At 48.7% G+C, this 119,244-nt stretch overlaps 4 protein-coding genes across 4 annotated transcripts; 1 reads left to right on the top strand and 3 right to left on the bottom strand.

Annotated features, from left to right (window-relative positions):
• Window positions 1-9,346: 9,346 nt before the first annotated feature.
• LOC119978150 (mucin-6-like) lies at window positions 9,347-19,977 on the bottom strand. The gene is made up of 3 exons (XM_038819590.1): window positions 16,738-19,977; window positions 12,793-12,908; window positions 9,347-9,409 (listed from the first exon to the last, which is right to left on the bottom strand). Exons 1-3 carry the CDS (start codon window positions 19,823-19,825, stop codon window positions 9,347-9,349), a joined length of 3,267 nt encoding a protein of 1,088 aa, XP_038675518.1. The 5' UTR covers window positions 19,826-19,977.
• Window positions 19,978-45,098: 25,121 nt separating this feature from the next.
• Window positions 45,099-52,804, bottom strand: LOC119978688 (acyl carrier protein, mitochondrial-like). The gene is made up of 5 exons (XM_038820482.1): window positions 52,579-52,804; window positions 49,490-49,612; window positions 47,815-47,902; window positions 46,198-46,311; window positions 45,099-45,265 (listed from the first exon to the last, which is right to left on the bottom strand). Exons 1-4 carry the CDS (start codon window positions 52,741-52,743, stop codon window positions 46,220-46,222), a joined length of 468 nt encoding a protein of 155 aa, XP_038676410.1. The 5' UTR covers window positions 52,744-52,804; the 3' UTR covers window positions 45,099-45,265; window positions 46,198-46,219.
• A 13,949-nt stretch (window positions 52,805-66,753) lies between these two features.
• palb2 (partner and localizer of BRCA2) lies at window positions 66,754-95,460 on the bottom strand. Its single transcript, XM_038820440.1, has 14 exons — window positions 95,285-95,460; window positions 94,893-94,952; window positions 93,637-93,736; window positions 91,439-93,211; window positions 87,606-87,962; window positions 86,075-86,610; window positions 85,106-85,198; window positions 84,438-84,599; window positions 82,694-82,779; window positions 77,088-77,246; window positions 73,691-73,807; window positions 70,356-70,443; window positions 68,639-68,796; window positions 66,754-67,182 (listed from the first exon to the last, which is right to left on the bottom strand). Exons 1-14 carry the CDS (start codon window positions 95,330-95,332, stop codon window positions 66,951-66,953), a joined length of 3,969 nt encoding a protein of 1,322 aa, XP_038676368.1. The 5' UTR covers window positions 95,333-95,460; the 3' UTR covers window positions 66,754-66,950.
• Window positions 95,461-95,850: 390 nt separating this feature from the next.
• Window positions 95,851-118,964, top strand: dctn5 (dynactin 5). Its single transcript, XM_038820054.1, has 7 exons — window positions 95,851-96,022; window positions 98,165-98,233; window positions 99,678-99,796; window positions 101,145-101,256; window positions 105,810-105,912; window positions 108,045-108,176; window positions 118,179-118,964. The coding sequence occupies exons 1-6, from the start codon at window positions 95,975-95,977 to the stop codon at window positions 108,140-108,142; spliced, it is 549 nt and encodes a 182-aa protein (XP_038675982.1). The 5' UTR covers window positions 95,851-95,974; the 3' UTR covers window positions 108,143-108,176; window positions 118,179-118,964.
• Window positions 118,965-119,244: the final 280 nt, after the last annotated feature.

Below are 119,244 nucleotides of genomic sequence, written 5' to 3'. Positions count from 1 at the left end.
CACTCACACAGCGTATAACACCCCCGCACTCACACAGCGTACAACAGCCCCGCACTCACACAGCGTACAACAGCCCCGCACTCACACAGCGTGTAACAGCCCCGCACTCACACAGCGTACAACAGCCCCGCACTCACACAGCGTGTAACAGCCCCGCACTCACACAGCGTACAACAGCCCCGCACTCACACAGCGTGTAACAGCCCCGCACTCACACAGCGTACAACAGCCCGCACTCACACAGCGTGTAACAGCCCCGCACTCACACAGCGTGTAACAGGCCCCCGCACTCACACAGCTGTCAACAGCCCCGACTCAAACAGCGTACAGCCCGCACTCACACAGCGTGTAACAGCCCCGCACTCACACAGCGTGTAACAGCCCCGCACTCACACAGGCGTGTAACAGCCCCGCACTCACACAGCGTACAAACAGCCCCGCACTCACACAGCGTGTAAACAGCCCCGCACTCACACAGCGTGTAACAGCCCCGCACTCACACAGTGTGTAACAGCCCCGCACTCACACAGGTACAACAGCCGCACTCACACAGCGTCAACAGCCCCGCACTCACACAGCGTACACAGCCCCGCACTCACACAGCGTGTAACAGCCCGCACTCACACAGACGTACAACAGCCCCGCACTCACACAGCGTACAACAGCCCCCGCACTCACACAGCGTATAACAGCCCGCACTCACACAGCGTGTAACAGCCCCGCACTCACACAGGCGTACAACAGCCCCGCACTCACACAGCGGTAACAGTCCCGCACTCACACAGCGTGTAACAGCCCCGCACTCACACAGCGTACAACAGCCCCGCACTCACACAGCGTACAACAGCCCCGCACTCACACAGCGTGTAACAGCCCCGCACTCACACAGCGTACAACAGCCCCGCACTCACACAGCGTGTAACAGCCCCGCACTCACACAGCGTACAACAGCGCCACACTCACACAGCGTACAACAGCCCCGCACTCACACAGCGTACAACAGCCCCGCACTCACACAGTGTGTAACAGCCCCGTACTCACACAGCGTGTAACAGCCCCGCACTCACACAGCGTACAACAGCCCCGCACTCACACAGCGTACAACAGCCCCGCACTCACACAGCGTACAACAGCCCCGCACTCACACAGCGTACAACAGCCCCGCACTCACACAGCGTGTAACAGCCCCGCACTCACACAGCGTACAACAGCCCCGCACTCACACAGCGTGTAACAGCCCCGCACTCACACAGCGTACAACAGCCCCGCACTCACACAGCGTACAACAGCCCCGCACTCACACAGCGTGTAACAGCCCCGCACTCACACAGCGTGTAACAGCCCCGCACTCACACAGCGTGTAACAGCCCCGCACTCACACAGTGTGTAACAGCCCCGCACTCACACAGCGTGTAACAGCCCCGCACTCACACAGCGTACAACAGCCCCGCACTCACACAGTGTGTAACAGCCCCGCACTCACACAGCGTGTAACAGCCCCGCACTCACACAGCGTACAACAGCCCCGCACTCACACAGCGTACAACAGCCCCGCACTCACACAGCGTGTTACAGCCCCGCACTCACACAGCGTGTAACAGCCCCGCACTCACACAGCGTACAACAGCCCCGCACTCACACAGCGTACAACAGCCCCGCACTCACACAGCGTACAACAGCCCCGCACTCACACAGCGTACAACAGCCCCGCACTCACACAGCGTACAACAGCCCCGCACTCACACAGCGTGTAACAGCCCCGCACTCACACAGCGTACAACAGCCCCGCACTCACACAGCGTGTAACAGCCCCGCACTCACACAGCGTGTAACAGCCCCGCACTCACACAGCGTACAACAGCCCCGCACTCACACAGCGTACAACAGCCCCGCACTCACACAGCGTGTAACAGCCTCGCACTCACACAGCGTGTAACAGCCCCGCACTCACACAGCGTGTAACAGCCCCGCACTCACACAGCGTGTAACAGCCCCGCACTCACACAGCGTGCAACAGCCCCGCACTCACACAGCGTACAACAGCCCCGCACTCACACAGCGTGTAACAGCCCCGCACTCACACAGCGTGTAACAGCCCCGCACTCACACAGCGTGTAACAGCCCCGCACTCACACAGCGTACAACAGCCCCGCACTCACACAGTGTGTAACAGCCCCGCACTCAAACAGCGTACAACAGCCCCGCACTCACACAGCGTACAACAGCCCCGCACTCACACAGTGTGTAACAGCCCCGCACTCACACAGCGTACAACAGCCCCGCACTCACACAGCGTACAACAGCCCCGCACTCACACAGCGTGTAACAGCCCCGCACTCACACAGCGTACAACAGCCCCGCACTCACACAGCGTGTAACAGCCCCGCACTCACACAGCGTACAACAGCCCCGCACTCACACAGCGTGTAACAGCCCCGCACTCACACAGCGTGTAACAGCCCCGCACTCACACAGCGTGTAACAGCCCCGCACTCACACAGCGTGTAACAGCCCCGCACTCACACAGCGTGTAACAGCCCCGCACTCACACAGCGTGTAACAGCCCCGCACTCACACAGCGTGTAACAGCCCCGCACTCACACAGCGTACAACAGCCCCGCACTCACACAGCGTGTAACAGCCCCGCACTCACACAGCGTGTAACAGCCCCGCACTCACACAGTGTGTAACAGCCCCGCACTCACACAGCGTACAACAGCCCCGCACTCACACAGCGTACAACAGCCCCGCACTCACACAGCGTGTAACAGCCCCGCACTCACACAGCGTGTAACGGCCCCGCACTCACACAGCGTACAACAGCCCCGCACTCACACAGCGTATAACAGCCCCGCACTCACACAGCGTGTAACAGCCCCGCACTCACACAGCGTGTAACAGCCCCGCACTCACACAGCGTGTAACAGTCCCGCACTCACACAGCGTGTAACAGCCCCGCACTCACACAGCGTGTAACAGCCCCGCACTCACACAGCGTACAACAGCCCCGCACTCACACAGCGTGTAACAGCCCCGCACTCACACAGCGTGTAACAGCCCCGCACTCACACGGCGTGTAACAGCCCCGCACTCACACAGCGTACAACAGCCCCGCACTCACACAGCGTACAACAGCCCCGCACTCACACAGCGTGTAACAGCCCCGCACTCACACAGCGTGTAACAGCCCCGCACTCACACAGCGTGTAACAGCCCCGCACTCACACAGCGTGTAACAGCCCCGCACTCACACAGCGTGTAACAGCCCCGCACTCACACAGCGTACAACAGCCCCGCACTCACACAGCGTGTAACAGCCCCGCACTCACACAGCGTGTAAAAGCCCCGCACTCACACAGCGTACAACAGCCCCGCACTCACACAGCGTGTAACAGCCCCGCACTCACACAGCGTACAACAGCCCCGCACTCACACAGCGTACAACAGCCCCGCACTCACACAGCGTGTAACAGCCCAGCACTCACACAGCGTACAACAGCCCCGCACTCACACAGCGTGTAACAGCCCCGCACTCACACAGCGTACAACAGCCCCGCACTCACACAGCGTGTAACAGCCCCGCACTCACACAGCGTACAACAGCCCCGCACTCACACAGCGTGTAACAGCCCCGCACTCACACAGCGTGTAACAGCCCCGCACTCACACAGCGTACAACAGCCCCGCACTCACACAGCGTGTAACAGCCCCGCACTCACACAGCGTACAACAGCCCCGCACTCACACAGCGTACAACAGCCCCGCATTCACACAGCGTGTAACAGCCCCGCACTCACACAGCGTGTAACAGCCCCGCACTCACACAGCGTGTAACAGCCCCGCACTCACACAGCGTACAACAGCCCCGCACTCACACAGCGTACAACAGCCCCGCACTCACACAGCGTACAACAGCCCCGCACTCACACAGCGTACAACAGCCCCGCACTCACACAGCGTGTAACAGCCCCGCACTCACACAGCGTACAACAGCCCCGCACTCACACAGCGTGTAACAGCCCCGCACTCACACAGCGTGTAACAGCCCCGCACTCACACAGCGTGTAACAGCCCCGCACTCACACAGCGTACAACAGCCCCGCACTCACATAGCGTGTAACAGCCCCGCACTCACACAGCGTGTAACAGCCCCGCACTCACACAGCGTACAACAGCCCCGCACTCACACAGCGTACAACAGCCCCGCACTGACACAGCGTACAACAGCCCCGCACTCACACAGCGTACAACAGCCCCGCACTCACACAGCGTGTAACAGCCCCGCACTCACACAGCGTGTAACAGCCCCGCACTCACACAGCGTACAACAGCCCCGCACTCACACAGCGTACAACAGCCCCGCACTCACACAGCGTGTAACAGCCCCGCACTCACACAGCGTGTAACAGCCCCGCACTCACACAGCGTGTAACAGTCCCGCACTCACACAGCGTACAACAGCCCCGCACTCACACAGCGTGTAACAGCCCCGCACTCACACAGCGTACAACAGCCCCGCACTCACACAGCGTACAACAGTCCCGCACTCACACAGCGTGTAACAGCCCCGCACTCACACAGCGTACAACAGCCCCGCACTCACACAGCGTACAACAGCCCCGCACTCACACAGCGTGTAACAGCCCAGCACTCACACAGCGTACAACAGCCCCGCACTCACACAGCGTGTAACAGCCCCGCACTCACACAGCGTACAACAGCGCCACACTCACACAGCGTACAACAGCCCCGCACTCACACAGCGTACAACAGCCCCGCACTCACGCAGTGTGTAACAGCCCCGTACTCACACAGCGTGTAACAGCCCCGCACTCACACAGCGTACAACAGCCCCGCACTCACACAGCGTACAACAGCCCCGCACTCACACAGCGTACAACAGCCCCGCACTCACACAGCGTACAACAGCCCCGCACTCACACAGCGTGTAACAGCCCCGCACTCACACAGCGTACAACAGCCCCGCACTCACACAGCGTACAACAGCCCCGCACTCACACAGCGTGTAACAGCCCCGCACTCACACAGCGTACAACAGCCCCGCACTCACACAGCGTGTAACAGCCCCGCACTCACACAGCGTACAACAGCCCCGCACTCACACAGCGTACAACAGCCCCGCACTCACACAGCGTGTAACAGCCCCGCACTCACACAGCGTGTAACAGCCCCGCACTCACACAGCGTGTAACAGCCCCGCACTCACACAGTGTGTAACAGCCCCGCACTCACACAGCGTACAACAGCCCCGCACTCACACAGTGTGTAACAGCCCCGCACTCACACAGCGTGTAACAGCCCCGCACTCACACAGCGTACAACAGCCCCGCACTCACACAGCGTACAACAGCCCCGCACTCACACAGCGTGTTACAGCCCCGCACTCACACAGCGTGTAACAGCCCCGCACTCACACAGCGTACAACAGCCCCGCACTCACACAGCGTACAACAGCCCCGCACTCACACAGCGTACAACAGCCCCGCACTCACACAGCGTACAACAGCCCCGCACTCACACAGCGTACAACAGCCCCGCACTCACACAGCGTGTAACAGCCCCGCACTCACACAGCGTACAACAGCCCCGCACTCACACAGCGTGTAACAGCCCCGCACTCACACAGCGTGTAACAGCCCTGCACTCACACAGCGTACAACAGCCCCGCACTCACACAGCGTACAACAGCCCCGCACTCACACAGCGTGTAACAGCCCCGCACTCACACAGCGTGTAACAGCCCCGCACTCACACAGCGTACAACAGCCCCGCACTCTCACAGCGTACAACAGCCCCGCACTCACCTAGCGTGTAACAGCCCCGCACTCACACAGCGTGTAACAGCCCCGCACTCACACAGCGTGTAACAGCCCCGCACTCACACAGCGTGTAACAGCCCTGCACTCACACAGCGTACAACAGCCCCGCACTCACACAGCGTACAACAGCCCCGCACTCACACAGCGTGTAACAGCCCCGCACTCACACAGTGTGTAACAGCCCCGCATTCACACAGCGTACAACAGCCCCGCACTCACACAGCGTGTAACAGCCCCGCACTCACACAGCGTGTAACAGCCCCGCACTCACACAGCGTACAACAGCCCCGCACTCACACAGCGTACAACAGCCCCGCACTCACACAGCGTACAACAGCCCCGCACTCACACAGCGTGTAACAGCCCCGCACTCACACAGCGTACAACAGCCCCGCACTCACACAGCGTACAACAGCCCCGCACTCACACAGCGTACAACAGCCCCGCACTCACACAGCGTACAACAGCCCCGCACTCACACAGCGTACAACAGCCCCGCACTCACACAGCGTACAACAGCCCCGCACTCACACAGCGTGTAACAGCCCCGCACTCACACAGCGTGTAACAGCCCCGCACTCACACAGCGTACAACAGCCCCGCACTCACACAGCGTGTAACAGCCCCGCACTCACACAGCGTGTAACAGCCCCGCACTCACACAGCGTGTAACAGCCCCGCACTCACACAGCGTGTAACAGCCCCGCACTCACACAGCGTACAACAGCCCCGCATTCACACAGCGTGTAACAGCCCCGCACTCACACAGCGTGTAACAGCCCCGCACTCACACAGCGTGTAACAGGCCCGCACTCACACAGCGTACAACAGCCCCGCACTCACACAGCGTGTAACAGCCCCGCACTCACACAGCGTGTAACAGCCCCGCACTCACACAGCGTACAACAGCCCCGCACTCACACAGCGTGTAACTGCCCCGCACTCACACAGCGTACAACAGCCCCGCACTCACACAGCGTGTAACAGCCCCGCACTCACACAGCGTACAACAGCCCCGCACTCACACAGCGTACAACAGCCCCGCACTCACACAGCGTGTAACAGCCCCGCACTCACACAGCGTACAACAGCCCCGCACTCACACAGCGTACAACAGCCCCGCACTCACACAGCGTACAACAGCCCCGCACTCACACAGCGTACAACAGCCCCGCACTCACACAGCGTGCAACAGCCCCGCACTCACACAGCGTGTAACAGCCCCGCACTCACACAGCGTGTAACAGCCCCGCACTCACACAGCGTGTAACAGCCCCGCACTCACACAGCGTACAACAGCCCCGCACTCACACAGCGTACAACAGCCCCGCACTCACACAGCGTACAACAGTCCCGCACTCACACAGCGTGTAACAGTCCCGCACTCACACAGCGTGTAACAGCCCCGCACTCACACAGCGTACAACAGCCCCGCACTCACACAGCGTGTAACAGCCCCGCACTCACACAGCGTACAACAGCCCCGCACTCACGCAGCGTACAACAGCCCCGCACTCACACAGCGTACAACAGCCCCGCACTCACACAGCGTACAACAGCCCCGCACTCACACAGCGTGTAACAGCCCCGCACTCACACAGCGTACAACAGCCCCGCACTCACACAGCGTACAACAGCCCCGCACTCACACAGCGTGTAACAGCCCCGCACTCACACAGCGTGTAACAGCCCCGCACTCACACAGCGTACAACAGCCCCGCACTCACACAGCGTACAACAGCCCCGCACTCACACAGCGTACAACAGCCCCGCACTCACACAGCGTACAACAGCCCCGCACTCACACAGCGTACAACAGCCCCGCACTCACACAGCGTGTAACAGCCCCGCACTCACACAGCGTGTAACAGCCCCGCACTCACACAGCGTGTAACAGCCCCGCACTCACACAGCGTGTAACAGCCCCGCACTCACACAGCGTGTAACAGCCCCGCACTCACACAGCGTACAACAGTCCCGCACTCACAAAGCATGTAACAGCCCCGCACTCACACAGCGTGTAACAGCCCCGCACTCACACAGCGTACAACAGCCCCGCACTCACACAGCGTACAACAGCCCCGCACTCACACAGCGTACAACAGCCCCGCACTCACACAGCGTACAACAGCCCCGCACTCACACAGCGTGTAACAGCCCCGCACTCACACAGCGTACAACAGCCCCGCACTCACACAGCGTGTAACAGCCCCGCCCTCACACAGCGTACAACAGCGCCGCACTCACACAGCGTACAACAGCGCCGCACTCACACAGCGTACAACAGCCCCGCACTCACACAGCGTGTAACAGCCCCGCACTCACACAGCGTGTAACAGCGCCGCATTCACACAGCGTGTAACAGCGCCGCATTCACACAGCATACAACAGCCCCGCACTCACACAGCGTACAACAGCCCCGCACTCACACAGTGTGTAACAGGCCCGCACTCACACAGCGTGTAACAGCCCCACACTCACACAGCGTGTAACAGCCCCGCACTCACACAGCGTACAACAGCCCCGCACTCACACAGCGTGTAACAGCCCCGCACTCACACAGCGTGTAACAGCCCCGCACTCACACAGCGTGTAACAGCCCCGCATTCACACAGCGTGTAACAGCCCCGCACTCACACAGCGTACAACAGCCCCGCACTCACACAGCGTACAACAGCCCCGCACTCACACAGCGTGTAACAGCCCCGCACTCACACAGCGTGTAACAGCCCCGCACTCACACAGCGTGTAACAGCCCCGCACTCACACAGCGTGTAACAGCCCCGCACTCACACAGCGTGTAACAGCCCCGCACTCACACAGCGTACAACAGCCCCGCACTCACACAGCGTGTAACAGCCCCGCATTCACACAGCGTGTAACAGCCCCGCATTCACACAGCGTGTAACAGGCCACACTCACACGGCGTGTAACAGGCCGCACTTACACAGCGTGTAACAGGCCGCACTCACACAGCGTGTAACAGCCCCGCATTCACACAGCGTGTAACAGTCCCGCACTCACACAGTGTGTAACAGGCCGCACTCACACAGCGTGTAACAGGCCGCACTCACACAGCGTGGAACAGGCCGTACTCACACAGCGTGGAACAGGCCGTACTCACACAGCGTCTAACAGGCCGCACTCACACAGCGTGTAAAAGGCCACACTCACAAAGCGTGGAACAGGTAACAGCTTGCACACAGCATCCACAGGTACAGGACGAATACACACACAGCATCCCCAGATAACAGCCCGCACACACACACAGCTTCCACAGATAACGTCACACTGTGTTAACTCCCCAAACATAGACAGTGTTCCCAAAGTATTAATCTCAAAGGTTTAAGACTACTAATGGTGGAGGAATTAGTAGGCAGTATTAATGATGGAGAAAATGCATTAATGTTAAAAGCTCGGGTAGGTGCCCTTTTGCGTTGAACGAAATGGGAAAAAACTCTCAATATTAGACTAGATGAGAAGTGAATTAGTCAGCTGAACTTTAATCACCTGAAGTGTTTAACCAGCAACTGCTGAAATCCAGGAACTTTCTTATAAAATGGGGAAACCTGCAGAATGATGAAAATTATGAAAATGATCTCACTTTCCTGTCAGATTATGTCAAACTACCAGTGAGAGCGGTTACCCAGCAACACTATCAATGAGAGTGGTTGCCCAGCAACACTGCCAGTGAGAGTGGTTACCCAGCAACACTATCAATGAGAGTGGTTGCCCAGCAACACTGCCAGTGAGACTGGTTACCCAGCAACACTGCCAATGAGAGCGGTTACCCAGCAACACTGCCAGTGTGAGTGGTTGCCCAGCAACACTGACAATGAAAGCGGTTACCCAGCAACACTATCAATGAGACTGGTTACCCAGCAACACTATCAATGAGACTGGTTACCCAGCAACACTATCAATGAGAGCGGTTACCCAGCAACACTGGCCAGTGAGAGTGTTACCCAGCAACACTGCCAGTGAGATTGGTTACCCAGCAACACTGCCAGTGAGAGTGGTTACCCAGCAACACTGCCAGTGAGAGTGGTTACCCAGCAACACTGCCAGTGAGAGTGGTTACCCAGCAACACTGCCAGTGAGAGTGGTTACCCAGCAACACTGCCAATGTGAGCAGTTACCCAGCAACACTGCCAGCGAGAGTGGTTACCCAGCAACACTGCCAGTGTGAGCGGTTACCCAGCAACACTGCCAGCGAGAGTGGTTACCCAGCAACACTGTCAGTGTGAGCGGTTACCCAGCAACACTACCAGTGAGAGTGGTTGCCCAACAACACTATCAATATGAGCAGTTACCCAACAACACTACCAATGAATGGTTATCTGGCAACATTATCAGTGAGAGTGGTTACCCAGCCACGCTAACAGTGTGAGGGGTTACCCAGCAACGCTACCAATGAGAATGGTTACCCAGCAACACTACCAGTGTACTATGCTTCTGTCCCAGGCCGGGAATATCGGAAATGCCGGTCTGATCTGGCTGCAGGTTTTAAACTCCCGCCAAATGGTTCCTATTGGGCGAGTCTCTGCCTGCTCAATAGGGGAATTCATACTCCATGAACTCCATGGGGAGTTCAATCGACGATCCCACATGGCCTTCATGGTTGTCATAACTCCCTCCCCCCTCAAGTCACTTCACCCTCAATTTCCTCCATGGCGAAGAGGTCTCCGCCACCTTTTTGCACTCAGCCTCGAGTCTGTGGCAGGCAGAGTCGGATTGGGAGGTGTGAAGCGGATTGGTGATATTCGCTTCTTTGGGGGCATCTAAGGGTCACCGATGTCAGTTCTTCTTCGGTATTGGCTTTCGGGGAACCCCCAATTTCTCAGCCTCCCTTGCTGAACCCAAGTCCTCACAATTGGGTGAGACGGGCATAGGGTCCTCTACAGGCAGTAGCCCTGTGCCACCTGCACTGGGATTGGAGGCGGGGCCACAACAAAGCCAGGCTCCCTACTCCTGAGCTGGTCCAGATGCATCCTCAGAACTTTGTGGCCTCCACCTTGTAGGATACATGCCCCCTTTTATATAATATGGCTCCGAGAACCCAACTTGAACCATCTCCTACATCCCGTAAATAGGCTGCTTCACCTGTCTTAAACATGCTCTCGGATCTTATGGCATTGTGATTTATTTTCTGATTTTCCTGTTGGGACTCCACCCTCCCCGTCAAATTTAGAAATAACAAACTTAACTTGGTGCAAAGCCGTCATCCCATCAATAGTTCAGTTGGGGTGACCCTTGTCTTGGCATGGGGAGTGGTTCTGAAATCTAATAACAATCGTGCCAACCTAGTTTCTACAGATGCGGCCGGCTGCTTCTTCATACCATTTCTGAGGTCTGCACTGCTCGCTCTGCCAAACCGTTGAACAATGGATGATATGGCGCCATCCTAATGTGCATGATGCCATTTGATTTCATGAAGGCCTGGATCTGGGCAGCACGGTGGCGCAGTGGGTTAGCACTGCTGCCGCACAGCGCCGAGGTTCCAGGTTCGATCCCGGCTCTGGGTCACTGTCCGTGTAGAGTTTGCACATTCTCCCAGTGTTCACGTGGGTTTCGCCCCCACAACCCAAAGATGTGCAGGGTAGGTGGATTGGCCACGCTAAATTGCCCCTTAATTGGAACAATTTAGAGAAAAAAAAATAAAAAATGAAGGCCTGGATCTCCCCGCTAGTGAAGGCTGTGTCATTGTCGGAGACTAGGGCTTCCAGGATGCCAAGTGTACAAAATCTCTTGAAATTTCTCAATCGTGGTATGAGAGGGCATAGAGGCCATGCGATGTATCCATCCATCCGCCTGGAATGTGCATCCACCAAGATCAGGAACACAGAAGCCAAGAAAGATCCGGCAAAGTCTATGTGCGCCAGCCCCATGGCCTGCCCTGGGTGAAGGGAGGTTGGAGTGGGTGGGGGGGTGGGTCTGGTTTTCCCGAAATATGTTATATTGTTTCACTAAATTTGCGATGTCTGTGTCGAGGCTAGGCCACAAAATGTAGCTCCTGGTGAGCATCTTTTCTCGCTTAGTGAGATATGGCTTTGTGTCATCAGAGAGCTGCCCTCGATCCCGCCGCTCAGGATCTTGTGTTTTAGTTTTGATAACGTTGAGTGATTTGTGTCCAAACCTTGATTTGTTTTGCCGATACCGGGAGGGTTTCTGAGAAAATTAAGGTCACCGTTGTAGTGATCTGTATATATATCTGTACATACATCTGCACATACACCAGGGACTGCAGCACAGATGTAACAGCCACAGCACCACTAGAGGGCAGCATCATAGACGGGTATAAAGGGTCAAGCCCAAGGTAGGATCCACCTCTTTGAGAAGCACAGGGCTAGGGAGCAGCAGCAGACAGAGACAGCTCAGCATAGGCAGTTTACCTTAGCTTCACTGGTCATAACTCTTGACTGTTTTACATCTATTTGAGCTCTGGAAGCAGAACGAACCCTTTGAATAAAGTGATGGTGTTAACTGAACGTCTACAGTCTTCATTCAGACTCAGAGAACAACATAACCGTGACCTCTTCTAACGTAGGTAAAGGAGCCAGGCTTGTACGTGGCGGGAGATGGCACACGGCATCAGCGTTGGCTATTCACAATCCAGTGTGATGCTCTCAGTCTAAGGAATATTCGTAGGCTGCCAATAACAAGGCACAACACTATTCATGCAGAGGCAATAAAAATACCCGATTAATGGAGGATTTCAGTAAACGAGTCATGTTATAACCACACATTCACTACATCATCTGGCACTGGCTGGGATTGAGAGGACACTCAACGTCTCTAGAAATTGTCGAGATTCTTGTCAGCTCTAAGAGGGGGAACAGGCATATCGCACAACAGCACAATTACATTCCTGTCTTAAAAGACCAACCCTACCTTGCAAGAAAGTGGCTAGGCCAATGGTTTTATGGAATGCAGCATGATTTTGCACTCTCACCTTGTGTGTGAAATCCTCGGCCAAGTTCTGGTATTCTTCAGATGTCGAGTCTCCCAATTGGAGGGTGAAGTTCATGTCCAGAATGAGTTTTGTTGGGATCTTCACTCTGAGGCCCTCTGGAAGAGAATCATAGAATAGAATCATAGAATCCCTACAGTGCAGAAGGAGGCCATTCAGCCCATTGAGTCTGCACTAACCAACCGAAAGAGCACCCTACCCAGGTCCATCCCCCATCCTATCCCTGTAACCCCACCTAGCTGCAATTTATCATGGCTAATCCACCTAACCTGCACATCTTTGGACTGTGGGAGGAAACTAGAACACCCGGAGGAAACCCACGCAGACACAGGGAAAACATAGACAGTCACCCGAGGTCAGATTCGAACCACTGTGCCACCGTGCTGCCCCCAGCAAGTTAAAATCCTCATCTTTGTGTTCAAATCCCTCGATAGCCTTGTCCTTCCCTTTCTCTGGGAAGGTGTTGGCCTAGTGGTAACGTGACTAGTGACCCAGAAACCCAGGCTAATGCAAAAACAGAAAACATTGGACAATCTCAACAGGTCTGACCACATCTGCGGAGGGAGACGAGAGCTAACCTTTCGAGTCTGGATGACTCTTTGTGAAAGCTCATGCAACAGACTTTTCTGCTTTTGCTTCAGATTCCAGCGTCCGCAGTAATTTGCTTTTAGGCCAGGCTGATGCTCTGGGAAACATGGGTTCAAATACCACCACAGCAGCTTGTGAAATTTAAATTCAATGAATAAAATCTGGAATTAAAAGCTCATCTCGGTAATGGTGATCATGACATCTATTGCTGACTGTCATAAAAACTCATCTGCTTCACTGATGCCACTTAGGGAAGGAAGTTTGCCGTCCTTACCTCGCCTGCCTGTGACTCCAAACCATCCCATTCATGAGCAACAACGGTTTGAAAGAATAATAAATAAAAATCCTTCAATCCCACAACCCTTCAAAAACTCTGTACACCTCCAACTCTGGTTGAGCACCAGTTATTATTGTTGCACATTGGCAGATATGTTCAGCTGCCAAGGTCCTAAGTTTCCAGCTTCCCTCCACTAAACCTTCACCTCTCCTCATTTACCATTACCCCTACCTCTCCTCCTCCCAATTTTCCAACCAAGCCTGTGCGATTATCTCCTTATATGGCACAGTATGAAATTTCTGACAGACTACATTCCTGAGAAGTCTTTTACTCCAATTCGGGCACTATATAAATGCAAGTTGTTATTTGGGCTGAGGATGATGGCCCTTAAAATAATCTCAGAAGATATAACTCACCATCCCTGCAACTAGGTACCGGAGGTGCTGGAGTGACCATATTACACAATGAAAGACAGAACTTGTATTTTCCCTGTCCTTTATAACTGTTGCCAGTGTCTCTATGTTCCATTGTGCAGTTCACAACCTCAGCATCTTCCAAAGTGCTTTACTACCAGCGAAGTGCTTCTGAAGTGTGGCCCAAAACCAGGGACCAAAGATGAGCAGGTTAGGAGAATTGGATATGGTGAATTGCCCTTTAGTGTCCAAAGGTTAGGTGGGGTTTTGGGGTTACGGGGGCTAGAGTGGGAGATTGGGCCTAGATAGGGGGCTCTTCGAGAGGGTTGGGGCAGACTCGAAGGGCTGAATGGCCGCCTTGTGGACGGTAGGGATTCTATAAATACCAGATAGTCATAAACAGGGAATTCAGGGCAGCACGGTGACGCAGTGGTTAGCACGGCTGCCTCCATGCGCCGAGGTCCCAGGTTCGATCCCAGCACTGGGTCACTGTCTGTGTGGAGTTTGCACATTCTTCCCGTGTCTGCGTGGGTTTCGCCCCCACAACCCAAAGAAGTGCAGAGTAGGTGGATTGGTCACGCTAAATTGCCTCTTAATTGGAAGAAATGAATTGGGTACTCTAAATTAAAAATTAAAAATAAATAAATAAATAAATAGAGAATTCAGGAGAAATGTCTTTACCCAGAGTAGAAAGTAGCAGGAATACGGAACTCAATATCACCGTGAGTGGTGTAGCAAATAGCATAGATGCATTTAAGTGGAAGTTAGATGAATACGTGAAGGAGAAAGGAACAGAAGGATGTGCTAATAAGGTGAGATAGAGGACGGTGAAAGGAAGCTTATTTGGAGGATAAACATCAGCATAGACCATGTGGGCCGAATGGTCGGTTTCTGTGCTGGAAAGTGATATCCAGGGAGAATCGTAACCAATAAAAAGGGATCTGACTATGACAGAGGCTGTTGCAAAATATTTTATTTGCTGATGGACAGACTGGCATGTTGGTCAGTGCTTCAGGCTATGGAACATTTGACTGAAGCCTGGGGGTTGTATGTTGGCTGCAGTCCATCAACAGTTGTTTTATTGATAAGACCTTTGGAAACTTTGACCATTTTTCCACATAAACATTTAGACCAAACACTGAACACATGGCTGCAAATGAAAACATCTGAACTGACAATTTGCTGTGATTTCTCTTCCACTGCCAGTGATCCCAAACCTCCACGACCCCCTCAAACTCCACCTGCCAACCTTTCCTTTAACTTTATCCAACTTTCAATTGTTCCATTGTGTGCCCCCTCTATATCCCAATGCTCCCAGTGTTCCCAATGTGTCCTTCGATATCCCAATGTTCCTGGTGTACCCTCCATATCCCATCATTCCCAAGTTTTCTCTCTATCCCAATGTTCCCAGTGTACCCTCCATATCCCCTCATTCCCAATGTGCCCATCGATATTCCAATGTTCCCAGTCTATCCGCCATATCCCATCATTTCCAATGTGTCCCCTCCATATCCCAGTGTTTCAAGCATATGTCTTTATATCTCACTATCAGAGGCTGAAATGTTAAACCAAGGACTTATTTGCACCCTCAGATGGATAGAAAGGATCCCAGGAGACTATTATGAACAGAAGCAGGGCAGTTTTCAATAGTGTCCTGGCTAATATTTATCCCTCAATCAACATCTCTGAAATGGATTATCTGGTCATTATCATTTAGTGGGATAATAAAAGCAAAATGCTGCAGATGCTGGAGATCTGAAATAAAAACAGAACATGCTGGGAAAAAGCTCAGCAGCTGTGGGGAGAAACTTTGAGCCCAATGTGGCTCTTCTTCACTTTGCAGGATTTTTCTATGTGCAGTTGGCCGCTGGGTTTCCTGTACTACAACAGTAACTGCCCTTCTAAAGAACTTAATTGGGTTAGGGTATGCTACAAAGGACTTTGGGACATCACAAAACCCTTACGGACGCGGTGTCCAACTCCACGATCACAGCAGGCAGTCCATTCCACACCCTAACCACTCTCTGAGTAAAGAACCTACCTCGGATATCCCTCCTATATCTCCCACCCTGAATCTTATAGTTATGCCCCCTTCTAACAGCTACATCCACCCGAGGAAATAGTCTCTGAATAGTCCACTCTATCTATCCCCCTCGTCATCTTATAAACCTCTATTAAGTTGCCTCTCATCCTCCTCCGCTCCAAAGAGAAAAGCCCTAGCTCCCTCAACCTTTGCTCATAAGACCAGAATGACGAGGAGCGGGATAGCCTGATCTTGGTTTCGGACAATGCTCGGCACAACATCGAGGGCCGAAGGGCCTGTTCTGTGCTGTACTGTTCTATGTTCTATGTAAATGCACGTACTTTCTTTTCACTGAATCGCCAAGTTCCACAATGGAAATATGTTAACTTTGCTGTGTCATTAATGGTGCCTTTGGACAGGTCACCTTGGTGATTCTAGAGAAAGCAACACCCACAACCGCCTGTTCCCCCTTCCATCCAACTCCAGGGAATGAATTGTTCTAGCCGTGTTTACAATTGCCCCGTGAACAGATTACTCAGCACAATAAGTACAGAATCTCTGGCCTCAGGTCAGAGGTCAGTTCTCACCATTCAAGCTTGTGATTGGTCAGTTGTTACCAAGCTCACCTTTGATCAGTGGCAGCTCATTCCCCACGATAAAAATTTGTTTGCGTTTCTCTGTTGGAGTGAACGACAGGATTGAGGTCATCACCTCCCCCAGCGTGCCTTGTGTAGGTTGATGCACTGTGGTTTGAGCAGCTCTTTCTGATGGTGTTGGGTTAACGTCCGAGTGCAGTGGCTGGGACGTTGGCATCAGGGATGTCAGCGTTCCCATTGCTGGGATGGGCGAGCTTAGAGAGGTCTCATCCCTGCTCAGCGCCCAGCTGTTGTCCCTGTTACGTGTTGGGGTAGTGGGATTCCTGGGACTTAACACTGCAGCTGTTGGAAGTGATGTGGTTCCTTCAGGAGAAACGGAGGACCCCAAGGTTGGGTCTACCCCATGGCCGGTTGACAATATCCCTAAATCAGACTGATCCCAAGTCCGAAAGCCCTCAATGGTGGCAGAGTGTGCAGCAGCAAGTGTTGACAATATTTCCCTTTGCCATTGTTCGCTTCCTCCAGGCTGAGGTGATTGGGATCGATTGGTGTTAAGATCATTTGTGTCAACATGTGAGACACTAAGTCCTGGAGAACCATCAGTAGGTTCTGATGCCAACTGGTTCAACGGCAGCGTCCACGACAAGGGTGTTCCCTCGCTGGTTGCTATATTTTCTTCCTCTTCGACAGAAGAAGAAGCTGGAAGAGGAGGAATTGTAAACTTCAGATTGACAGTGGTTGGCCAAGCTGGTTCCCCTCTACCCGAGACAGAGGAGCTGCCAAGTGTTTGTGAACTCCCAATGCCAGTCTGGTCAGTAGATGATTGAGATACTGTCTTAACGGTGGGTACAGATGGCAGAGGCTGTGCCAGGTTTGTCACTGAAACAACGGAGTAAGTCGGCACTGGGAGGTGAGGCAGTGTTGCAGGCCTAGTGGCAGACTGAGTTTGATCCAAAGATTCTGGAGTGAAGGATGGATATCCTGAGGCATCTACTGGTCTGCTCAGCACTGTCGCGTCCTGGAAAGCTTGGTTCATTACTGGGGCTGAAGTCTCTCTAAGCCTCTCGTCTGCAGACGTTTGTGATTCATCTGTCCTTCCCGAAGATGACATTGGATTGTCAGGTCTGGGCATTGTGGTTTTACTTGAGGTTGGAGCAATGGTTCCTCTGGTATTGGTCAGCGATGTAGACCCCTCCAAGACTGTTGAAGTTCTCTCTGACAACCCTGTGAGTGACAGGGTGGTTGGAAAGATCTCTTGAGGTGGGGATGCGCTGTGATCAACTTCAACAGATGGCAGGCTTGCATTTGCTGGTGGCTGTAGTGTGATGGGCTCTGGTGCAGATGTTCTTGGGCTGAATATTGGCACTATCTCTCCAGATACAAAGTTACCCTCAGTTGGGAGCCCACCTGTATTTGGCCCTCCAGAATTTGATGGTGGACTGGTTCCTCCCTCAAACCGAATGGTTTTACCAGAAGGTTCTGTGGTAACCATTGTTTTAGTCATGCTGTCAGGGACAGCCTTCAATCTGTTGACATCCTTTTCAGTCCCTGATAAATCGAAAATGACTGAGATGCCAGAACTACTTTTAGCAGCTGGAGTAACCTCTAACCTTTGGGTGCGAGTGGCTATTGCCGTGGTCATACTGTCTTTGGCACTGGTGAACATTGTCACGTTCCCACCATCCTCCACTGAGGTGTCTCTGGTGTTCTCAGTCTCAGAGCCCCTGCCTGTAGCACCACCACTATCCTCCATTGCTTCACTTGACACCATTACCCCTCCATTTCCATCAGCAGAAATGGCAACAAGAGTCATACCTGGATTGAATGAAATGGAACTGGGGATTCTGTTGGCGAACCATACCCCTTGTGTCGTGAAGGCATTTTCACGCATTACCGGGAACTGTGATCCAGCACTCTGTGTTGCAACAGCCCCACTCAGAGTGGCAACTACTGGAGGTATTTCAGGGCGACGTTCACTGCTCCTGGGTCCCGACTCATAGCTCAGTGTTGCTGTATCTGTTTCAGCGCCATTAGTAACTTCCTGTACTGGAAGGTTTGAAGAATGGGTCAGCAACTCAGGAAATTCAAATATGTTCCAGGAACTGGACAGGGATTTAATCTTTACTTGGCTGAGAGCTGGTGTAACGGTTCCATCAAAATCTGATGAAGTGGCTTTAAAATTCAAAGCCCAATGAGTGGGGTCTGGTTGATTCACTCCTGCCACTGAATTCATCTTGAAACTGTTTACAAGGTTTTCTGTGTTTGCATTTTGAACGGAGGGTGATTCTGAGGTAGGAATGTCAGTGATGTGAGAGAAAAAAAGCGTGTGTTGGTCTGACTCACTTTCCTGTTTCCTGTCTTGATCTGACTGAGGTGTGATAAGCTCACTGGGTTTGGCAGGGACACCAGGAAGGGCGTTTTGGTCCTGGCTCTCAGTCCATGTTGTATCGCTAGCTGTACTGGATCGTTCCACCCTGTTTGCACAACCACTCCCTGGGGACATCTCCACCACTCCCTCGTCGACAAGAATACTTGAGTGAGTTGAAAGGTCGTGGGCTGGGGTCAATGTGACTGGAGCCTCCATTTTGTCCCGTGACTGGGGCCTTGTCACTAACTCAATCTCACGGTGTGCCGAAAGTGTGATGCCATATGTGTCAGAGTGGTCCTGCTGGCTACTCCTCCATTGATCAAAGGAAACCACGTCTGCAGAAAGGTTTGCTGTGACCGAGGAGACTTTAGGTGCCGTTGCATGTGATGGTGGGATCCTCCCTGCTGATTGGGCCTTTGATGCTTGGTCAGTTGTTCCAAGATCTCCTGAGATCTTTAGTGGGGATTTTGGTTCTCCCAGTGGAGTACTGACCAGGCGGCTATTGGCATCACTTCTGGTATCCATGTCATCCTCACTGCTGTTTATCTCAGTGGGTTCCACAGACCATGTGCTGGTTAGCTGCCCTGAACTGGAATGGGTGTGTGATCCAGGGGACATGCCCCAGGCACCTCCTGATGACTCCAGGACAGGCTGGCCGCTCAGTTTCTTTCTGCTCACATTTCCCTGGTCTTTGTTTGGAACAGCTGAAGGTGGAGTGAAATTTTTCAAACTTATTTCATTATCCGCCATGGTTGTACTCTCAGGAAAGAAAGGAGAGAAAGGATGGCTGGGGCCGAGCGGTAGGGTTGAGTTGAGGTTCGGTTTGGAATTGAGGATGAGAGTGGAAGCAGAGTTTGTACCGGGGCTGGAGGGGGAGTTCGAGCCTGGGCTGGAGGGGGATGTCGGACCGGGGCTGGAGGGGGAGGTCGGACCGGGGCTGGAGGGGGAGGTCGGACCGGGGCGGGAGGGGGAGGTCGGGCCGGGGCCGGAGGAGGAGGTCGGACCGGGGCCGGAGGGGGAGGTCGAGCCGGGGCTGGAGGGGGTGGTCGGACCAGGGCTGGAGGGGGAGGTCGGACCGGGGCTGGAGGGGGAGGTCGGGCCGGAGCGGGAGGTCGGACTGGGGCTGGAGGAGGAGTTCGGACTGGGGGTGGTGGGGGAGAGGGAGGTTGAGCCGGGGCTGGAGGGGGAGGTCGGATCGGGGCTGGAGGGGGAGGTCGGACCGGGGCTGGAGGGGGAGGTCGGACTGGGGCTGGAGGAGAAGTTCGGACTGGGGGTGGTGGGGGAGGGGGAGGTTGAGCCGGGGCTGGAGGGGGACGTCGGACCGGGGCCAGAGAGGGAGGTCGGACTGAGGCTGGAGGGGGAGGTCGGACCGGGGCTGGAGGGGGAGGTCGGACTGGGGGTGGAGGGGGAGGGAGAGGTCGGACTGCGGGTGGTGGGGGAGGCGGTCGGACTGGGGGTGGTGGCGGAGGGGGAGCTTGGAACGGGACTGGAGGGGGAGGTCGGACCGGGGCCGGAGGGGGAGGTCGGACCGGGGCCGGAGGGGGAGGTCGGACCAGGGCTAGAGAGGGAGGTCGGACAGGGGCTGGAGGGGGAGGTCGGACCGGGGCTGGAGGGGGAGGGGGAGGTTGAACTGGGGGTGGTGGGGGAGGGGGTCGGACTGGGGGTGGTGGGGGAGGGGGTCGGACTGGGGGTGGTGGGGGAGGGGGAGCTTGGAACGGGACTGGAGGTGGAGGTCGGACCGGGGCTGGAGGGGGAGGTCAGACCGGGGCTGGAGCGGGAGGTCGGACTGGTGCTGGAGGGGGAGGGCGGACCGGGGCTGGAGGGGGAGGTTGGACTGGGGGTGGTGGGGGAGGGGGTGCTTGGAACGGGACTGGAGGGGGAGGTCGGACCGGGGCTGGAGGGGGAGGTCAGACCGGGGCTGGAGCGGGAGGTCGGACTGGTGCTGGAGGGGGAGGGCGGACCGGGGCTGGAGGGGGAGGTTGGACTGGGGGTGGTGGGGGAGGGGGTGCTTGGAACGGGACTGGAGGGGGAGGTCGGACTGGGGCTGGAGGGGGAGGTCGGACCGGGGCTGGAGCGGGAGGGGTAGGTCAGACTGGGGCTGGCGAGGGAGGGGGAGGTCGGACTGGGAGTGGTGGGGGAGGGGAGGTCGGACTGGGGCTGGTGGGGGAGGGGGAGATCGGACTGGGGGTGGTGGGGGAGGGGGAGTTCAGACCGGGGCTGGAGGGGGAGGTCGGACCGGGACTGATGGGGGAGGAGGAGGTCGGACTGGGGGTGGTGGGGGAGGGGCTGCTCGGACCGGGGCTGGAGGGGAAATTTGAGCCCGAGGGCAAGGGGGAGGTCGGACCGGGGCCAGAGGGGGAGCTCTGACCCGGGCTGGTGGGGGAGGGGGAGGTCAGACCGGAGTTGGTGGGGGAGGGGGAGCTCTGACTCGGGCTGGTGGGGGAGGGGGAGCTCTGACCAGGGGTGGTGGGGGAGGTGTGGCTCGGGCTGGGGGTGGTGGGCTCGGGGCTTGGACTGGGGGTGGTGGGGGAGGGTGGGCTTGGACTTGGGGTGGTGGGGGAGGGGGTGCTCGGACTGGGCGTGGTGGGGGAGGGACTCAGGCTGGGGGTAGTGGGGGAGGGGGGGCTCAGACTGGGGGTGGTGGGGGAGGGGGTGCTCGGACTGGGTGTGGTGGGGGAGGGACTCAGGCTGGGGGTAGTGGGGGAGGGGGGGCTCGGACTGGGGGTGGTGGGGGAGGGGGGGCTCGGACTGGGGGTTGTGGGGGAGGGGAGGCTCGGACCGGAGCCTGAGAGGGAGGCAGAGTGCGGATCAGAATCGGAGGGGTAGGTGATGGAGGCCAGATTGGGATGGAGGCGAGGGTTGGAACTTGAAAGAGCACCAATTTTAAGGATTCCTGGCCCTGATGAAGTTTTAGATTTTTCTGGGCGAGTTTGTGTTCCCAGAGACTTGGGGCCAAATGTGGTACTGGGATGTGACTGGGAATCCTTTGTTGCTGGAATTTCACCCTTCTGCAACTGAACTCGAGATCTGAGTCTTTGATCTGAAGGATGGGCTGGGGGCACAGAATGTCCAAGAGGTGAGGAAGATTGATGAGTCCAGGGAGGAACCCGTCTCTCCTGCACTGGGGACAAGCTGGGGTGTCCCAGAATGAATTGATGTCCTTTTCCAGTTGCGGTAGAGAACGTCACAGCCTCTCCTTTGCTGAGATGAACTTGCTCCCCCTCCCCCCACACTGAGGAAGGTGGTGGAGTCAGAGTTCGCAGCTCCATGGTCCTCCTGTCAATTCCTCGACATTTAGCATCTGGTACAAGCACTAGGAGTGAAGACAATACATGATTAGAATTCCATCAGCAGAGCCCGACACTCAGATACAGGGCTGGAACTTTAATAGCACACGGACTGCATCCCGCCCCCATCACTCACACCATGTTTGATGCTGGGTTGGCAACACATAAACATCACACACTGACAAACACACACTGTGGGAATCAGAAAATGCACAGTTGGAATTTGTATATCGCCTTGCACATCCCAAGGCGGTTTCAGAGGGGTGTTGTCAATTGACACCGAAAGCCACAGAACAAGTTAATAAGGCAGACGACCAATAGCTTTGTAGAAGAGGTCGGTTTGGCGTGTCTTAGGAGAAGAAAGAGGCAGCAAGGTAGAGAGTGTAAGGGATGGAATTCCACAGTGTGGGATCTGAAGGCACAACTACCAATGGCGGAGTGAATAAATGTTCGAAATGTGCAAGAGGCCAGAATTGGAGGAACAGATATCCTGGGCATGGTGTTGTAGAGCTGGAGGAAGGTACAGAAATAGAGACGGTTCTATGTATAAAACACTAGTTAAACCACAGCTAGAGTGCTGCGTACTGTTCTGTTACATTGAGAATTTCTTCTCTCAGAGAAGTGAATCTGCGGAATTCTTTATGGAGGCCGGGTTCTTGAACATTTCCATGGCTGAGATTGGTAATTAATCAGTAGGTTAATTAAGGGTTATAAAGGTAAGGCAGGAATGTGGACCCCTTAAGTGAGTGTTTGATCAGCCATTATTAAATGGCGGAGCAGGCTAAAAAGGCTGCATGGCCTACTCCTGTTTCTATTTTTTTTTTAAGAGGCACTTTAGCCTGACCAATTCACCTACCCTGCACGTCTTTGGGTTGTGAGGTTGAGACCCACACAGACACGGGAAGAATGTGCAAACTCCACACGGACAGTGACCCGAGCTGGGATCGAAATTGAGCCCTCAGCGCCATGAGGCAGCAGTGCTAACCGCTGTGCCAGCGTGACGCCCCAGTTTCTATTTCTTAATGTCTTATTGTCTTAGAGGAAGGATGTGATTACACTCAACAGGGTTCGGAGAAAATTTATACAGATATCTACAATTAACACAGATTAGACATTATGATAAATATACACACACAGATTCATTAGCCTACTTTCAATAGAAAGGCTGTAAACCGTGCTTGTTCAACCTCCAGCCCATGGGCCGAATGTGACGCCGGAGGTATTTTGATCTGACCCACAACATCATTGAGCTTGACCATTAAAGACTTCATGGTGGGCAGCACGGTGGCGCAGTGGGGCTGCCTTACAGCGCCGAGGTCCCAGGTTCGATCCCAGCTCTGGGTCACTGTCCGTGTGGAGTTTGCACATTCTCCCCATGTTTGCGTGGGTTTCGCCCCCACAACCCAAAGATGTGCAGGCTAGGTGGATTGGCGACGCTAAATTGTCCCTTAATTGGAAAACATTTATTGGGTACTCTAAATTTATTTTTAAAATACTCACGGTGAGAATTTTGAAAAAAGCTGCGAGGCTCCAATGACAGGCTGTTTTCTCCATGCAGTGGCTGCTGATAGGCTGAACAGTAATTGGATGAGTGTGATGCAGTCAGTTGCTAGGTAGGTTTGAACTGTTGGTTTCTGCCTGCAGAGCTCTCAGAATGACTACTAAGTGCAGAAGGAGTAGATGGGGGGAGAGGGAGGTTCGGAGTGGATGGGGGAAGAGGGAGGTTCGGAGTGGATGGGGGAGAGGGAGGTTCGGAGTAGATGGGGAAGAGGGAGGTTCGGAGTGGATGGGGGGGAAGAGGGAGGTTCGGAGTGGATGGGGGGGAAGAGGGAGGTTCGGAGTGGATGGGGGAAGAGGGAGGTTCGGAGTGGATGGGGGGGAAGAGGGAGGTTCGGAGTGGATGGGGGGGAAGAGGGAGGTTCGGAGTGGATGGGGGAAGAGGGAGGTTCGGAGTGGATGGGGGAGAGGGAGGTTCGGAGTGGATGGGGGAGAGGGAGGTTCAGAGTAGATGGGGAAGAGGGAGGTTCAGAGTGGATGGGGGGTTTGGACTGGACCTCAGGTGGGGGGCAGTTGGCAGGCGGCACATGTTTGATGTCAGCTGGGGAGGGAATGTCAACCATGTCAGACTAGGTTTCGGGAGTCCTCAGGCAGCCTTAACTCCATTTCCAAAATATGATGGGATGCAGCCCAAGCATATGTTGCTGCAAGTGCAAGAGGTGAGAGAGTGTGTTAGTGTTTGGAATAGAAAGAGTGAGTGTGTGAGAGTTTGGGAGAAAAGGTGTGAGTGTGCTTGTATTTGGGATGGAGAGAGCTGGATTGCCTGTTTGGGAGCAAGAGAGTGAGCTTGCGAGAGTTTAGGATTGGGAGAGTGAGTGTGTGTGTTTGGGAGTGAGAGAGTGAGTGTGTGTGTTTGGGAGTGAGAGAGTGAGTGTGTGTGTTTGGGAGTGAGAGAGTGAGTGTGTGTGTTTGGGAGTGAGAGAATGAGTGTGTGTGTTTGGGAGTGAGAGAATGAGTGTGTGTGTTTGGGAATGAGAGAGTGAGTGTGTGTGTGTTTGGGAGTGAGAGAGTGAGTGTGTGTGTTTGGGAATGAGAGAGTGAGTGTGTGTGTTTGGGAGTGAGAGAATGAGTGTGTGTGTTTGGGAATGAGAGAGTGCGTGTGTGTGTTTGGGAATGAGAGAGTGCGTGTGTGTGTTTGGGAGTGAGAGAGTGAGTGTGTGTGTTTGGGAGTGAGAGAGTGAGTGTGTGTGTTTGGGAATGAGAGAGTGAGTGTGTGTGTTTGGGAGTGAGTGTGTGAGTGTGTGTGTTTGGGAATGAGAGTGAGTGTGTGTTTGGGAGTGAGAGAGTGAGTGTGTGTGTTTGGGAGTGAGAGAGTGAGTGTGTGTGTTTGGGAATGAGAATGAATGTGTGTTTGGGAGTGAGTGAGTGTGTGTGTTTGGGAGTGAGTGAGTGTGTGTGTTTGGGAGTGAGAGAGTGAGTGTGTGAGTTTGGGAGTGAGAGAGTGAGTGTGTGTGTTTGGGAGTGAGCGTGTGAGTGTGTGTGTTTGGGAATGAGAGTGTGAGTGTGTGTGTTTGGGAATGAGAGTGAGTGTGTGTTTGGGAGTGAGTGAGTGTGTGTGTTTGGGAGTGAGAGAGTGAGTGTGTGAGTTTGGGAGTGAGAGAGTGAGTGTGAGTTTGGGAGTGAGAGAGTGAGTGTGTGTTTGGGAGTGAGAGAGTGAGTGTGTGTGTTTAGGAGTGAGAGAATGAGTGTGTGTCTTTGGGAGTGAGAGAGTGAGTGTGTGTGTTTGGGAGTGAGAGAATGAGTGTGTGTGTTTGTGAGCAAGACTGTGAGTGTGCCAGCGTTTGTGAGCAGGAGAGTAAGTACGAGTGTTTGGAAGTGAGGATGAGTATGCGAGTGTTTGTGAGCGAGACAGTGATTGTGTGATTGTTTGAGAGCAAGAGAGTGAATGTGTGAACCTTGGGAGCGAGAGAGTGATTGTGTGAGTGTTTGAGAGCGAGAGAGCGTGCGGGTGAATGTTTGGAATTGAGGGAGTGTGTGGGAGTGAGAGTGTGTCTGCCTCACTCCCAGTCTCAGGTTTTGCATTCACTCTCCACACCGCACACCGACACATTTAAACCTACACCCACTCACAGTGGCTGAGGGGAGTGTGTGAGTAACCTGAGACTGACAATGCGGCAGGCACACATAGAGACTGACCCTCTCAGACTCTGCTCATTTCTTTATGAATTACTCCTTTTTAACTGAACAATTTATTGTTAATGACATTGCTTTACTTTTGCTCAGGAATTGTTTCTTTTCTTAATGCCTTAGCTTTTTTTTTTGTAAATTCAGTTTATTGTTATTCTGAACCATGGCGAGATCTACCAGCCGTGTCGCGTGGGCGCAAACCCAGCAGCTGGTTAGATCGTGGGAGTCCGAAATCAGGAACCGCGCCAGACGCCGATCTAACCAACCTGTTCCAGTTGATGAGATCCGGATCCCGCCGTGGCATGGCGAGAAATCAATAATCACCAGTTAAGGCCATTCTCCATCCCATTAATGGAAAGGAGCCCCTATCTAATGGTCTCCCATCATCTAATCAGCTCCCCAGCGAGCGGCCACGTGGGCGCTGATTAGTACTGGTCCACGCAAACATGGACCCATCGTCACGGCAACTGACAGGGTCTCCTTGGCCATCAGAGGCCCCTGGGTGGTCAGGGATAGGGCAGGTTAGCGCTCTGGTCCTCTGCCTGGCACTGCCATGGTGCCCAAGTGGCACTGCAAAACCGGTAGGAGCACTCCCAGGGTGGCAGTGCCAGGGTTTCTGGGTGCCACGGTGACACTGCCAAGGGTCAGGGCCTGAGGGGAGCTGTGCCCATGAAAGGAGGGTGGAGGGGGTATGAAGGATGGAGGGTTGCAGGGTGGGTATGAAGGGGCCTCTGAAAGATTGGGGAGGTAAAGGGTGGGGGTCCTGAAAGGCGAGGGGTTGGAAGGGGGCATGGCGTAGCGTAGTGCCATATGTGGGGGGTGACATTCCTCATGGGTTGTCACCCTTCGTCCATTACAGATCGGGACAGCCTTTCAAAATGGTTGCCCAATTTCTGAGGAGCCGGTCTGACCAGCGAGTTCAGTTCCCTGGTGCTGAAAATAATTTTTTAAGTGTGGGCTCGACCGGGGAAAACACTTCAGGACCCAGAAAAGTGCCTTAGGCTGCGATTGAATGGCCATGTATGCCTAAAAGGCAGCGCACCGTGCGCAACATGGCCGATAGAGGCCGGGTGACTCTGCTCCCGGGATCTACCCGTCTTGCAACGCCTTGCAAGATTTAACGTGATCTCGCGAGACGTTGTGATGTGAATTGTGCCATCACTTTTTGGCAAAAGTGAGGTAGCTAGTCTCACTTTAATATGGAGTTCCATGAGGTATCCAAGGCATTGTGATCTATTCGCTTTGCCTTGGAATCCTCAGACGAGCGCCATTCAGTACTAGTCTCCACGAACAGGGACCAGATCCTCTGGGCAGGGTAGTACCCTGTCACTGCTGGTGGCAGCCAGGCACCCTGACTGTGCCAACCTGGCACTGCCAAGGTACCAGGTTGGCATGGTCAAGGTGCCAAGCTGGCCTTTTTCACATGGCAGCGATTGGGCCTGGGGTGCCATGTGTGAGTGTTTTGGGGGGGGGGGATGCCGGAGACCCCTTCATTGTGAGTTGAGGCTTGGGGGAGGGAGTTGTGTCAGGGCCTCCAGAGAGCGGGACATGATTTTAAAATGGCGTCCTGACCTCTTGCTGCACTGGGGAGTTCTGGCGAGCGGAGTTCCTCAGTGAACAAAACCGGGCTGAGTGGGGGAGCATTAAATAGCGGGGTGTCTCTTGGCACTGAAGGCACCGGGAAACACACAGCTAAATACACTCCCTGTGGGACTCTGTTTCTATTCAGTTAGGTTGGATAGTAATGGGGAACTCGCTGACAGAGATGGTGGGAAGCCCCCAGCAAATCCCGCCACAAATGACTCTACAAAACATTTCTGTTAGATTGCACCCATTATCTTGAATGATAAAAAGCACAAACTTGGCCTCCCCAGCGAAAAGGCTGGACAAGCCTCCTGCAAACATTTCCCAACGTCTCACATGGTTGACAATGCATCACAACTCACCCGAATACCGCAGCCTAAATCCTGATTTCATGCCGTAGGGTGATCGTAGGGTGACAACACCAGGCCCTTTTCCTCGAATCACTAACTTTCTCCCAATCTGGGGAATACTCCGGAATGGTTCACAGAAGCGCCTTTCCCTCTGTGATGGCCCCAGTTTGATGGCCAGGTAAGCAGAGGTGCAGCTGGCGTCTGTTCGGGAGAATGTCTGGTAGGAGATAATCTCTAGCTCCACAGTCTGTGAAGTGGACGCGTGCAGGGTCCAGGAGCACCTTGTGCCATTGATGGGGTCAGTCACCGGTCGAGCATACTGGAGGATTGTACTGGTGACCCTGGGCAGAAGCACACCGCCGCAGTTTGGCTGCATCGAAGCCAGTAGAAATCCTGCAGGACACAAACCCCAATTAGTGACTCCAATTCAGAAATTTGAATACTCTGCGGATTAAATTCTCATCCCGTGTCAAAATGCCTTGATGGCCTCGCGTCCCCCGATCTCGGTACCCTCCTCCAGCCCCACAAGCTTCTGGGATCTTTGCATTCCTCCAGTCCTGGCCCCGTTTTAATCACATCACCATTGGTAGACGCGCTCTCCACTGCCTAGGCCCCAAACCGGCAGTTCTCTCCCTAAAATCTCAGTCTCTTTCTCGTCCTTCCAGACACTCCCTAAACCTATGTCTTTAGCTAAGTTGTTGGTCATCTATGGTCATACTGTCAACCTTGTTTGATAGTGCATCTACGATTTTTACTCCGTTAAAGGTGCTACATTAATATAAATTGTTGTTGTGTCTTTGTGCCCTTCTTTCTCCCATTCTCCTGCCCTCCTAAAGGATCAGCTGTTGCCAGGTTCCATTTTCTATCCCACCTTCTTGTCAGCCATGAGCCGAGATTGAGGGGGGCATAAGGTTATGCAATAAGAAAAGCCAGAGAAACTTTTATTCATGTGGCACCTTTTATAACCTCAGGACACACCCGCGTGTTTTAGAAACTACTGTGTTCAATGTTGTAATGTGGGAAACGTGGCAGCCAGTTTGCACAGAGCAAGATCCAAATAAACAGTGTGATCATGACCAGATAATTTGCTCTCGCAACATTGGTCAAAGAATAAATATTGGCCCAGGACTCGTCAGTCCTGTTGTACACGTTCCTGGATCAGGTAATCCTGTTACACACACACACACATAGTCCTGTTATACACAGCCCTGGAACAGACAACCCTGTTATACAAATAGTCAGTCCTGTTATACACAGTCAGTCCTGTTCTGCACAGCCCTGGGACAGATAATCCTGTTACACGCACTCTGTCAGTCCTGCTATACACAGTCCTAGGATAGATAATCTTGTTATGCACACATAGTCCTGTTATACACAGCCCTGGAACAGATAATCCTGTTATACACACACAGTCAGTCTTGTTATGCACAGCCCTGGGACATATAATCCATTTAAACATACAGTCAGTCCTGTTGTACACAGCCCTGGGACAGTTAATCCTGTTATACACAGTCAGTCTTGTTATACACAGCCTTGGGAATGATAATCCTTTCCACGGTAGCACAGTGGTTAGCACTGTTGCTTCACAGCACCAAGGTCCCAGGTTCGATTGCCGGCTTGGGTCACTGTCTGTGTGGAGTCTGCACGTTCTCCCCATGTCTGCCTGGGTTTCCTCCGGGTGCTCCGGTTTCCTCCCACAAGTCTCGAAAGAAGTGCCGATAGGTAATTTGGACATTCTGAATTCTCCCTCCCTGTACCCTAACAGGCGCCGGGAATGTGGCAACTAGGGTCTTTTCACAGTAACTTCATTGCAATATTAATGTAGGCTACTTGTGACAATAAAGACTATAAACACACACAGTCAGTCCTGTTATACACAGCCCTGGGGCAGATAATCTTTTTAAACACCCAGTTGGTCCTGTTATACACATAATGTGGAGATGCCGGGGCTGGGCTGGGGTGGGCACAGTAAGAAGTCTTACAACATCGGGTTAAAGTCCAACAGGTTTGTTTCAAATCACTAGCTTTCGGAGCACAGTTCACCTGAGGAAGGAGCTGTGCTCCGAAAGCTAGTTATTCGAAACAAATCTGTTGGACTTTCAGCTGGTGTTGAAAGACTTCTTGCTGTTATACAGAGCCCTGGGACAGATGATCCTTTTTAACACACAGTCAGTCCTGTTACATGCCAGTCAAACCTGGAACAATCAGCTCTGTTGCAGTCGGCCAGTGCTGGATAGAAAGTTCAGTAGTGCTGACACTCAGTCCTCCTGTTACAGCTCTGGAAGAGCAACTTGTGGAGGGGCAAAGGATCCTCGAGCCAGAGGCGCCACCCCGACCCCCTATCCCATGGACACGCACTGCAGGATTTACAATAATTTACTGTAACATAACGGTACAGAAGACGATGCGATAAGTTAGATGGAAAACAAATGCAGGATGAAGAGGATCCGCCTGCGCTCTGCCCCCAGCGCCCCCTGCCCCTGTGTGGGTGAAATGCTGACCTTTACCTGCTTTGCTGAGGAGCAGCAGCCAGCCGGCCCCGGCCAACATCCTCCGGCCTCCTCGCTGCTGCCCAGTGGCCGGGAGAGGGGAGCGAGCGGCGGCCGGCCCGGGAGCTGCATTGATCGGAGTGAGAGGCAGGGGCGGCGGGGAGGATGAGCGGAGCTGCTGATATCTGAGCGCTTGTGGGCTGGGAGGCAGCTGGAGAGGATTTCCGTCAGTCACAGGCTGAGGGAAATGGGAGAGACCCGCGTGTCTGCCTGGGGGAGGGGGAGGGGGGCGACACCCATCAACCTGACCTGGGGGGGGGGGGGGGAGGGAGAGCCCCATCAACCTGACCTGGGGGGGGGGGGGGGGGGAGGGAGAGCCCCATCAACCTGACCTGGGGGGGGGGGGCCCATCAACCTGACATGGGGGCGGGGGAGATCCCCATCAACCTAACTTGGGGGGGGGAGGGGGGCGACACCCATCAACCTGACCTGGGGGGACCCCCATCAACCTGACCTGGGGGGGGGGGGGGGGAGACCCCCATCAACCTGACCTGGGGGGGATCCCCATCAACCTGACCTGGTGGGGGGGAGGGAGACCCCCATCAACCTGACCTGGGGGGGGGGGGGGAGATCCCCATCAACCTGACCTGGGGGGGGGGGGGTGGGGGGGAAGGGAGACCCCCATCAACCTGACGGGGGGGGGGGGGAGATCCCCATCAACCTGACCTGGGGGGGGGGGAGGGAGACCCCCATCAACCTGACCTGGGGGGCGGGGGAGATCCCCATCAACCTGACCGGGGGGGGGGGGGGAGGCCCCAACAACCTGACCTGGGGGGGTGGGCGACCCCCATCAACCTGACCTGGGGCGGAGACCCCCATCAACCTGACCTGGGGGGGGGGGGGGGGGGGGGGGAGGGAGAGCCCCATCAACCTGACCTGGGGGAGGGACCCCCATCAACCTGACCTGGTTGGGGGAGGGGGAGACCACCATGAACCTGACTTGGGGGGGGGGGGCGGAGGCCCCCATCACCCTGACCTAGAGGGGTAGGTGCCCCCCCCCCATCAACCTGACCTGGGGGGGGGGAGAACCCCATCAACCTGACCTGGGGGAGGGAGACCCCCCATCAACCTGATCTGGGGGGGTGGGGAGACCCCCATCAACCTGACATGGGGGGGGGAGACCCCCCATCAACCTGACCTAGGCGGGGGGGGGGAACCCTCAACCTGACCTGGGGGGGGAGGGAGAGCCCCATCAACCTGACCTGGGGGGGGGGGGAGATCCCCATCAACCTGACCTGGGGGGGGGGGGGGGGGAGACACCCATCAACCTGACCTGGGGGGGGGGGGAGACACACATCAACCTGACCTGGGGCGGGGGAGATCCCCCATCGACCTGGGGGAGGGAGACCCCCATCAACCTGACCTGGGGCGGAGACCCCCATCAACCTGACCTGGGGGGGGGAGGGAGAGCCCCATCAACCTGACCTGGGGGAGGGGGGAGACCCCCATCAACCTGACCTGGTTGGGGGAGGGGGAGACCACCATGAACCTGACTTGGAGGGGGGGAGGCCCCCATCACCCTGACCTGGAGGGGTAGGTGCCCCCCCATCAACCTGACCTGGGGGGGCGGAGAACCCCATCAACCTGACCTGGGGGAGGGAGACCCCCCATCAACCTGACATGGGGGGGGGACCCCTCAACCTGACCTGGGGGGGGAGGGAGAGCCCCATCAACCTGACCTGGGGGGGGGGGGGAGGGAGAGCCCCATCAACCTGACCTGGGGGGGGGGGGGAAGAGGGAGACCCCCCCATCAACCTGACCTGGGGGGGGGGGAAGAGGGAGACCCCCCCCATCAACCTGACCTGGGGGAGGGAGACCCCCCATCAACCTGACCTGGGGGGCGGGGGAGATCCCCATCAACCTGACCTGGGGGGGTGGGTGACCCCCATCAACCTGACCTGGGGCGGAGACCCCCATCAACCTGACCTGGGGGAGGGAGACCCCCATCAACCTGACCTGGGGCGGAGACCCCCATCAACCTGACCTGGGGGGGGGGGGAGGGAGAGCCCCATCAACCTGACCTGGGGGAGGGGGGAGACCCCCATCAACCTGACCTGGTTGGGGAGGGGGAGACCACCATGAACCTGACTTGGAGGGGGGGAGGCCCCCATCACCCTGACCTGGAGGGGTAGGTGCCCCCCCATCAACCTGACCTGGGGGGGCGGAGAACCCCATCAACCTGACCTGGGGGAGGGAGACCCCCCATCAACCTGACATGGGGGGGGACCCCTCAACCTGACCTGGGGGGGGGAGGGAGAGCCCCATCAACCTGACCTGGGGGGGGGGGCGGGGAGGGAGAGCCCCATCAACCTGACCTGGGGGGGGGGGAAGAGGGAGACCCCCCCATCAACCTGACCTGGGGGGGGGAAGAGGGAGACCCCCCCATCAACCTGACCTGGGGGAGGGAGACCCCCCATCAACCTGACCTGGGGGGGGGGGGAGGGAGACCCCCATCAACCTGACCTGGGGGGCGGGGGAGATCCCCATCAACCTGACCTGGGGGGGGGGGGGGGGGGGGAGGCCCCAACAACCTGACCTGGGGGGGTGGGCGACCCCCATCAACCTGACCTGGGGCGGAGACCCCCATCAACCTGACCTGGGGGGGGGGGGGGGGGGGGGGGGAGGGAGAGCCCCATCAACCTGACCTGGGGGAGGGACCCCCATCAACCTGACCTGGTTGGGGGAGGGGGAGACCACCATGAACCTGACTTGGGGGGGGGGGCGGAGGCCCCCATCACCCTGACCTAGAGGGGTAGGTGCCCCCCCCCCCCCCATCAACCTGACCTGGGGGGGGGGAGAACCCCATCAACCTGACCTGGGGGAGGGAGACCCCCCATCAACCTGATCTGGGGGGGTGGGGAGACCCCCATCAACCTGACATGGGGGGGGGAGACCCCCATCAACCTGACCTAGGCGGGGGGGGGACCCCTCAACCTGACCTGGGGGGGGAGGGAGAGCCCCATCAACCTGACCTGGGGGGGGGAGGGGGAGATCCCCATCAACCTGACCTGGGGGGGGGGGGGGGGGAGACACCCATCAACCTGACCTGGGGGGGGGGGGAGACACCCATCAACCTGACCTGGGGGCGGGGGAGATCCCCCCATCGACCTGGGGGAGGGAGACCCCCATCAACCTGACCTGGGGCGGAGACCCCCATCAACCTGACCTGGGGGGGGGAGGGAGAGCCCCATCAACCTGACCTGGGGGAGGGGGGAGACCCCCATCAACCTGACCTGGTTGGGGGAGGGGGAGACCACCATGAACCTGACTTGGAGGGGGGGAGGCCCCCATCACCCTGACCTGGAGGGGTAGGTGCCCCCCCATCAACCTGACCTGGGGGGGCGGAGAACCCCATCAACCTGACCTGGGGGAGGGAGACCCCCCATCAACCTGACATGGGGGGGGGACCCCTCAACCTGACCTGGGGGGGGAGGGAGAGCCCCATCAACCTGACCTGGGGGGGGGGGAGGGAGAGCCCCATCAACCTGACCTGGGGGGGGGGGGGGGGAAGAGGGAGACCCCCCCATCAACCTGACCTGGGGGGGGGGGGAAGAGGGAGACCCCCCCCATCAACCTGACCTGGGGGAGGGAGACCCCCCATCAACCTGACCTGGGGGGCGGGGGAGATCCCCATCAACCTGACCTGGGGGGGTGGGTGACCCCCATCAACCTGACCTGGGGCGGAGACCCCCATCAACCTGACCTGGGGGAGGGAGACCCCCATCAACCTGACCTGGGGCGGAGACCCCATCAACCTGACCTGGGGGGGGGGGGAGGGAGAGCCCCATCAACCTGACCTGGGGGAGGGGGGAGACCCCCATCAACCTGACCTGGTTGGGGGAGGGGGAGACCACCATGAACCTGACTTGGAGGGGGGGAGGCCCCCATCACCCTGACCTGGAGGGGTAGGTGCCCCCCCATCAACCTGACCTGGGGGGGCGGAGAACCCCATCAACCTGACCTGGGGGAGGGAGACCCCCCATCAACCTGACATGGGGGGGGGACCCCTCAACCTGACCTGGGGGGGGGAGGGAGAGCCCCATCAACCTGACCTGGGGGGGGGGGGCGGGGAGGGAGAGCCCCATCAACCTGACCTGGGGGGGGGGGGGGGGAAGAGGGAGACCACCCCATCAACCTGACCTGGGGGGGGGGAAGAGGGAGACCCCCCCATCAACCTGACCTGGGGGAGGGAGACCCCCCATCAACCTGACCTGGGGGGGGGGGAGACCCCCATCAACCTGACCTAGGCAGGGGGGGGGGACCCCTCAACCTGACCTGGGGAGGGGGGGGGGGAGGGAGAGAGCCCCATCAACCTGACCTGGGGGGGGGGGGGGAGAGGGAGAGCCCCATCAACCTGACCGGAGGGGGGGGGGAGAGAGCCCCATCAACCTGACCTGGGGGGGGGGGGGGGGGGGAGAGAGGGAGAGCCCCATCAACCTGACCTCTGGGGGGGGGGGGGGGGAAGAGGGAGACCCCCCCATCAACCTGACCTGGGGGGGGGGGAGGGAGAGCCCCATCAACCTGGCCTGGGGGGTGGGGAAGAGGGTGACCCCCCATCAACCTGACCGGAGGGGGGGGGGGGGGGTAGAGAGAGCCCCATCAACCTGACATGGGGGGGGGGGAGGGAGACCCCCATCAACATGACCTGGGGGGGAGGGAGTCCCCCATCAACCTGACCGGGGGGGGGGGGGGGGGGGGGAAGAGAGAGCCCCATCAACCTGACATGGGGGGGGGGAGGGAGACCCCCATCAACATGACCTGGGGGGGGAGGGAGACCCCCATCAACCTGACCTGGGGGGGGGGGGAAGAGGGAGACCCCCCATCAACCTGACATGGGGGGGGGGGGGGGGGGAGACACCCATCAACCTGACCTGGGGGGGGGGGAGATCCCCATCAACCTGACCTGGGGGGGGGGGGAGACACCCATCAACCTGACCTGGGAGGGGGGGGGGGAGGGAGAGCCCCATCAACCTGACCTGGGAGGGGGGGGGAGGGAGAGCCCCATCAACCTGACCTGGGGGGGGGGGGGGGAGGGAGAGCCCCATCAACCTGACCTGGGAGGGGGGGGGGGGGGGAGGGAGAGCCCCATCAACCTGGCCTGGGGGGGGGGGGGGGGATGGAGAGCCCCATCAACCTGACCTGGGGGGGGGGGAGGGAGAGCCCCATCAACCTGACGTGGGAGGGGGGTGGGAGGGAGAGCCCCATCAACCTGGCCTGGGGGGGGGAAGAGGGAGACCCCCCATCAACCTGACATGGGGGGGGGGAGGGAGACCCCCATCAACATGACCTGGGGGGGAGGGAGACCCCCATCAACCTGACATGGGGGGAGGGGGGGAAGGGAGAGAGTCCCATCAGCCTGACCTGGGAGGGGGGGGGAGGGAGAGCCCCATCAACCTGGCCTTGGGGGGGGGGGGAAGAGGGAGACCCCCCATCAACCTGACCTGGGGGGGGAGGGACCCCCATTAACCTGACCTGGGGGGGGGGGGGGAGACCCCCATCAACCTGACCTGGGGGGGGAGGGAGAGAGCCCCATCAACCTGACATGTTGAGGCGGGGGGGGGGGGGGGGGGGGGGAAGAGTGAACACATCAATCTGTCATGGGGTGGGGGGGCAGAGTCAACACATCAACTAGACATGGGGCAACATTCTGGAACTCCCACCCGAGCAGCACTGTGATTGTACCTACACACTTCAGGGACAGCAGCAGTTCACCACCACCTTCTGAAGGGCAACTAGGGATGGGCAATAAATGCTGGCCGAGCCAGTGACACCCACATCCCATAACGTTTTTCTTTTCTTTTAATAAATTTAAGAGAATCCAATTAGTTTCCAATTAAGAGGCAATTTAGCGTGGCCAATTCACCTACCCTGCACATCTTTGGGTTGTGGGGCGAGAATCATGCAGATGCGAATGTGCAAACTTCACATGACAGTGACCTGGGGGGGAGGGAGACCCCCATCAACCTGACATGGGGCCAGGATCGAACCCGGGACCTCAGTGCTATGAGGCAGCAGTGCTCACCACTGCGCCACCCGCTCTCCCTTTCTAATTAAGATTACTTTACATTTGCATCAAAAGTGATTCCTGTCTGTTAGACAGTTTGTCTTGCTAACTTGTTTTGCTGGCCCTGCCTCCCTTTTGGTCCATGGTGATCTGGGTAATTGACAAACTAAAATCATTTTCTCACCTGCCCATGTGAAATTGAGTGTCAGATTGGGGAAGGAATGGGAATCACCCAGTTTGTACTGAATATCCCACAGCCAAAACCTAAGAGCTAGTTCTGACCTCCATATCACAAAAAGGGCACAGAGAAGGTGCAAAAAAGATTTGCAACAGAATGGAGAGGTTTTAACTACCAGGGAAAGTGAACAGATTGGAATTCCTTTCTGTGGGGAAAGGTTGACCTGATAGAGGTCTTTGAAGTTATGAAGAGATTCTCGAGGATAATGAGGTGAATCCATAGAATCCCTACAGTGCAAGAGGTCATTCAGCCCATTGAGTCGGCCCCTACCCTCCAAAAGACCACCACCTCGGCCCACTTCCCTGCCCTATCCGCACGCATTGATCATAGCCAATCCACCTAACCTGCACAGATTTAGACTGTGGGAGGAAACCTACACAGACATCTTGAGAACTTGCGAACTCCACGTAATCACCAAGGCTGGAATCGAATCCTGGTGTCTGGCATTGTGAGGCAGCAGTGCTAACCACTGTGCCACCCTAATTAAGGGATCAAACATCATCGGGTATAAGCAAGAATGTGGAGGGTGAAGTTACAAGCACATCAGCCATGATTTTATTGAATGATAGAGCAGGCACAAGGTCTTGAGGGGACTCCTCCTAATTCATATGTAGATACATTGCCACTTGAGAGACATCAACACTAGGTGACATTTGACTACCGGTGGCAACCATGAGGGAGTAGGTCACACATTTGGTGGCTCCCGCTCTGGCTAGACATCCGGACCATTCCCCCTGACTGTTTACGCTTTCAAGCGCTGGATTTGAAGAAACAGTGAACAAGTGTTCGGTGTATATATTGGTTTATGGAACAGAGAGCCCGAAGGGATTGAAAGGGAAGAAACAAAAAGTCAGGGTCGAGCTGGGTGTTGGCTGCAACAGCGGACAAGATGGCCGGTGTCCAGACCCTTGGGGCTTCGGCCCAACCATCAACGGAGGAGCTGGTGCAGGTCATCCGGGAAGGCTTCGCCGGACAGAAACGGGAATGTCTGGACCCAATTAAGGAAACGGTGGAGAGGATGGAGCGGAGGCTAGATGCCCAGGACAGGGCGATCCAGAAACTGGAGAAGGCGCTAGCTGAACAGGAGGAACACCAGATGGCAGTGGAGGTGGGGATGCTGAGGGACTGGCAAAAAAGGCTGCTGAAACAGATAGAGGATTTGGAGAACAGGTCCCGCAGGCAGAACCTAAGGATTGTCGGCCTCCCTGAGGGGGCTGATTCAAGGGAGTTTGTGGCGAACATGTTCCAGAAGCTGCTGGGAGATGGGGCTTTCCCCGACCGTTGGAGGTGGATCGGGCGTACAGAGCGCAGGCGAGGAAGCCGCGGCAGGGAGACCCCCCTCGGGCGATGGTGGTCAGGTTCCAAAGGCACCTGGATAAGGAGCATATTCTCCAATGGATCAAACGCACACGGAGCTGTAAGTGGGACAACAGCATTTTGCAGGTGTACCAAGATCTAAGCGTGGAGGTGGCCAAGAGGAGGGCAGGCTTTAATCAAGTCAAGTCGATCCTGTTCAAGAAGCAGGTTAAATTCGGTCTGTTGTATCCGCCGCAACTTTGGGATATGCATGAGGACCAACATCATTACTTTGAGTCGCCCAAGGACGCTATGGAGTTTGCCAGGAGGAAAGGACTGGTGCCAACTTGAGAACATTCTGCTCTAAGTTTGAGAAACTGTTTTTCCTGTTCGTTTCAAATGCTGTTTGCACTGATTTATTTGTTTGTTTGTTTTCGTTCTTGGCTTTCTCTTCGATAATTGTGTTTTGTTTAAGAAGGGGAAAGTAGTTAAAATATTATTCGATCTTGGTGGGTTTTCTGTGTTGTGAGGGGGATGGTGCTGGGGATTTTTGACTTTGTATTATTTTGAGTGGTATTACTTTGATCTGTATTATGGCGAGAGTTTGGCTTTGTTTTTCTTTATACTGACTTTGGGTGGTGTCTGTTTCTTAAAGGGGGCGGCCGTCGGGGCTGGGTTGATGAGAGCGATAGTTTCGAGGGGTGGTGGGAGGGCAGGTAGGGAACAATAGGTGGGAGACATGCTGGCGCCGGAGCTGCGGGCCACTAGGCTAGCTGGGTGAGCTAGTCTGCGGGAGCGCAGTGGGGGGTATATATATAATCAGATTAGGGATGGGGTTAGGTTACAGAGTGTTGTTGCTGGGGGGGGGGGGTTGCTTGGCTGACGAGGGAGTGGTTTGGTTTTGGAAGGAGAGAGGAGGTCGGGGATGGGCGCTGCCAGGAGGTGGGGCTGCAGAGGCGCGGGGCAGGGGCTGGGGGCAGGCCCAGGAAAGGGGGTGGCTGACCAGCAAGGGGAGGGGGGCGCGGTGCCCCCCAACTAGGCTGGTTACGTAGAACGTTAGAGGGCTAAATGGGCCGGTGAAGAGGGCAAAGGTGTTCACGCAGCATCATAGGGCTCTAAAGGCGGACGTGATCATGTTGCAGGAGACGCACCTGAAGGTAGCGGACCAGATCAGGTTGAGGGAGAGCTGGGTTAGTCAGGTATTCCACTCAGGGCTCGATGCTAAGACCAGGGGAGTCGCGATTCTGGTGAACATGCGGGTGCATTTTGAGGTGGGGAATATTGTTTCAGATGGGGGAGGTTGCTTATGTTATGGTTAGGGGTAGGCTGGAAGGGAGGAAGGTGGTCTTGGTCAACATGTATGCACCAAACTGGGATGACGCGGATTTCATAAAGAGGGTGCCGGGGAAGGTACCAGACCTGGATTCCCACAAGCTGGTTATGGGAGGGGATTTCAATACAGTTATGGATCCAGGCCTGGACCAGTCATGCTCAAGAACAGGCAGAGTGTCAGCAATGGGAAAAGAGCTGAGGGAGTTCATGGAGCAGATGGGAGGGGTCGACCCATGGAGGTTTGTAAGGCCGACAGGGAAGGAGTTCTCCTTCTTCTCGCACGTTCATGGGGTCTACTCCCGGATCGATTTTTAAATACTGAGTAGGGATCTACTGACAGGGGTGGTGGATGCGCAGTATTCGGCAATCGCCATTTCCGACCATGCCTCGAATTGGGTAGAGCTACAGGTGAGTGAAGAGAGCTTCCAGCGCCCGCAGTGGAGGCTGGATGTGGGACTGCTGGCGGACGAAGGGGTGTGCGAGAGGGTGAGGAAGTGTATACTTGTCAAGAGGAACAAGATAGCTACTGTTCTATGATAAAACTACCTGCAGGTCAACGATATGGGGGAAGTCTCAGCAGCGGTAGTGTGGGAGGCTCTCAAGGCAGTGGTGAGAGGGGAGCTGATTTCAATCCGGGCTCACAGGGACAAGACGGACAGGGCAGAAATGGACCGACTGTTAGCGGAGATTCTGCAGATTGACAGGAGGTATGCAGAGACCCCGAGTGCGAAGCTCTTGAGGGAACGGAGGAAGCTGCAGGCAGAGTTTGGGGTGATGTCCACGGGCAAGGCAGTAGAGCAACTCAGAAAGGCGAGGGGTGCAATAAATGAGCATGGAGAGAAAGCCAGCAGGATGCTGGCTCAGCAGCTTAGAAAGAGGGAGGCAGCTAGGGCAATAGGTAAAGTGGTGGATGGAGGCGGTAACTTGGTTGGGGATGCGACGGGTGTGAACAGAGCTTTCAAGGACTTTTATTGCAAACTCTATAGCTCGGAGCCCCCCATGGGGCCGGAGGGGATGAGACGCTTCTTAGATGGCCTGACATTCCCAAAAGTGGGCAGGGAGCTAGTAGAAGTGCTGGGCATCCCGATCAGAGTTGAGGAGATATTAGAGGGCTTAAAGGCCTTGCAGTCAGGTAAGCCCCAGGGCCGGATGGGTACCCGGTAGAATTTTATAAAAAGTTCTCAGGGATATTGGGGCCGCTGCTGGTCAAGGTTTTTAATGAGGCAAGGGACAGAGGGGTGCTGTCCCAGACGATGTTGCAGGCTTCCATCTCTTTGATTTTAACACGGGACAAGAACCGGGAGTTGTGTGGGTCTTATAGGCCGATCTCCCTTCTTAACGTGGATGCCAAACTGCTGGCAAAGCTTTTGGCCACTAGGATTGAGGATTGTATGCCGAGTGTTATTAGGGAGGACCAAACAGGGTTCGTTAAAGGTAGGCAACTGGGGCCGAATATAAGAAGATTGCTCAATGTGATCATGATGCCCCCGGAGGGAAAGGAGGTGGAGGTAGTGGTGGCTATGGACGCTGAGAAGGCATTTGACCGGGTAGAGTGGGACTACTTATGGGAGGTGCTGGGACGGTTTGGATTTGAGGTGGGTTTCATCGACTGGGTCAGGCTGTTATATCAGGCCCCGGAGGCGAGTGTGAGGACAAACAGGACAACTTCCGACTATTTTAAACTGCACCGCGGGACGAGACAGGGGTGCCCCCTCTCCTCACTGCTGTTTGCGCTATAGAGCCGCTGGCAATTGCTCTGAGGGCTTCAGGGGGTTGGAAGGGGCTTGTTCGGGAGGGGTGGGGGGGGGGGGTGGAGCATAGGGTTTCATTGTATGCAGATGACCTGCTTTTGTATGTTTCGGACCCGATGGCGGGGATGGACGGAATCATGGCGACCCTGGGGGAATTCAGCCGGTTTTCGGGGTACAATTTGAATATGGCAAAAAGTGAAATGTTTGTAGTTCAGGAGAGGGGCCAAGGGGACCAGTTGAGGGAGCTACCGTTCCGGCTAGTTGGGGACAGTTTCAGGTACCTGGGAATACAAGTGGTGCGGGAATGGGGTCGACTACACAAGCTTTAATCTGTCCCGGCTGGTAGATCAAATGCGAGGGGAGATCCGGAGGTGGGATGCGCTCCCGCTGTCGTTAGCTGGGAGAGTTCAGACGGTTAAAATGACGGTCCTCCCGAGGTTCTTATTCGTGTTCCAGTGTCTCCCCATTTTCATTCCACATTCCTTTTTTAAGAGGGTAAGCAAGATCATTTTGGGTTTTATATGGGTGGGCAAGTCCCCACGGGTAAAGAGGGTGATGCTCGAGCGGAACCGGGGCTTGCCCTGCCGAATTTCAGCAACTACTATTGGGTGGCTAACATAGCCATAATAAGAAAGTGGATGGAGGGGGGGGGGGTTCGACTTGGGAGCGGATGGAGGCAGCCTCATGTAGGAGCACCAGTCTGGGGGCATTGGTGACACCGCCTCTGCAGTTCCCGCCGGCGTGCTTCTCTACCAGTCCTGTAGTGGTGGCGGCCCTTCGGATCTAGGGACAGTGGAGGAGGCATGTGGGAGCATCGGTCCGGTCCCCAATATGTGAAAACCATCGGTTTGCTCTGGGGAGATTGGGTATGGCGGAGGGCAGGGATTGAGTGGATGGGAGATTTGTTCTTGAAAGGGAGCTTCCCTGGCTTGAGGGCGCTGGAGGACAAGTTTGGGTTGACGAGGGGGAATTAATTCCGGTATATTCAGGTGCGGGACTTTTTGCGCAGGCAGGTGCCATCTTTTCCACTCTTGCCACTAAGGGGGATCTAAGACACGGTAGTGTCTCGAGGATGGGTGGGGGAGGGAAGAGTCTCGGATATTTACAAGCTCATGGGGGCAGAGGAGACGCAGACTGAGGAACTGAGGCATAAATGGGAGGAGTTCGGAGGGGAGATTGAGGAAGGCCTGCGGGCTGACACGCTGAGCAGGGTTAATGGGACTGCAACATGTGCCAGGCTCAGCCTGATTCAATTTAAGGTCGTCCACCGGGCCCACATGTGTGTGTCCTGGATGAGCAGATTCTTCAGCGGAGAGGACAGGTGTGTTAAGTGTCCAAGAGGAACGGCAGACCATGTCCACATGTTTTGGGCGTGTCCAAAACTTAGGATATACTGGCAGGGGTTCGAGGACGTCATGTCTAGAGTATTGAACACAAGGGTGGCAATGGGTCCGGAGGTGGCGATTTTTGGGGTTTCAGAGGCCCCGGAAGTCCAGGGGGAGAAAGAGGGCGATGTTTTGGCCTTTGCTTCCCTAGTAGCCCGGAGACAGATACTTCTCGCTTGGAGGGACTCAAAGCCCCCGAAGTCGGAAGCCTGGCTGTCAGACATGGCAAGTTTCCAGGGCTTGGAGAAAATCAAGTTCGCCTTGAGAGGGTCGTTGTTAGGGTTCACCCGGAGGTGGCAACCATTCATTGACTTCTTTGCGGAGAATTAATCATCAGCAGGGGGGCGGGTGCAAGGGAGGGTTAGGGGAATGTAGTATAGAGGGTCAATTAGGCTGATCTGGGTAGGACGGGTTGGGGCAATTGCACTGTGTACTTTGTTTATTGTGCAGTCCTTTTGTTTTCACGTTCTGTAATTCTACTGTTTACAATGCCAAAAAATACCTCACAAATTGTTTATCAAAAAAAACACAAGGTGACAGTCATGAAGAAATCTAACAAGTAATTCATGAGATTTCTATACTCCGTGTGGCTTGTGGAATTTGCTGCTGTATGGAGCGTTTGCGAGAAATAGCATAGATGAGTTTAAGATTGAACTAGATAAGTACATAGAACATACAGTGCAGGAGACCATTTGGCCCATCGAGTCTGCACCGCCCCATTTAAGCCCTCACTTCCACCCTATCCCCATAGCCCAATAACCCCTCCTAACCTTTTTGGGCACTAATGGCAATTTAGCATGGCCAATCCACCTACTCTGCACGTCTTTGGACTGTGGGAGGAAACCGGAACGCCCGGAGGAAACCAACGCTGACGCCTCAGTGCTAACCACTGTGCTGCCCAATGGAGCATGATGGAGATAGAAATCAAAGGATAGTGCAATAGTTACACAACCCCACATACAAAATACAGCCAACCCTTTCTTTGGCTCAGTCTTTAGCTGATCAATGCAGTCTCAAAGCACCTTGGGATTTAACTACATGAAAGATACTATATAAATGCAACTTCTTTTATAGCTTAATGCCACACCATCACTGGGCGAAAAAATGAACTGAAACAGCCCAATTGTTGCTGTTCACTTTACAAATAGCACCATGCACATACCCTGTGAACAGAAGCACACCCATTAGGCAGAGCGAATTCATTTTGTTGTGAATATCACATTCAAAAGCAAAGTGTCAAACAAACAGGAAAGAAAATTAAGAGGCTGGAGTTTCATTTGCAGTCTAACTTCAACTTGCCAGGGACAGGTAAAGCATTGGTAGACCATTTGGTCCCTAAAGCCTGTTCTGCTATTCAATTAGATCATGACTCTTCTCAACCTGAACTCCATCTACTCACCTTGTTTCCATAACAAAATAATACAATGGGCCTGGAACATAGGGCTTGAAAATTGCAGCTATGAGATGAAATTGGATTGATTCAAGGTTTTCATTAAAACAGAGGGGCTGGGCAGCACGGTGGCCTAGTGGTTAGCACAACCGCCTCACGGCGCTGAGGTCCCAGGTTCGATCCCGGCTCTGGGTCACTGTCCGTGTGTCTGCGTGGGTTTCGCCCCCACAACCCAAAAATGTGCAGGGTAGGTGGATTGGCCATGCTAAATTACCCTTTAATTGGAAAAAATAATTGGGTAATCTAAATTTTAAAAAAAAGGAAAAAAAAACAAAAAAAACAGAGGGGCTAAGGGGCGACTTGAGGTGTACAAAATTGAAGGGCCTAGGCAAGTTAGACAGGAAGAACCGTTTTCCTCTGGCTGAGGGGCCAATTACCAGGGGGCATACATTTAAGTTTATTAGTAGAAGGACCAGAGGGCCATCACCCAGAGGGTGGGGTATATCTGGAATTCACTGCCTGAATTGGTGGTTGGGGATGAAACACTCAACTCATTGACCTGGATTGGCACCGATAGTGCTGTAACCAGCAATGCCAGGGACCAGGTGCTGGAAAGTGGGATTAAAATGAGCGGCTATTTTCTTTTCTTGGCCGGCACAGACACGATGGGCTGAACGGCTTCTTTCTTCACCGTAACTGTTCTATGGAAGCTAAGGGGTGATTTGAGTTTTTAAAAAATAATTTTGATGGGAAACAAGAGCAGCGAAAGACAAACTTTCATCTGTTGCTGAGCGAGTCTTGGACAAGGGGACATTTTCAAATTACAGCCAGACGACTTGGGAGAAAAGTAGAGAAACATTCTTCACACAAAGGGTGGCCAAAACTATCTCCCACAAAAAGCAATGGGTGCCAGCTCAATTTAACACTTTTTAAACTCAAGGTTAAGATTTTTGTTTGCCGACTGTATTAAGGGATGATGGAGCCAAGGCAGGTAAACCGAGTTTGGATTCAGATCAGCCACCGTCTCATTGAATGGTGGGACAGACTCAGCGTGCTGAATGGCCTCTTACTGCTCCTAACAAAGAACAAGCATGCCCACTGATGCTTGGAAGTGTGGTTTTTACAGGGAGGAAGATTATCATAATGGCTTGGTGAATAAACAGCAGACACATCAAGTCTCCAATAGTAATTTATTAATTCCTGAAGTGTTCAAGATTTTGAAATATCACTGGTTAAACAAACATAATCAGACAACAAAAACCATCAAGCAGCACTTCTGCTTCAAGTAGTGCTTGCGATGCTCCACACTGAATGTTTCACATGCTCCCAGCAGCAATCACCTGCAAAGGCAAAAAAAACAGTTTTCAGAATTCAATATATACTTTTTCTAATTATTTACAAGACGTTTCTGGAAATCAAAAAGCGCCACTGATCAGCTGTGAAGTCAGTATTGATTAGGGTAAAGTAGCCTTCATTCAGTCGAGTTCAAACTCCAAACTATGCTGAGTGAGCTGGATATCTACAGAGGGAACAGTCCTTTAGACTCTGGAGGTTTGGGGGGTTAGGAAGGGGGCAGTGGGATTCAGTCAAGTCTCTTCTCCTAACAAGATGTAGTGCCTCCTGCTGGGGGAAACAAGGGAAATTGTTGATTTCATCAGCTGAAGACGTTAGGCATGTTGACAGAGATCTTCTCAACACTTGTCCACACCACACCTGTGGGTCCACTTGCTGTGGCAATGCGCCTAATGATCCGTACAACAAGCTTTTCTCTCCGATTGGAAAGTTTCAGTTCCCACCTCTATGCTGAAGAGCAAGTGAAGCCAGGATAGTTCCATAGGCATCAGCCCCCTCCTCTCCCATCCCTGCAAACCTCTAGAACATCAACTTAAAAGAGACATTCTTCAGACACAAAGTTCAACAAGGCGTGTTAGTGTATTAGAATCATAGGATCCCTACAGTGCAGAAGGAGGCCATTTGGCCCATCGAGTCTGCACCGACCCGCTGAAAGAGCACCCTGCCCAGGCCCAAGCTCCCACCCTATCCCCATAACCCACCTAACCTTTTGAACACTAAGGGGCAATTTAGCATGGCCAATTCATCTAACCTGCAATCTTTGGACTTAGTTTTGACTTCAGGGGGATCTGAGAGAGAATAATCCCAATCAATCCTGTCGTTACCCGACAGATATCATGAGATTGTGACAAGGCATAACTTAATGTGAGAAAGTGCGCACTGCTCCTCCCCTTTAACTACTCATCTAATAAGTTCTTACCCTTTGTCTCCAGTGATAAAGATTATTCGTACACATCCTTCTTATCTGCGATATAAGTTACAATTTCTTCAGGTGTCATTAACTTTTCTGCATCTACATCTGGAATTTCAAACCCTGCAACAGAGAGAGGTGAAGATCAATGACTCGTAAAGACAAGTAACTTGACCGATGTACAGATTAACACCCTCCACACTGGGCACATGCACTCCTTTCACATTTTAACTCATTGATCCTTTGGGCAATTTTGAATGGAATTATGTATCACCAGCTGGAATTAACTCTGCTCAGGGAACAGTGACAGAGATTCAGCAGTTGTTCCTCACTTGGCGTATACTGTTGCCCCTGTCCTTGTTGATGGTAGAGGTTACAGGATTGGGTAGTGCCAAAGAAGCCTTGGGGTATTGTGGATGGTACACTGCAGCCAAGGTGTGCCGAGTGAAAGTGGTGGATGGTCCTGGATGATGTTGGGCTTCTGGAGTATGGTTGCAGATGCAGCCATCTAGGCAAGTGGATAATATTTCATTACACTCTTGATTTGACACTTTATAAAAAAATAAATTTAGAGTACCCAATTATTTTTTTCCAATTAAAGGGCAATTTAGTGTGGCCAATCCACCTACCCTGCACATCTTTTAGGTTGTGGGGGTGAAAACCACGCAGACACAGGGAGAATGTACAAATTCCAGACAGTGACCCGGATCGAACCTGGGTCCTCAGCACCCTTGACAGCAGTGCTAACCACTGTGCCACATCTCTGATTTGCCTCTTTTAAGTGAAGAGGCGACTTTGGGAGTCATGACAAGAGTCACTTACCACCACAGAATATGCAACTCCTGACCTGTTCTTATAAGCAGTATTTATGTGGCCAATCCAGGTAGTTTCTGATTAAAGGCAAATCCCCCCCAGCATAACCATGCATAGAGGTTTAATGGCAAAGGAGCCACCGATAGTGATACTAATGCTTGTCAAGGGGAAGTGGTTCAGTGCTCTATTGTTGAAGACAGCCATTGAGCCATTGCCTAACATTTGTGTGGCACAAGTGTTATTTGCTACTCGCAGTTTAAGCCTGAATGTCAACCAGGTCTCACCGTGAGCAGGAAATGTCTTATTCTATAAATGAATCAGTCTGTGATGCCCCTAAGGTTGAATAGGCTGAGAGCTGCCTGTGCAGCACGGTAGCACAAGTGGATAGCACTGTGGCTTCACAGCGCCAGGGTCCCAGGTTCGATTCCCCGCTGGGTCACTGTTTTTCCCGTGTCTGCCACGGTTTCCTCCCACAGTGCAAAGACGTGCAGGTTAGGTGGATTGGCCATGATAAAATTGCCCTTAGGCCAAAAAGATTAGGAGGGGTTATTGGGATAGGGTGGAAGTGAGGGCTTAAGTGGGTCGGTGCAGACTCGATGGGCCGAATGGCCTCCTTCTGCACTGTATGTTCCATGTTCTAACTGGCTACTTGATCACAGTACTGAGATGCCATTCAGGAGTGTGAAATCATACATCAGGGTACAAATCACATAGGGGACAGAGAACAGCTTCACTGGTTACAGACGCTGAGAAGGTCAGACTACAACAACATGATCGAATGAGCATGACACAATCCACCAAAGACTGACTTACCAAACTCATCTTCCATGGCCATAATGATTTCTACTTGATCCAAACTGTCCAAACCCAAATCTTTCATGAAATGAGAGCTTGGTATAAGCTTTAAAAATAAAGGGAGCATTTTAAATATAGGAATGCAAGAAAAGAAAATCCACAGGAGTTATTCAATATATCCAGCAAGATATGACCCTCTAAAAAACACTGAGCAGATCTTAGTCTTCTTCCAAGCAAGATTGGGATTTTCTGTCTCAATTAGCTCAGAGAAGCTTTACTAAGAGTGGGAAGAAGACTGCGAGAGTGGGTTACCTTCCTTCTGATTTCCCGCTTTGTTGCCTTGTGGATGGGGTCTGTTAAGTTAATTTACATCCACTGGCTGACCAGAAGTGTAAACACATACTAGTTGTGCCAACCTTCTAAAAAATTTCAGCAGTCTGCAAATCTTGCGGCTCATTCTATCCAGAGATCCCCGAATCAGAAACGTAACTGGAGCTGCCACATAAACACCTAAAATAGCAGGTCAGAGGCTGGGAATTCTGCAGCAATCAACTCACCTCCTGATCAACAAGTCTGTACCATCATATACAAGACACTAGTCATGAAGCTTTTATTTTCTATCAATAAAGTACCCAATTCATTTTTTTGCTAGTCAGGAAGCTTTATGGAATACTCCATACTTGCCTGGATGAATGTCAATGGGAAAGGGTTAGATTCTCCCCAGTTAGGGCAGCACAGTGGTTAGCTCACGGCGCCGCAGTGGTTAGCTCACGGCGCCGAGGATCCAGGTTCGATCTCAGCCCGGGTCACTGTCCGTGTGGAGTTTGCACATTCTCCCCATGTCTGCTTGGGTCTCAACCCCACAACCCAAAAGATGTGCAGGGTAGGTGGATTGGCCACATTAAATTGCCCCTTAATTAGAAAAAAAAAGACTCCCCCCAGTTGAAGACAGTCATTGCCTGGCACTGGTGTAGTGAGACTGTCACGTGCCACTTACCAACCCAAGCTTCAATGTTATCCAGGTCTTGGCTGCATACAATAGTGAAACATTCTTGGACTTATCAATATCAATTTTAAGGAAACTAAAGGACTGACTAGAAACCTGGTGAAAAAGCGGAGTTTGGCTTAAAGACTGTTTACATGTCAGAAAGTTTTCATGCATTTCTATTTGTAAAAGCTGTTGTGTTGCAATGTTAATAAAACTAATTGGTTAGAAAAGTAATAAAAGCTTGTGAATAGTTAACCCAAGAGAGTTAAAGCCAAATACTGTATGATATCATGGGACAAAAAGAATGGCACCTACCTACAGCCAACTTCAAAACACATTTAACCTAAAAGCATAAAATAATGGTTTGCATTGATCGTGAATGATAAAACACAAAGGTGGGCATGTGATGGCTTACAGCCACTGGTCAGAGCTACACCCGAGCTCACCAATTTCCTGCTACCGGTGTCTGCTCCTCAGTTTGGACTCATCTAGTTTATATTTTACGTACCTCCTTCTTAACCTTTGTGCTTTTAAAACACAAGTGATACAGTCTACAATTTCCTCGCACAGAATTTGTCCGTGGTTAGAGAAATTGGCAATCAATTCTAGCGGACCTGATTTTACTATAACTGGTCACATTTCCCAAGAGTGGCACCAATCTTCTCTCGGCAATTCAACAAAAAGAGAATGAAGTTGTTTCTGTACCTTCTCGGGGTTAACTTTGTCATACAGTTTTAACACGTACAGCACTCGATCCTGGATGCTCTCCAGTGAGAGAGGAGGCAGATCCCCGTAACAACGCATTGACTGTACAAAGAGGTTACAACTCTACAAAAAGGGAGAAGAAACCGGTTAATTTAATATGCAAGCTATATGGTCTGAAGGCTTTGTATTTGCCCACAAAAGCACTATTCCACTGATATACTGTACAAATGAAAGACCAACATATCAACGGTCAATATAACCATAGCCTCACATACAAAATACAGACAACCCCTTTAATACTCATCTGGAAAAGATGTGAGCTGAAGCATAGAGAGATAGAACCATAGAAAAGTTACGCTAGAGAAAGAGGCCATTCAGCCATGATGTCTGCGCCAGCCAAAAAAAAGGGAAAAAAATAGCCACTTATTTTAATCCCATTTTTCAGCACTTGGGTCTATAGCCTTACAGGTTAAAGCACTTCAGGTGCAAGTAACTTTTAAATGAGTTGAGCTTTTCAGCCTCAGCCACCAATTTGTTGTGCAATGAATTCCAGATGCCCACCACTCTCTGGGTGAAGAAGTTATTCCTCATGTCCCCACTAATCTTTCTAAGATGTTGTACCACTGCACCACAGACATTAATACTGCTTTAGGTAATCAATCTGAAATTTTAATTGTTCCTCCAAAGAAGCTACCTGATCTACTGTGGATTTCTAGCATTTCCTGTGTGTATCTCAGCCCTTTAGTTGCCCTTCGTTAATGTCCTGGACAATAAGTGCATGGCTTTCAACCAGTTGGGGTGCAAAAGTCAAATCAAGGTAGGACTTTAACGGTGAATGGTAGGACCTTAGGGAGTATTGTGGAACAGAGGGACCTTGGAGTTCAGGTGCACAGTTCTCTAAGATGGAGTCACAGGTAGATAGGGCAGTGCAGAAAGCTTTTGGCATTCTGGCTCTATCAGTCAGGGCATTGAGTATAGAAGTTGGGAAGTTAAGTTGACACTGGTGAGGCCGCACCTGGAGTATTACGTTCAGATTTGGTTGCCTTGCTGGAGGAAAGAGGTTATTAAACTGGATAAAGTGAAGAGATTTACAAGTATGTTGCCAGGACTCAAGGGGTTGAGTTGTAGGGAGAGATTGGACAGGCTAGGACTTTTTTCTTTGGATCGTGGGAGATTGAGGGGTGATCTTACAGGAGTGTACAAGATCATGAGAGGCATGAATAGGGTGAATGCACTCAGTCTTTTTCCCAGGGTTGGGGAATCGAGAACTAGAGGGCATAGGTTTAAGTTAAGAGGGTAAAGAATTATTAGGAACCTAAGGAGCAACGTCTTTTACACAGAGGGTGGTCCATATGTGGAATGAGCTGCCAGAGGAAGTGGTTGAAACAGGGACATTGACAACATTTAAAAGGCATTTGGTCCGATACATGAATAAGAAAGGTTTGGAGGGATATGGGCCAAATGCAGGCAAATGGGGGTAGTTAAAATGGGCTTTGTGGTTGGCATGGACCAGTTTGGGACGAAGGGCCTATCTCTGTACTATAGATTCTATGATAAAAGGGTTGGATTTTCTGTACTTTAAAATCTTGTTTTTGGATTGGGAGACTCATTGGCAAGGTTAGCATTTATTTACAAACCATGGGATCATCATGAAGCAAGAAGCATCCTACTTAATGATACTTGCCAATGCGTGTTTATTGAGGGACAAATATTATGTCACAAGATATTTTACAGGGGGAAAACAGGACCTCAGCCTAACATTTCATCTAAAAGCAGGTATTTCTGACAGCACTCCCTCTGTACTGCACTGAGAGCCATCTAAGATTATCCATCAATCGATAACACTTAGAAACACTATCACATTGCTGTTTATGGAAATTTACTATGCATTAACAAGTTGCTGCATTTCCCATGTTAAATGACATTACACTTCGAAAAGTGTTTTATTGGCTGCAAAATACTTTGGGATGCATGGGAAATAGGACTGGAAAAGTGAAGTTAGGGTTATAGACATAGACATAGAATTTACAGTGCTGAAGGAGGCCATTCAGCCCATTGAGTCTGCACCAGCCCTTGCTTAAGTGCACCCTACTTAAGCCCCACGCCTCCACCCTATCCCCTTTATCCCCATAACCCAGTAACACCACCCGACTTTTTTGGATACTAAGGGCAATTTAGAATGGCCAATCCACCTAGCCTGGTTGATGATCGCTACCCCAGATGAGGAGAAAGTTCTTCACTGAGAGGTTTGCAAATCCTTGGAATCATCTTGCTGAGGGAACTCAAGACAGAGATAGATAGATTTAATTTGATGTAGACTATATAGAAATCAGGCAGGAAAGTTTAGTTAGAATTATAGAATTTACAGTGCAGAAGGGGGTCATTCAGCCCATCAATTCTGCACCAGCCCTTGGAAGAGCACCCTACTCAAGCCCACGCCTCCACCTATCACCGTAACCCCACCCAACATTTCAGACACTAAGGGACAATTTATCAAGGCCAATCCACCAAACCTGCACGTCTTTGGACTGTGGGAGGAAACCCACACAGACATGGGGAGAAAGTGCAAACCCCACACAGACAGTAACCCAAGGCCAGAATTGAACCTGTGTCCTGGAGCTGTGAGGCAGCAGTGCTAACCATTGTGCCACTGTGCTGAGGTAGAAGATTAGCTATGATCTTATTGAATGGCCAAGTAGGCTCGAGGGGTTGTATGGCCCACTCTGCCTCTATTTATTATGCTCTTATGGGATGCCTTTTCATTAAAGAAGCAAATCTTTATCTTCCTCTTACCCAGTTTGTAGAAGTGACCTGATAATGGCAGGAACACAGAGATCAGAGGAGCCTCGCCTTCCCCAGGGGCTGAAGCCCACTTCAAACATCCCAATTAGTTAGGGAAAGTGATAGAACTTTTATTTTGAGTTTGGCAGGCGGAATCAACCCCACGTGATGCACTTTCTCTAATTACGTATTATTATTGCAGCCCCTTCGCCTCCTGCAGAGGCATCTCGGGTCACCGTCACCCTCCCCAGGCTCAGAACAGGAGCTCAGGTCCAGGCTCCGGCCTACTCACCATCCTCCCCTATTACCTGAGCTCTGGGCGCCGCGCCAGGAGCCCTCCTGCTGCAAACATGTTGAGAGTAGTTGCTGCTGGCTGCGGCGAGGGACTGGGCCCCGACGCTCGGGCCTGTCCTTGGCCAGCTCCAAGGTTGCGACCACCGGCGGACACACCGAGAGAGGACACGCAGCGCCATGTTGGGAAGGGTTGTATTTCCCCACACGCCACCGCGGTAGAGGTTTAACAGGGCCGCAACACGCATGCGCAGCGGCCCATCCGCTTGTGCTTGGACACCTCCCGCCGCAGGCGGCACTGGCCGAGGAGGTTGTGCAGTCTGATAACCCAGCGCAATGGAGCAAATGGAAATAGAAAGTGTTGGAAAAAAATTCTGGCAGCATCTGTGGAGAGAGAAGCAGATAACCTTTCCAGTCCTTGCGACTCCTCTGCAGAGTTTTTTGAAATAAATTTACAGTACCGAATATTTGTTTTCCAATGGAAGGGCAATTTAGCGAGGCCAATCCACCTAACATGCACATCTTTGGGTTGTGGGGGTGAAACCTACGCAGACTCTGGGAGAACGTGCAAACTCCACACAGTGACACGGGGATGGGATCGAACCCGGGTCCTCGGCGCAGTGAGGCAGCAGTGCTAACGACTGCGCCACCATGCCTCCCTGACTCTTCTGAATTAAAGAGAGGGAGGAGTGTGATGGACTTAATACTATTTAGGGATGGGGTGGGAGTGTGGAGTGGGTGGAGCAAAATTTAGAATTTACTTTGGATTTCCAGCACCTGCAATATTTTGCTTTAATTACAATGGAACAAATCTGCTTCTTTGGGGTGCTACAATTCACTTTGGGAGTCCTTGTTGCTGTGGCGATTAATACTTTCACATATAAAAATACAATACTGGAGAAACTCAGCAAGCCTGGCAGCAGCTGTGGAGGGAGAAACAAGAGTTAAGTTTCTAGTTTGTATGACTTCTTCAGATGTTTCCAGATTTCTTTGTTATTAATTCAGATTTCCAGCATCTGCAGTATTTTTCTTTTCATTTTACATGCATGTTGCAGTCTGGAACTATGGATAGTAGTAGCAGAGGTTCAGAATCATAACCTTGCAAAAAGAGGCTATTGAGATCACTGTGTCTGTACTGGCTCTTCAAATGAGCAATTCCCTTCCCCCCTCCCCCCCCCCCCATCCTCCACCCCCCCCCCCCCCCCCCCATCCTCCCCCACCCATGTCCCCCATAACCATGCACATTCTACCTTTTCAGATAACAGTCTCATTAATTTTTGAATGCTGTTTTGGGTCCAGACGAGAACCCCAATTTTGGTTTAAATTCCCATATTAGAAACCAACTATTTGTACTTCGTAAAACTGTGAGGAAATGCTACTGCACCACAGAAGTGATAAAACTGACCAGCTTTTATATTAAAACAACCTTCGATTTGAACACAGCATTAAGCTCATTAGCAAAAAAGAAATAGCTTTACAATTAACAGGTACAACATCTTAGCTTGCTTCCTGTAACGTGCCTTGACACCCCAATTAAGCAATCCATATATTTCAAATACCAGCATATATAAAGTTAGCAACCAAGATTTACTTGTTATGTTGATGCAGTGTCCTTGGAGAGAAAAAACTATTTTTTTAGCTAAAAACCTTCTGCTCAGCCTAGAGCCCTGGAAGCAACTCCCTTGTCAAGACAAACCTGGCCCCTCCCATTAGCTACACCAACTGCACTGAAACCACACAACATTCTTTTGTCTCTTTACAAGATGTACCTTGATTTGTTTATTTTTTAAAAATATTTTTATTCTCCTTTTTCACATTTCCCCCCAAATTTACACCCAGCAAGAATAAACAATAATCAGTAACGAATGCAATGTCAATCCCCATATCAATAACATCAATCCCATCCTCCCACCAAACCCCCAAACAACTGCCCGCATGTTAACATAAACAAATAACAAAAAGGAATCAGGGATCACCCATTGTCACCATTCCATTAACACATACCGTCCCTCTCCCCCCAATCCCCCCCCGCCCAATGTTCAATGTAATTCAATTCTAGAAAGTACATAATGAATAGCACCCATGAATTGTAGAACCCCTGCATCCTTCCCCTCAGTTCAAATTTGACCTTCTCAAGAGTCAGGAATTCCAGCAGGTCCCGCCTCCACACCAGGGCACAGGGTGGAGAGGTTGGTCCGCCTTTGGGCGATCAATGAGACAAAGGCTACAACATCTGCCTCCGCACCTGTTTCCAACCCCAGCTGGTCTGACACCCCGAATATGGCCTCACGAGGACCCAGATTCAGTTTCACCTGCACCACTTTAGAGATTACCCTAAAAACCTCCTTCCAGTAATCCTCCAGCTTTGGACAGGACCAAAACATCAGCCCCAACCTCGCGCACGAGGTGGAGGCGTTCACCCTCCGGAGCACCTCACACCAGAATCCCTCCTCCATACCCTCTCCCAACTCTTCCTCCCACTTTGTCTTGATCCCTTCCAGCAGTGCCTTCGCCTGCTCTAAAATAGCCCCGTAAACTGCCGACACTACCCCCTTCTCAGTGATTTGTTTATCTATTTATTTAAAATTTGAAGTAGCCAATTCATTTTTTTCCAATTAAGGTACAAATTGGCATGGCCAATCCATCTACCCTGCACATCTTTGGGTTATGGGGGTGAGACCCACGCAGACACGGGGAGAATGTGCAAACACCACATGGACAGTGACCTAGGGCCAGGATCGAACCTGGGACTGCAGTGCTGTGAGGCATCAGTGCTAACCACTGCACCACCGTGCTGCCTTCTATATTTGATTCTAATTAATTCAGCCTAGATCCATTCTCACCCCCATCAAAGTTGGTTTACCCCAGTGAACCTTACTCTAGATTGTTCTCCATCCTTTTCCATAGACAACCTAAATGTTATGATACATTAATCACTGTCCCCTAAATGTTCTTCTACTGATATCTGGTACATTTAGCTCACCTTTCATTGTACTGGAAAAATACTGCTGTAGGAAGCTTTCCTGAACTTACTTTTGCCCCTCTCTCCCCTTTACAGTAGTTATCTGAACATAGACTAGGATTGTAGTAAAGTCCTTCATTATAACTACTCTATAATTCTTGCACTTTTCTGTAATTTCCTTGCAAATTCATTCCTCTAGCTCCTTTCCACTAATTGGCGCCAACGTTCTTTCCATCACATGGCTGACTAGGAATCTCTCCTAAACTTACTGCATTTTCTGGAAAGATTTGCAGGTTGATACACAATGATTTGGGGGTATAATGAACACACCTTCCATCAAGTCCTGAGGCAAGACATGAACCCAGAGCATCTGGCGTAGAAGCATCCATGCTACCCACTGTGCCGCAAGACCTCCACATTCCCCCTTGACAAATGATCACCAACCGTCCCATTTTTATCGGATCACCCTATAATTGCGTTGATTGTCCTGTATCCCTTAGTTCTTCTCCCTGAGCCCATATCAGTTCCAGATTTCTAGTTATTTGCTCAGCCATACTCCTAGCATCTGCCACATGGTGACATTGGATTTTAACCCCTGCAGAAGCATGCACAGCCGCTATCTTTATAGGGGGTAATGTGCATCAAGGAGCGTATGCAGCCACATCTTTAGAGGAGGCAATGTGCAGCCATCCAGGACCAGGAAACTGGATGAGCGGGTCCTCACCTAGTCTTGTCAATGGGAAGTCTGTAGAACTTGATTGGAAGTAACCAAAGTATGTGAAATAATAAGTTTGACTAATTAATTTAAAGCACAGATTTTCATTTTTCTTTTTTTTTAATAAACAATTTTATTGAGGTAGTTTTTGGCTTTATAAACAGTTACAGACATCATCAGAAAGGAAGCAAAAAAGGCAAAAATGTGCAAACATCCACGTACTTTCAATACTTCCACCGTAACATATTGCACAAGCCCGCTCCCCTCCCACCGGTACTACCCGCCATATTTTCCCTCCTACTCTACTCTACCCCCCACCCCCCTCCCCCCACCCCCCTGCTGATGCTCACTCTCCCGCAAAGAAGTCAATAAATGGTTGCCACCTCCGGGTGAACCCCTGCACAGATCCCCTCAAGGCGAACTTAATTTTTTCCATCCCCAGGAAACTCGACATGTCCGCAAGCCACCACTCCGTCTTCGGGGGCTTTGAGTCCCTCCACGCCAATAATATTCGTCGCCGGGCTATCAGGGAAGCAAAGGCTAGCACATCAGCCTCTTTCTCCCCCTGGACCCCCGGGTCTTCCGAAACCCCAAAAATGGCCACCCCTGGACTCATCACCACCCTTGTTTTTAGCACCTGGGACATGACCCCCGCAAATCCCTCCCAGTACCCCCTCAGCTCAGGGCATGCCCAAAACATGTGAACATGGTTCGCTGGTCCTCCCGCGCACCTAGCGCATTTGTCCTCTATCCCGAAAAATGTTCTCATCCGAGCCACCGTCATATGGGCCCGGTGAACGACCTTAAATTGGATCAGCCCGAGCCTAGCACATGTCGCGGTCGAGTTTACCCTACTCAGGGCCTCTGCCCACAGCCCATCCTCCATTTCCCCGCCTATCTCCCCCTCCCATTTAAGTTTCAGTTCCTCTGTCTGGGACCCTTCCTCCCTCATGAGCACCTTATATATACCCGAGACTCTGCCCTCCCCTTCTTCCCTCCTAGAGACTATTCTGTCGAGGATCCCCATTGGCGGGAGGCGTGTGAAAGATGGGACCTGTCTATGAACAAAGTCCCGCAACTGTAAGTATCTAAAATCATTTCCCCTTACCAACCCAAATTTCTCCTCCAAGCTCCTCAAACTCGGGAAGCTCCCTTCCAGGAACATATCACCCACCCTTCCCGCCCCTGCTCGCCACCATACTCGGAACCCCCCATCCATACTGCCGGGGGCAAACCGATGGTTGTCACAGATTGGCGCCCAGACAGACGCCCCCATCTCCCCCACATGCCTCCTCCACTGGCCCCATATCCGCAGGGTCGCCACCACTACCGGGCTGGTGGTGTACTTGGCCGGCGGCAGCGGTAGAGGAGCCGTGACCAGGGCTTCCAAACTGGAGCCCCTGCACGAAGCCGCCTCCACCCGCTCCCAAATAGACCCCGTACCCACCATCCACTTCCTTATCATAGCGATGTTGGCCGCCCAGTAATAATTGACCAGACTCGGCAAAGCCAGCCCTCCCTCGCTGCGGTTCCTCTCCAACATCGCCTTCTTCACCCGCGGGGATTTTCACATTTCTATAACATAATATAGTTTGAGATGGTTTGGAAGCTTGCTGAGGAAACCTCTGCTCTCTCTCTCTCTCTCTCTCTCTCTCTCTCTCCCCCCCCCCCCCCCCCCCCCCGTGCCCCCCCCCCCCCCCCCCCCCCCCCCCCCCCCAGTGTTGGCATTTTATTTCATAAGAGCTGTTCACCCACCTTGTACCACAGTCCGTAACCCACCCACAATAAAGTGGCAAGACAGAATAAAGATCCGATTACATGGACAATATGAATTCCTAAAGAAAGGATGTGCAGTGAATGTCCTGTACTTGGAAGGAACAGGTGTCTTTGGAATCAAGGCAGGATAACCAACTCTTGGGTAATAAATCAAGGGACATTTTGGCATCCATGTTGAGGGGCAGAGGGCATTGCCCAACCTGCTGTCGAGAAGACTGGCCTATTATAATGTAACAATTTGGATAGGTTAAGTGAATGGGCTAGGGTCTGGCAGATGGAATACAATGTTGACAAATGTGAGGTTATCCATTTTGGTAGGAATCAAAGCATAAGGGATTATTATTTAAATGATAAAATATTAAAACATGCTGCTGTGCAGAGAGACTTGGGTGTGCTAGTGCATGAGTCGCAAAAAGTTGGTTTACAGGTGCAACAGGTGATTAAGAAAGCAAATGGAATTTTGTCCTTCATTGCTAGAGGGATGGAGTTTAAGACTAGGGAGGTTATGCTGCAATTGTATAAAGCGTTAGTGAGGCCACACCTGGAGTATTGTGTTCAGTTTTGGTCTCCTTACCTGAGGAGGGACGTACTGGCGCTGGAGGGTGTGCAGAGGAGATTCACTAGGTTAATCCCAGAGCTGAAGGGGATGGATTACGAGGAAAGGTTGAGTAGACTGGGATTGTACTCGTTGGAACTTAGAAGGATATGGGGGGATCTTATAGAAACATATAAAATTATGAAGGGAATAGATAGGATAGATGCGGGCAGGCTGTTTCCACTGGCTGGTGAAAGCAGAACTAGGGGGCATAGCCTCAAAATAAGGGGAAGTAGTTTTAGGACTGAATTTAGGAGGAACTTCTTCACCCAAAGGGTTGTGAATCTATGGAATTCCTTGTCCAGTGAAGCAGTTGAGGCTCCTTTATTAAATGTTTTAAAGATAAGGATAGATAGTTTTTTGAAGAATAAAGGGATTAAGGGTTATGGTGTTCGGGCCGGAAAGTGGAGCTGAGTCCACAAAAGATCAGCCATAATCTCATTGAATGGCGGATCAGGCTCGAGGGGCCATATGGCCTACTCCTGCTCCTAGTTCTTATGTTCATATGTAATTCCTAGGATGTACTGCCTTGCATTGACACAAAGTTGGAGGAGCCCTCCTTCAAATGAGTAGATTAACAAACATTCAGTCTGCTTAATCCAGTGGGACTATTAACGCCAGAATGTTTTCCTCGTTTATCCTGGATAACATTCTTCCTTCAATACTACTATAAATTAGTAAGAAGTCTTACAACACCAGGTTAAAGGCCAACAGGTTTGTTTCAAACACGAGCTTTCGGAGCACTGCTCCTTCCTCAGGTTAAAAAAAGAGACATGTTGACAAATACTTTCATCTTGGCAGATTTGCAAGAATACTAATTGTGAAAGAAACAACAATTTATACTGCACGAGAAGAGATTGCCGATTGAATGGCAAGGGAACTCTGATTAGTAGGGGTATTTCCATGGAGATTACACCAGGGAACAGTTAACTGCCAAGCTTTCCTTTAAATTGAAGCCAGGCAGGTGGACTCGGATTGGGTCAAGGCATTGCCATAGAGTCATAAAATATGGAAGTGGCCCTTCGGGCCATTGAGTCAGCACCGACAAAACTACACTAATCCTACTTTCCAGCACCTAGGCCATAGTCTTGAATGTTATGACATTTCAAGTGCTCATCCCATACTTTTTAAAGGTTGTGATGGTTCCCACCTCCACTACCCTCCCAGGCAGTACATTCCAGACTCCCACCACCCTCTGGATGAAAATATATTTCCTCAAATCCGCTCTAAACCTTCTGCCCCTCACCTTAAAATTATGCTCCCTTGTTATTGACCCTTCAACTAAGAGGAACAGCTGCTTCCTAACCACTCTATCCGTATTCCTCATAATCATATCTACACCTCAGCTGGTCTCCCCTCAGCCGTCTCTGCTCTTATTTAAATGAGCAAGCTTATCCAGCCTCTCTTTATAGCTCAGTTGCTCCATCCCAGCCAACATCCTGGTTAATCACCTCTACACCCTATCCAGTGCAATCATATCCTTCCTATAGTGAGGTGACCAGAACTGCACACAATGCTCCAACTGTGGCCTAACCAAAGTTTTGTACAGTTCCAACATAACGTCCCTGTTCTTATTGTGATGAATGTAGGAATTTCAGATATATTGTATTATCGATATTTGGTGCAGTAAGGGTTAAATTACCGGGTTAGATGTGGGCGACTGCTGCTGTCATGTTTTAAAATAAACCATAGCTTGAATAGCAAGTATATTTTGGGAGCCATGGTGCAATTGAAGTATCGTAAAAAGCTTGGGCTAATGGAATTTTGTTTTAATGAAGTGAATTCCCTGTGGAGTTAATTACATTTCAGCTCGGTAAGGTGATGTCATTACTGGGTGGAGCTATGATATCAGGCAGTTTGGAGGAAAAGCAGATCAGCGTAGTTCTGGATGAAGCTGTGACCACAAATCAGGTTTGCTCTCTGCAGTTGAGTTAAAAAGAGGTTAACAGTCTGTAAAGCAGTGCAGACTTGTCTGAGAACAAGGGGGAACTGAAACAAGCTCAGAAGCAGCTTTTGAAGACATAAAGCCAGAGTTTATGCATGGGTCTAACAGGAGTCAGTCTTTAAAACAGTGTCTTAAAGTCTCTCTTTCCCAAAGAACCATCTCTGTGAAGCAAATATTGCTATGTGCCATTGGAAGTTATCAGAGGATTGAGAGCCCAGATGGATTTTGTTCTTGTAGTTTAAATACGAATACAGATAGCAATTAAGGGTATTGTATTCACTGTATTGTTTAAGGGATAATTGTAAGCTATTTCTGGTGTAATGTTAAAGATTTTGATACTGTGTTATTAATAAAGTCTGTTGTAATATAGCATATCTCTATTTCCTTGTGAAATCACTCCTGGATGAAGTATTCTTTTCTCACAGTCTTACAAAATTAGAATAAAATATTGGGGTTTCTGTCCAGTATCCTAACCACTTTGGGATCTGGTCTGGGATCGTGATATTATAATCTATGCCACGACAATAAAGGCAAGTGTCATATATGCCATAACTACCCAGTAACCTGTCCTGCCGCCTTCAGGGATCTATGTACAAGAACCCCAAGATCCCTCTGTTCCTCAGAGTTTCCTAGAGTCCTGCCATGCATCGAGCACTCCCTTGTCTTGTTACTCTTTCCAAAGTGCATCACCTCGCACTTTTCAGGGTTAAATTCCATCTGGCACTGATCTGGCCAACTTGTATCCTCTGCATACTTATTTATCGTCCCCCCATCCCACATTCTCATCTATATTATTTATGTGTGTGCATATATATATATCCCGAACAATAAGAGACCTAGCATGGGTCCCTGTGTTACACCATTGGACACCGGCCTTCAGTCACACAAACAACCTTCTACCACCATCCTCTGTCTCCTACCACTAAATCAGTTTTGGATTCAACTTGCCAAGCTACCCCATGTGCTTTTACCATCTTTATCAGTCTCCCATATGGGACCTTGTCAAAGGTTTCAATGAAATTTACATAAGCTACATCAACTGCGCTACCCTCATCTACACCACCGATCACCACCTTGAAAAATTCAATCAAATCCGTTAGACACGCTGGCTATCCTTGCTCAAACCTTGCCTCGCCAAGTTGAAATTAATTTTCTCCTGCAGAATTTTCTCCAATAGTTTTCCTACCACTGATATGAGACCCATTGGTCTGTAATTCCCTGGTTTACCTCTACCATCCTTCATGAAAAGTGGAACCACATTAACTGTGCCATGGGGAATGAACCAGGGAATGACTGTACCTAAGTTTCTGATGAGTTGAAAAGTACAATGCATGGGCATGCTCCTTCTGTTTGCAAAGGAGAGGGTCCTGTGTGTGAATATACGCAGTTTCTAACCCTTGTAATGGGAGTGTGCCTTTAAGAAAGGTTTTTGTCTTATCACATGGCTCCAGTGATGTCATTTTGTGGGTGGAGCTGAGGTTGTGAGGTTTTAGTTTCATTTTCAGTTTGACTGCTGTGGACTCAGAAGGAGAAAGACGTGTTTTTTTTCCTGTCTTTCTATGTTTTCATTTTAAAGAGTTGTTCCAGTGGAAAAAAACATTGATTAGAGCTATCTGCTTTGGTAACTTAAAAGATGTAGTTTTCCTTCCAGAAAGAATTAAATCTGCTGATGAGACGGGATCCGAATCTCAGGGAAAGCCAGTCTCATTCAAGTGAGAATGCAGAGTGCTGGGCCATGTCCTTGAAAAGGTGTTTTTGGTTTATTGGATTTTGCTTTTGAATTGGAACAGTTAAGGGGGACTTCATTAAGTGCTACACATAGATTACTGAAGCTGTAGATGTCTTTATGTTTGCAATTGATAAAAATTCTTTTTTTTTTAAATTTAGATTACCCAATTATTTTTTCCAATTAAGGGGCAATTTAGCGTGGCCAATCCACCTACTCTGCACACTTTTGGGTTGTGGGGGCGAGACCCACGCAAACACGGGGAGAATGTGCAAACTCCACACGGACAGTGACCCAGAGCCGGGATCGAACCTAGGACCTCAGCGCCGTGAGGCAGTTGTGCTAACCACTAGGCCACCGTGCTGCCCATTGATAAAAATTCTTGCTGTGTGTTTATATATATATATACAGAACAGGGCAGCACGGTGGTGCAGTGGTTAGCACTGCTGCCTCATGGTATCGAAGTCCCAGGTTCGATCCGGCTCTGGGTCACTAACCATGTGGAGTTTGCATATTCTCCCCGTGTTTGCGTGGGTTTCACTTCCACAACCCAAAAAGACGTGCATGATATGTGGATTGGCCTCGCTAAATTGCCCCTTAAATTGGAAAACATGAATTGGGTACTCTAAATTTATATCAAAAAAAATAAATTCTTAGAATAAAGTTTGTTATGATTAAAGTGTCTGGGAAGACTGATGAATCACACCTGAAGGGAAGGCTCTTGCGCTCATCCTAACCAAATTTAACATAAATGTTGTAGGTCAGGGAACTTCATAATATACTTTGGAGTTTCTAAGCTCTGGCCCATAACACCCTAATGCAAGCGGGCGTACTGGGAGTCTAGCTGAGAATCTTAAATTTGTCATCAAGGTCATTCTTAGCACAATTTAACAAGTGCTGTTCAATCGTGGAATCACATCTAATATTGGACACTATATTTTGGGTTTTGCAAGCACAGGCTGGTTGAGTATGGTCAGTACTTTGCTAGCTGTGAACAGCTGATGGGACATGCTGTTTGATACAAAGTCATTCAAATGTGCAGCCTTTTGTGCGATAGGTAGAATATCTTTTGCACTTGACGGCAGCGTCCTGTTAGCTGAGAATATTACTCGTGTTGTTACTGCATAGCACCAGTGTGAAACACCTCTTGCTCAAATGTTTGAGACTCCTTACCTTCCAGGGTAATCTGAAGTTGATTGCGTACTTTCTTGGACTGAAACTGGCAGCCTTAGGCCTATTCATGAGTTTGCATCATATACAGCAATCAATGGTCAGATCAGGGTAGCCTGTGTATAATTATAACTTTCCAAAATGCTTTACTCCCTCAAAGGAGGACTTTTGATGTGCAGTCACTGTTGTAAAGTAGGAGACACAGCAGCCTATTCACACATCAAAGGTCCCACAAACAGCAATGAGATAATGAGTGATCATTTTTGTGATGGTGACTAAAGGATATTGTTCAGGACATCAGGGATAATACTCCTCTTCTCTGAAGTAGCGCCAAGTGCTCCCACTTGAGGGAGTAAGTGAGGCCTTAGTTTAACAGCTTATCCAAAAATCATCTTTTGCTCAGTACAGCCCTGAAGTATCAGCATAGATTTTTGAGCTCAGATCTCTGAAATGGGACTTGAACCCATAACCTACTGACCCCAGAAACAGGACCTGCAGCCTGCGCAATGGCTGACAGAATCAGTAGCTGGGAAAGGTCACTGATTCTTCTTTTGATTTTTATCGCACTTCAGTGCCCAAGTAAAGATTGGTGTCCGTCCATTCTCTTGAAGGTAGTAATGTCGGGGATTGCAAACTATAATCTCCAACCATGCAGCTGTATACCCTTCAGTGTATTCTCAACTTGTTCCGTTGTTATTCTTGTCAATAGCCTTTGTATCTATTGTATTAGGTCGCTGAGTCCTTATCATTGCAGCTGTGTCTACTGACATTCTTGCATGTAATGCTCGTTTGCTGTCACCATATCCACATTGATGATTCTCTCAACAGTCCACATTTGATCATGTGGGCTAGATTCTTGATGCCTTCACATGTTGTTTCACTGGCAAGTTGTGCCTGTTGGTAATTCTTTGGTTGGTTTCCCGACACAGAGGCAGCGAGAATTGTCCAGCCAATCTACACCAGTCTTTGCGACAATAAAAAATATTCCCTTCAACAATACAAAGGTTACAAAACTTTGCCTTGATCAAAGACATTTCTGGTAGACAGCTATATGACTGAAATAGGGAAAACCTGTGGATAAAGACATCTTGTGAACTGTTGTGTGCACAGGTACTAGAATTAAGGGCAGCACGGTAGCACAAATGGATAGCACTGTGGCTTCACAGCGCCAGGGTCCCAGGTTTGATTCCCCATAGGGTCACTGGGCAGAGTCTGCACGTTCTCCCGGTGTCTGCGTGGGTTTCCTCCGGGTGCTCTGGTTTCCTCCCAGTCCAAAGACGTGCAGGTTAGGTGGATTGGCCATGCTAATTTGCCCTTAGTGACCAAAAAGGTTAGGAGGGGTTATTGGGTTACGACGATAGGGTGGAAGTGAGGGCTTAAGTGGGTCGGTGCAGACCCAATGGGTCGAATGGCCTCCTTCTGCACTGTATGTTCTACCTTTTAATGCATCAAACCCTCCTGCCAGATGGGAGAATCGCCGGATGGGGCGGCGGCTGGCGGAGGCCCTTTGTCGCAGCACCAACCCTGCCAGCGCCAGCCTAGCCCCCTGAAGTGCGGAGGATTCTGCGCCAATCGCGGGACAATCCCGGCCCAGATAACTATTTACTGACTGGCACTTTATGGCTTTGCAGAATTCTGACTGGAAAGTTGGCTAGAAGGTGTTGCTGCACCTACACTCTAGCCTATTAGCCCAGTTTGAGTGGGATATTATTTCTTATCCAAGTTGTTGTTTGTGTATTTGATCATTATTTTATACAATACGCACGAGTGTAGAGCAAGAATAAGCTTAGTCGGCCTAGTATTAATAAAGACCGCGATGCTATTGTCCTTTTTCATCCACATGTTTAAGCTCGTACATTTAAACCAAATGTGTTGGGATAGGGGCTGGTTTAGCACACTGGGCTAAATAGCTGGCTTTTAAAGCAGACAAAGGCAGGCCAGCAGCACGGTTCAATTCCCGTACCAGCCTCCCCGAACAGGCGCCAGAATGTCATAGATTATCATAGAATTTACAGTGCAGAAGGAGGCCACTTGGCCCATCGAGTCTGCACCGGCTCTTGGAAAGAGCAACCTACCCGAGGTCAACACCTCCACCCTATCCCCATAACCCAGTAACCCCACCCAACACTAAGGGCAATTTTGGACACTAAGGGCAATTTATCATGGCCAATTCACCTAACCTGCGCATCTTTGGACTGTGGGAGGAAACCGGAGCACCCGGAGGAAATCCGCGCACACACGGGGAGGATATGCAGACTCCGCACAGACAGTGACCCAAGCCGGAATCAAACCTGGGACCCTGGAACTGTGAAGCAATTATGCTATCCACAATGCTACCGTGCTGCCCTGATGTGGAATGTGGCGACTAGGGGATTTTCACAGTAACTTCATTGAAGCCTACTTGTGACAATAAGCGATTTTCATTTCATATTTTGATTCTTCTTACTTGTTCAAAGTTGCTAATGGGGAAGAAGCTTAGAAGTTATATAAAAATAAACCCCAATTAGATACTATCAATGAAAACATAGGCTTTCATACATATAAGAAAACATAGGAAAGTGTGAATAATATACAGATATTCCCACTTTATGCTCAGGACCTGTTTCCATCACCAATGATCAGAAGAAAATATATTTCCATTATGAAATGAGCAAGAATGTCCCTTGATGTATAAAAATACAGTATAAAAAGATCACTGTGCTGTTTCCAAATCACCCAGAACAGTGGCATTGTAATACTCCCCCTAACGGTAGCATTGTGGATAGCACAATTGCTTCTCAGCTCCAGGGTCCCAGGTTCGATTTCAGCTTGGGTCACTGTCGGTGCGGAGTCTGCACATCCTCCCCGTCTGCGTGGGTTTCCTCCCACAGTCCAAAGATGTGCAGGTTAGGTGGATTGGCCATGATAAATTGCCCTTCGTGTCCAAAATTGCCCTTAGTGTTGGGTGGGGTTACTGGGTTATGGGGTAGGGTGCTCTTTCCAAGAGCCGGTGCAGACTCGATGGGCCGAATGGTCTCCTTCTGCACTGTAAATTTTATGATAATTTGCTAACACATCAAAGGGTATTTTCTATATTATACACACTTTATATTTTTTAATACATAAATTTAGAGTACCCAATTCTTTTTTTACCCCAATTAAAGGGTCAATTTATTGTGGCCAATCCACCTATTCTACCCTCTTCGATATTATATACTTAATCAAAATAATTAAAGTGCCCTCTGAACGTTACACTGAAATAGGACAGTCCCGATTTTAATATCTGGTACTCCCCTGCAGCAATAACAGACACTGTACAACAGATCAGTACATCAATCCAAAGATTGTGGAAGAACTTTATATAGTACACAATAAACAAAAGTAATTGTCTTCACATTGTAGTGTCGGTGTTCTACAAACATATTTTGGTGCTTTTCACTCAACTGATGAGGTAAATAAATTTCAAATAAATAAACAAACGGCAAAGCGGCTTTTCTTGTATTGATCTTGGTGCCGTGATCTCATACTTCGACTGTTCTAGCTCCCACACGTTTGTAGATATACACAGTCTGGTCATTCTTTCTGGCCAAGAGGCAGGAGTTGTCCTCTGCCCACTGGAAAAGCGACCAGTGCCCATTGGGGCCTTGCGGGAGCATGGTTGAGATGCGGCCAGACGGCACATCCCAGAGGACCAGGGTTCCAGGGGTCACAACTGCTGCAACTGATTGATCCTTCACACCTCCAACAATATACCTGTTCCAGAAATGAATTGGTTGAAAATTTAAAAAGTGAGAAACATCTTAGTGAAAATTGATTAGAAAGAAAAAACAACTGACTGGAAAATGGAAGCCCAGCGGCCGGATTCTCCTCTGGTGGGATGCTTGTTTGCCGGCCGCCCGGGGGTTTCCCGACGCTGTGGGGAAGCCCCATAATGGGAAACCCCATTGACCAGCCGGCATAGCGGAGCATCCCGCCGGTGGGGTGCAACAGAAATATGGCGTGGCGGAGAATCCAGCCCCAGGTTTATGCCAGATATATATTTTTTGAAAATATTTTTCTTGAACTTTTAACATTTTAATATAAAAAAATTTACAAAACACGTGCTTCAAAAAAATTACAAACAACAGCAACAGTAGCCCCAGTGACAGAAATACAAGCCAAACAGCCCACCTCCCCGCCCGCCCCCCACCACACGATTAACGGTGACCAATTCTTTAAAGTACAATATGAAAATATGAAAGACTGAAAGCACTAGCAACAGCGCCGCTCCCAATAGCTCCGGGGAAATACTCAGGGAGTCTGGTAATAATAGCTTCATTGAAAATATGGGGGGGGGGGTGCTAATCACATTTATATGTTTTGGTCCTGTCTAAAGCTAGAGGAGTACTGGAAGGAGGTTTTTAGGCTGATTTCCAAGGTGGTGCATGTGAGACTGGACCCAGGTCCCCAGGAGGCCATATTCGAGGTGTTGGACCAGCCAGGGTTGGAAACGGGTGCGGAGGCAGATATTATAGCCTTCGCCTCGTTGATCGCCTGAAGGCGGATGATCCTGTTGGGATGGAGAGCAGCCTCTCCACCCTGTGCCCTGGCGTGGCAGGGGACCTGTTGGAATTCTTGACTCTTGAGAAGGTTAAGTTTGAACTGCGTAGAAGGATAGAGGGGTTCTACAAGTCATGGGCATTATTCATTATGCACTTTCAAGAACTGGATAACATCAAACATTAGTTGGGGGTGGGGGATGGGTGGGAGGGAGGCTGTGCGTATTAAGGGTGACTATGGGTAATCCCTGATTCCTTTTTGTCATTTGTTTATGTAAACCTGCGGGCTGATGGTTGGGGGTTGGTGGGAGGATGGGATCGTTGTGATTGTTATGGGAATTGACATATTTGTTGCTGATTATTGTTTATTGTTGGTGGGTGTAAATTCGGGAGAAAATGTGAAAAAGGAGGAGAATAAAAATATTTTTAGAAAATTGATAGAGTTAGCTTTCTTAGAAGTGACAATTGTTTAACGGCACACCAAACAGAAATCTTACACAGAAACCTTTTCATAAACTGCTGGATGAATGTGTGTTTCAAATGAATAGACCCCAACCAACACCCCATTGACATTTGCTAATTTAACAAAGGATTGAACCAGAGACCTTCTAGCATTGAGGAACTTTCCTAAAGGAGGACATTGGTGGATACTAATACAGAATGCACCTTACCTTCCATTGCATTCCAGAGGAAGTGTATAAGACATGACAGGTCTACTTTTATCATTCATTGGATTAACACCAACCATTTTTAACACACACACTCTCCGGCTGACAGATCCATCACAACCGCCAACATACCGGTGACTGAGGAGAAGGAACAATATGCCCTGAAGCACAAGAATGGAAATTATTCAATAAAAATATTTACTTCCAAAGGACTTCCAAATTTTACTTTGCAGATCTTTTACTGCTACTTTGGGGGTTGCATTCACCATTCTGTCCACCTAGAGTTAGATATTTATACCTATAGTTACATTACGTCACTTGTTATTTTACAAGAACAGATTTTATCACTGCTCTACAGATTTTTCAGTAAAATTCCCAAACCAATGGCCTTGATCAGAAATGAACTAAGACAGTAATAAGAATCTTTAGTGTCACAAGTAGGCTTACATTAACACTGCAATGAAGTTACTGTGAAAAGCCCTTAGTTGCGACACTCTGGCGCCTACCGTAATGCAACTGCAAAGATTAAAAACAACTAGCAATGCTAAAAATGTACAGCAGGACTCACCATCTGTACAGCAGGGAAAACAGGTTTCAGGTATCAACCTCTGATCACACCTCACGTTTGATAAAGACTGGCATGATAAACATTAACCTGTCAGTTTAAAATCTCCTCACTGAGGCACTAGATCACATTTCAACATCTTCAGTTTTTATTGCAAATTGTTTATAATCAAGTGGCTGGCAAGTCAATTGGTCCAGATCTTTACAGTTCTAATTTACTGGCATTGCAAAGAGTGAAAATAAATAAATGCTGTTCATTTGTCCAGGGTTGTGAAGACTATCCACAGCTGGGAATAGTCTATTAAAGACAAACAGCCCATTGGCATTATTGAGAATTTATTTGGTAGTATTCTTTTATTCTCAGATATATCAGGGTTTTAGATGAAACTTTCATGCTTCTTGCTCTCAGTGCCAATACTCTATGAATTAAATGCAAAGTCACGCCTACATTTATACATTGGCGCCCAACATCAGACTGGCGTTTACTATTTCCAACATTCGACATTGTGACCTGTGAAGCTCGCATTTACATGCAAACAATGCCAGTTTTGTGCTGTAGATTCGCACCAACTGGGAACCAGCTAAACTAATCAATTAAGATCCTTACAACCAAACACACATTTCCTTCCACCAATCCTTTTTTAAAATAAATTTAGAGTACCCAATTCATTTTATCCAATTAAGGGGCAATTTAACACTTTCAATCCACCTACCCTGCACATCTTTGGGCTGTGGGGGCAAAACTCAGGTAAACATGGGGAGAATGTGCAAACTCCACACGGACAGTGACCCAGAGCCGGGATGGAATGTGGGACCTCGACGCCGTGAGGCAGCAGTGCTAACCACTGTGCCACCATGCTGCCCTTCCTTCCACCAATCTGAACTGGATTCAAAACAGGTCTCCGAGGTGAAAGGTTAATGCAGGGACTCCGAGTTTTCCCTTCACATAGCTCACCTTCTCAGAGAAACTTATGCTACATGCAGCATTTCATTTTCCCCTGGACCCACTATCATTAAATCCAGATTGCAATATAAATCCAACCTGATAATCTGCCAATGCCCTCCCTTCTCCTGGAAGTAGCAATGTCACAAACTGGTAGCCTGCGAGATATCAACAACTTTTTTCAGTTATAAAGATAAAAACATTGCTCCTTACCGACTCTGAATAGGCCTTCTGGCACACAGTACCAGGGTAGCTTTCACTTAAATGGATCTTCTTCAGGAGATGCCCAGTCTTTAAGCTCCTAAGAGATAAACACAAAAATCTATGTGAACTGAGATTCTCTCCAAACCAACCCTTGTTGAATATATGTAGGAATCACTAAAACAATGGGGCAAAGCAGACAGAAAACAGAGAGGAGTTGAGCAGAAGTTTAAAAAAGTATTTTTATGTATGTAGAAATTTACCATGAGAAATGTCCCAAACTGCTTCATTTACCTTTAATTTCTTTGAAATTATTGGTTGCTATAATAGCAGATACCATTTTTTCCTTACAAAAGGCCCCATTAACAGCAGTGAAATTACAGACTATGTTTCAATGGTGCTGGCTGAGGGAGGAATGTTGGCCTAGACATCTGGAACTCATTGAGTGGTGAGCTTGTTTTTATTTGTTCATGGGACGTGGGCATGGCAGGCTGTGCCAGCATTTATTGCCCATTCCTAATTGCCCTTGAGGGGCAGTCAAGTGTCAACCACATTGCTGTGCACCTGAAGTCACATGTAGGCCAGAGCAGGTAAGGATGGCAGATTGTTTCATGGTCATCATTAATTAATTCTTATTGAATTCAAATTTCACCATCTGCAGTGGTGGGTTTTGAACCTGGGACCACAGAGTATTCTGGGTCTCTGGATTACTAGTCTAGTGACAATACCACTATGCCACCGCCTTCCCTGAACGTGTTGTGGCAATAATTGGCCTCAAAAAAAGGGGTCAAACTCGGTACTAACTTTTCCTGGATGGAAGGTGCTGAAGAAATATTGGAAAGGTAAAAAAGGAGGTAGGGTGGCTGCAGTAATTAATGAAAATTTCTCCCCACCTCATTCCTAAAAGGTTTACATCTCAAACTATTTATATTTATCTATTTTATTTAAAACATTTTTTAATATAAATTTAGAATATCCAATTTTTTTTCCAATTAAGGAGCAATTTAGCATGGCCAATCCACCTATCCTGCATATCTTTTTGGGTTGTGGGGGTAGATCCATGCAAACATGGGGAGAAAGTGCAAACGTCTCAGTGACCCAAAGCCAGGGTCGAACCCGGGTCCTTGACCAGCAAAACACAGCGCCAAGGGCTGCCCCAGAATTTTGGAAAGTGACCACCTATCATAAAATCCCTACAGTGCAAGAGGAGGCCATTCGGCCCATCGAGTCTGCACCAACCCTCTGAAAGAGCACCCTGCCTGTGATCAGGCCCTCGCCCTATCCCCGTAACCCCACCTAACCTTATGGCCACCAAGAGCAATTTAACACGGCCAATCCACCGCAGCACCCAGAGGAAACCCTTGTAGACACAGGGAGAAAGTACACCACACAGTCACCCAAGGCCAGGATTCTGGCGCTGTGAGGCAGCATTGCGAACCACTATGCCACCATGTCACCCTTCTACTATTTCTAGGGCCACCTCTTTAAGTACTCTCGGATGAAGATTATCAGACCCTGGAGATTTATCAACCATTAATCCCATCAATTTCCCCCCAAATCATTTCTCTACTAATACTGATTTCCTTCAGCTCCTCACTAAATTAAGAGATTTGATGGAGGTGTTAAAATTCATCAAAACAAAGCAGCTAGAGAGAAAATGTTTCCACTGGTAGAAAGGTCAAGAACTAGAGAACACAGATTTAAGGCGATTGGCAAAAGAGCTAAAGGTGAGCTGTTAGAATCTGGAATATACTGCCTGAAAGGGTAGTGCCGGTAGATTCAATCCCAGCTTTCAAAAGAGAACTGGATGAGCAACTGACGGGATAAAGATTTGCTGGGCAATGGGGAGGACAAACTAAATTGCTCTTGCAGAGAGCCAGCACAGTTCCATTTGGCCGAATGGCCTCCTTCTGTGCTGTAACCATTCTACAATTCCATTATCTCCTTGCTCTGCTTCAATGGGATCCCTTAATCTGAACCACCAGTAGCTACAGGACCTGGGTTAGTGCTGTATCCAAAGGACAGAATCTGCAACATGGTGGTACTTTTAGTACTGCAGTGTCAGCTCATGTCCAAGATAGAGACTCAAACCCCCAACCTTCCCCATAAGCTACCAACTGACTGACCGAAGTTGGCCCCATACCAGTATTACCCTCTGATTAAAAGAAGATTACATTGAAGAAAGCCAACGTTGCTGTTTTAATATTGTAGACACAGCCAATCACAGCTTACACAGGTATCGGCTATTAATCCTTGATGAGTCTGTTACAAGGCAGATGCTACACATAGGAAACATGCTTTAAAAGGTGAGGGATGCATGGTTCGCAATTGTCTGATGTTGCACGTGCCCATCACACTGGCTTTAAAAATATAAACCCAAAACTTCTGTCTTTGAAAATTTACCATGACCAAACCGAATGGTGGAAGCTGGGCAGGGGGCTGAGTGGCCTACTCCCATCTCAGAGCTCCCACTTCCAAGATAGAGGGCAAGAACAGAAAAAAAGAGTTTCAAACTTTGTAAAGGAGAGCAAAAGAATCGAAAAAAAAATTGGTTGGCTGATTGGTTTTCCTTTTCTACCAAAAGTTGAACTAAAAATGAGAACGAGGAAGGAGACTTTACATCGGAAATAAACAACAGCGACGGCAGGGCAGGCAGAACCATATGGAATTCTGTCCTGAGGATGCATTTGACCATCTTAGTAAGGCTACTACTGACGCTCGAGTAGTTTATTTTACATAGAATCTACAGTGCAGAAGGAGGCATTCGGCCCATCGAGTCTGCACCGGCTCCTGGAAAGAGCACCCTACCCAAGGTTAACACCACCCTATATCCATAACCCAGTAACCCCACCCAACACTAAGGGCAATTTATCATGGCCGATCCACCTAACCTGCACATCTTTGGACTGGAGCACCCGGAGGAAACCCACGCACACGGGGAGGACGTGCAGACTCCGCACAGACAGTGACCCAAGCCGGAATCGAACCTGGGACCCTGGAGCTGTGAAGCGATTGTGCTATCCACAACGCTACCGTGCTGCCCTAATTTTATTTCTGCAAGATATTTATACAATTAATTTCAGCCTCGCTGCACAAGCTGAAATTGTAGGAAAATGTCAGACAAGGAAGGCAGGACTTATTATTATAAAATCCCTAGTGTAGGAGGCCATTCAGCCCATCAAATTTGCAGCAGCCCTTGAAAAGAGTACCTACTTTAGCCCACGCCTCCACCCTATCCCCGTAACACCACCTATGGTCAGCTAAGAGGGTTAATAGAGTCAATGAATTAATCAGAAACTACCTGATATCCAATGCTCTACTCCTGTTAGAAGCAATCACGCACTTACCAGATGACAACATTGCTCATTATAGTAGATCCAAGCAAAGCTTCTGCCTCCCCTTCGACGTCACTGAAAGCCAGTACCATCTCATTGGGTGGGACCAGCTGTGTGCATTGTTCACTCCTAAGGACGAGAAAGCAGGCAGTCACAAAACTGCAATTAGCTCATAAAACATTTCCTCTTCTCCCCCTGCTCCATACAGGCAACATTCCCCACTGAGGGCTCAGACTGAGTACCACTTCAAAGACCTTCATCAAAAGTTTCGGAAATGGGAAACCATTTAAGCTGTGAATCGTGGGGTACCATGCTTTCCTGGGGTTTGCTTGATTGCACTATGTAAAGTCGCTATAGTCCCAGATGATTAGAGGCTGCTTTCCCCTTTGTGGGGGAGAGCTGACTGGTGGCGATTTAACCCGGGAATCACCACACCTCAGGCGAGGGGAAGGTTGAGAAGGTGGGGACTTCATGAATAACCTCAGCCGGTATGGGGATTGCCCCACTTACATATCCACTCTCAGACCTGGATCACCTGCCTTTGAAATGAGCATCACCGTTTGTGATATCATTAACACATGGGGACAGAAAGCAGCACCACAAATAAGGACCCATGAAATGGGAGCAGGAAGCGGCCATATGGTTCTGCTCTGCCATTTAATACAATCTAAACCCTTGCATCTTCCACTCATCATTTTAATTTTTTAAACAAACATCAAACACACAACAATTAACATGCCCCACTAGCTTTGAAGTATTACTCAGCAAGTAAACCAAAACCGAAACGTGGTTAAAGGAAACAAATACAAATCAGAACTGACCTTCCGGCACGTTGCCACCCACGTTAGCACAGGCCTCAATCTCGCTGATACCTAAGAAAGACAAAGACCCAACGGAATGTGGGTCATACAGACCCATATCTCTGCTGAATGCAGACGCCAAAATACTGGCCAAAATCCTAGCCAAAAGGCTAGAAGACTGTGTACCTGAGGTGGTCACAGAGGACCAGACGGGCTTTGTCAAAGGTAGACAGCTGACCGCGAACATCAGGCGCCTGCTGAACGTGATAATGACCCCCTCCGGGGAGAGAACACAAGAGGTGATCGTCTCCCTGGACGCAGAAAAGGCCTTCGACAGAGTCGAATGGATATACCTCATAGAGGTACTGGAGCGGTTCGGGCTTGGAACAGGGTTCACAGCTTGGGTAAAGCTCCTGTACAACGCTCCCATGGCGAGTGTACAGACCAACAATACCAACTCCCAATACTTCCAGCTGCACAGGGGCACCAGACAAGGATGCCCACTGTCCCCGCTGCTGTTCGCACTAGCAATCGAACCGCTAGCAATCGCGCTCAGGGCAGCAAAAAATTGGAGGGGGATCCGAAGGGGAGGTAGAGAGCACAGAGTCTCACTCTATGCGGATGATCTGCTCCTCTATATCTCGGACCCACAAAGCAGCATGGACGGAATCATCGCGCTCCTGAAAGAGTTTGGAGCCTTCTCGGGCTACAAACTCAACATGAGCAAAAGTGAGATCTTCCCATTACACCCGCAAGGGGGGGGGGGGGGGGGGCAGCACTAAAGGGGCTGCCGTTCAAACAAGCCCAACATAAATTCCGCTACCTGGGGATCCAAATAGCCCATGACTGGAAAGGGATCCACAAATGGAACCTCACCAGCCTGACGGAGGAAGTTAAAAAGGACCTGCAAAGATGGAACACACTCCCGCTCTCCCTCGCGGGGAGAGTTCAGACGATCAAAATGAACGTACTGCCCAGGTTCCTCTTCCTGTTTAGATCCATTCCGATCTACATCCCCAAGGCCTTTTTCAAAGCGCTGGACAAACTCATCATGGCGTTCGTATGGGGGGGTAAAAATGCTAGGATCCCAAAGAAGGTCTTACAAAAAACAAAAACCAGGGGAGGGTTAGCCCTCCCGAATCTACAATTCTACCACTGGGCAGCAACAGCCGAGCGAGTAAGGGGATGGATCCAGGAGCCAGAAGCTGAGTGGGTGCGTGCGGAGGAGGCCTCCTGCATGGGAACCTCCCTCCGGGCCCTCGCCATGGCAGCACTCCCATCCCCACCCAAAAAACACTCCAGCAGCCCAGTGGTGACAGCCACCCTCCAATCCTGGAACCAACTGCGGCAGCAACTTGGCCTGACCAAAATGTCGAACAGGGCTCCCATCTGCAACAACCATAGGTTCAAACCAGCACTGACCGACGCCACCTTCAAAAGGTGGAGGCAGGACGGGGGGACACTGACAGTCAGGGACCTATACACGGACGACAGGATCGCAACACTGGACGAACTGACAGAGAAATTTCAGCTAGCTGGGGGGAACGAGCTACGGTACCTGCAGCTCAAAAACTTCCTACGAAAGGAGACAAGGACGTACCCACAACCGCCACGACAGACACTACTGGAAGACCTACTGGACGCAAGTATCCTAGAGAAAGGGAACTGTAGTGACATGTATGACCGACTGGTAGATAGGGACGACACCGTACTGGACGCAACAAGGAGGAAATGGGAGGACGACCTGGGGATGGAGATCGGGTGGGGACTCTGGAGCGAAGCACTGCATAGGGTCAACTCCACCTCCACGTGCGCAAGGCTCAGCCTGACGCAACTAAAAGTGGTACATAGAGCCCACTTAACAAGAACCCGTATGAGTAGGTTCTTCCCGGAGGTGGAAGACAGATGTGAACGGTGCCAAAGAGGCCCGGCCAACCACGCCCACATGTTCTGGTCCTGCCCCAGACTCGTGGAGTACTGGACAGCCTTCTTCGAGGTAATGTCCAAAGTGGTGGGAGTGAGGGTGGAGCCATGCCCGATAGTGGCGGTCTTCGGGGTTTCAGAACAGCCAGATCTATTCCTGGGGAGGAGGGCGGATGCCCTTGCCTTTGCCTCCCTGATCGCCCGCCGTAGAATCCTGTTTGGCTGGCGGTCAGCAGCACCGCCCAGAGCTGCGGACTGGCTGTCCGACCTCTCGGAATCTCTCCAAATGGAGAAAATCAAATTTGCCATCCGAGGGTCGGACGACGGCTTCCACAGAACGTGGGAGCCATTCATGCAACTGTTCCGGGACCTATTTGTGGCCAATGTACAAGAGGAAGAATAGTCGGGGGAGGGTAGCGGGAGGGGGGGGGGGGGCTACAGGTTCGTTACGGGGGTTCGATGGCTAGCTAAGGCCCAAAACCAAGCTAAATAAACATGTTGAGGGGGGGGGGGGGGGCGCAGTTACTACTACGAAGATGCTTACCTGTAAATATGTATGTTAATTTTTGCGTGTCTGTTTTTGTTTGTTTTTTTTTTTCTCTCTCCTAACAATTTGTAATTTGTTCAATATAAAATACGAAAACTGAATAAAAACATTTATAAAAAAAAAAAAAAAAAGAACTGACCTTCCTTCTTTGGATAGGGTGCTCAGTTCTATGTGTTGACTCTGGAGTGTGCCACAAGAGCAGACCAGCCTCCTTCCAGGCAACCCAAGCACTGCGTTTATATCTCCAGTTTGCAGAAGCGTGCGTTCCAAACAACCTTTCTCCGTGGAGTGCAATGCTCTTAAAACAAAAAGGAGCAGTAAAAAAAAAAATCAATCAACCATGTTTCAAGGGAGACAGGCGCTGCTTGAGCAGTAATCTCGCTTTGATTCATTATTAGGATTGTAGCAGTACTCTGGGTTTTAAAAAAAATAATTTGATGAAGTGAAACACAACAGTGCTGAAAATGTAAGGGGATCACCACTTTTATGCACTGGGTTTCAGCATTGGGTATGCACCCAAATTTGATGCAATGCAGGTTAGGTACAAAGCAAAGCTCCCCTACATCAAACTCCTGATGGCAGATACAGCACAGGTTCAATACAGAGTAAAGCTCTTTACAGTGCCTGAATACTGTACTTTAACCAAAAGTGAAGTAATTCTGTATTCGGGGGCAAAGTTGCATACGCTAAAATAAAGTTAAAGTTAAACCCTATTTAAAATGTTGGCTAATTATTAATGCACTAACATTAATCACCTCTCACTATTATGCTCTCTTTGACGATTAACAAAGTCTCATCTCCCCTTCTGAAGTCAAACACAAAAGTCCAAACAAAGACAGAGAACAAGTAAATGTCCTGCTGCTGCAGTTCTGCTCTGTACCACAAAACTCTCAAGTGTGAAGAGTAGACCAAGTGGGCTAATGACTGACAGTGAGTGCTTCCTGTAATTACATGGCAGAGAAATAACGTGGGTTAATTTCCAACTCAACATACAGCAACCCAGTGGCGTGCAGAGGGGGTGGCCGACGGTGCGTTGGCCCCGGGCATCCATTGGATGGGGGCATTCAATCAGAGAAGGAAATAATTTTATTTATTTTTAAATATATATTTTTTTAAATTTAGATTACCCAATTATTTTTTTTCAATTAAGGGGCAATTTAGCGTGGCCAATCCACCTACTCTGCACATTTTTTGGGTTGTGGGGGCGAAACCCACGCAGACACGGGGAGAATGTGTAAACTCCACACGGACAGTGACCCAGAGCCGGGATCGAACCTGGGACCTCAGCGCCGTGAGACGGTTGTGCTAACCACTAGGCCACCGTGCTGCCCCAGAGAAGGAAATAAGATAGTAATTTTAAAATTTCAGCGGTGATAAATCAATTTTTGGAGGCTCACCGCACTGCAGAGGCAGTTGTTAGCCCTTTATTCCTTTAACATGGTGTACCCTTTCTGTCTAGAGAAAATGGTGCTTCTCCCCATCCCCCCACATGCATGCGCATGATGTACGTGGTGGAACCATCAAAAGCAACAAGCAGACGTGGCTGTTCGTTCCTGCGTTTCCTCGAGTCATAACTCGTCTTTTCTTCAGCTTTTTGTGCATCTAGATTAGTTCTTTTACCTACTCAGGTCAGTGAATAGCTCTAGAACGGGTGCAACTACGTTTTTTATAGGTTTTTGGTGATATTTAATGAAATATTTACGTGGGATGTAGTAAGAGTGAAGCCTGGATGATCAGAGGACTGCTATGGCATTTAATCTCGGAATAGGAGACATTTATTCCTTAACATGCTAATATTCGAATACAGATACCACTAATTTGCATGATGTGGAGATGCCGGCGTTGGACTGGGGTGAGCACAGTAAGAAGTCTTACAACACCAGGTTAAAGTCCAACAGGTTTGTTTCAAACACGAGCTTTCGGAGCACGGCTCCTTCTTCAGGTGAAACTAATTTGCAAGTCTATGATATAAATTGCACAAAATTATCAGTGGAGAATCAGTGTGAAATAATTTGATACGAAGGAACAAAGAAATGAAATATGGTTTATCCGTCTGCAACTGACCGATTGTTTACCATTTTCTTCCCATTTTCTCATGCGTCTTACGGTTTTTGAGATAGAAAATGAAATGTTACGAGTATTTCATGTACAACCGACTGGAGCACAGAACAGGAAAAAAAAGAGGGCCAGAGTCGAAGAAGAGTCCCATCAAAGAGGGGCATTAGATGCATGGATAAAAAGAAGTAAAGAAGAAGTAGGAGAACCTGGAGAAGTAAAAGATGATGTGGGTGCAGAGAAGGATTTTTCTGATACGGATTCAGTTCGGTCAGAACATAATACTCTCTCTCCTCAGTCTCGTTGTCAGGATGATGATCCGTGTGAAGATAATAAAGAAGATTTTAGCATATTTTTGCAAAGAAGCGGTTTTGGCTGTTTGAAGAAACCGATTCCAGATCATTTGAAGATGACAATATTACAACATGGCCCTGAAAGATATCAGAATAAAAGTGGTCCATTTGCTGAGAAGGATGGAAGATCATTTTCCAAACAGTGGTTTGATAAAGTTTCCACAAACGGAGAAATTGTGGAGAGAAAATGGTTGTTATACTCTCCATATCGGAAAGCATGCTACTGTTTTGTTTGATTTTTGTTTTCAAAGGAGCATTTGTCGTCTGTGTCAAACTTTGGAAAAGAAGACGGTTTCTCCACTTGGAGAAATTCATATTGATGAAAACAGAAAAGTAGAAATAAAGGAGACATTTCTGGGATTTTTTCAAGTCAACAAGAAAGATGCAGTCAGCCTGGTAAATAAAATTCAGGAAAAATTGGAAGAAGACAAAATTTCCATGAATGACTGTCGTGGTCAAGCATATGATAACGCAGCAGTTATGGCTGGAGTGAGAGGAGGTGTTCAACAAAAAATTCTTGAAGTGAACCCAAAAGCTGTGTTTGTGAACTGCGAGAACCACAGCCTCAATTTGGCCTGTGTCCATGCAAATGAGGTGCAACCTGTTGTTGTTACATTTTTTGGCATTCTAGAAAAACTCTTTACTTTTTTTTCTTCATCTACTTCTCATTGGGAAGTGTTAAAATCATTTGTCACTCGGACTGTGAAAAGACAGTGTGACACAAGATGGAGTTCCAGCCCTGATGCTGTGCAAGTAATCCACGAAGAGTGTGACAACGTTATTGCAAGCCTTCAACACCTGCTGGAAGGAGAATTTTCAAGGGAAACTAAATCTGATGCAGGATCGCTACTGAACTCTATTCAACAGTTCCCGTTTATAGCTTTATTAAATTTTTGGTACTCAGTTTTATCATCAGTGGAGAAAGTCTCAAACCGTTTGCAGGATCTGAAAATGGGGTTCCATGAAGCTTCTTGTGATCTGAGAGGACTTATTCATATCTTGAATTTGAAGAATGACGAAATTATCCACAATGCAATAGATTTAGCCAATGACTATTGTGAAAATTGGGGAATACCAATTGCACGAACAAGGAGAAGAATAATAATGCCTGGAGAGTCAGCAAGAGATAGTGGACTGACGGCACAAGAAGAAATGAATAGAGTAATGGTAGAGATTGTGAACAGATTAAAAACTGAAATTGAAGACCGCAGTGTCCGTCTTCAAAGGCTCAGTGACCGATTTTCTTTTCTTCTGAACTTGAATTCAGTAGTGATTGAAGATGAACAAGAAAGAGAGAAATTAAAAAAGGAATGTTCAGACTTTGCAAATTATTATGACAATGATGTGGTTGCAATTCAGTTATATGACGAAATTATTGATTTTGTGATGCTCCTTTGAGCTGGAGGGAATAGAATTCCCCCGATCCTAAAGATGCTCTGGAGTCTTTCCTGCAGTATGGGAGGGATGTCTTTCCAACGCTGTGTGTTTCATACAGATTACTGTTTACAATCGCATTTTCAGTCGCAAGCTGTGAAAGGTAATTTTCAAAACTGAAATTAATAAAAACATATCTGAGGTCTTCTATGTCACAGGAGCGACTGACCAACCTGGCTTTAATAAGTATTGAAAAAGAATTTCTCACAGCTGATGTAAAAAGTGAAGTAGTTCAGGTGTTTTGTGACAGGAGGTATCATTTGGGGAAAAGAACTTAATAAATTTGATTGATTTATATTAAAATCGAATAAAGCGTTTATTTCATGTTTCATCTGTGTTTATATATTCAAAATGTTTTCCTTTCTCATAATATTTCTCAGTATATTAGGCCTTATACTTCGAGTCTTTGGGGCATACAATCAAGATTTTCCCAGGCATCACCAGACCTCTGCACGCCACTGCAGCAACCACACCTATATGTAATGCCTATGATCTTCCTTCAGAACTCAATTAGCCTCAGAAAACAGTTTTGCCTAGTGTCACCACACTACTTAGTATTTATCTCTAAGGATCACTGCAGGCCTTTTATCTATGCCAAAATAAATTGCAAAGAGGGGTATCTATATGGGCCAGAGAAGACTCCCCTACTGCTTTCCTCACCCAGCATGGCAGGTGTTGGCCTGGGTTTGGTGTTCTATGTCCACATCTCAGCCTGGCAATGTGCAAGCTCATTTCCCATTGTAGCCACCTGGGGTGGCCACGTCCCGATTCCAAAATGGATACTCGCAAAGAGTGCAGGGAAAAATGGACAGCACTAGGAAAACAAGCAGGTGCAAGGTTCCCTGTGTATTGGAACTTGCAGAACCCAGACAGAACTGAAACTACAAGCCATTAGCATAGTAATGAGCTATCTCCGGGGACAAAAAGAAACATTGAAACAATCGGTATCAGGACAGACTCCCCGGCGCCAGTGGGAGCTAAAACAAAGGCAGGCCAATGGTTACCTATAGCCCGCCCAACGACCGGGGAACGACCCCGTTATTGGAGAGAATCGATACAAATGATTGGGACATGGTCCAATTAATTAGGACCAAGCCCAGGGTCCGCCCAGAAGGGCGCGAAACCCTGGGGGCTATAAAACAGAGTCCCCAAGGTCAGTACGCTCTTTTACTCTTATTTTCCCCATCTTCGACTTGGCCTTTGGCTCTCAGCGACGAGAGGCCCGCCAAGCACGAGCCAAGTAAGTCTAAGGTCAATGCACGCTACGAGATAGACGCTCCTAGCTACTATTCTATACCAGTTCGAAGCCAGCAGTATCAGAACCGGACAACGGCCACTGTTCCTCTGACTGAGTGGGCACTCGAAGCTAAGTATAGGCTTTTAGTAGTAGTTGTAGTTTAGTGAGTAGAGTTTGTGCATGAGTAATAATTGACTGTGTGTGTAAATAAATGTGCATTGTTTCAAACTTACTAACTGGTGTGTCGAGTCATTGATCAGTATTCGGTTTTGAACCTTGTGGTGGTATCAGAAAGATAACTGGCGACTCTTGAGCAAAGGTAATTAAAACAGAGCAAATTAAGGAAAAGCATAATGAGCAACACCATCACTGCATCATTGGCATGTGGTGACGTGTAAAGAACAATGAACGGAGAGGGGGGCTCAATTCCAACAGTTTAGTTATAAAATATAACAATACACTGTAGAATTGATTATTTTTATGAAAATAGCCTATCTGAGAAAGCGCAAATAGCACAAAAATATCCAATTTCAGAAAAGTGTGTCAGGATACAAAAGTGCTCCACACTTTAACATTCAGTGTGAAACCCCCAATTCTCTGAAAAATAATGTGCATGCGTAATCAATCAGTTCTGCCGTATTGTCAAGTCTTATCAATGTGCCTTACTTCACTTCTCTTATCTCCAGGCTTCCAAAGGCCACACACAGGATATTCACAGCATCTGGAATGGGGATGAGTTCGATTATAGGAACCTGCAAGAGACAGGGGAGTGGGGACCAAATCAACATAAAAATCAGGTTAAAAATAAAAATCTAATCGCGACAACCATGTCTTTCCTTTTTTTTTCTTTTTAAAAAAATTTATTTTTATTTTTTTATTTATTATTTTTTTAAAATAAATTTAGATTACCCAATTATTTTTTCCAATTAAGGGGCAATTTAGCGTGGCCAATCCACCTACTCTGCACATTTTTGGGTTGTGGGGGCGAAACCCACGCAGACACGGGGAGAATGTGCAAACTCCACATGGACAGTGACCCAGAGCCGGGATCGAACCTGGGACCTCAGCGCCGTGAGGCGGTTGTGCTAACCACTAGGCCACCATGCTGCCCGTCTTTCCTTTTTTAAAAATAAATTTAGAGTACCCAATTATTTTTTTTTCCAATTAAGGGGCAATTTAGCATGGCCAATTCACCTACCCTGCACATCTTTGGGCTGTGGGGGTGAAATCCACGCAGACATGGGGAGAATGTGCAAACTCCGCACGGACAGTGACCCAGGCCTGCGATTCGAACCCGGGTCCTCAGCGCCGTAGGCAGCAATGCTAACCACTGTGCCACGTATCGCCCCTCTGTGAATAGTCTTTCCTGCTCAGCTTGTATTCCAAAACACAATACCAGCTGTACACAAAACCAAACAGCTGCCAACTAGTTATGGAACATAACCAATAGGAAACAATGCCCACGGCGGCACAGTGGTTAGCACTGCTGCATCACAGTGCTGAGGACCAGGGTTCGATCCCAGCCCTGGGTCACTGTCCGTGAGGAGTTTGCACATTCTCAGAGTGTCTGTGGGGTTCTCCACCCCCCATAACACAAAAAGATGTGCAGACTAGGTAGATTGACCACCCTAAAATTGCCCCTTATTTGGGAAAAAAAATAATTGGGTACTCTAAATTTATTTATTTTTAAAAAAAAGAAACAAAAAAGTTTCCTCCCAACCTCTGGGAAAGGAATCTGGATATGCAAGGGATATTTCGGGATGAGAGGAGAGCAGGGGGTCTAAAAGTGCGCTGGTGCTATGTTCCAACTTGTAACACCAATACTGTTTATTATTAAACACACCATTCCAACTTTTTTCATAGATTCCATTTATGCGGAAGACCCTCATTAGCTGCTGCTGCCTGTCAGTTTTCACAGATATCACGAGGCAGACTGATAAGGCTTTACATTTATAATTCTGACATGGCATCCAGAATCCTTCTCTTTAAAAAAAAATTAATTTAGAGTATCCAATAATTTTGTTTTTCCAATTAAGGGGCATGGCCAGTCCACCCACCCTGCACATCTTTGGGTTGTGGGGATGAGACCCACGCAGACACAGGGAGAATGTGCAAACTCCACACGGACAGTGACCCAGGACCGGGATCGAACCTGGGACCTTGGCGTCGTGAGGCTGCAGTATCCCAAATCCTTCTCAAGGGCAATTATAGAGATGGGCAATAGAATTGCTGGCTAGCCAGCGACACCCCCATCCCGTGAAAGAATAAAAGCAACTCTGACAGAACTTCAAGCATTTGAGTCAAACATTTACTTTAATTGCTGTTCAAAGTGAACTATTGAGCACTGACTATTAGACAGTCAGACCAGAATTAAGGTGATTTGCAACTAGAAAAGAACAGGCATCCTTACCTTATCAAAGGCCCATGTGTGGATGTTAGTCCACTGGTTTAGTTGCTGTGGGGCCCACAAGAATACTGCTGTTTCACAAGCACAAGCAATACACAAGGCTTTTGTCCCGCTCACTATCCAGAACACTGTACACAAATCAGTAACACAGGAAGTGGATGGATTCTACAAATACAAGTGATAAAATAATTTAGCCTCTTTAAATATTAATACAACGATAAGCTATTTCTCTTACAGAGCAACTCTACTGCACAACAACCAACATGGCTACTACATAGGACCAGTTCTATCAACAGAGTGTCTCTCCCACATCCTGTACATATAATACAAAATCAAAAGGCTCCCAGCCAAGTTTGTGCATTCAGAAAATAGGCTTCTATATCTGCCCAGGAGTTTTGAACAGTTAAAATGTGACCTTCTGAAGAACCACAAGTTCACATTTCCTGTTTAAAATAAGACAATTTGTTCCTCCTGTTGTTCGTGTGATAGCTAATTTCGTGGAACTTTGTTCATCCAGAGTTCCCAGCATCATTCCTAGGGGCTAGTACAGAACTCGTCAATATTTTGAACCATCGGGTCAGTTTTGAAATCAGGTTGTATCATTGCAGCTCAGTCACTTTGCAGAGAAAACGCGACCTTTTAAATCTTGGCAGTGTTCAGTATTTACTAACCTGTAAAGTGGAGATTAACTGCAAGGTTTGTCGCTTCAGGCTTTGCTCAAGCTGATGGGCAGAAGGAGCAGAAGTCAAGGCATCATCATTTCCCTACCAAAAAATCCCACAAAATTTAGTCAGAAGGCTTTTAGAAACGATAAAAGATCAATACACACACCCTATTCAAGAATGCAGAATTGGGGCAGCATGGTGGCGCAGTGGGTAGCACTGCTGCTGCCTCACGGCGCCGAGGTCCCAGGTCCGATCCCAGCTCTGGGTCACTGTCCGTGTGGAGTTTGCACATTCTCCCCGTGTTTGCGTGGGTTTCACCCCCACAACCCAAAGATGTGCAGGGTAGGTGGATTGGCCACGCTAAATTGCCTCTTAATTGGAAAAAAAATTGGGTACTCTAAATTTAAAAAAAGGAATGTAGAATTGGTGGACTCCAGGTGCCTGTACAAAGTCAGTGCTCTCCCCAACCAAGGTTCAACGGTAAATGAAAACGGCCAAGCTGCTATATGGACACATGTCCTCACTTAATGCTGTTTCCCACCAAAGGCATTTGGGACAACATTGGAGGGGGCAAGGAAACAGCCACTAAAGGTGGCAGATGTAACATAATTACAAATAATAATTGCTTTTCTTTTGTTTCGGTAGATTATATAGAGTTACAGGTAGGAACTGCTGCTCTCTGCAGCACGGACAGATCAGAGGTTCAAAGAAATCTATGCTTTTTTAAATTCTGCACCTCGGTCAGTCACACATACCTTTCACTAAAGGGAGGCAAGTTGTAGCAGGCTGGCTCAGCAGAGTGGCCCACCGGATAAGATAGTCCCTTGTGGGAGAGTCATTGACCTCTACTTTGCACTTCTGCCACAGCAACACACAAGGTAAAGGACTCGTTATGCCTTACCCTGCACTCAACACTTCATGGCAACGAATCTTGCACCACACGAACCAGCGCATGCCGTGAAACAAAAATCATACCTCTTCAATTGCAGTGCCCGCTTCAGCAAATTTCACCGCACAATCCTCGTTCAACATCTCTGACTGACTGATCTTTGTCGCACAACTGCCGTGGAACTGCTCCGGAGGTTGTTCACCTGCATCTAGATGTTCCCTTGCAGACAGAGTGTCTTCTCTATTTACTACTGGCACCGCCCCTTCAGCAGATGTCTGTAACGTTTGCCCACAGCTCCCATCATTATTCTGAACGTCCTCACACGCATGTGATAGTGTGCCAGTTTGGAGAGAGTCTTGATTTCGATGGTTATTTTGGGAAAGGACTGAAGAACCAAATGCAGGAGTGAAGCCAAGTGAAGGGAACACAGGGCTACCTGCACCTTGCTCACGCTGGTGGACGTTCCCTGCCTGTGGAGTACAGGAAGGTGTTGACAGCAGAACGCTGGAGGACAGTTTACAGCCAGATGTATCTTCTGGTCTTTTCTGATTGGAAGGGCTAATTGCACCATCTGCTGCTGGCTCCTCTGGGGTCCTGCTCCATTTCTTGTGGTCTAAACTCTCTAGGTGAAAAAACATATATACATATAAACCATCACCATGGACTTTTAAGACAGACAAACCATTGCCGCACCTAGACTGATTCCGCTACCGTTGAGAGGCTAGCACCGGTGTTGGTTGGAACACAATCGTTTCCAATGAAAAACGGTGCGGGAGTCGCCGGGTCTGTGATCGACACATGGGAGGCAGACAAGCTGCAGCCACACACACACATTACACTCCCCACACACACTCATACCAGCCAAAAAGCTGTCACTGGTTGTGGTGGAGTGCACCCATACACCCGATGGGTCGGCTGGAGCCAGAGGGCATCCGGGGGGGGGGGGGGGGGGGGGGCCTGGCAGAAGCGCCAGCGGCACAACCGTCAGCAAACGATGGTGATATTGGACACCTTCCGTATCCCCCTTCTCCCTCTGCAGCCACCACGCCAGTTCACGATTTTTAAAAGCACAGTGAACCACGGCATCGGGAACTCAGCCCATCGGGGGCGGAGATTCGTGGAGGCCCAGCAGAATACCGGATCGAGCCTGTTAATGATATGTAAACGGTGTCTACTGTCTGGAACGTACTGACGCCGTTTTCGAGGTGCTGGAGCATTGCGTTTGGGAGTCAAATCAGCGCCTGCCACGATTTCGGTGTTGGAACCGATTCTCCGCCCAATCGCCTTTCCCGAATTCGCCGTCAGCTAATAGAGAATCTCGCCCAATATCTTCACCGCTCTCACAGGCCAATATGCATACAGTCTATAGTTAATAGGCAAAATATTTGTACTGTGTGGGTATGATTCATAAATAGCTTATACAAATAAGCTCTGCTAATAGGATAAAGATAAATTTGTGCCATGATGTATTGTTTGTCCAATCTCTTGGAATATATTAGTTTATAGGATATCTAACTTGGAAAAGGGAATAAGGTAAATGTTGGGTAATTAAACATAAAACTGTAAACTTTGATTGGAATATTAAGATCTTCTTTAGGAATGACTGAACAATCTTACTTTGTGGGTGGTGTTCCTCACAGCTTTCTGTCGCTTGTTTAATGTCCTGTGAATGTGGACTGTCACAGTGCCCTGCGTCCCAATTCTCTGTTTCCACCCGAGTTTCCACAGTACAGTCAACGATATTGTGCTGGGAAGGAAGAAGCGATTTCCTCAAAGATTCTGCTTTTAGCTTCTCTTTAAGTTGACCGTATTCTTCATCAGGGAGGTCAAAATCCTGGATCTCCAGGCTGTGAAACAGTTTTTTGACAACAGGCTTTTTAACGGCGAGCAATGGTTCAGAGCAGGTCAGTGTTCCATCTTCAAGTCGAGCGGTGGGTTTCCTGGAGCTTGAACGTGTTCTACGATAACAGTTACCTATTGGGAATACACAAATCGCATTACATCAAATGTACAATCTCGAATGTACAGTAAGTCCTTGCTCAACACCAACTTACTTTTTCACTTTAACACCGTTCAAAAAGTAGACTCACTTAACGCTGCCAGTTTCACTTTAACATAGTTTTCCACAGGCAGCCTCTTCTGTGAACTGTCTGCTCAAGACACCGCCCCCCCCCCCCCCCCCCCCCTTCCCCCTTCCTCCAACTCCCGGCCTTATCGCTCCATCTCCAATGTGACTCTCGACCATGCCTCTCCCTGCAACATCCCCCCTCTCCCCCACCAGATGCCGAGCCCTAGTCCTTAATTACTGGCTCCCCCGCACACTCCCACCACCCCCTCTTGCCTCTGGGCATCCGTTCTTATGACTCCTTTGAGTCTGTTCTTCAGTGGCCCCCAAATCCTTAACATGCATTAAGTCCTGGTCTCCATCTGCTGGCAGAAGCTGGTCAGTGTGGGTAGCTGCTAACTGCACCAATCAACCTCTACCACTAGATGGAGCCTGAACTCTAAATGTACTGTACCAAGGTGGGTATAGTACTGTAATTTTTAGAAGTTATTTAATTTGTGTATTATATTTATTTCACATTTAATGATGCATTTTAGTTTGCAAGTTATTTCAGCTAGGAAAGCAGAGTGCTGCACAAGTATGGTACATTGTTTCAACTTGTACATTATCTTTCCCCCAGGCGAGAAATGTCCAAAGGAACTTAACCCCAAGCTTTAACATTGATTCCGACTCACCTAAAGTTGTTTCGTGATTTTCAGGAAAGCAATCACAGCTTTTAAGTGAGGGTATTTGGATCCTCACTGTCTTCAGGTGATGTCCCGGAGGACTGGAGAATAGCCAATGTTGTTCCTTTGTTTAAGAAGGATAGCAAGGATAATCCGGGAAACTACAGGCCGGTGAGCCTTACATCAGTGGTAGGGAAATCACTGGAGAGAATTCTTCGAGACAGGATCTACTCCCATTTGGAAGCAAATGGATGTATTAGCGAGAGGCTAATACTTGATGAGTTTTTCAAGGAGGTCACAAAGATGATTCAGTCTGATGTGGATGTCGTCTATATGGACTTCAGTAAGGCCTTTGACAAGGTCCCTCATGGCAGACTGGTACAAAAGGTGAAGTCACACGGGATCAGGGGTGAGCAAGATGGATACAGAACTGGCTAGGTCACAGAAGGCAGAGAGTAGCAATGGAAGGGTGCTTTTCTGATTGGAGGGCTGTGACTAGTGGTGTTCCGCAGGGATCAGTGCTGGGACCTTTGCTGTTCGTAGTTTCCTCCACGTTTTCCGTGGAGGAAAATGTAACTGGTCCGATTAGTAAGTTGGCAGACGACACAAAGATTGGTGGAATCGCGGATAGAGATGAGGACTGTCAGAGGATACAGCAGGATTTAGATCGTTTGGAGACTTGGGCGGAGAGATGGCAGATGGAGTTTAATCCAGACAAATGTGAGGTAATGCATTTTGGAAGGTCTAATGCAGGTAGGGAATATACAGTGAATGGTAGAACCCTCAAGAATATTGACGGTCAGAGAGATCTTGGTGTACAGGTCCACAGGTCACTGAAAGGGGCAACACAGGTGGAGAAGGTAGTCAAGAAGGCATACGGCATGCTTGGGCGGGGCACTGAGTATAAAAATTGGCAAGTCATGTTGCAGCTGTATAGAACCTGAGTTAGGCTACACTTGGGAGTATAGTGTTCAATTCTGGTCACCACACTACCAGAAGGATGAAGGCTTTAGAGAGGGTGCAGAAGAGATTTACCAGGATGTTGCCTGGTATGGAGGGCATTAGCTATGAGGAGAGGTTGAATAAACTCGGTTTGTTCTCACTGGAACAACAGAGGTTGAGGGGCGATCTGATAGAGGTCTACAAATTATGAGGGGCATGGACAGAGTGGGTCAGCAGAGGCTTTTTCCCAGGGTAGAGGGGTCAATTACTAGGGGGCATAGGTTTAAGGTGCGAGGAGCAAGGTTTAGAGGAGATGTACGAGGCAAGTTTTTTACACAGAGGGTAATGGGTGCCTGGAACTCGCTGCCGGAGGAGGTGGTGGAAGCAGGGACGATAGTGACGTTTAAGGGGCATCTTGACAAATACATGAATAGGATGGGAATAGAAGGATACGGACCCTGGAAGTGTAGAAGGTTTTAGTTTAGACGGGCAGCTTGGTCGGCGCAGGCTTGGAGGGCCGAAGGGCCTGTTCCTGTGCTGTACTTTTCTTTGTTCTTTGTTTTGTATTACATATGGAAATTGACTGGCAGGAGAAGACCAGCTGGTCTACCAAGCCTGCCCCAGTATCAATTTAACCATATTGGGCCTTCCACAGTTATGGAAAAAGTTTGGCAAATCATTAAATGTGCAAACATTCAGGTGAGACGAAAGTCAGTAATAACCCCTATTTTTCCAAATTAACTACACTCATGGGGCTTCTCATGAAGCATATGTCCATCAATGGTGCAAGCACCAGGATACCCTTACCATACTGCACAGAGTTCAGTGCTTACACCGGGATCTATTACAGAACAGTGTTTGTAAAAACTGTAAATAAACTTTTCACAATTGTTATGGCTCTTTAAAAGTCAGCACTTTCAATTCTAATTGGAAGAAGTGGACCTATTGCTCATTGATTGAAGATAATCCCAAAGGCAAAACTCAATATAATACATAGGAGTAAGGTGGAGACCATTCAGTCCCTCAAACCTTTTCCATCATTCCATGGGATCGGGTGGATCTGATTGTGGCCACTTTCCTTCCTTTTTTTTCTTTAAAAAAAAAATAAATTTAGAGTACCCAATTCTTTTTTTTTAAATTAAGGGGCAATGTAGTGTGGCCAATCCACCTGACCTGCAAATCTTTGGGTTGCAGGGGTGAAACTCACGCAGACACAGGTAGAACACGCAAACTTTACACACACAGTGACTAGGGGCTGGGATCGAACCCCGGTCTTCAGCGCCGGAGGCAGCAGTGCTAACCACTGTGCCACCATGCCGCCCACTTTTCTTCTTGCCTCCTAAACCCACATATCTTACCCGTACGCCATCCCCGTCCGACATCATACTCACCTCAGCTTAAAAATCAAAAAATACCTAGGATCCACATAACTTGGGGCTAATTAAATGATGATAATAGACATGCAAACTCCTTAACGACACCATGAATCCTCTCATTTCCTACCTACCCAACTATAGCTCAGTGCAATCTCTCTGCTCATCAGCCTCATCCTCCACAACAATGATTACTACACTTTATAAAGTATATCTTTTGGCGGAGTAGCATTTTTAGACCTCCTGAGATTGTGAAAGGTGCTATAGAAGTGCCAGTTCTTTCTTTTCTTCTCCTAAACAAAAACTAATGTGCTGTACCCACTCTGTAATGTCGGCACTCAAAGAATCAAGTCAGGCGACCGGCAGTCAAATCTATCAAAATTCAACAATGCATTCAGTGCTCACCTTTCGAGAGTCTCACCCTCCTTCTGGGCTGAGACACTTGGGCCAAAGTGTCCTCTCCGTACGACTCTACCCCCAATGGAAACAACTGCCTTGCACCATTGAAACTCTTCTTCATCGAGATGCCAAGAAAGGGATCTTGCTGAGTCTCTGGGACCATTTCCTGACTGTCGATATCACTGTTCAATCCGCAGTGATGCTCTGGCACACCCGAAACAGACTCTCTCTGTTCTGTCGAAGAACCTTTTAAGTTTTCTTTGAAAGGCCTTACTAACACATCACTGCTCTGGCTTTCGATGGACTCCTGTAGTGGTTTCCCAATGTGTTTAGGTTTAGCCAAAGTCAGATTAGAACTCTTGATATTAAAGTTAGTCATACTCGAAAAATCATGACCACTCAACTTATTTACTGTATTTCCAAACAGTTCACAAGTGTTGGGCACTGGCTGACAGAAGTTATTTTCATCCCCCTCGCTTTCTCTCTCACTATGAACATCAGAAGCTGCAACATGTTGAACATCAGAAATTGTGTGATTGTTTAAAGTCCACTCTGTAACTTTCAATACCTTAGTATCATCCGTGAGTTTGGGTTTTATACATCCTCCTCGATCTCTTTTTCTCCCTTTCACATGGTTCGATTTAATACTTTGAGAATCAACATCAGTGTTCCAGGGGTACTGTGAGTGATGCTGTGAAGATGCTGCATTAGATGCTGCAAAATCATCCTCCTGACTGTTAAAAAGTAATAATGTGTCGCTGATCTCTCCCTCAGCCTTGGGGAGGCCTTTTGCAGGGTTGCCCTGATCAAGTGTGGACTTCTTAGACTTCCCTCTGCCACCCCTTCTGCACTTTCCCAAGTGGCTGTGAATCACTGCGTTGAGATCTACCTGCTGCTGACAGCTGGTCATGCGTCGGGTTGTCCGCACATAATACTCTACAGGGAAGAGAAGACCCTCAACAAGGGTACAAGAGTTCAGTGGGTTGTCTTCTGAAGCTTCATGTAAATCAGAATTTCCCTGCAGCCGATCTAGTTCTGACACTACTGCCTCACTTGCAAGATTGCTCTCAGAAGCTACAATGAGTTCCTCGTGGCAGTTTAGCTCTTCTTGCTGTGGCCGGGTGGCTTCAGTCAGTGCCTCTGGATCCCTTGAACTGAAAGCTTCATTTTCACACACAGACACTGCTGTAGACTTGACACCAGGACTGCAGCAGACTGTGTCATTCATAGTTCTGCCCAAGTGCGAGGTCAAGTGATTACCTTCTACCTCTTGTGCTTCATTTTTGAATGGCACAGAGTCTTCTTGGCGAGAACCATTCTCCTTTACATCTCTACCTAGTGCCGTGGAGACGTCGTTGCCTCTGTTAAAGAAGGAAGATATTGCATTCTGTTCATGAACAGCTGAATCCAGTTCTTCTATTTCTTTAACAGAGGGTTCTTCAGAACTTGCCAGAGATGCACTCAGTTCATTGGCTGCTTCACCCTTTTTCAGTACTTCACCCGACTTCTTTTTCTTCAGTTTCAGACGACTTGGAACTCGAATGTCTGACTTTGTGACAGGACCTGTTTCCACCACTGGGGAAAAGGTGGGTTCTGCTGAAGGGTCTTCAAAACTTTCACACGTTCTTGTCAAAGCCGCATTTGGGCCACCAATGGAGTCGATGATTTCAGGCTCAAGGTTAAAGGTCACTGCTGATTTTTTCTCCTTGCTTTCTGGGACTCGGCTTCTCTGATATGAAGAACTTGACTGATACGTATCCAAAAATGGCAAGGACTCACCTTTGTAAAAAGATTTAAGAAACATACATTAGGTTCTGAATTTCTTTTTCTTGTGGGAGAGGGGGAAAGAGAAGGAAACAGAGACAGATACACAATCTGAATATAAAAGGTAAACAGGGCCACGAGTTTTTATTTTAAAAGAAAACATTGGTGTAACAACTTTACATTATCCAACAGGCAGAAGAGGCTCGAGGGGTCGAATGGTCCTATTCTTAATCAGCATGGATGCAGAGTGGGTAGGTGACAACTGAGAAGCAAGTAAACTCCCAATTTTAATTTGCACAGAATGCAGGCGTATCCCGGTGACATTCACTTTAAGCTTTCCATTTGTTGTAGCAAAGTCTATCACTGAAGTCAGTATGATCAACAAGTCACCCAAAAGCAAGATCCGTTCTAAAGTTTAAAATTATTTGCTGAAAACTTACCAGTTGTCTGCTGGGTTGCGCTTTGCTCTTCCAGCGGCTGATTCTGGTGTGCAATGGTGTTTTTAACATGATTCCGCACAAGTTCAGCTTTCTGTGCACGCTAGTGACAGAAAATAAAAGTTTAACAGATGTGCCAACATAAAGTCAATGAGATGGTAGCCTCAATTATGCACTCAAGTTCTTTAATGGGGCTTTCTTTAATGGGGCTTGAATCAACTACCTTCCAACTCAGAAGCAAATGCCATTACCTAGTCTAAGCCGATATACAAGCTCAATTTGGTGAAATCAATACCTTAGTATTATTCAAGGGTTCAACTACAATTTGACCAGTTAAACCATACAGAATGCTGTACCCACACCCTAATATGTCATGCTGTTTGATGTGGTATATGTTCATTAAATATCAGATCACGTCAGTAGATGGATTTCTCCTACTCACTCACACCAATAGTCAAGACTGTATTGGAAAATGTCAGAACTATGCAGTAGGTATAACCCGGACTGACAGAGTGCCATTGGGACATCATCTTTTTTGATATATCATCTTTTTAATGAGTCATTAAACAAAGGCCCATCTGTCTGCTACGGTGGACATAAAAGGTCCCATGGCACTATCGGATGAGGCACAGGAGAGCACGTCTGTTGTGACCAACATCAAAACTAGACTATTGTTTAGTCGTCACACTTTCCTTGCAGTGGACAAATTGGCTGTCGACTAATAATCAGTGGTTGAACTTCAAATGATACCTGAGAAGTAGAGCCAGTCAGAATGAAGAACAACCCAAACAGAAACATCAACCTCTGTGCTTATTTCAAAGCTGATTACGCTCCCGTACATTTTAACCTATTATCACTATTCTTTTGATAAGTACTTCTTCAGCTGTAAAACCTTTTGGTACATCCTGAGGTGGTGAAAGTTGATAAAGGAACAAAAGTCTTTATTTTAAAAGTAAAAACACCCATTGGTTTTTCTAGCTGACAAGGAAGGTCAGAATTCGTGGACGTCAAAAGGCCACGGCGCATCACGATCACCTTCTGCTGTCCTGGCAGATGCATAATACACCGGCAACGGAATTGTTGACAAATCATAGCAAACTATTTCTACCAAATAGTCTATAACAGACCAAGACAACGGGGCAAGGAAACTCCAACTGATGGAGAATTTGGGGAACCAAAGGCTCAACTTCACCTCCCCGCATCTCCTGCACTCACCAGTTCTCAAGTACGTGACATGTTGTAAAGAAGAAAACATTTACCTGTAATTTATAGACTGTCTTTACATATTCTTTCTTCAGCAAGGCCAATCTTTCTTTGAGCTGCAAGTGAAATGAATAATGAATTGGGTTAACATAGTTGATTGTTCAGGGCAGCACGGTGGCGCAGCGGGTTAGCACTGCTGCCTCACGGCACCGAGGTCCCAGGCTCGATCCCGGTTCTGGGTCACTATCCGTGTGGAGTTTGCACATTCTCCCCGTGCCTGCATGGGTTTCGCCCCCACAACCCAAAGATGTGCAGGCTAGATGGATTGGCCACGCTAAATTGCCCCTTAATTGGAAAACATGATTTGGGTACTCTAAATTTATTTTTAAAACATAGTTGATTGTTGTTGCTGCGTAGGGAGAAGCTGAGGGTGTCAGTTTCACTTTACCTGCTGCCTGGTTTCCCGGCTCAGGGGTTTTTTCACACTGCTCTCCATTGTGTGAGGGGGAATAAAGAGATAACTCTCAGTGTGGCTGGACAGTCAAACGGTCAGACCCACAACCACCTCACTCAAGGCAGGGACATAGGGCCCAGGGCCCAGGGCCAAACAGACTGCCGAGACACCCCCCCCCGCCAATTGCAACCAATCAGCTCACAGGCACGCCTCTGGCCCCGCCCACTGTAACCAATCGATTCACAGGTTCGCCACTGGCCCCGCCCACTGTAACCAATCAGCTCACAGGCTCGCCCCTGGCCCCACCCCCGCCCACTGGAACCAATCAACTTACAGACTCGTAATTGGCCCCGCCCTCCCTGTCCACTATAACCAATCAGCTCACAGGTCCGACTTGACCCGCCCCTTCCCTCCACCTATTGGGGGACAGGCAGCGCCAGCTCTCGACGCGATTGGTCCTTCCCGACGTCAAACATCAAACGTCCTTGCCCATCTATTTCATTAAAGCTTTGATTTTTTCACTCTATCTTTATTCCGGGCGGCAGTTTCCTGAAGTGTGCGGTAGGGGGGAGGAATCTCAATTTTTAATCCGATGTCTGGTGTCGACGCCGGTGTGTTTGTCCCGGAAGTATACGCTGTGTTTCCGGGTGAGCAGGGGTGTAGTCGCCCCGACAACCGGCTGGGATGGAGCTGTGCGAGATCCTGTACAACAAGGCGGAGTATATTGAAACGGTAAGGGAGTGGCGGCGTTTGGGGAGTGACCCCTGATGTCTACGGCGATATTTTAAAAAATAAATTTAGATTAACCAATTATTTTTTCCAATTAAGGGGCAATTTAGTGTGGCCAATCCACCTACTCTGCACATTTTTGGGTTGTGTGGGCGAAACCCACGCACACGGGGAGAATGTGCAAACTCCACACGGACAGTGACCCAGGGCCGAGATCGGACTTGGGATATCAGCGCTGTGAGGCAGCAGTGCTAACCACTAGGCCACCGTGCTGCCCGTCTACGGTGATATTGATCCCTCAATCCAAAAACAGATAGTCTGGTGTGGTTTTGTTGTGTGCAGATTGGCTGCTGTATCTCCTGCATTACAGCAGTGACGATACTTTGACAGTGTTCCGTTGACTGTGAAGTGCCTCGAGATGTCCTGAGGTTATGAAGGATGTCCAATAAATACAAGTTCTTTCTTTTTTTAAAAAAAAATTTAGAGTACCCAATTATTTTTTCCAATTAAGGGGCAATTTAGCGTGGCCAATCCACCTATCCTGCACATCTTTGGGTTGTGGGGGTGAAACCCACGCAGACACGGGGAGAATGTGCAAACTCCTCACGGACAGTGACCCAGAGCTGGGATTCGAACCCGGGTCCTCAGCGCCGTAGGCAGCAATGCTAACCACTGTGCCACCGTGCTGCCCTATACAAGTTCTTTCTTTACTGGGTGCCCTGTATTGGGTGGAGAGGGATTAGGCTGGATAACATGCGGCGACAACTAATTATCATCCTCATCCACCTGACTAATGTACTTTTTGGTCAGATGTTAGGCAGCAAGATGGAGGATGAAGATCCTTTGTCCCAAACTCAAAAGAGCACCGTTTCCCCATTGCACCAGTGTATCATATTTCTTCCCTGATTCTTATTGTTAATTAGTGGTGTGGGCCTATAGTCACAACAAAACAGGATTAAGACATTGGAGCAGAATTAGGCCACTCGGCCCATCGAGTCTGCTCCACAATTCAATCATGGCTGATATTTTCTCATCCCCATTCTCCTGCCTTCTCCCCATAACCCCTGATCCCCTTATTAATCAAGAACCTATCTATCATTTCATTTGATATCTCTGTCTTAAAGACACTCAGTGAATTGGCTTCCACAGCCTTCTGTGGCAAAGAGTTCCACAGATTCACCACCCTCTGGCTGAATAAATTCCTCCTCATCTCTGTTTTAAAGGATTGTCCCTTTAATCTGAGATTATGGCCTCTGGTTCTAGTTTTTCCTACAAGTGGAAACACCCTCTCCACGCCTGCTCTCTCCAGGCCTCGCAGTATCTTGTACGTTTCAATAAGATCCCCTCTCATCCTTCTAAACTCCAATGAGTACAGACCCAGAGTCCTCAAACGTTCCTCATATGACAAGTTCTTCATTCCAAGGATCATTCTTGTGAACCTCCTCTGGACCCTTTCCAAGGCCAACACATCCTTCCTTAGATATGGGGCCCAAAACTGCTCACAATAATCCAAATAGGGTCTGACCGGAGCCTTATACAGCCTCAGAAGTACATCCCTGGTCTTATATTCTAGCCCTCTTGTCATGAATGCTAACGTTGCATTCCAGATCGTTAATGTATATTGTAAAAAGTTGTGGTCCCAGCACAGACCATTGAGGCACACCACTTTGTATGCTTTTCCCTTATCCTTTATGCTGTCCTTGACATCCCTTGTCAGCCATAGATGCCTTGCCGTCCCTTTAGCATGTTTGCTCCTCCTTGGGATGAATTTCTGTTGTGCCTCCCTAATAACCCCCAAAAACTCCTGCCATTGCTGTTCCACTATCTTCCCTGCTAGGCTCCTTCTCCAATCAACTCTGGCCAGCTCCTCCCTCATGTCTTTGTAGTTACCTCCCAGACCACCCAGATTTAGTTCATGTTGGGTCCATGCAAACTGCAGATGGAGAAAGTTTCACCCAGTTAGCCTGGGATTGGTTTAAACCCAGGTGAGAGGTCAGCCTGTGACCCATGTCCCTAAGGTACATTATAATTGCGCTGTGAAATTTCTTACATAATGTCACAGCGATAAAACTATTTTATGCAGATTTTGGTTTTTAATTTTTCTATTGCTGTGTGCTAATCTTCAATAATGGTTTATGTTTGCAGGCCTCTGGTAACAAGGTGAGCAGGCAGTCTGTGCTGTGTGGGAGCCAGAACATAGTTCTCAATGGGAAGGTAAGTAGAACAGATGTGGACATGTTGTGAGAACTCTTCAAATGTACATTTGAGCAACATCAAAAACTCTGCTTCACTTATCCTGACTTGCAGCACCTTTTGCTTACCCATTATCCAGTTTGCTGACTTCATTGACTCCTCGTCTGCACACACGCCCCCGCCCCCCCAGTCACCCATCTCCTCCTCCTATTTGAACCCAAAGGCCCCCAAGATCTTTGACTTCCTCACCAACAGACTGCAATCTGTCAGGATAGGTAAGGTTTTCTATAAGACACTATTCACAACGCTCTATGCTGTTCTTGCTTTTGTCATACTTGCTTTATTTTGCCCTTGTTCCATACTGTAACTAATTACTTATTTGTCGATGTACTGTGTACTTTTTCACAACCACTGTAACTATCTACTTTATTTATCTACTATTTTATTTTCTCTAATGCGTTCCTTGGCCGCAGAAAAATACTTTTCACTGTACATGTGACAATAAATAAATCAAATCAAAGATCTCATGCTCTTCCACTTTTGGCCGCTTGTGCATTCCCCAATTTTCATTGCCATACCATTGGCAGCCTTGCATTCACTGTCTCATCCCCTGAACTCCCTGAACTTTTCTGCCCCTCTACTCCTCTCACACTCACTCCTTAAACCCTATCTCTAACCAAGGTTTTGGTCACCTGTGATAATACTTCCTCATGTGGCTCATTGTCAATTAAGCGATTGAGTTTTTAAAAGGTTATACACGAATGTGCGCGTTGCATGTAATGCCAGCATTATTTCTACCCTTAATTGATGAGCCACCTTCTTGAGTACAATTGAGTGGCTTGCTAGGCCACCTCGCGTGGAAAATTAGGTCTGGAGTCTCATGCAGGCCCTAAAGGACATTAGTGGACCAGATGAACTTTTGTAACAGCTTGGTGGTTTCATACTCACCATTACTGATTTTAGCTTCACAACTGAATTTAAATTCACCGGTTGCATGGTGGGATTTGAACTCATGATTTTGGATCTTCAGTTCCGGCCTCTGATTACTAATCTAGTAATTTAGCCACTATGCTACCATACCCCAGAGTATCTCCCAGCACTAATGATTGGAGAACTGTCAGAGATTCTAGCTGTATTATTTTTCCCTTCTAGATCCAGGAGTGTTGATATTAATTTCAACAGCCTGATTGCTGCCATGGTTGAGATCCAATAGCAGCATAGATCTGGGACCCTCTGGTCTGCGTTTCTGAGTATCACACCTGGTAGTGCACTTGCCCACTAAGAAACCAGCAACTCCCCAGAATAGTTTGTACGGATGCCTAGATTTTTTAATCTGGGAATGTTTCATTTAGTTCTGTCGGCCACTTGACATCAGTAAATGCTTTGACAAGAGGTTTAACACTTAATCCTGTGTGGCTGCTTCATATAGAGAACCTGTCTGACAAAACGTTATTTTTGAAATCAGACTATTGTTATGAATGATTGTATCATCCGTGGAGACCTAGCGAATGTGAGGGTTGGACGGCACTGTGTCATCAAGAGCCGAAGTGTCATACGCCCACCTTTCAAGAAATTCAGCAAAGGGTGAGGCTATTTATTGCATTCACAGACCCAGATATTACAGTAATGTGGCACTGGGAAGGGATCATACATCAATCATGTCTGCTTTTCTTTGTCTTACAGAAGTTTATCTGGAATCAGATTTTTATCTGAGATTCCATTGCATAATCCAGCTTCACACAGATTTGCCTCTGCTGCTATGGCTGAACAATGACTTTGCTGAAAATGGTCATTGACAGGTCTGCAGTAAGCACTGATTTTGTGTAATCTGCATGCACGACCTGTTGAGGGGTGTGATGCTGGTTTGTTTTTGAAACAACTTCTTGCTGGGAGTGGGGCTGGGGGAGCTGGGAAGGGTTTGACTATGATAGACCCAGACATTCCACACACAGATACAAGACACTCTTAAGAGAAACAAAAAATAGTTTGCATGTCAGAATAATCTGACTTTATATAATAACAAGAAATTGGAATGTTGAGGAAGGTTTATATATTGGACTCCGATGATACCACTTGAAAACATGTACTTTGACACAAGGCAGCGGCAGAGTTTAGCAGCAATTAAAAAATAACTTGTGCATTTATTTTATCATGTAGCATTTTCGTAATATTTTACCAATTAAATTGAGGGGTGTGGGATTGGTGCTTTCAAGTTATCTCTCAGAAAGCTTTAAAAGCTCTGCCTGGATTTGAGGAGGCAGAGGGTTTAAGAAGGTGATTACAAAATGGGAGTGGCAGCAGAAGGTTCTTCCCTTATGGGACCGGGTCCTTTCTGTCTTTCACCCACTTCTCCCCGGTGAGTGTGGTACCAATTTGTAGCCGCGATCTACTCTGGTTGTGGTAAGCCAACTGCACATGCACCACACAACCTGGGGGCTTTAGTTGAAGGTTGAGTGAGAGCCAATTTGTTGGACTGTACAGTTGGGCAAGTGCCCTATTCCACTCAACACTTAAGCAGGACTTCTTAGAGTAGGATGGAGGAGCAGAGCGTCTGCCTTTTCATTAACTTGTAAAAGGGCAGTTGTGTCATGTGTTGGGTCAGTACACCCTTTTCTTCCTGCCCTAAAATCAAGTCCATCTCCCTGGCAGTGGTGAAGAGCTTGACGCTTCTGATTTCTTGAACAAGAATGACCTATAGAGAGGGAGTGTGACAAACTTTGATTTCAGCATGTGAAGATGCAGAGATCCTGATGGATTGCATTAGTTTGCTGACGTTAGTAGCAGCTAGACAGCACCCTGTTGCAAACGTTTGTGCCAGTGCTATTGTTTGACTGTAGGTGTGTCGTGTATGGAAGTGGGTCTGGGTTAAATCATCTGTTTATTAACTTCCTATTGATCAATAATTGAATCAGACTTTGCCTTCATAATATAGGGTTGCTTTCTTCCCGCTACACATTGGAGACCATGTGTTCATTGAGGAAGACTGCGTGGTAAATGCTGCACAGATTGGATCCTATGTTCACATAGGGAAGAATTGTGTTATTGTAAGTACAGTGCCTCTTAGTCATTCTGACATTATGTACACTCTGTATCTGTGCTGCACCCTCTTATTATGTAGTTAGAACAGGAGCCTGTGGAAGGTTGGAGCTTGCAAAGGGGAGTTTAAAAGACCTTGTGAGGGTTAGATCTATGCAGGGACATTTAAGGGAATTGCTTCGGAAAGGTGTGGGGTGGCTGGGTATACTTGCAGTTACAAAGAGACATGGTCACGAATGAGGGAAGTATCAGAGATTTGTAAGGAAGGATTTCTCAGGTGGGGGGTAGTTGGATTGTCTGACCCGGTGCTGATATTATTGCTGTATCTAGAAATCCGCTTTTCATCACTGCAAGTCAATCCAAAGACCAAGCTTACCTTTAACCCACTGAACAGATGTCTGTTGTTGATCACTGGCCAAATGTTGCAGTTTTCTCCGGTATGTGGCCCTTAAGGATAGGGGATTGTTCAGTCCCAGACAGTTGGAGATTTCCATGCTTATTATTTGTATTTTCAGTGCCATTGTTTTTCTTTAACCTAAACTGCTGAGTTTCAGCACATACCTACACTTAATTTCACGTATATGTACCACCTACCCACACTTAATTTCACGTATATGTACCACCTACCCTTGCACATAGAGGAAGTTGTCATCATCGGCTGTCTGCAATTCAAGGATGAAGTCAACTCAAGGTCATGAGTTTCTGCTACGGGTCTTCATGTGACTCAGCAGACCGATTCGCAACCCACGTATCTTTGAGCAAATGGTGCAGGAGGTAGTAGGGATGAGCTAGTGGGATTCGGGGTGGGGTTTCGCTTACTTTTCTTCCCTTCTCTGCTGCTGCTCTGCCTCATCATTAAGACTTTGGGAACTTGGCATGATGCAGTTTGATGGACAAATTGTCACCATTTTGAACAGCTGGTAGCAAGCTCCTCCCAGTCATTAATGTCAATGCTGCTTCAAGGAGAATTTGAGTGTCTTTGAAGCGTTTTCTTTGTGCTTCCCTGAAATGTTGGCCATTTGAATGGTTTTTGGCCATCTATTGATAATATGGAGGATGCTGTGGAAACATTGCTGTTCAAATATCTTTAGCGCTCTTATGTGTCACTAATACATTGCATTCATCGACCTGACCAAAGCATTTGACTCAGTAAATCACAAGGCTCTGTGGATTCTGCTTCAACGATTTGAGAGACTTCAGCACAGTCCTGTGATTGCTCCATGATGATATGACTGCAACTGTCTTGAGTGTGAGATCTGAAGCAGACACTTTAAAATCCATACTGGTGCCAAGCAAGGCTGTGTGATATCTCCCATTCTATTATAATTTACCTGACAGTGACTGTTTATCTCAAAGATCAGCTCCCCTCTGGTGTCATAGATAAAGTCATAGAGCACAGATACATGCCCTTCAGCCACCGTGTCTATGTCGAACATCAAATACCAATCTATACTAATCCCATTTACCAGTACTTAGTCCATAGCCTACTCTGCCTTGGCTTGTCCAGATGCTTTTTAAATATTACAAAAGTACCTGCTTCCACCACCCCCTCAGGCCGCGTGTTCCCTATTTCTGCCACCCTCTGGAGGAAAAAATGTTTTCTCCGGTTCCCTCTAAACCTAAATCTATGCCCTCTGGTCTTAGACACCTCTGCCACGGGGAAAATATTCTTATAATCCACCTTATCTATGCCTCTCATAATTTTGTATACCTCTATCAGATTCCCCCGTAGCCTCCTCTGTTCCTGGGAAAACAAACCCAGCCTATCCAATCTCTCCTGATGGCTCAAACTTTTCATCCCAGGCAATATCATGGTGAATCTCCGCTGCATCGCCTCCAGTGTAATCACATCCTTCCGATTGTGCAGCAACGAATATTCCATCTGTAGCCTAATGAATGTTTTATAAAGTTGTACCAGGACCTCCCTGCTCCTATATTCTATGCTCTGGCTAATGAAGGCAAGCATTCTGTATGCCTTCTTCACCACCTGTGCTGCCACCTTCAGGGATCCATGGACTTGTACACCAAGGTCCCTTTGTTCCTCAATACTCCCTGGGGACCTACCATTCATTGTGTATATCCTACCCTTGTTAGACTTTCCAAAATTCATCATCTTACTTATCAGGATTAAATTCCATCTGCCATCCCTTTGCCCAATTTGCCAGCTGAGCAATATCAGTCTGTAGCATCAGACTATCGTCCTCTCTGTCGTCAACAACAATTTTTGTGTCATCTGCATATTTACTAATTATACCTTCTACATTCACATCCAAGTCATTAATGTATATAACAAACAGCAATAGCCCCAGCACCAATCTCTATGGTCACAGGCAGATAATCACAAAAGCAACTCTCCACCATCACCCTTTACTTCCTATTAACAAGCCAATTTTAGATCCAATTTGCCAACTTGCCTTGGATCCCATTGGCTCTAACCTTTTTGACCAGACTACCATGTGGGACCTTGTCAAAGGGCTGACTGAAGTCCATATAAATCACATCGACTGTGCTACCCTCATCAATATGTTTAGTTACCTTTTCAAAAAACTCAATTGAATTAGTTAGACAGGATCTCCCATCGACAAATCTGTGCTGACTAGCCCTGATCAATCCCTGCCTTTCCAAGTGTTGATTAATCCTGTTTGTCAGAATTTTTTCCAATAATCTCCCTATCACTGAAGTTATACTAACTGGCCTGTAAGTACCTTGCTTATCCTTGCTGCCCTTCTTGAATAAAGGTAACACATTAGCTATTCTCCAATCATCTGGCACTTCACCTGTGGCCAATGAAGATTTAAATAGCTGTCAGGGTCCAAGCAATCTCCTCCCTTGCCTCCCATAGCAGGCCGGGATACATCTCACTAGCATACATCTCAATAAGCTCGCTAAAACATCTAATACCTCATCCTTATTAATCTTAACAACATGCTCTAGAACTTCATCGCCCCAACTGCAATCATCAGTTACCATGTCTTTCTCCTTGGTGTATTTAATAATATTAAATGTGTGCTCCACACACAGATTGCCCCATTTGTACCTTTCCTTAGTCATCCTCTTGCTCTTAATATACTTACAAAATGCCTTAAGGTTTTTCTTAATCCTATCTGCCAGTGGTATTTCTTGGCCCCTCCTTGCCCTCCTAATTTCTTTTTTTAAGCACTTCCCTCCACTCCCTATGTCTCTGAAGGGCCTCCCAGATTTTAGCATTCTATACTTACCGTATGATTCCTTTTTTTTTCTTTTATCAACCTCTCAATATCCCTTGACATCCAGGGTTCCCTGGACTTGCCATCCTTGCTCTTCACTCTTAGAGGAAAATGTTGGCCCTGAACTCACTATTTCAATATTAAATACAACCTAAATGGAAAACCCCTTTAACTTCAATTGCCTTCATGTCAAAATTAATCTGCCCACCACATAATCTTTGGTCTTTAGATGATAACAGCGTCGTTGCCCACTCTGCAACAGATTTGCAAGTTACTTCAATTCTGCAAACAAAAACCTCAGCCTGTCCTTGAGTGTTGCCAAAACCAACTCGTACCTGGTCAGCCAAATATTCCACCTATAAGTGATGGATGATGGTGTCAGTAAAGTGTTCAATAGCACACATGGCCACAGTTGCCCTCTTGATCAGAATAATAAATGGCTAATGAGGCATTATGTCTCCAGTAAAGGGCTTATCTTATATTTGTGGCTGCTGTGAATACAGGATGACAGTGTTTTGTAAAGTGCTAAATGTTTATGGTTTTATTTTAATTGCAGAATGGACATTAAATCAATGTGTCTAAGAGCTGCTGTGCCCAGCTATTGAACCTTGCAGTAGAACTCCTGGTAATCTGGTCACTTAGAAGCAGAGAATCCATCCAGCACAGAAGGAGGCTATTTGGCCCATCAAGTCTGCACCAACCCTCTGAAAGAGCACTCCACCCAAGCTCAGTCCCCTGCCCTATCCCAATAAATCCTTAACCTAACCTACACATCTTTTTTGGACACGAAGGGTCAATTTAGCATGGCCATAAAAAACCTAGCCTGCACATCTTTGAACTGTGGGAGGAAACCGGAACACCCGGAGGAAATTCGCGCAGACATGGAAACAGTGCAAATTCCACACAGACAATGACCCAAGGCTGGAATTGAACCCAGATCCCTGACGCTGTGAGACAGCAGTGCTAACTACTGTGTCGGCCCTTGGTGTTTATTAGCTTAGGGAGGGTCCTGGATTTGCACTTCTCATTGCTATGCACTGGCCACTACTTGATGTAGGTGTCTAAGGACAGTGGTAAAATAACCAGCTGGAATTCACTGAGCTGACACATTAAGAACCATTTTGATAGGTGGATTACAGCAGCTGGTTTTGTTATTCTGAGCAGAGTTTTTGCCTCCATTATCCGTTAATGTTTCTCCGAGCCTTTTCTGGGCTTTTCTTTTGTACAGCTGCAGCGTGTGTGTTTGTTTTCCTTCCAGCATGCTACTATATTCATGGCCATACCTGGTTATAAATTACAGTTTGTGTTCTCTGAGAGTGAAGTGTGTTCTCATTATGCCGTTTATCTTTCCGTAGGGTCGGAGATGTGTTCTGAAAGATTGCTGCAAGATTCTGGACAACACTGTGCTTCCACCGGAAACTGTGGTCCCGCCTTTCACCATCTTCTCGGGCTGCCCAGGTGAATGCATTAAAACACCAGCTTCACACCTACTTAACTGGGACCACGTCTAATTGGGTTGGTCCAAAGTGATCGCCCACTGTAGGGGAGGCGAGATGGCCATGTTTGTTGCATTTGATAGTCTGGGTAAAATCCTGTTAATGGTGCCAATCATTTATAGCAGCATTGTATTACTGCCACGCGGCTTTGTAATCATGTGGCATTGCATGGGGCAGGGGTGTGGCAACCGAGGAAACTATACATAATTCAACACCGTAGGACATTTTGCTATGTTAAAGGCACTATGTAAATGTAACTTGTAATTGCAGACATCTCTGCAATTCTGATATCTCAGTGCAATTCACAGTCAGATACTTAAATACTGACAGCTGAATCTTATTGTTTCAGAATCTTTGAACTAGAGACCATAGAACAGTACAGGCCCTTCGGCCCACTATGTTATGCCGACCATTTATCCTAATCTAAGATCAACCTAGCCTACACCCCTTCAATTTACTGCTGTCCATGTGCCTGTCCAAGAGTCGTTTAAAAGTCCCTAATGACTCTGACTCCACCACCTCCGCTGGAAGTGCATTCCATGCACCCACCACTCTCTGTGTAAAGAACCTACCTCTGACATCTCCCCTATACCTTCCACCAATCACCTTAAAATGTTGTCCCCTCGTGACAGCCATTTCCACCCTGGGGAAAAGTCTCTGGCTATCCACTCTATTCACACCTCTTATCACCTTGTACAGCTCTATCAAGTCACCTCGCTTCCTTCTTTGCTCCACTGTGAAAAGCCCTAGCTCCCTCAACCTTTCTTCATAAGATATGCCCTCCAGTCCCGGCAGCAGCCTGGTAAATCTCCTCTGTACCCTCTCCAAAGCATCCACGTCCTTCCCATAATGATGCGACCAGAACTGAACACAATATTCCAAGTGTGGTCTAACTAGGGTTTTATAAAGCTGCAGCAAAACCTCGCGGCTCTTAAACTCAATCCCCCTGTTAATGAAAGCCAACACACCATACACCTTCTTAACAACCGTATCAACCTTTGAGGGATCTATGTATGTGGACCCCAAGATCCCTCTGTTCCTCCACACTTCCAAGAATCCTGCCTTTAACCCTGTATTCAGCATTCAAATTTGACCTTCCAAAATGAATCACTTCACATTTATCTAGGTTGAACTCCATCTGCCACTTCTCAGCCCAGCTTTGCATCCTGTCAATGTCCTGTTGTAACCTGCAACAGCCCTCTACACTATCTACAACTCCACCAACCTTCGTGTCATCGGCAAACTTACTAACCCACCCTTCCACTTCCTCATCCAAGTCATTTATAAAAACCACAAAGAGCATTTATTTGCTTTATTTCATAGGGGTGATGTTAGTTGTTAATGTTGAGGCCCATGGTAAGGGAATCTCTTATGGTCTCCTTACACTCTCAATCCCACAACTTCTCAAATGATCTGATCGAGAAAGAGGGAGAGTGTGTTTTACGCTGCTTCTAACCAGGCTGTCTGTGACCTCTTGAGTGTTTGATGCTGGAAGTGGGTATCACCTTGATGGTTCCCATTTGTTTTGAATTATTTGCCCTGGGTGTAAATTGTGTGTTGCCCAGGTTATGCAGTGTCCTTTTCAAGGTGCAGCTGTGACTCATTGGGTAATGCACTCCTTTGATTGTGGGTTCAAGTCCCACACCAGGGACACCATCTAGGCTGACACTTGGTAAGGTACTAAAAGAGTTCTGCACTGACGGAGACTGTCTTCCTGATCAGATATTAAACCGAGATCGTGTCTGCCTCTATCAAGTGGTTGTAAAACACACATGACACTTCAAAAAAGAGCAGTGGCAACATTTCCCAGAGCCTGATATTTATTCCTCCGTCAGTATCTCTAAAATAGATTATCCGTCCATTATCAAATTGCAGTCTGTGGCACATTGTGTGTGCTGACATGCTTCCTACATTATCTCAATGATAATACCTCAAAAAAAATACTTCAGTGTCAGTAAACCACTTGGAATATCCCAAGGTTGAAAAATGGGCTATATAAGTGCGAGCCATTGTGTATACAAGAGTATTTCAGATTATTGTAGGTTGAGGAGAGGGAGTCCTACTTTTAATTGAGATTGTTGTGTTTTCTGATAGGCCTTTTCGCTGGTGAGCTCCCAGAGTGTACACAGGAGCTTATGATGGATGTCACAAAGAGCTACTACCAGAAGTTCCTGCCATTGTCTCAGATATGAGATGGGCCTTTTCTCCAGAGCACCACGAGTACAGGTACGGTGATGAGGGAATCGGTGTTGAGTGAAACCCTTCAACCTCCAAGTGCCAGGGGTGTATAATGAGTGCAAGATCAGAGTTTAATATTTAAGCTGCTCTTGTTTCACTCTAACCCTATCGGGGGCCCTTGCGATGAGTCTTCATATCTCAAGAATTGTGCTGGCTGAATCCTGAAGTTTTTATTTTCTTCATGATTTGTCTGCCTCTCTTCCAACTTCTGCAGTCATGTTAATTTTTAAATACTTTTCGGGGCAGCACGGTGGCGCAGTGGGTTAGCCCTGCTGTCTCATGGCGCCGAGGTCCCAGGTTCGATCCCTGCTCTGGTTCACTGGCCGTGTGGCGTTTGCACATTCTCCCTGTGTTTGCATTGGTTTCGCCCCCACAACCCAAAGATGTGCAGGCTAGGTGGACTGGCCACGCTAAATTGTTCCTTAATTGTTCTAACTCTCTATAATTACCCCGGAACAATTTACAACTAGTTGTTCCCTGGATTCCAAAGTGGTGCACTGAACCAGGAGTTAGCAAGCAAGTGGCATGTTGGTACTTTTCATTTAGTCAGTAACACTGCCTCCACTGGCTCAGAAGGGTTCCAATACACTAGGACTTGAGCAGATCATCATGGCTGGTGCTACATTGTCAGAAATGCTGTCTTCCAGGTGAGACATTAAACCTCACCTTCATAGTCAATGCACATTCAAGGTCCCAGATCTCATAACGTGTATGTAAAAGTGTCAGGATTTCTTCATGTCTTTTTAAAAAATATATTTTAATTCAAATTTTAACATATTAACAATCACACAACACAGCCTTTCCAACTGAAATAGCCCCAAGGCAACCCCACAAATCCACCCATATTCCCTCCCTACCCATTAGTGACAACTAGCTCACCAAAATGTAATATAAACAGACCCCATTTCTTGTGGAACCCTTCCCCCTCGAGACAAATTTCACCTTTTCCAAACACAGGAACTCCATTAAATCTCCCAGACACACCGAGGCAGAGGGTGGAGAAGCTGACCTCTACCCCAATAGGACCTGCCTGCGAGTGATCAACGAGGCAAAGGCTGACCCATTGCACACGCAAGTCTGACACTCCGAATATGGCCACCAGGGCTTTGGGCTCCCAGTCCACATGTCCAACATGGTGCTGAAGAAAGACCCCCAAAATCTCCCTAACTTCAGGTAGGACTAGAACATATGCACGTAATTGGCTGGTTCCTGACTTCGTCAGATGTGCCCTATAAACCACTTGTAACCGAACCAGCCCCAGGCCCCCCGCCACCGACAAAACCTCCTCTCCTCCAACAGTGAGGAGGGTGGGGCCACCGGGAAGGCCGGGCAGACCTTTACAAAATCCCACACTTGCATATACCTGAACCCCTTCCCCCGGGGACCCCAGACTTTCATCTCCAGCTCCTCCAAGGTCGCAAATCGACCATTTAAAAACAGATCCTTCATTTCCGTCAGTCGTCGTTCCTCCCAACCCTAAAACCTCACATCCATCCTCCCAGACTCCTTTTTTGGCCCCGCCCCCAATTTAGTGCTGCCGATACTGCCTCCAAATTCTCAACGTGGCCACCACCACCGGGCTTCCCGTATATCCTGGGGTAAACGGGAGTGGCGCATTGCCAGCGACCGCAACTCCGACCCCTTCATAAAAATGACTTTGTTAAAAAGACCAGTAGGCACTGGAACAAGAATAAGAACCACGGAAAAATGTTCCCCTTGACCGCCTGTACCCAGCCAGTCAACGATAGTGGGGAGCTATCCAACCTCAGAAACTCTTCCTTAACCATGCTCACTAAACTTGTAATGTTCAGCTTGCCGAGCCCAGCCCGTACTGGCAATCCCCCCCCCTCCCCCCACAAACACATCCTCCTCCCCTCCCCCCAGAGGAGAAACTACAAAACACTCTCTTTTCTCCAAATTTAGCTTGTACCCAGAAAAAGAACATAAGAACTAGGAGCAGGAGTCCCTCGAGCCTGCTCCGCCATTCAATTAGATCATGGCTGATCTTTTGTGGACTCAGCTCCACATTCCGGCCCGAACACCATAACCCTTAATCCCTTTATTCTTAAAATCTATCTATCTTTATCTTAAAAACATTTAATGAAGGAGCCTCTACTGCTTCACTGGGCAAGGAATTCCATAGATTCACAACCCTTTGGGTGAAGAAATTCCTCCTAAATTCAGACCTAAATCTACTTCCCCTTATTTTGAGGCTATGCCCCCTAGTTCTGCTTCCACCCGCCAGTGGAAACAACCTGTCCGCATCTACCCTATCTATTCCCTTCATAATTTTATGTTTCTATATGATCCCCCTCATTCTTCTAATTTCCAAAGAGTACAGTCCCAGTCTACTCAACCTCTCCTCATAATCCAACTCCTCCAGCTCTGGGATTAACCTAGTGAATCTCCTCTGCACACCCTCCAGTGCCAGTACGTCCTTTCTCAAGTAAGGAGACCAATACTCCATGTCTGGCCTCACTAACACCTTATACAATTGCAGCATAACCTCCCTAGCCTTAAACTCCATCCCTCTATCAATGAAGGACAAAATTCCATTTGCCGCCTTAATCACCTTTTGCACCTGTAAACCAACTTTTTTTGCGACTCATGCACTAGTACACCCAGGTCTCTCTGCACAGCAGCATGTTTTAATATTTTATCATTTAAATAATAATCCAGTTTGCCGTTATTCCTACCAAAATGGATAACCTCACATTTGTCAACATTGTATTCCATCTGCCAGATCCTAGCCCATTCACTTCACCTATCCAAATCCCTCTGCAGACTTCCAGTATCCGCAGCACTTTTTGCTTTACCACTCATCTTAGTGTCGTCTGCAAACTTGGACACATTGTCCTTGGTCCCCAACTCCAAATCATCTATGTCAATTGTGGGCCCAACACGGATCCCTGAGGGACACCACTAGCTACTGATTGCCAACCAGAGAAACGTCCATTAATCCCCACTCTTTGCTTTCTATTAATTAACCAATCCTCTATCCATGCTACTACTTTACCCTTAATGCCATGCATCTTTATCTTATGCAGCAACCTTTTGTGTGGCACCTTGTCAATGGCTTTCTGGAAATCCAGATATACCACATCCATTGGCTCTCTGTTATCTACCGCCCAAATCTCTTGAGCAACCCAGTTAAATCGCCCACTGAATCGCCCGGAATATAAATATACCGCATCTGCCTACAGGGACACCCTATGTTTACCAGCCCCCTCCTTACGCCCTTCCATTTTTTGAGCGCCTGAGCACTGTGACGAAGGGCTCTATTGTCCACGCAAACAGAAGGGGGGGGTCGCTGTGTTGCATCCCCGCCTCATTCCCCAATACGAAGGAAAGTACCCTGAGTTTATCTCATTCCTAAGCACACTCGCCCTCGGGTTCTTGTACAAAAACCTCAGCAGCCATGCCGCAAACCTGGCTCCAATTCCGACCTCTCCAATACTGCAAACACGGTAGCACAGTGGTTAGCACTGTTGCTTCACAGCACCAGGATCCAGGGTTCCATTCCCGGCTTGGGTCACTGCACGTTTTCCCTGTGTCTACATGGGTTTCCTCCGGGTGCTCCGGTTTCCTCCCACAAGTCCTGAAAGACATGCTGTTAGGTAATTTGGAAATTCTGAATTCTCCCTCCGTGTATCCGAACAGGCGCTGGAATGTGGTGACCAGGGGATTTTCACAGTGACTTCATTGCAGTGTTAATGTAAGCCTACTTGGGACAATAAAGATTATTATTATAAAAAAAACAAATAGTTCCACTCTATAGTGGTATCATGGTTGTGTTGTAATTCATTGGCTGACTACTAGGATTCTCATTGGTATACAAGTGAATGTTAGTCAGATGACCTCAGACTGATTAGGGAGATGGAAGAGAGTGGTTACTTGTGCATGTTAATACTGTTACTCATCTGTTGTTTTGTCTACAGTTGACCCACAGTTAATGCCAATAAATCGTTTATAGCTTTAGCTACAAGTATTCTTGTAATATAAATCAGGCCACCCGACAAGAACATTACATGGTACCAGGCTTGGATGGTATTAAACACTGCAAAAGCCTGCCAAGAGGTCCACAGAAATTTGAAGATTTTTGCAGACTGCAAGAATTAGCACATGGAGTCGTTGAAGCCACTAATAGTCTCTGATTTCATGGTAATGTTGACAGCAACTGCCGTGTGTTTAAACAATTTAATCTGTTTCTTCTTGGAGTAAATTTTGGAGATCAATCAGATTTGCGTACGGTAGCGATGCTCCTAACAGCGGCAGGACCCAAATTTGCAAACGATGAAGATAGCAAACATTTTAATGGAGTAATTCAAAGATTTGTTGCACATTGCACCCCCACAAAGAATGAAATTTATGATATTTGTAAAGAAAAAGAATGGCAATATTCGCATATGCATGGATCCTAAAGATCTTAAAGAGAATATCAAAAGAGAACATTACCAAATACCAAAGCGTGAGGAAGTCACATCTGAGATGGCTGGTGCACAATTCTTTACAAAACTTGATGAATTTCAAGGTTTCTGGCAGCTAAAGCTAGAGGAACAAACTACTGCACTTTTAGTACGCCATTTGGACAGTATTGCTTTCTGGGAATGCCGTTTGGCATAATTTCGGTATCAGAAATTTTTCACCATGCCATGGAGCACAAAATCGAAGGCAGCAAAGGTGTATGTGTGTACATATGGATGATATCATTGTTTGGGGCTCCTCCATAGAAGAACACAATAAGAGATTGCTTAAAGTTCTAAAGAACGACAGGAGAAATGGACTGAGGCTCAACAAGCACAAGTGCCAATTTGGAGTCGCATTCTTAGGTGATAAGCTCTCATCGCATGACATTGAATCTGAAGAGGATAAAATCCAAGCAATTCTCAACATGCAAAAACCATTTGGCCTGACCAAAATGTCAGACAAAGATCCCATCTGTAACAACCATAGGTTCACACCAGCACTGACCGACGCCACTTTCAAAAGGTGGAGACAGGGCGAGGGGACACTGACAGTCAGGGACCTATACACCGACGGCAGGTTTGCGACACTGGACGAACTGACTGGCCAGGGAGAACGAGCTAAGGTACCTGCAGCTCAGAAACTTCCTACGAAAGGAGACAAGGACTTACCCACAACCGCCATGAGAGACGTTACTGGACACAAGCATATTAGAGAGAGGAAACTGTAGCGACGTGTACGACCGACTGGTAGAAAGGGTCGACACCGTACTGGACGCAACAAGAAGGAAATGGAGGAAGACCTGGGGATCGAGATAGGGTGGGGTCTCTGGAGCGAAGCACTGCATAGGGTCAACTCCACCTGCGCAAGGCTCAGCCTGACGCAACTAAAAGTGGTACATAGAGCCCACTTAACAAGAACCCGTATGAGTAGGTTCTTCCCAGAGGTGGAGGACAGATGTGAACGGTGCCAAGTAGGGCTGGCCAACCATGCCCACATGTTCTGGTCCTGCCCCAGACTTGTGGAGTACTGGACTGTCTTCTTCAAGGCAATGTCCAAAGTGGTGAGGGTGGAGCCATGCCCAAAAGTGGCGGTCTTCGGGGTTTCCGACCAGCCAGATCTATTTCTGGGGAGGAGGGCAGATGCCCTTGCCTTTGCCTCCCTGATCGCCTGACGTAGAATCCTGTTCGGCTGGCGGTCAGCAGCAACACCCAGAGCTGCAGACTGGCTGCACGACTTCTCGGAATTCCTCCAAATGGAGAAAATTAAATTCGCCACCTGAGGGTCAGATGACTGCTTCCACAGAATGTGGGAGCCACTCACCCGATTGTTCCGGGACTTGTTTGTGGCCAGCAAACAAGGAGAAGAATAGCCAGGAACCAGGGGAAAGCAGCCAAAGCATGAGAGGGGGAGATAGGAGGGGAGGGGGAGATAGAGGGGGGGGGAGATAGGAGGGGGGGGGGGGGGGGGGGTGTGACAACTCATTCTAAGAGGAAGGAAAGGCGAACCACCACCGCGGGGGCGGGGAGACGGGGAACAATAAAGGAGAACCAGGGAGGTGGGGGGCGGCAGGGAAACGTTAACCAACCTGACATCCACAGGAACAGAGAAAAAGGAGAATACAGGTGGAGGATGTGAGGACCGGCTGAAGCAGCAGCGTGCACGAGAAGACAATGGCGGCAAAATCTGACCGGGAGAAGCAAGGGACAACACCGGCACCAGACCCACTCGAGGTTGCCCTCCGGAAGTGCCTCGCCGGCATGAACGGATGCCTACTTACATATATATAGATATATCATATCCTGTGTAAATAACGGCAAAATATACTCTGTGCAAAAATCCAATAAAAACATTTTTTAAAATGCCAAAACCACACGACAAGAAAGCCATCTTAAGAGTGATGGGTATGAGGGGTGGCAAGTGGCGCAGTGGTTAGCACTGGGACTGCGGCACTGAGGAACTGGGTTCGAATCCTGGCCCTGGGTCACTGTCCGTGTGGAGTTTGCACATTGTCCCTGTGTTTGCATGGGTTTCATCCCCACAACCCAAAGATGTGCTGGTTAAGTGAATTGGCCATGCTAAATTGCCCCTTAATTGGAAAAGAAAAATAATTGGCTACTCTAAATATTTAAAAAAGAGTGATGGGTATGATCAATTTTGTAGGGAAATTCATTCCAAACCTGTCAGCAAAAACAATACATCTACGTGATCTCCTGCACAAGACAATGGATTTCACTTGGACTGAGCAACATGAGCAAGAGTGGAAGAAGCTGAAGACTTCACTGACCACCATGCCAGTTCTCACATTTTTGACCCATCTAAGCAGATTAAAGTGTCAACAAGACGTGTCGAAAGATGGCCTCGGGTCAGTTCTTCTGCAACTCAAGCATGATGATTAGAAGCCAGTCGCACATGCATCACGATCCATGAGGACAACAGAGCAGAGGGGACGCTCAAATCGAAAAAGAATACCTGGGTTTAGATGTACGCTTGGAGAAATTCCACGGCTATGTATATGAGCTTCCAACTTTCACAGTTGAGACCGATCATGTCCTTTAGTTAATGGTCATCGGATGAATCTCAAACTAAGGTCTCCTTGCATTCAGAGGTTGATGATGAAGTTAAAACGCTATGATTTCAATCTCATCTACACGCCAGGCAAATATTTGTTCAAAAGCAGATGCATTATCGAGAGTGCCGATACAAAATATTAGTAGTGAAATTGCTGAAGATTTAGATCTGCATGTCATTCTTATTCCACACTACTGCCAGTATCTGGTACAAAACTATGTGAGCTCCAAGAAGAGACCAGGAAGGATCAAACTCTTCAAGAGGTGATGAGGAACATCAACTTACACTGGTCCAGGGGTCAATGTATGGAGTTCCACAATATAAGATCTGAAATCAGTATCATTAATGGATGTGATGGTTCATTTGGACACTATAGTTATGCCTCAATTGCTTTTGCAAGGATGTACTTAAGAGGATACATGAAGGACATCTCGGGATTGAGAAGTGTAAACGGAGAGCTCGTGGCCAGGTATAGACCAGGATATTTTTTTTTTTTTTAATTTAGAATACCCAATTAATTTTTTCCCCAATTAAGTGGCAATTTAGTGTGTCCAATCCACCTACCCTCACATTTTGTGTTGTGGGGGCGAAACCCACGCAAACACGGGGAGAATGTGCAAACTCCACACGGACAGTGTCCTAGGCCAGGATCGAACCCTGGGACCTCGACACTGTGAGACTGCAGTGCTAACCACTGCGCCACCTTGTTGATGTTGATATTGACAGGATGGTCAATTGTTGTGACACATGCCAGACCTATCATTGCAATCAAACATGAGAAACCTATGCAAATATCTGATTTACCCTACGGCATTATGGCAGAAAGTAGCTATGGATCTAATAATAATAATCGCTTATTGGTCACATGTCAGCTTCAATGAATCTCCTACAATGTACGGGTTGGTTTTAAGAAGAACTCGTCGAAGGGCAGTATGGTGACGCAGTAGTTAGCACTGCTGCCTCACGGCGCTGAGGACCCAGGTTAGATCCCAGCCCCAGGTCACTGGAGTTTGCACATTCTCCCTGTGTCTTGTGGGTCTCCCCCCACAACCCCAGGATGTGCAGGGCAGGTGGATTGGCCATGCTAAATGCCCCTTATTGGAAAACAATAATTGGGTACTCTAATTATAAAAAGAAATTGTTGCACACTCTTGAGAAGAATTTCACAATGTGATGGATGACGAATCAACGTCAGCTGCAGTGTCAGATAGGTCAGCAGTTCCTGAGCATGTGAATGTCATGGAGAACCATTGACTCTGCAAGTTCTGAGCAGCAAGGTCAAACTTTGAGAAGATCAACGAGAGTCAGAAAAAACCTGATCGACTCAATTTGTAGATTTGGACTATATATATATATTATATATATAAATATAAATATATATATTATATATATAGATATATATATAATATATATATATATTAATATATATATATAATATATATATAATATATATATATAATTATTTAATGATATATAATATATTTAATGATATTACATGTAAACATACTGATGATGATGTCTTAATTTATTCCTTCAAAAGAAAGGGGATGTACTTGATATCATGGTTGTGTTTGTAATTCACCGACTGACCCACTAGGTGTTTCATTAGTATATAATGAATGTTCGGTGACCTCAGACTGACTAGGTGCTGGAAGAGAGAGGTTCCTTGTGTCTGTGAATATTGATTATTCATCTGTTAAGTCTATAGTTGACCCACAGCTAATGTTAATTAATCACTTATAGCTTTAGCTACAAGTGTTCTTGTAATATAAATCAGGCCATCCGACAAGAACATTGCACACACTACACGGTCAAAGGCCTTCTCTGCATCCACATCCACCTCCTTCCCTTCTGCCAGAGGAAGCACCACACAACAGGTGCCGCACATTAGACAACAATTGTCTTGCCTTCACAAACCCTATCTGTTCCTCCCCAATCACCTTTGGGAGGCACCACTCCAATCTAACTGCCAACACTGTTGCCAAAATCTTGGCATCCATGTTTAATAACAAAATCGGCCAATGCGACCCACTGGGTTCTTATCCTTTTTAGCGGCAAAGAAATGGATGCCTGTCCCATCGTCGCTGGCAGTACCCCTTTCGTCACAACGTCCTCAAACATCTCCACCAACAGCAGTGCCAACCTATCCAAGAACTTCTTAGAATAATCCACCGGGAAGCCATTGGCCCCAGTGACTTCCCTGTTGGCACCTTCCCTATAGCCACCCGCAGTTCATCCAGCCTTGCCTTCTCATCATCTCGAATTCTTCATGACTTGACCAACATTTTCACTCCAACAAACTCAGCAACACAATTAATTGGTCATTTGAATAAAGTGTCTGTTTGGGACCTTGCTAAATGCAAAATAGATATAGGTATTTAGCTGCATAGCATTGACTGTGTGTAGTAATGCACCAAGACATTTTGCGAAGTTCATGGTAAAACGCTATATAAATGCATGTCTCTGCTCAGATAATTAGTGAACTAGTTCTCTCTTACCCATTTGCACAAGTACACATGCACAGCATTTCCAATTCATTCAACTACACATTAATTTCTCGAACAAGCATTTACTTTGTCTTTCAGTTTTTCAGACACCTATCTATAGTTCCTAACTTATCCAAAGGTTTGGTTTGTGGTCCCTATGTCTTACCAGATAACAGTACTAAAAACCTAGCTGGATGATTAATCTGGTGTCAAATCCACAAATGTATGATCTTGCATGAAGTTGGTAATCTAAAAATAGCTGAACAAATGTTCAGTTATCAGCCGAGCGCTGGTTTCCTCTTATTGGATCCACGAAGGGTCTTGGACGATTGCATAATCCTTACTCTGCCCCCCATATGTTTGTTACTATATGTATAATTTGCCTGAATTATTCCATTAGTTCCCAGCCTTGAACCAGCTCCTCATGGGCATCCATCATTCTACATTTAACTTTGTCTTCTTGTTGCAGAATCCAGTTAATTGGGGAACTGAAAGTGAACAACTGGACAAACAGAAGGTCTAGATTCTGCCAGGGCAACTTCTAAGTGATGGAGTGGCTCTGATCTAGGGAAACCCAGGTGTTCTGAATGATATGTATTCACCTTTGGTCTGGGGAAGACCTGCTGCTCCTCTACTCGGAATGATTCACTGTACGTCCGGGTAGTCTTCACATCACCGATTTTAAATCCTAAATTGGCTTTGCACAAAGCCGGAAAAATTCCAGAGGCTGGGAACATACTATATTTATTCTAGAAATTATTTCTGTGGTGAAATGTTAAATCACTGAGCATCCGACATATTTTAACCAGATTTAATCCACTTATAAAATGGAAAAGAGCTTGGATTGTGACTGAGTGTAAAGATTGTATGTTTTCTCTCTCGCTCAAGAATTCACTCATACTAGACTTAATGTTTGTGTAAAATGTCCTTCAGACTAACTGCCACCTGCTATTTGCACAGTTCATGACTGTTTAGTCTAATTAACTGTCTACATGACTTGAGATCCTTGCTGTTGCAATGCAGGACACAGCTTGCTCAGGGGCATAATTCTTGTAGGGTGTCGTTCAGTCGCAAAATGTGCAGCATTGTTTCAGCGTTTTGGCTGTCCCTTGGATGTAGATGGAAACTAGGGTGCAGGGCAGGGGTTTTGATGGTGAGGGGCCGACCTTTCCATCAAACCAGCGACGATGCTTAGTTATCAAATGTATTCAGTTTATATGTAAATGTTTCATTAAAGACCAATTCTTCAACCAAGGCATGGTGCCTGATGAAATGGTGTGATTGAAAGAGAATTGGCTTCACAGGGCACCAAGGACAGAATTTTAAAGTTTTTTTAACTGTCAGAGAAAGAAAATTACACTTTTTGAAGCCACTGCATCAAGAATGCCATGTGACAAATTTAACCCAGGCATAGATGGCACAGATTATGTAGACTTGTGAATTATGAATGTCCTTACTTAGAAGGCGTAGTCCAGATTTTGGTGTTTTCAGGCAAGTAAGAAGGATTCAAATTTGTGTTGCTTTGGAGTACAAGA

This window comes from Scyliorhinus canicula, chromosome 15, assembly GCF_902713615.1.
Source record: "Scyliorhinus canicula chromosome 15, sScyCan1.1, whole genome shotgun sequence".
NCBI lineage: Eukaryota > Metazoa > Chordata > Chondrichthyes > Carcharhiniformes > Scyliorhinidae > Scyliorhinus > Scyliorhinus canicula.
The sequence above is the reverse complement of the archived record's forward strand: the minus strand, read 5'-3'. Positions and strand labels throughout refer to the sequence as shown.

Coding starts and splice junctions, on each gene's coding strand:
- dctn5 (XM_038820054.1), top strand. CDS start 95,975: ATGGAGCTGTGCGAGATCCTGTACAACAAGGCGGAGTATATTGAAACG. Junction 98,234..99,677: donor ACATAGTTCTCAATGGGAAG/GTAAGTAGAACA, acceptor TTTTGAAATCAG/ACTATTGTTATGAATGATTG. Junction 101,257..105,809: donor TAGGGAAGAATTGTGTTATT/GTAAGTACAGTG, acceptor ATCTTTCCGTAG/GGTCGGAGATGTGTTCTGAA.
- LOC119978688 (XM_038820482.1), bottom strand. CDS start 52,743: ATGGCGCTGCGTGTCCTCTCTCGGTGTGTCCGCCGGTGGTCGCAACCT. Junction 49,613..52,578: donor GCGCGGCGCCCAGAGCTCAG/GTAATAGGGGAG, acceptor CCCTTTTTGTAG/AGTTGTAACCTCTTTGTACA. Junction 46,312..47,814: donor GGCCATGGAAGATGAGTTTG/GTAAGTCAGTCT, acceptor TCTCTGTTGCAG/GGTTTGAAATTCCAGATGTA.
- LOC119978150 (XM_038819590.1), bottom strand. CDS start 19,825: ATGGCGGATAATGAAATAAGTTTGAAAAATTTCACTCCACCTTCAGCT. Junction 12,909..16,737: donor TGAGCTGCCACTGATCAAAG/GTGAGCTTGGTA, acceptor ATTCTCTTCCAG/AGGGCCTCAGAGTGAAGATC. Junction 9,410..12,792: donor CCGAGGATTTCACACACAAG/GTGAGAGTGCAA, acceptor ATCATTCTGCAG/GTTTCCCCATTTTATAAGAA.
- palb2 (XM_038820440.1), bottom strand. CDS start 95,332: ATGGAGAGCAGTGTGAAAAAACCCCTGAGCCGGGAAACCAGGCAGCAG. Junction 84,600..85,105: donor AGTTAATCTCCACTTTACAG/GTTAGTAAATAC, acceptor TTGTATTTGTAG/AATCCATCCACTTCCTGTGT. Junction 68,797..70,355: donor AGAAGGCCTATTCAGAGTCG/GTAAGGAGCAAT, acceptor CTTGTGCTTCAG/GGCATATTGTTCCTTCTCCT.